Genomic DNA, 126,677 nt, shown 5'->3' on the forward strand with positions numbered 1-126,677 from the left:
AATTTAGTTGTGGGGGGCTGGTTAGATGGCTCAGTGGTTAAGAGAACTGACTGGTCTTCCAAAGGTCCTGAGTTCAAATCCCAGCAACCACATGGTGGCTCACAACCATCGGTAATGAGATCTGACGTCCTCTTCAGGTGTGTCAGAAGACAACTACAGTGTATAATAAATAAACAAATCTTTAAAAAAAAAGAATTTAGTTGGTTTAAACAATAGGATAGCAATGATACTGCCCTGAGAGATAACAGAGTGGAATGAGAGCTACATGACTCACCATAGGAAACCTTGTCTCAGAAATAATTTTCTAAAAGACTGGAGGTGTAACAGGTAGAAATAGCATCCTTTCATAGGAAAAGATCACTCACTCATCTTTGACTGATGCCCAAGAAGAGCCAGCCTAGAACAGAATTTTTAGTTCCCAATATGCTGTTGTACCTAAGTCTCTCTTAGGTTAGGGCCACAGCTATAGTTTGAACAATAGTCACTTAGGCAGATGGAGATTTACAGAGGAAAACGACCTTCTAGTCAACAATGTATGATCTAAAAGTACATTTAAAAGATGTATCAATGCCACAACTCTCCATATACAATGGACAGAGAATACAAACAGAAAATACCAAGGAAACATCACCTAACAGCACTGTGGTTACCGTTCTTACGTGAGCAGGTTTGCTGAGCTAGTCTAACCTCAGAATAAGGCTGCTTTTCTTAATCAGCAACTTGGTTCAGAGGAAAGGCACAGGTGCTTCTCTGTAGGACCAGAAAGAAGTGCATCCTGAATGCTGTGTGTCTCAAGGCTGTGACATCTCTGTAGAAGATTCCATGTTATATACATTATTTTTATTTTACTTATGTGAGCCTATTGCTGGAACATGTCTATGTGCATTACCTACAGTGGTCAGAAGAGGGCACTATATCCCTCTGAATTGCAGTTACAGCAATTGAATTACAGCCATGTTGTTTTTTAGAATGCAACCTGCATCACCTGGAACAACATCCAATGCTCATAACTATATCTGTATTTATTATATTTTTCTTGTAAAATTAATTTTATGCATTTAAATTAGAACATAATACAACACTTCATGTAACCTTTACCTTTTTACATTTTTCTTTTTTTTTTTTTTAAAGATTTATTTATTTATTATATGTAAGTACACTGTAGCTGTCTTCAGACACTCCAGAAGAGGGAGTCAGATCTTGTTACGGATGGTTGTGAGCCACCATGTGGTTGCTGGGATTTGAACTCCTGACCTTCAGAAGAGCAGTCGGGTGCTCTTACCTACTGAGCCATCTCACCAGCCCACCTTTTTATATTTTTCTAATATATATTCCCAAAAATGTCAAATGAGGTGGGAGATTTGGTAAAACCATGATAGCCTAGTGAGCTAACTTCATTTCCTTAACTGTATGCAATATATCTATTTACAAGCTTGAATGTACAATTAAACTGCTAGACGCTCAGAAATCTCTTTGTCTATGCCCATTTACATAGTCTACCTTTCTCTTGAGCTCACTGAAACCCAGGAGGGCTCCTTTGCTCTCTTTCTTCAAATCCTTCCTCATCTTTGTCCTGCTATTTCTTACCACTCTGCTTCCACAATGCTATTCTAAGTCAAGACATAGAGACAGAGTCCAAAGAGAGTGCCCACCAAGAGAAAGCTCAAATGTCTTATTGCTACAAAACCAGGCTCTATCTCCCTTACTACATCCTTGGCAGGCTGCAGCAGGTCAGCTCCAGGGGGAGGTAGTGGTGGGAGGACCCGGGTCAAGTCTGTAGGGAGCTGAAACTTCTCACCTTTACAGAAGAGCATCTCAATGCCATCCAAGCTGACTTTGCCCCAAGTCACCCAGCAAAGACCTCAAGACCCCTCCCAAGTAACTTGCCTCAAAATGGGCAGGCACTTTCCATTCCTTAGCATTCTCTTGTATTGAGGCTTTGGCTTTCAGAGGCACACCCAAAATACACCTTTCCAAAACAGGCCTAGCTGCATCTGAAAAGGCAAAGTCTTCCTAAGCTAGGATATTTCAATACAAATCACTCTTTCTAAGAACCATATGCAAATATCCTTTAACAATTTATCCCCTTACTTCTCCCCTCTCCATCCTAAATTCTTCCCTGCCAGTTTCTTCCTTGTTACATACATGTGTGACTATGAAGACTCAAATACATAAATAAAACTTGCTGACTGCATTTTTATTGGTTATGTGTATGATTCAAGGACTGACTGACTTGCATTGATTAGCCAAATAGGGAACTCATTGCCTGGGGCTAACTCTCCTACTTAAGAGTTCCCCTCTTTAATAAGCAATAGGACTTGGGGAGCACAAGTGACAGATTAGGATGAAAATAAGATAGGCCCTCTTCTCTGTGAAGTAGATAAAGTACCTACCTTGAATCCAAAAGCTGAAAGTGAGCTTTTTGTTTTTTATGGTGGCAAATATCTCCCACCTTAGATATTGAGGTAGCTGTCACCCAAATTCCCCACAATGATTATCCTATACTTTCCTCCTACTCCTCTGAAAGACTTCCAGGTACTGGAAAATAAGTATGCAACATAGGAGCAAAGGGCAACATTCCCATTTAAATGCCACATCTTGCTTCAATGCCTAGAGAATGAATTCTGTCTCTTACACAACCACACTCTTCCATGACCATCAATGACAGCGTTATGTTTCCAACATACAATGCTAAGAATAAACAATATTATTCCACAAAGAATCAAAGCATATCAAAGAAGGAACAGACCAAAGCAACACAACATCCAGCAGAAAAATATAAAACCATGAAGCTTATTTTTCAGCTTCTTCAGATAATGAAATTGCCTGACTACAATATACTTAGGCATCTCTGGTCTTCCACCTCTGTCTCTGAAGCACACATAGTCTCACTTGTAGGCCAACTCCACTATGTGCTTGCAGCACTTTTCAAAGCTGCTCCTCTTGTCCGAAATACCTTGTGTATGGTATTATATTTTACTTTATTGAATGTGGGTTAGTAGGGCTGGAGAGATCTTTCAGTTGTTAAGAGCACCAACTGGAGAACCAGCCTTCATTCCTAGCATTTCCATGGCAGCTCACCTTGATCTATAACTATAGTTCCCCAAAATCCTAAGGTCTAAATAGTTACCTATGAGCTGTCACCTGGCATTTTCTTGGGTATTTCCATAAATGAGAGCTTTTCTGTGCATCCTGTCATATGGTCTCAAAAGTTAATGGTATAAATATATACTTCTATACAAGGGAACAAAACATGTTTGAGTTACTCTTTCAGTCAGGAATGACAACATGTGATGTAAAGAATCAAACGTATGGTTTTGAAAGACCCCTAAAGAGGGGAAACCCTCAGACAATCCCCCCCAAGAACTCAGGAGAGACTGTCCTTGCTGCAATCACATGAGGTTTATTGACAGGAACCAGCGCGCTGGGGCTGACTCCTGGAATCCCATGCAGGGGTTGGAGAGGAGATATTTACAGGAAAAAAACCCAGAATCCAAAGGGGTAGGGAGGGCTTTATTGGAAAATACCGAAATACCAGTGGAAAAAATCACAAGGGGAAACTCCCTGCTTCTCAAGATTGTTCTCAAGTTTTAATGTAACTTTTGTGGTCAGCCAGTTCCTGGAAAAAGGTCACTGAAGCAGCTTGTGTAATTATCTGTCCTGTGGTTAGTCAAGTTCCTGGAACAGAGTCACTGAACTGGCTAACCTACATTCTTGGCTCTACTCTGTTTGCTAGAGGGGTTGGTGTTATTAGACGCGTTCTCACGACCGGCCAGGAAGAACACCACAGACCAGAATCTTCTGCGGCAAAGCTTTATTTCTTACATCTTCAGGAGCCAGGGTGCAGGAAGCAAGAGAGCAAGAAGCAAGAGAGAGAAGCAAGAGAGCAAGAAGCAAGAGAGAGAGAAAACGAAACCCCGTCCCTTTTTAAGGAGAATTCTCCTTCGCCTCGGACGTGTCACTCCTTGATTGGCTGCAGCCCATCGGCCGAGTTGACGTCACGGGGAAGGCAGAGCACAAGTAGTCATAAGATACCCTTGGCACATGCGCAGATTATTTGTTTACCACTTAGAACACAGCTGTCAGCGCCATCTTGTAACGGCGAATGTGGGCGCGGCTCCCAACATCTCCCCCTATCCTTTTAATAAGAGCAAATAGGCCACCCATATTAATGAGAGTGGAGATAGAGGTCAAATCCCCAGTGTGTAGGTAAAGGAGCCATGTACAGGATTAGCTCTTAGGCTTACAGGCTTTTACCCAGAGCAACCCTGACCTGCTCCCGTGTCGTTTTGCCTGGGGGAAGGGAACTAGGACACTGAACCTTCATGAAAGATGACATGTCTCCCTAGAATAGGCTCATATATGCCGCAGAGCCTTTCCATTGCAGTGCTTAGCCTTGCAACTCTCTCGGGCTGCTGAAGCACACTCACTCTATCCCGTGCAATGAGTCTAGCCTCATGGGATATAAGAGCTGAGTGGCCAGCGACCTATTGCCTAAGCATAGATATATCATATATCAGGGGGAGCTCCATGTTCTAGTCCTGCAAGCGCCTGGGCAATAACCACCTTGTCTCTCCTAGTTTAGGCCTTAAGCTTACAGACCAATCAAAGAAGCAACACTAATCCACAGCAAAGTGTATCTCCAAATAATATTAATCCCACCCATTTTTTTAAAGAAAGAAAATGCTGAGGAGATCCAATTGGGTAATCCTTTGGTCAGGGACAGGTCCAAGCGCGTGGAGTTGACCTGAAGTCTCAATTCCCGAAGGATCTGTTCAAATTCAGCCATCCAATTCTGTAACATATACTGAAAAAGACTTTTTGACAAATTAGCTGTCCTAGTAAATTTAACATACTGAATGGAAATAACACACAATCCCGGAAACTTTTGTTCACATCCCTGCTGAGTTATTTGTCATAATACATCTAGTTGTATCTGGACAAGATCTATGAGTTGATTAACCAGCATGAGACCTCTCTGTATCTTGACATTAGCTGAGGCCTGTTCATCTATGACTGTAGTCACTGAGGCTGACAAAGTGTTAATGGTGTCAGTCATCTGGACCTGTCCAGACAGAGCCAAGGCTGTCTGAATTAAGGCCAAACCCAGTTCCTAGTTAGTGGTAAAAAAGCAGGAGAATACTTGAGCATTATACATCACCGTCATTGGGAGTGGAAATGTCGACATTATCCCCCAACGCTGCTCTCTCTTTATTATTGACGCCCTGGACATCACCAAGACGAGGGACATTAGTATTCCCTTGGTCAGTCTGGATTTTTCGGGTGAGTCTTTCTGGTACCCAAAATGGGTTGTCTTCATTCTGTGGGAAAACACAGATAGCTCCCCTGGATCTTATCAAAATAGGATCCGGGCCATACCATTTATTATCAAGGACATTTTTCCATTTAACCATCTCATTGGGCCTATCTGGCTCTGAACAATGACGTTCAGCCGCAGTATGGCCATGAGCATCAATATTTAAAAAATTGAGTGTAAAGAGTGCCAAAGACACCGACACTCTTGGTGCTCGGGGTACAGTCTCCTCAAAAGTTCCCCTCTTCTGTTTTATAAGATAGGCTTTGAGGGTGCGATGCGCACGCTCAACAATACCCTGTCCTTGAGGGTTGTACGGAAGTCCAGTCAGGTGGGTTACGTCCATCTGACGGCAGAACTGCTGGAATTTTTGAGACGTATAAGCTGGTCCATTATCAGTCTTAAGGAGTCTGGGTTTCCCCCAAGCACTCCATGCCTCAAGACAATGTTGAATCACATGTGAGGCTTTTTCTCCGGTTAACGGAGAGGCAAACATGATGCCAGAACATGTGTCAATGGACACATGGAGATATTGAAGTTTTCCAAAGGAAGAAACATGTGTAACATCCATTTGCCAGACCTGTAGAGGTCGAATACCGCGTGGGTTAATTCCCACATGAGGAACTGGCAAGAACTCACAGCAGCTTTGACATTGAGTAACAATGTCACGGGCTTCTTTTCTTGTCAAGGAGAAACGACTGCGTAATGTTTCAGCCGTCACATGAAAATTGTTATGAAAATTTCTTGCAGCCTCTACCGGGGATGATAGGGCAGCAGCCACCACTTTAGTGGCCTTATCTGCCAAATCATTTCCCAGAGCCATGGGGCCAGGTAGGCCTGAATGGGCTCTAACATGAGTAATATAAACAGGAGATCTTCTAGATAACAAAACTAATTGTATCTGCTGAAAAATATTGGCAACTCTACTGGAAGGCTTAATCACTCCAGCCACTTCTAAAAGATTTACTGCATTTACCACATAACAGGAATCTGACACAATATTAAGGGGTTCTAAAAAGGTTTTTAAAACTTCTAAGACCACTAAACATTCTACCACTTGAGGTGAATTTTCATTATATTGTTTGGATACCACTTTACCATTAGCCACATAGGCACCTATGCCAGTTTTTGATCCATCAGTATATACCACAATCCCATTTTTAAGTGGGTTTCTTACTGTTATTTGTGGAAACACAACAGATTGATTTTGGGCAAACTGTAAGATTGGATGTTTTGGATAATGGTTATCTATTTTTCCTGAAAAGGAGGTAACTAAAACTGCCCAATCATTAGATGCGGCTGCCAAGGTTTGAACCTGTGCAGCGGTATAAGGTACAATTAAAAGATATGGACTTTGCCCAAAGTGGGTGATTGCTGCTTTTAGGCCTTTAAGGGCAAGCTGTGCAATTGCATCAGGATACCAATCTATTATTTTAGCTGGGGATACGTTTGGATGGATCCACAACAATGGCCCATTCTGCCACAAAACTGCAGTTGGCAATTGTGCTGTCTTAAAGACACACAAACTGAAAGGCTGCGAATCCTCAATACGTTGTAATTGTGCATTCTGTAAGGCCTTTTCCACTTTTTGTAAGGCCTGGTTAGCAGCTAGAGTAAGAGTCCTAGGGGAGGAGATATGAGGATCTCCTTCTAAAATACTAAACAAAGGCCTTAACTCAGCGGAAGGAATCTTTAAAAAAGGTCTAAGCCAATTAATATCTCCCAACAGCTTTTGAAAATCATTTAAGGTATGGAGGTGATCTCTTCTTATCTCTACCTTTTGGGGCACAATCTTATCTGGGGACACCACAGAGCCCAAGAATTGTCCTGTATCAGAAATTTGGACCTTTTCTGTGGCTATCTGTAAACCCCACTGACTTAAAGTTTTAAGTAGAAAAGGATATGCCTTTTGTAGCATGGTAAGGTCTTTATGGCACAGGAGGATGTCATCCATGTAAAGGAGCAAAATTAAAGAGGGGAATTGTTCCCTCACTGGTAAAAGAGCTTCTTGTACATAAAGTTGACACATAGTAGGACTATTGGACATTCCCTGTGGTAAGACCTTCCATTGATACCTCTTATCAGGTTCCATGTGATTAATAGAGGGGATGGTAAAGGCAAATCTGGGCCTATCCCTTGGACACAAAGGTATAGAAAAGAAACAATCTTTAATATCTATAATAATTAAATTCCAGCCACGTGGTAAGGCGGAAAGTACAGGGAGACCCCTCTGTACTGGGCCAAATAAGTTCATTTGCTCATTAATGGCTCTGAGGTCATGGAGCAGTCTCCACTTTCCTGACTTTTTCTTAATTACAAAAATTGGAGTATTCCAAGGTGAGGTAGAGGGTTCAATATGGCCTAGTTTTAATTGTTCCTCTACCAGTTGAATCACAGCTTCTAGTTTTTCAGAGGATAGGTGCCATTGAGGAACCCACACTGGGTCCCCTGTTTTCCATGGTATGGGTCGTGCTGCCCCAATGGCCGCTAAGGAAAACCCAGACCCTGTCTGTCTTGGTTTCCATTAGGTGAGATGGGCTCTATCCTTCCCTGTTCTTGATGTCCTAACCCTTTTCCTTCTTTATAACCCATCTTTGCCATGATATTTTTTGCTTTAGCTGAATACCCTCCTGATGGGGCGTTTTCATTGGACAAAATAAGGCCCAAATGCTGCATAATATCCCTTCCCCAGAGGTTAACCGGGAGTGGGAGCACATAAGGTATGAATTTCCCTTGCTGCCCTTCAGAGGATTCCCACGTCAAGGCAACGGAGCTTATAGTGGGACATGATTGATAACCTAGGCCCTGTAATGAATGAGATGACTCTGTGGTGGGCCATGCTTTGGGCCACCAATGTGTAGAAATTATACTTTTATCTGCTCCGGTATCAAGGATGCCTTCAAACTCTTTTCCGTTGATCTTAAGGCGGAGCTTAGGTCTATCATTTAAAGATACAACCAAATAGGCAGAATCATTTCCTGAGGAGCCCATTTTCTTTATCTCAGGTCCTGCAGATTTTTCCCTGGTATTATCAGGGAGGAGCAGCAGCTGAGCTATCCTATCTCCTTTACTAATAGAAAAAACGCCTTTAGGGCTTGAGCACAGGACCTGTATTTCAGGGGAATGTTGACAATCCATAACTCCAGGGTGGACTACTAAGCCCTGCAAGGTGAGTGAACCCCGGCCGAGAATAAGGCCCATGGTTCCCGGGGGCAAGGATGGTATAGGCTCCACCGGCACCGGCTGAATACTCATTTGAGGCATTAGTAGGAAGTCGGAGGCGGCACGCAGGTCCACCCTTGTGGGTCTTCCTGGGTCGCCTCTCTGACTGCTTCCTGGGTCCTGACAAACCGGTTCCCATATCTTTGAGGGCCCTGGGACCGAGGGCCCGATGACCCGTTTTTTGGCACATCAGTTGATTGACTATCAGGTGGGGGAAGAATTCTGCCCTTTATATCCCTCACAGAGCGACACTGGTCAGCTCTATGATAACCCTTGCCACACTTAGAGCAAAGAGTGAGAGTCCCTCCCTGTTTATCTGGAGCTCTGCAATCTTTCTTAAAATGCCCAGGCTTTCCGCAATTAAAACATGTCCTCTGATCATTTCTGCTCATGGAGCGGTTCTGAGATTGGAGGATGGCGGCCGCTAAGCCTGCATTGGTGAGAGGTCCCCCAAGCTCTCGACAGACCCTGAGCCAGTCTTGTAAGCCTTTGTTCTTTCTTGGGGCTATGGCCGCTCGGCACTCCTTTGTGGCTTGCTCATAGATTAGCTGTTCTATCAGAGGCGCAGCTTGCTCTGACTCTCCAAAAATACGCTCTGCTGCCTCTGTCATTCTGGCCACAAAATCTGAGAAGGATTCCTGAGGTCCCTGGATTATCTTTGTTAACTGACCAGTGGTTTCACCTGCTCGAGAGAGCGCCTTCCAGGCCCTAATAGCCGTGGAAGAAATCTGGGCATAAGCTCCCCAATGGTAGTTTGTCTGATCAGCAGAATAAGCTCCCTGACCCGTTAACAAGTCAAAAGTCCAATCTCTCTGCTCTGGAGTCAAAGCAGCTGCGTTTGCTCGGGCCTGCGCTTGTGCAGCTTCGTGCCAAAGCGCTCTCCATTCCATATATTTGCCCATACTAGGGAGAGCGGCTTTTACAACCGTTTGCCAGTCAGCAGGAGTTAGTGCCATGCCAGCGAGCCTGTCTAACTGCACCAAGGTAAAATTAGCATTGGTTCCGTATTTACGGACCGACTCGGCAATTTCTTTAATTTGTAAGTATTCTACCGGAGCGTGGACACGCCCACCCTCGGCTCCTTCAAAGACCGGAAATGCCTGTTGTATTTTCCTTTGTTCCTCTCTGGGAATGAATGAGTCTGCGCACTGCCTCTCTGCGCACTGCCTCTCTGCGCATCTCTCTGCGCATTGCTGACGCACTACGCAGGGCGGGGACTCCGCATAGGGCGGACCTTGAAGCCGACTGCCCTGAGGCCAATCAGCAAACTGGCCTTCGCCAGCCGCTTTTGGCTTTTTTCTTGACCAATTAGCTGGCTGGTAATGGGCTGCTTCTTCCTCCCAGTCTGTTTCCTCAGAGGAGGATTCTTCACCTGCTTCAGAGCTACTAAGAGCTGGCTCCCCGAGCCCATCCAGCGATGAGCACAGGCTCCTTTTCCTAGAGACCTCCGCTAATTGATCTTTCTTCTTTTCCCTTTTTCCTCTTTTTCTTCTAATCTCTCTCCAGGTATTCCTACCTAACCTTAACTTTTCCTCGGGTTCAAGACCCTTGGAAAGGCCTGTATACTTATTTTGTGTACCATATTTCCTCTTTGCTCCTACTCTCTCTCCCCGCTTTACTTCTGATAGCTTGTCCTGAATTTCCTCTAGAATTTTCAGCCCTATCTTAATCACTTGATAACATGTGAAAAGGAACAAAAGGGCTCCTAACACCAGAAAAAATTCAAGGCCAAACATATTCCACTTTACTTCTGATAGACTGTCTTGAATTTCGTTAGAAAGTTCAAGATCAGACTTACCTCGTAAAGCTGTACTCACTGGTACTCTCGTTCCCCAGCTGAAAAGTTCTGAATTCATACAGTTGAATCCTTCTTAACAGTCTGCTTTACGGGAACCTTTATTACCGCGACCCGCAGTTCTGGTTCTGGAATGAGGGATCTTCCTTGCGCCAGTCCCGAGTTTTTTCTCGTCCCGGAATTCGGCACCAATTGTTATTAGACGCGTTCTCACGACCGGCCAGGAAGAACACCACAGACCAGAATCTTCTGCGGCAAAGCTTTATTTCTTACATCTTCAGGAGCCAGGGTGCAGGAAGCAAGAGAGCAAGAAGCAAGAGAGAGAAGCAAGAGAGCAAGAAGCAAGAGAGAGAGAAAACGAAACCCCGTCCCTTTTTAAGGAGAATTCTCCTTCGCCTCGGACGTGTCACTCCTTGATTGGCTGCAGCCCATCGGCCGAGTTGACGTCACGGGGAAGGCAGAGCACAAGTAGTCATAAGATACCCTTGGCACATGCGCAGATTATTTGTTTACCACTTAGAACACAGCTGTCAGCGCCATCTTGTAACGGCGAATGTGGGCGCGGCTCCCAACAGGTTGGATTTTTCCTGGTCTTTCAGTTTCAGGGGAAATAAATCAACTACAAAAAAAAAAAAAAAAAAAAAACCCACAACGTTTTAACTGATTTTGAGTTATGTGTCAAAATTCTTAACCTACAGCAATCAGAATTTATTCTACGTACTAACTCACAATTCCCTCCCAGGGTCAGATGTACAGTTCAATTCTGAACCATGTTTTATTTTCACTCCTTTTGTTTTCTCAATTACTTAGGGGGGTACTTAGTGGGAGAGTTTTCCTCTGCCCAGGTCACCACATGTATGACCAGAACGATAATCTAGCTCACAATCCATCCCAGTCCAGCAGATCAGATTGTGATAGGTCAGTCAACCTGCTCTTCCTAGTCATGGAATTTACTGTCCTGAACAGTGGCTGCCACACTCAGTACAGTATTCCTTGTTGTCTACCTCACAGCTCACTAGTGCTACATCAATAGAGAATCCTAGAAGGATCCCACAAGGTACCTCCTACTGTTACTACAGATTGTTAGCTCTGCCCAGAGTCCATCACTATCTAGGGTCACCAGGCTGGGTCTCAGGACAATAGCAGCACAGCTACTGGATGATGATAGATGAAAGGATTCAGACAGCACAGGTCCATTGAGCTCTGCATAGCCACAATAGTGGTAGACATGGACTGAGTTTGGAAACTTTGTAGTTATGAAGAAATTCTTGCAGTCTCCCAGAGCATGTCTCCCTCTTCAATCAAGGAACATCATGTGTACATTCTATTCCACACCTATATTCCTCTTCAGTCATCAATTTGCTTCATAGTTGGGAAGTCCTGCAGGAAATCATATGACACATTCAAACAGTAACTATTGTTCAAGGAGAAATAGCCCTCATGAAAAACAATAAATTGTCTATGAAGGAATTTAGAGACAGAAGAGAGATGGTGGAAATGCTGCAAGTATAATGGAAAAATATTGTTTTAAAAGTGGAAAAGTCGGGCTGGTGAGATGACTCAGGGGGTAAGAGCACCCGACTGCTCTTCCAAAGGTCCGGAGTTCAAATCCCAGCAACCACATGGTGGCTCACAACCACCTGTAACAGAGATCTGATGCCCTCTTCTGGTGCGTCTGAAGACAGCTACAGTGTACTTACATATAATAAATAAATAAATCTTAAAAAAAAAAAAAAAAGTGGAAAAGTCAGAAGTCCCTTCCGGTCCACCCCAGCAACACGGTGCCTTGCCCTCGGAGTCACCGGACACCCACAAGGACCCACACAGGATCCCCCACGGGATCCTAAGACCTCTGGTGAGTGGAATACAGTGTCTGCTCCAATCCAATCTCGTGGGTACTGAGACTGCATTAACTAGGGAAGCAGATCACCCGGCCTGATCAGGGGCACAAGTCCCTTCTGGTCCACTCCAGCACTGGGGTTCCTTGCGCGCGGAGTTTCTGGACACCCCCAAGGACCTCACAGGACCCTCCACGGGATCTTAAGACTTCTGGTGAGTGGAACACAACTTCTGCCAGGAGGCAGGTTCGAACACCAGATATGTGGCCATCTTCCCTGCAAGAAGAGAGCTTGCCTACAGAGAATACTCTGACCACTGAAACTAAGGAGAGAGCTAGTCTCCCAGGTCTGCTGATAGAGGCTAACAGAGTCACCTGAGGAGCAAGCTCTAACCAGAGACAACTATAACAACTAGCTTCAGAGATTACCACATGGCGAAAGGCAAACGTAAGAATCTTACTAACAGAAATCAAGAACACTCACCATCGCAGAACACAGCACTCCCACCCCACCTAGTCCTGGGCACCCCAACATACCCGAAAAGCAAGACCCGGATTTAAAAGCATATCTCATGATGATGGTAGAGGACATCAAGAAGGACTTTAATAACTCACTTAAAGAAATACAGGAGAACACAGTTAAACAGGTACAAGACTAAGCTTAAAGAGGAAACACAAAAATTCCTTAAAGAATTTCAGGAAAACATGACCAAACAGGTGATGGAATTGAATAAAACCAGCCAAGACATAAAAAGGGAAGTAGACACAATAAAGAAAACCCAAAGTGAGGCAACGCTGGAGATAGAAACCCTAGGAAAGAAATCTGGAACCATAGATGCCAGCATCAGCAACAGAATACAAGAGATGGAAGAGAGAATCTCAGGTGCAGAAGATTCCATAGAGAACATCGGCACAACAATCAAAGAAACTACAAAACGCAAAAAGATCCTAATTCAAAACATCCAGGAAATCCAGGACACAATGAGAAGACCAAACCTACGGATAATAGGAGTTGATGAGAATGAAGATTTTCAACTTAAAGGGCCAGCAAATATCTTCAACAAAAGGTGGAACAACATTATGAACAGGTGGAACAACATTATGAACTAACCAGTACCCCGGAGCTCTTGACTCTAGCTGCATATGTATCAAAAGATGGCCTAGTCGGCCATCACTGGAAAGAGAGGCCCATTGGACACGCAAACTTTATATGCCCCAGTACAGGGGAACGCCAGGGCCATAAAAGGCGAGTGGGTGGGTAGGGGAGTGGGGGTGGGTGGCTATGGGGGACTTTTGGTATAGCATTGGAAATGTAAATGAGCTAAATACCTAATAAAAAATGGGAAAAAATTCCACCAGAGAACTCCTAAACCTGATAAACAGCTTCGGTGAAGTAGCTGGATATAAAATTAACTCAAAAACGTCAATGGCCTTTCTCTACACAAAGAATAAAAAGGCTGAGAAAGAAATTAGGGAAACAACACCCTTCTCAATAGTCACAAATAATATAAAATATCTTGACGTGACTCTAACTAAGGAAGTGAAAGATCTGTATGATAAGAACTTCAAGTCTCTGAAGAAAGAAATTAAAGAAGATCTCAGAAGATGGAAAGATCTCTCATGCTCATGGATTGGCAGGATCAACATTGTAAAAATGGCTATCTTGCCAAAAGCAATCTACAGATTCAATGCAATCCCCATCAAAATTCCAACTCAATTCTTCAACGAATTAGAAAGAGCAATCTGCAAATTCATCTGGAATAACAAAAAACCTAGGATAGCAAAAACTCTTCTCAAGGATAAAAGAACCTCTGTTGGAATCTCCATGCCTGACCTAAAGCTTTACTACAGAGCAATTGTGATAAAAACTGCATGGTACTGGTATACTGACAGACAAGTAGACCAATGGAATAGAATTGAAGACCCAGAAATGAACCCACACACCTATGGTCACTTGATCTTTGACAAGGGAGCTAAAACCATCCAGTGGAAGAAAGACAGCATTTTCAACAAATGGTGCTGGCACAACTGGTTGTTATCATGTAGAAGAAGGTGAATCGATCCATTCCTATCTCCTTGTACTAAGGTCAAATCTAAGTGGATCAAGAAACTTCACATAAAACCAGAGACACTGAAACTTATAAAGGAGAAAGTGGGGAAAAGCCTTGAAGATATGGGCACAGGGGAAAAATTCCTGAATAGAACAGCAATGGCTTGTGCTGTAAGATCGAGAATTGACAAATGGGACCTCATGAAACTCCAAAGCTTCTGCAAGGCAAAAGACACTGTCAATAAGACAAAAAGACCACCAACAGATTGGGAAAGGATCTTTACCTATCCTAAATCAGATAGGGGACTAATATCCAATATATATAAAGAACTCAAGAAGGTAGACTTCAGAAAATCAAATAACCCCATTAAAAAATGGGGCTCAGAACTGAACAAAGAATTCTCACCTGAGGAATACCGAATGGCAGAGAAGCACCTGAAAAAATGTTCAACATCCTTAAGCATCAGGGAAATGCAAATCAAAACAACCCTGAGATTCCACCTCACACCAGTCAGAATGGCTAAGATCAAAAATTCAGGTGACAGCAGATGCTGGCGTGGATGTGGAGAAAGAGGAACACTCCTCCATTGTTGGTGGAATTGCAGGCTTGTACAACCACTCTGGAAATCAGTCTGGCGGTTCCTTAGGAAATTGGACATAGTACTACTGGAGGATCCAGCAATACCTCTCCTGGGCATATATTCAGAAGATGTCCCAACCGGTAAGAAGGACACATGCTCCACTATGTTCATAGCAGCCTTATTTATAATAGCCAGAAGCTGGAAAGAACCCAGATGCCCCTCAACAGAGGAATGGATACAGAAAATGTGGTACATTTACACAATGGAGTACTACTCAGCTATTAAAAAGAATGAATTTATGAAATTCCTAGCCAAATGGATGGACCTGGAGGGCATCATCCTGAGTGAGGTAACACATTCACAAAGGAACTCACACAATATGTACTCACTGATAACTGGATATTAGCCCAAAGCTTAGGATGCCCAAGATATATATACAATTTGCTAAACACATGAAACTCAAGAAGAATGAAGACTGAAGTGTGGACACTATGCCCCTCCTTAGAATTGGTAAAAAAACACCCATGGAAGGAGTTACAGAGACAAAGTTTGGAGCTGTGACAAAAGGATGGACCATGTAGAGACTGCCATATCCAGGGATCCACCCCATAATCAGCATCCAAACGCTGACACCATTGCATACACTAGCAAGATTTTGCTGAAAGGACCCAGATGTAGCTGTCTCTTGTGAGACTATGCCGGGGCCTAGCAAACACAGAAGTCGATGCTCACAGTCAGCTAGTGGATGGATCACAGGGCTCCCAATGGAGGAGCTAGAGAAAGTACCCAAGGAGCTAAAGGGATCTGCAACCGTATAGGTGGAACAACATTATGAACTAACCAGTACCCTGGAGCTCTTGACTCTAGCTGCATATGTATCAAAAGATGGCCTAGTTGGCCATCACTGGAAAGAGAGGCCCATTGGACACGCGAACTTTATATGCCCCAATACAGGGGAATGCCAGGGCCAAAAAAAAAAAAAAATGGGAATGGGTGGGTAGGGAAGTGGGGGTGAGGGTATGGGGGACTTTTGGGATAGCATTGGAAATGTAATTGAGGAAAATATGTAATAAAAAATATTAAAAAAAAAAAGAAAGCTCAACGGTGAGCAAGGCTGGTAACCTGACCTTTATCTCCATATAATGGTGGCCAAAAGTAGAAGCCAAAAAGTTGTCTTCCAGTCTCCACATATCTGTGCTGACCTAAAAACACATCACCACATCCTTCAAAGTAAAAATATATAAAATCTCACTGCACTTACATCACTTTACATCTGCAGGTAATTTCCTTAAAAGACAGCAGTAGTTCAAGATGAGGTGCTAACTCCATAACTCACAGGATATGAAGAAGAATGGGCTGACAAATAATATAGACACACACATTGCATAGCAAGCTATGTTGTGAGATATTCACTTGATTGCTGATTATTCTACATTACATTTTTATGAGATAGAGGAATATGATAGGAATTTTATTGTTCTTTCTATTTTCATCTATTAAGCACTTTAACATTAATATTATTAAAACACATTAAAGAAAAAGAACACACTGAGCATACATCTCCTATCCCTGGACTTGTACTCAGAAGGATGACACATGAGTATCAAGATGTAAAGCTGAATGCTGACTGACTGACAACAAAGCTAGGCTGGATAACAAACAACAATATCTCAAAGAAGTTTATGAATAAAATAAAACACAAAACAGAGCTCACCATGCTTTTAGCAGCAACCTTACTGGAAATGTATAATCACACAGATCCTTATATTTAAAGAATGGGCCACTTAGAAGAGGAGTATCCAACTAAATTCATTGCAGCAGAAAAATACCTTTCAACAAGTAAAGTTGAAATAAAGGTGAACTTAAATCTCAGAATGAACTCAAGGATCCCCTAATAAACACCTGTAAATGGATTTGAAAGTCATAGAACAAACGTGAATATCTATCCCAAAAGTTTGAAAATAAAAACCACCACCACAATTGGTGATCTCTACTACAACACTTGTGTGAACATGGGAAATAATTTACTTCTTTCAAGGCCATGATGAAGAAGAAATGAAACAGAGTTTTTTCCCCTGATATCAAAAACAACTGTGGTGTCTACAGTCTATAATGAGATCATCAACATACATAGGGTTTTTCTCTTGTATAAGTGTTTTCAATTTTCTGACATCAAGATGATGTAAAACACTGTAAAATATTTACATGCCTAGACACATGGCCAAGCAATTAAGAAAAGTTTATTCCCTGGAACCAGGTCACGGTTTTACATCTTCCTATATTTTCTGCTATACAACAGCTTAATTTTCTTGGAAATCAGCATTCACACAATCACACAAAGCCACAGACAGAGCGTAGCCTAGATGAAGCAAGGCAAATTCTAGGATGAAATCATTGGCTGGGAAATAGACATAATAGCATAGAGGATAAATATCTGCCAAGCGCATGTGCTGATCAAGGCTTAGTATAAATATAAAGGCTGTGTGTCTTTTACCTGAAAAAGAAATAGCCAAATGTGGGGTGGAAACCCTGGTTTGGAATTTTTCTACAGTGCTTAAAATGTTTTATCATATTAACAGAAAACACACAAATATGCACCCAAAGTTTTACACATGAATGAGTTATTTAATGGACTGTGAAATTTAATGAACTGTGAAATTTAAACCAGTACCTTATCAATGAAATTGAAAGGGTTTTTGAACCTATGAATTTACTCGTTAAAAAAAATAGACACATCATATTTGATGTTAAAATAAATAGGCATATCATATTTGAGCAGATAGTTGACACTTGCTAGAGATTTTCTCAGGAATAAATAATTTTGTGTAACTTAATGTAAGTGGATTGGCTAAAGATCATACCAAGGCATTCAGAGTAATAGACTGCCCTACTTGTGAGACTTAGAAGTTGAAAAATTACTGTGACATGCAAACGTTAACAGATTTAGTATAAGCTAATGACTTTCCTCTTACAGAAACATACTGTGAAGTGCAAAATTTTATCAGAATGACTACATTTGTAGGGCTTCCCTGCAGCATGGATTTTTACCACATTGTGTACATTCATAAGTTCCCCACACCACTGTCTCCCCAGTATGTGCTCCTTGATGCATTAGGAGATAAGTGTGTTGAAATAGGTTTTACCACACAGTTAATATTCAGAGGATTTCTTGCCAATACAAATATGTTCATGATGATTAAGACTACGGATATTTGTAGATTTTACCATATTATATATGTTCATAAGCTTTCTCTACAGTATGAATTTTTTTATGCTTTTGAAGATACCTGTGACATACACAGGCTTTCACACATAGACCACATTCATTGGGTTTCTATGCAATATGTATTCTTTTATGTCTTTGGAGGTTATAGTGTTGTAAAAAGGCTTTCTCACATTTATTATATTTGTAGGGTTTCTCTCCAGTAGGAATTCTTCTATGTGACTGGAGGTGAATATGTTGTGAAAAGGCTTTCTCACAGTTATTACATCTGTAGGGTTTCTCTCCAGTATGAATTCTTCCATGCCTTTTAAGCCGACTATGTTGTGAAAAGGCTTTACCACACAGATCACATTCATAGCATTTCTCTCCAGTATGTGTTCCTTTAGGTTGTAGGAGATTACTGTGACTTGAAAAGGCTTTTTCACACTGATGGCATTCATAAGGTTTCTCTCCCATATGAATTCCTTCATAGCTTTTAAGATGACTGTGATCTTCAAAGGCTTTACCACATTGCTTCCATTCATAGAGTTTCTTTCCAGTTTGTACTCTTTTACGAAGCTGGAGACGATGTTGAGCAAAGGCTTCAACAAATTGAATAATTCCAAGGGGGTTCATTTCTGTATGAATTCTTTCATGCCTTTGAGCATGACGGTGAGCATAAAAAAAGACTTTATCACATTGAGTATATTCAGACGCTTTCTCTGCACTCTGACTTCTTTCATGCCTGAGGAAAAAATCGGCACATGTGAAAGCTTTATCACACTAACGAATACTTTCATCTGTATGATTAAATGGTACTATTTGTCTAAATATAAAGAGGAATCAGATCTTAAGATTTTTATCACTTTGCTTATATTCATGCTGTTACCCCTTCATTATAGGATGGTTTTCATCTTCAAGGATACCTGAGAAGGAATGAGCATGTACTACATGGTTCAGCTATATATATTCTTTTTATATTAAAGGGTTTTCCCATATTTGAACAAAGGGGGAGAACTCAGACCTTTACCACATAAGTGTATTCCAATTTTTCCTAGACTGTGGGTCATTCTATATTTGCAAAGTGAACCAGGAGAAAGAGAAGCATTTCCACATTCCTAGGACTCAAGAGAATTTTCTACAGAATGAGGTTGCTGATGTATTGTCAATGAAGTTGGAAAACCAATGATATGAAACTTGTATCACATTCAAAAATCTACCCGAACTGCAAGCAAATGCATGTCTTCTAATTGTTCTGGGAGACAGAGGGGGGTACACTATTTCATTCAATATCCCTTAAGTACACGTGGCAGGTATCCATTAGGATACATGATACATCTATAAAAGGACAACGAACAACTAAAAAGTTTTAACATTTCGTTCACTGAGTATAACATTTTGTTCCTCAGTGATATGTGATATAGGGACTAAGGTTACCATACAACATCATTCTTACCTCCCATAAAATGCTCATCCCAATCAACTTAGCAATGTTACTACAAATATACGAGTAACAATATCTTTACTATAGACTATTTGCTTCTTAGAAGATTTTGGTCCTATATGTATTACCATTTAATATGTATAGCTTTTACATAATGAGAAGAAATGGATTGCCAGCTGTACAGTGTAGCTGTAATATGGCTATATTTCAAATGATGATATACACTAAGGCACTATTTCCATGTCCTCTTCTTTAAAGGAATGCCTTGAAAAAAAACAAATCAGATACAGCACACTGAGGACTATGGTTTTGTTAGAATGTAAGAATACCCAATACAATTATAGTTGTGCTTATTTACACTGCTGCTTTTCTTTAAAACCTTCAGCACACATTAAAATATCTTCAGAGGCATATTTTTATGAAGCCACAATTACTCTGATACCTAAACCACACGAAGAACCAACAAAGAAAGAGAACTTCAGAACAATTTCCCTCATGAATATCAATGAGAAAATACTCAATAAAATTCTTGCAAACCAAATTCTAGAACACATCAAAGCAATCATCCATCATGATCAAGTAGGATCCATCCCAGGGATGAAAGGTTGGTACAATATACAGAAATCCATCAACATAATCCACTATATAAAAAAACTGAAAGAAAAAAAAAACACATGAACATCTCATTATATGCTGAGAAAGCATTTGACAAAATCCAACACCCATTCATGAGAAAAGTCTTGGAGAGATCAGGAATTCAAGGACGATACCTAAATATAATAAAAGCAATATACAGCAAACAGTAGCCAACATCAAACTAAATGGAGAGACAGTTGAAGCAATCCCACTAAAATCAGGGACTAGACAAGGCTGCCCATTCTCCCCCCACCTATTCAATATAGTACTCAATGTCCTATCCATAGCAATTAGACAACAAAAGTGGATCAAAGGGATACAAATTGGAAAGAAAGAAGTTAAAATATCACTCTTTGCAGATGATATGATAATATACATGAGTAACCCCAAAAATTCCACCAGAGAACTCCTTCAGCTGATAAACAACTTGAGTGAAGTAGCTGGATATAAAATTAACTCAAACAAATCAGTGGTCTTTTACTACACAAAGGATAAACAGGCTGAGAAGGAAATTAGGGAAACAACACCTTTCAAAATAATCACAAATAATAAAAAATACCTTGGTATGACTCTAACTAAGCAAGTGAAAGATCTGTATGATAAGAACTTCAAGACTCGGGGCTGGCGAGATGGCTCAGTACTTAAGAGCGCCGACTGCTCTCCCGAAGGTTCCAAGTTCAAATCCCAGCAACCACATGGTGGCTCACAGCCATCCTTAACGAAATCTGATGTCCTCTTCTGGAGTATCTGAGGACAACTACAGTGTATTTACATATAATAAATAAATAAATCTTAAAAAAAAAAACAAAAAATACCTTCAAGACTCTGAAGAAAGAAATCAAAGAAGATCTCAGAAGATGGAAAGATCTCCCATGCTTGTGGATTGGCAGGAGTAATATAATAAAAATGGCTATCCTGCTGAAAGCAATCTACAGACCCAATACAAACAATTCCCATCAAAATTCCAACTCAATTCTTCACAGAGTTAGAAAGGGCAATTTGCAAATTCATCGGGAATAACAAAAAACCTAAGATATCAAAAACTATTCTCAACAATAAAAGAACCTCTGGTGGAATCACCATGTCTGACCTCAAGCTGTACTACAGAGCAATTGTGATAAAAACTGCATGGTACTGGTATACTGACAGACAAGTAGACCAATGGAATAGAATTGAAGACCCAGAAATGAACCCACACACCTATGGTCACTTGATCTTTGACAAAGGAACTAAAACCATCCAATGGAAAAAAGGCAGCATTTTCAACAAATAGTGCTGGCTCAAATGGTGTTTACCATGTAGAGAAGAATGCAAATTGATCCATTTTTATCTCCTTGTACAAAGCTCAAGTCTAAGTGGATCAAGGAACTCCACATAAAACCAGACACGCTGAAACTTATAGAGGAGAAAGTGGGGAAGAGCCTTGAAGATATGGGCACCGGGCAAAAATTCCTGAACAGAACAGCAATGGCTTCTGCTCTAAGATCAAGAATCAACAAATGGGACCTCATAAAATTGCAAAGCTTCTGTAAGGCAAAGGACACTATCAATAAGACCAAAAAGTAACCAAGAGATTGGGAAAAGATCTTTACCAATCCTAAATCCAACACAGGGCTAATATCTAATATATACAAAGAACTCAATAAGTAAGACTCCAGAAAACCAAATAACACTATTAAAAACCGGGGTACAGAGATAAACAAAGAATACTAAGTGGCTGAGAAACACCTAAAAAAATATTCAACACCCTTAATCATCAGGGAAATGCAAGTCAAAACAACCCTGAGATTCCATCTCATACCAGTCAGAATACCCAAGATCAAAAACACAGGTGACAGTAGATGCTGGTGAGGATGTGGAGAAAGAGAAACACTCCTCAATTGCTGGTGGGATTGAAAGCTGGTACAACCACTCTGGATATCACTTTGGCAGTTCCTCAGAAAATTGCACATAGTACTACTGGAAGATCATGCAGTACCACTCCTGGGTATAGACCCAAATATGCTCCAACTTGTAATAAGGACACAGGCTCCACTATGTTCATAGCAGCCTTATTTATAATAGCCAGAAGTTAAAAAGAACCGGGATGTCCCTCAACAGAGGAATGGATACAGAAAATGTGGTACATTTACAGAATGGAATACACAGCTATTAAAAACAATGAAATTATGAAATTCTTAGACAAATGGACTGATCTGGAGGATATTGTCCTAAGTGAGGTAATCCAATAACAAAAGCACACACATGCTATGCACTCACTGATAAGTGGATATTAGCCCAGAAGCTCAGAATACCCAAGATATAATTTGCAAAACACATGAAACTCAAGAAGAAGAAAGACCAAAGTGTGGATACTTCGATCCTTATTAGAAGGGGTAAAAATGCCCATTGAAGGAGTTATAAAGACAATATTCAGAGCAGGGACTGAAGGAATGACCATCCAGAGACTACCCACCTGGGGATCCATCCCAGAAACAACCACCAAACCCAGACACTATTGCAGATGTTAACAAGTGTTTGCTGACAGGAGAGTGATATAGCTGTCTCCTGAGAGGCTCTGCCAGTGCCTGACAAATACAGAAGTTGATGTTCACAGCCATCCATTGGACAGAGAACGGGGTCCCTAATGAAGGAGCTAGAGAAAGTACCCAAGGAGCTGAATTGGTTTGCAGTCCCATACAATATGAACAATAATATGAACTAACGAGTACCCCTAGAGCTCCCTGAGACTAAACCACCAATCAAAGAAAACATATGGTGGAACTTATGGCTCTAGCTGCATATGTAGCAGAGGATGGCCTAGTCAGTCATCAATAGGAGAAGAGGCCCTTGCTTTTGTGAAGGTTCTATACTCCATTATAAGGGAATACCAGGGCCAGGAAGCAGGAGTGGTTGCAATGGGGAGCAGGGGGAGGGGAAGGGGAGAAGGAATAAGGGATTTTCAGGGGAAACTAGGAAAGGGGATAACATTTGAAATGTAAATAAAGAAAATATCTAATAAAAAATAAAAGTAAAAATAAAGACGAAAGAAAGAAAATTACCTTCTGTGTCTTCTAGAACTTGGACAATGTTCTTGAATATTTTTGAGTCCCAATTAAATCCTAAAATAGAGTAACAGAAAATGTATGTGTGGAAATTAGGTAAAATATAAGTTACTATCTTTAATGAAACTTAGAATTATGCATGATTTATTCACAAAATTCTTCGTCCATCTCTATTGAAATTACAGATGTGCATCAAAAAAAAGAAACTGTTTTTCCAGTTTTAAAACAGGAAAGGGAGCCGGGCGTGGTGGCGCACGCCTTTAATCCCAGCACTCGGGAGGCAGAGGCAGGCGGATTTCTGAGTTCAAGGCCAGCCTGGTCTACAGAGTGAGTTCCAGGACAGCCAGGGCTATACAGAGAAACCCTGTCTCGAAAAACCAAAAAAAAAAAAAAAAAAAAAAAAAAAAAAAAAACAGGAAAGGGAATTCATAGTCTTACCTATAGCGTTGAGGTTCCTGTAGGTCTCCAGCATGACATCTTTGTAGAGCTTCTTCTGAGAAGGATCAAGCAGAGCCCACTCCTCTTGAGTGAAGTTCACATGCACGTCCTCATAAGTCACTGCATTCTAGAGCATCCCATAAACGTGTACACAAAAAAGCACAATAGAAACAACATCGGGCATGTATTATTCGCAGGCAATGTGTTCATATAACTCTGGGGCCTACTCCACTTATTTACTGACACCGAACTTCTACTTTAACTACCTAGTCATATTAGAAGGTAACTTAATAATGAAGTTCACCTCTGTCATTTCTCAGCCCTTTGAATAGGATGTAGCCTTTCTAGAGAAATGTCAGTTACAGATATAAAGAGGAGACAAGCTCTACAAGATCAATAGTGCTTACCACACATCAAAGAAATTGTAGTAACAATAACAATTACTAAACATAAAAATCAGTAAGCATGCTGGGTCTACTGCCTTTTGTAGTTATAACTGCAGTCAGGGGACAGAGGAAGATGTATCACATTGAGTTGGACGCCAGTGTGAGTTCTAGGACAGACAAAGGTTCAGTGTACGAACTGTCCCTTGCCAGAGTTCATCAACCTAACCAGAAAGTTAGAAAGAACTCATAGGTTTTTAGTTAAATTCTTAATAGAGTGATACATACAGTCTAGTTCTGAATTCATCTTCCAGAAACCTGAGGTGCACCAGTTCAAACTATAACATTAATCAGATACTATCAAAAAGGAATATATGTTTAAACAGTTATAATTGGACAGAAGAAAATACTCGTAATATTAATGTTGATTAGAGGTAAACAACATAGGGCAGTAGAGATAGCTCAGCAGTGCAGTGTAGGGCATGGTTCTGATGCTCTGACTGGGATTTGGCCTGTAAACTCTGAAGGTCCTTTTCTCCAATTGGCACTTGAAACATCCATAAAGTGGGGAGCAGCCAATGGGAGGATGGAAGAGGCAGGATTTCTAGGTTCCTAAAGGGGAGGGAAAAAGAGGCAGGAAGCAGGAAAGGGAGATTGGCCATGCTTGGGAGGGAGAGAGAGTCACCAGCCAGGTGAGATCCCAACTGGAGAAGACACTGGACACTTTCCCAGATGGCAGTTTAGAAATGCAACTAAGCTGAGAGCAGATTTAGGGTGTGGAACAAGGAGAAGGAACCAGGGCAACTAGGCTGAGGTCAGATTTTAGATGTGGAGCAAGGAGAAGGTAATACCAAATAAGCTAATGAAAGATTTAGACTGTTGAGCAAGTATTAAAAAGAACACAATAGCTGCGAGAGGCAGGGAAAAGCCCAGCCAATGAGCCATAAGGCAGGGTAAAAATATTAGTGTGTGTGTGTGTGTGTGTGTGTGTGTGTGTGTGATTTTAATCCATGGTGCGAAAGGAACCAGAGTTGGGGCTGGTAGTATGCCTGTGTGGAGCTTAAGAAGAGGTAGTTGCTGGGTGGTGGTGATGCACACCTTTAATCCCAGCACTTGGGAAGCAGAGGCAGGAGGATTTCCGAGTTCGAGGCCAGCCTGGTCTACAAAGTGAGTTTCAGGACAGCCAGAGCTATACAGAGAAACCCTGTCTTGAAAAACCAAACAAAATAAAAAACAAAAAACAAAAAAAAGAAGAGGTAGTTAAAAGGCTACACACTACATGAAAAGCTCTTGCTGGCCAAACAAATAAGTGAGCTCAAGTGCCTGCCTGTATTTTCAGGGACCCACAGCTATCGATTCTTCCTGTTCCAGGAGGTCTCAGGCCATCTCTGACTACTGTAAGGACTAGGGACACATGAAGTTTATATTCATGCATACAGGCAAAAGATTCACAGTCCACCTAACATAAGTCACAACAAACACATCAGGGAAAAAGAAGGTCAGCACCTGCCATCCAATGACTGAGAAGGGTCAGCAGTATTATCATCATGAGTAGTGCCATCCTGGGAAAGAGAATGATAATGCATCCAGAATTTGAAAAATCAAGATGTGGTCAAAGCTCAGCACAAAAGCACACGCTTGCCATATAAAAACACGTACACTACAGACCCATCTGACAATAAAAAATAAATAATTTTAAACTATGAAAACATTAACTAAGCAAAACATCTTAGCACTGAATAGCTAGCTATTACTTCTACTCCACCTTATGTGATTCAAGGACAGAGTCTATTATGGGGAAGGCATGACAGGAAGGAAGAACATGAGATGGAAAATGAAGGGTGAGTTTCAAGTAAAGAAGAATAAACAGAAAGAAGAGGAAATGGATTAAGCCTGTAATCACTTAAATCTCATTTCAAAAAGGAGTTGCACCTAAGCAAACACATTTTGCTTTCCATTTTATTTTTCTCACTTGCATGTTAGAACTGTTGTGATGAAGTGCTAAAAGCCAATGTGTCTCAAGTAACAAACAGGTTCATTTGGTTGGTTCTTCCCAATCACATTGCATTATTTAGGAAGCTTGTAATAGAAACTCAAGTTCAAAAGTAAAAGCAAAAACCATGGGCAAACATTGTTTCCTGGCCTGCTCTCTCCCTTGGCCACTGTCTCATGCTCAGCTAGCTGGCTTATCCAGCCTAGGCCCACCTCCTTAGGGATTCATCCGCACTCAGTGGATGAGCCTTCACTAGACAATTGTCAATCACCACAATCTCTCACAAAGTTAGCAAAGAGCCATTCTGATTGGGGCACCTCCTCAATTATAGTTCCCTCAAATGATTGTAGGCTCTGAAATGCTGACAATTTAAGAAATTAAGGCAGGGACAATAATATATGAGAAAAATTTAAGAATCCCAAACTTAATCAGTCACTTAAGTATTAAGAATCCAAACATTGATTACTGCAAGAACTGGAAAACACAGATTTTCCAAGAAATGAGAGAGGCAATCCTTTTGGGTTAAAAAGAGAAAACTAAAATTGTTTTTCCATAAAAAATTCCCAAACCAACAAAAACTCAAAGATCTTATAATACAGTAAGTTACCAGAAGACAAAACAGGTTAAGGTTTATCATTTCCTAGAGAAATAACACTATAATAAGATTATTATTAATGAACCCTACACCATAGATGGCAACACTGAAAAAAGGAAACACAAAAACAGACCAGTGAACCTAGCATGGTCATTTAAATTAAGAACTGCAAGATTGTAATCAGAATAAAAATTACAAAATCAGTGGCCAGCACTCACCCTGTTCATTCTGGTTGTCTCCTTTGACAATAGTGGGAGATGGACTGGGAGCGGAGGCTCTTCCAACACATTGAAGAGATTAAGCATTCTGACACTTCAAGTTTGGAATAAATAGGGTTGATAACTAAAGCTACCTAACTCCTTTATGTTAAGAAAAAAGGGAACCTGTTAGGATAACTTAGAAACCATGTTGTCTCCTGTGATTGATGATTAGATGTTAAGTGTGGACCACATTTATGAAATGAAAACCTTAAAAAATACAATATAACATTTTTAAAAGTGTATGAGTTCTATTATACACATAAATTGGCTTGATTTGCTTTATAAGATATTAGCACGTTTCAACACATGTCAGTCTCCATTTTTATATGTATGTTTTTATGTGTGACAGAAAATACATTCTATGTGTGTGCAAGTGACACAGCAGAGAAGAGGGTGTCAGATCCTTTGGATCTGGAATAGCAGGTAGTTCACATGGATGTTGGTATCTGAACTCAGGTCACCCCAAGCAAAATGCTTCCTGAGTGGCCTGCCCAGCTCACAGAATCTTTTCGCCCAATAAAGGAAAAGATTTTCACAGATTAATAACAATAAAAATTTAAATTAATAAAGAACTGAATAAATTAATCCAGGGAACTGGAAGCTCGGTATTTAGATGTTAGTTATAGGAACAGGTTAGAGAGGCATGGCAACCATCCCCAGTAACTGTTATCTGAGTCACAGTAGTCATGGTTACCCCTACTGCTGCATCTTCCACTGCCCTCTGATAGTGCTGCCAATGTGACCTTCCTGGTCTGGGGTCATTGGTCCTCACCTTCACCATGGTAGGACTGTAGTCTCCCTCAGAGTTACTAATGGCCTTGTCTCAGGAGAATCCTAGAAGTATCTGCAGGTTATCTCCCTCTGGTGCTGCTGACTGCCAGGCCTGCCCATGTCCCTCACTCACTTGGACCACACAGCTTGGCCTCAGGAACTTAGCATCTCCCCTACTGGAGGTTTAGTGATCAAGTAACTCAGACAGGACAGGTCTTCAGAGATCCACTCTTCCACATGATGTTGTCAGTGAGGTCAATTATTTTATTTTATTTTATTTTATTTTATTTTATTTTTAAAAGATTTATTTATTTATTATATGTAAATACACTGTAGCTGTCTTCAGACACACCAGAAGAGAGCGTCAGATCTCGTTACGGATGGTTGTCAGCCACCATGTGGTTGCTGGGATTTGAACTCCGGACCTTTGGAAGAGCAGTCGGTGCTCTTACCCACTGAGCCATCTCACCAGCCCCTTATTTTATTTTTCAATGAGCAGCATTTTATCTTTAAGAGACAGTTCATTTTACCATTAGCAAAATACTTCAAAAAATATTAAAGCACTAAAATAAATACATTATACTACATTGTCAAACATTGGACTCATCATGACATGTACTGAATAAGTTGTGACCAAGTATGATTCTTTTAGCTTTGATAGTGCAGAGTAATCTAACTGGCAAATTATGATGTGCACAGTCAGATATATATCTCAAGGTCTATCTCATCTGCAACATAAGACAATGGATATGACAATTCTGGAGCAATGACTTGGGTCAAAGTGTATTCTACCCTTGAGATGTTCACTTTAAGTTTTCCTTCCCTTGGCAATTTATTCTTTCAAAATCAATCTGCAATAAGGAGTCTATACGTTAGCAACTTTACAGCTTTTGAATTTTCAAGTAAAAAGATTAGATGATGATCTTTAAGGAAATATTTGAGAATATTATTTACACTAATAGCTTCTTAGTTTCAAAAAGTGCAAGTTATTGCCAATGACTGTTCTTCCTAGTGGAACATCTCTGTGGCATGTACTCTACATGGACACACAAGAAACCTGCACTGTACCTTCTGGGTAATTAGTGACTGGAGGCTTTATTTGTAGATACATGAGAAACATCTTATGAGAGACTCCTCATAAAACTACTGAGAACTGGGCTGGTGAGATGGCTCAGCAGGTAAGAGCACTGACTTGTTCTCAGAAGGTCCCGAGTTCTATTCCCAGCAACCACATGGGGGCTCACAACCACTCGTAATTAGATCTGAGGACCTCTTCAGGTGCATCTGAAGACCTCTACAGTGTACATATTTATAACAATAAGTAAATCTTTGGGCCGGAGCAAGGAAGGGCTGAGCCAGGGAACCAGCCAGAGCAAGTGGGGTTGACCTAAACGAGTTTTGGTCCTAAATTTAATACCTAACAACCACATATACATATGTGTACTTATATACATTAAATAAATAAATACAAAATTTAAAAATATGAAAAAATACAGAGAACCATTTATCAATTATAACTATTTATATGAAAGCTTTCTGGATAGGCCTATATTTCCTTACAGAACAGTGCAGTCAATTCTTACAAAAGTTCTTCTTTATTTGTAATTAAGGATACAGACCTCAGAAAACAGTCCTGCACTGGTCTCTTTCCCTTCCCATTGACCAGTCATAGCATATCCTGGAAGGTGTTGCAGGACTGTCTTCCAGGAACTGGGTGGCAGAGTCAAGATGGACTGTTCAAAGTAATTCTCAATTAAATACGATAAGTCACGCATGCGCTACAGAGATACTGCTATGAACAGAAATAAATAAAGTAATTGGGGAAAAGTGAAAAGATTAGTGATGGGGAAACATTGGAGAATTGAAACAAATACAAGATTAGGCTGAGAATCTTTAAAAAAATGAAACTTAACATGTAATGACAAAAATAGACTTTTGGGGAAGATATATATATATATACTTTATATATATAACACTTTTTTTTTTTTTTGGTTTTTCCAGATTGGGTCTCTCTGTATAGTGCTGGCTGTCCTGGAACTCAATCTCTCTCTCTATATATATCTATCTGCAAAAAGACATAAGTATATTGTTTTTTAAAAAAAGCAGGCCATCCCCTGGCAGAGGCAAAGGCATTAATAAAATACTTTTTGATCTTGCCCTTATGCCAATTGGTAGTTGCTGAGTCCTGTAACATGACACACACAGCTGCAGCAAATGAATGGCCTGTGTCCCAAAAATCTGAGCTGACTTAACCATGTCATTGAGGACCAGAGGTAACCACAAAGGACAGACAGTACCCTAACTGGAAATTCAATATTCATTGGATCAACCCAATCTCTCCTAATTGTACAACCACCAATCATGTGTATTTTCATTAGCATGCATGAATTGATGCATGCTAGGAAATTTTAAAATCACCCACCCTGAATCCATCAGCTCCTTCTTCATAATGGTGAGACCTGAAGCTGGTTGGCTCAAACTTGAGTTAGTCTGTGATCTAGCTATCACCTTCTCTCTTTTACTCTGCTCTATACACAGGACACTGTTCCTCCTTTTCTGGTTGAGGGCAGAAGCCATACTCCACAAGAAAATCCTTTCTTGGGGGCTGGCGAGATGGCTCAGTGGTTAAGAGCAGTGACTGCTCTTCCGAAGGCCCCGAGTTCAAATCCCAGCAACCACATGGTGGCTCACACCATCCGTAACGAAATCTGATGCCCTCTTCTGGAGTGTCTGAGGACAGCTACAGTGTACTTACATATAATAAATAAATAAATCTTTAAAAAAAGAAAAAAGAAAATCCTTTCCCTGTTACTGCAATGCTTATTTCATTCGTTGATTCAAAAGCTTAACTTTAAATCTCTGTTGTGTTAGTACCATTTAACTTAATAATTTAGAAACTTTAATCAAGAGGAAATCAAGGTCATTGTTCTGGGGAGCAACAGGCTTTGATTAGTGCCAGTGCCCCTGAGGGCACAAATATGTTTGCATCAGAAACATTTTTCTAAAGGGGTGAAAATACAGCTGTTGTAGAATTAACATGTCTTCCCAGGAAGGAAATCAGACAACAAAAAATTAAGAAAAATAAATCTCTGTAACAATACCACTCATCTAGCTTTGATTAATGGTCAAAGAGGAGCCAGGCCAGTAGAGATTTTGCATCCCATATACTCTGTCATACTTATGTCTCTTTTAGGTTTACACTCTAGGTTATACTGTGAACACTTTGTTTTATTTTTTGGTTTTTTTGAGACAGGGTCTCTCCGTAGAGCGCTGGCTGTCCTGGAACTCAATCTGTAGACCAGGCTGGCCTCGAACTCAGAAATCCACCTGCCTCTGCCTCCTGAGTCCTGGGATTAAAGGCGTGCACCACCAAGCCTGGCAATTGTGAACACTTTAAGGATGGAGCCGACACTACTTGGTTTGGCCACTTGGCGGTTCGTAGATTTACACAGCCAATATATATCACTAATAATTTCTTAAGACACCAATACCCTCAAAGAGCATGTCATTCTTCATTGACATAGTCCTAAGTGCAAGGCCTCAGAGGATGCAAAAGGTACAAAAAGTAGGAGGTAGAAAGTATAAAAGCTGGGGTGGTTGGCCAGGAGATAAGGATTATGCTAAGGCAGTTTGTATACTACCTACAGGGGAAAAGGAAAGAAATGGCAGGCTTCTATGAAGTCAGCAGAAACTACCACACAATGGGACAAACTAAAGAGGGATCTAATCAAACAATGCTGCTCTCTGAGAACAGGATACTCTCTTCAACACTACTAACCATGCCTACAGTGGTTTGTAACTGATATCATCAGCCTCACATGGGAGGAATTCTAGGAATCTCAAGATCAGAGACATCCCCTCTCCACAGGACCAAGCCCCAAACCATTAGCAGCTCTCTCAAGCATATGCCTGCTTAAAGGGAAGCAGTTCTGGTTGTTTTCTTAGTTTTTTTTTGTTTGTTTGGAATGCTGATAAAGACATAAGGTAACTAATCCATCATTGGGGACCTAACATGTTTTTATATGCACAACTGAGTAATATAACCAATCGGTATAACAACTATTTTCCCATCTGTAAATGTATTCCTGATTTTTAGCTCAATTCTCTCCTGTAAAGTATTCAGACTATGACTAAACATTTATTCAGAAGATAAGTTCTCATCTTGAGGAATCAGACTTTTTCCAACTATGATTCCAGGGAAATTCTAATTGAATGGGATGCACTGTTTATCTTGACATTAGCCAAAGGGAGGGATATGAATGTCTCTTTAGATATGTATATTTCTTTAGAATATACAATTCCTATCATGCTGGCATGTGGCAGGAATGACACAGTGAGGACTGAGGAGCAAGGAGCTTTGGGAGAGTGCCAAATGGGACCTGCAGGATGCTGTCACTGACAGCTACAGGTAGCTGCCAAGAAAAAAAAAAAGAGTAGAAGACCTGGTGGGGCTGAAGAACCACAGCTGAGTGGATACAGAGAGTACAATAGGAGACAGCTGGTTCTCAGGTACACCCCAAGCACTGGACTCTAAGCTGTTCATCCCTAATCCATGGCTCTTTTGCAAATGCCTCATGTATGTAGCCTTAAAGTGACTTCTGTTTGAGGTTCAGGTTCCTCAGACCAAAAACAAAACAAAACAAAACAAAAACGAAAAACAAATCAAAAACAAAAAACAAAGAACTTGACGTCATTCAGAGTCACCACCACTCAGGGCTCCTAAGTACGTCAAGAAAGCAGAATATGATCCTATTCAGACAAATCAATCTTCAGGCTTGCATGTTCCTTTTCTCTCCTTACAGGAAACAAAAATTACATTAACTGACATGTGTCCTTGCGGGCTCATATGAAATCGGATAATAACAATAATTTCAACTGTGAATCATTTCATATGTTCCCAATAATTTCGTGATTTTCATTGCTTTGCTAATTTCACCATACAATGGTACAGTGTTTGTAGATATACACCTGTGCCATGGTGTGTAGCTTGCAGTGAGAGAAGACCTTATAGGTATCTGTTATCTTCGTCTACTAGGTGAGGTCTACAGATAAACCCCAAGGAGCCATTAGCTCTGAGTGTCCCTTATTTGGGCTTAAATTGTATTTATGTAAGTGCTGGGGTGTGAGCATGCATAGGCCCAAGTCTAACTGTAGAAACACAAGAAAAATTTGTACAAGTAATATGAGTTTCTAAGAGATTAAACTCAGGTTTCCAGGCATAGCTGCAACCGACTTTACCCATTAAAACAATTCTCTGCCACTCATTTGTGATTCTGAGAAAAGTGTTATTAAGAAGTGCTTACTCCGGGTGTTATGACTCCTCCTCTGAAGGGCCTGAGTTCAATTCCCAGCAACCTCATGGTGGCTCACAACCACTGGTGATGAGATCTGACGCCCTCTTCTGGTGCATGTGTAAAGAGCCACAGTGTACTTACACATAATAATAAACTAATTAATTAAAAAAAAGAAGTGTTTACTCCAAGAATAAATTAACACATTGCAAAAAAAAAACCAGTATATACTTTTCATTGGCAAATGAGATTTATTATCCTTTGATGACAATATGTTTGTATGTTGAAAAGAAGAAAATATTTTACTGATGGAATCTTTTATCTAATCTTATTTGAGGATCAGCAAGAAGGCTTAGTGTAAAGCATTTGTGGTATGCAAAACTAGCAATCTGACCTTCATCAAGGTTATGATGGCCAAATGTAGACCCTACAAAATTGTCTTCCATTTTCCAAATATATGTGGTGGCCTAAAAACCTACCAGCATATTACACACATACACACATACACATAGACCAGAGAGACACACACAAACAAACATCACAAAAAATGAAATCTCATTGTTCTTACATAATGTAGCATCTGTACATAGTTCCAAAAGGATACTTAATACAGGCATGAAGAATTATGGGTCATCAAATAATACATATATATCCATAGCACAGTAACCTGTATTATGAGATAAACATTTGATTGTTAATATCCTACATTATTACATGTGTGAGAGACAGTTGAAAATTATGCTTTGGATACACACATAAGTGTTTATCATAGTCCCATGTATTAAGCATTTTAACATTAATATTATTAAAAACTGTTGACAAAACAGAGCACATTGTGGGTACATCTTCTAATCTTGGACCTGTCCTCAAAGGTTGTCACATGAGAATGAAGAGTTAAAATGTAGCCCTGTCTAATAGCAGACCTCCAAGCCAGGCCACATAACAAGCAACAACTCAAAGGAATTTGATTAAAAAAAAAATTGTACATGAAAACGTGGCCAAACAGCCCACAATCCTCTTCCTTTCCTTTGTTCTTTTCCTTTTCCTTTGCTTTTTTCTTTTCCTTTCCGTTTTCCTTTTCCTTTCCTCTTTTCTTTTCCTTTTCCTTTCCTGAATAAACCCTTTCCTCCAAAACTTGCTTCTTGGTCAAGATGTTTGTGCAGGAATAGAAACCCTAAGACAATATATTACTCTACTTCCCTTCCCTTCCCTTCCCTTCCCTTCCCTTCCCTTCCCTTCCCTTCCCTCCCCTCCCCTCCCCTCCCCTCCCCTCCCCTCCCCTCCCCTCTCCTCCCCTCCGCTTCCCTTTTCTTGTTTTTTGTTTTGTTTTGTTTTGTTTTGTTTTGTTTTTTTGAGACAGGGTTTCTCTATATAGCCCTGGCTGTCCTGGAACTCACTCTGTAGACCAGGCCGGCCTTGAACTCAGAAATTTGCCTGCCTCTGCCTCCAAAGTACTGGGATTAAAGTCATGTGCCACTACGCCCGGCTGTATGCATATAACAGGGCCAATCTTCTGGGTTCTATGAGGACAGTAAATTAAGATAAATATATATTTCAATGCCTTTACCATCTAAAGATCCTATATTTTCAACCTAAATGGAAATGACAACATCCCTAGGTTCTGTCAAGCAGCAAATTCATGTTTTACTTAGCATTTTATTTTTCTGACTAGCAAGCTAGATCTGTTGTGATTAAATCCTAAAACCAAGTGTCTCAATTAACAAGGCATTTTATGTGGCTGGTTCTTACAAAGGTCATTCCCTTGATCTTCCTGCCTGTCACTGTACCAATACCAGGCAGTTCTATTACAGCTTGAGGTCAGGGGTGGTGATTCCTCCATAGTTCTTTTATTGTTGAGAATAGTTTTTAGGAGCCTGGGTTTATTGTTATTCCAAATGAATTTCAAATTGCTTTTTTACACTATGAAGAATTGAGTAGGAATTTAGAAAGGGACTGTATTGAATCTGTATATTACGTTTAGAAAGACAGTCATTTTTACTTTATTAATCTTGCCAATCCCCAAAGCATGGGAGATCTTTCCATTTTCTGAGGTTTTCTTCGATTTCTTTCTTCAGAGACTTGAAAGTTTTACAAATCTTTCACTTGCTTAGCTAGTGTTACACCAAGGTATTTTATATTATTTGTGACTACTGTGGCATTTCCCTAATTCCTATCCCAGCCTGTGTATCCTTTGAGTAGGGGAAGGCTACTGATTTAAGTTAATTTTATATCCAGCCACTTTGCTAAAGTTGGTTAGCCTGTGATTCTTTAAAAAAATGAGAGGCAGGCAGATTTCTGAGTTCCAGGCCAGCCTGCTCTACATAGTGAGTTCCAGGACAGCCAAGGCTACACAGAGAAACACTGTCTCAAAAAACCAAACAAACAAACAAACAAAAAAACAAACAAACAAAAAAGAAATTTATAAATTAATGCCAAAAATGGACTTTTCGGGAAGATATGTAACACACAGGTTTATTGACATTGAAAAAGAGCAGGACATTCCTTGGCAGAGGCAATGGTATTAATAAAATACTTTTTGATCTTGCCTGTATGTGGACTGGTAGTTGCTGAGTCCTGTAACCTGACACACACAGCTGCACCTAATGAGTGGCCTGTGTCTCAAAAATCTGAGCTGCCTTAACCACGTCAAAGAGGACCACACATCCACATAGGACAGTACCCTAACTGGAAATTCAGTATTCATTGGATCAACCTAAATACCTCAAATTGTACACCCACCACTCTTGTGTGTTTATATTAAAATGTACAAATTAACATAGGCTAGGAAATCACAAAATCACCCAACCTGTGCAAATCAGGTCCTTCTTCCTATTGGTGAGCAGCTGAGTGCCTTTATCTTAAGTTAGTCTATGATCTAGCTTCTGCCTACCCTGTTTCACTGTTGACTGTACTCAGGGTAACTGACACTACAGCCTGAGGCATCCCAGGAGATCTGCTACTCACAGGGCAACTGATCAACCGATAGCCAACTTGTATGATCCCCTGAAGACACCACAGCTTGAAGGAACTTCAGTGGTTCCTCTGTACACAGGGCAACTGGGCACCAACTTCTGAAGACCTCCTGGCGTCTCTGTGGCATGCAGGGTAACTGACCCAACAGACAGAAAGCCTTCCTGGAGTTCTGCTGTACACAGGGAAACAGAAACCACAGTCCACTGTTTGAGAATTCACCGAGAATTCACAAGTGAGGAATCTCAAATGGCTGAGAAACACCTAAAGAAATGTTCAAAGTCCTTAGTGATCAGAGAAGTGCCAATCAAAAGGAACCTGAGATTTCACTGTACACCAGTCAGAATGGCTAAGATCAAAACCTAAGGTGACAACACATATTGGAGAGGACGTGGATAAAGAGGAACATTCCTCCATTGAGATGGCAAACTGGTACAACCACTCTGGAAATCAATCTGGAGGTTCCTCAGAAAATTGGAAATAGATCTACCTGAAGACCCAGTTATAACACTCTTGGGAATATACCCAAAAGATGCCCCCCACCATGCCAAAGGGGCAGGTGTTCCACTATGTTCATAGTTGCCTTATTTGTGATAGCCAGAAGCTGGAAACAACCTAGATGTCCCAGGACAGAAGAATGGATACAGAAAAGGTGGTTCATTTACACAATGGAATACTACTCAGCTATTAAGAACTAGGACATCCTGAGTTTTGCAGGCAAATGGACGGATCTAGAAAATATCATTCTGTGTGAGGTAACTCTCACCCAAAAGGACATGCATGGTATGTACACACAACCAAAAGGACATGCATGGCATGTACTCATTAATAACTGGATATTAGCGGCTGGCGAGATGGCTCAGTGGTTAAGAGCGCCGACTGCCCTTCCTAAGGTCCCAAGTTCAAATCCCAGCAACCACATGGTGGCTTACAACCATCTGTAATGAAATCTGATGTCCTCTTCTGGAGTATCTGAGGATAGCTACAGTGTACTTACATATAAATAAATAAATAAATAAATAAATAAATAAATCTTAAAAGAAAAAAAAACTGGATATTAGCCAAAAAGAAAGAAAAAGGAAAAAAAAAAAAAACCCTATACACAAGACAAGTCCACAGAATTCAAAAGGCTCAACAAGCTGAAGTGACCAAGTGAAGATGCCTCATTCCCACTTGGGAGAGAGAAGAAAGCAAACAATCACAAGTGGGGAGGGAGGGAGCAACTTGAGAGGGAGAGTGGTCAGGGTTGGGGGGCAGTGGGAGGTAGAGGGGAACCTGATCTGGTATTGGGTGAGAGAAAAGGACTGAAGACTTGAGGGCCAGCAGAATGAATGTAAACAGGCAACCTCAGGAAATAGGAGGTTGGGGGGACACCCCCCACACCCCCAGAATGCACCAGAGACTTGGGAAGTGAGAGATTACCAAGACTCATAGGGAGGGACCTTTGATGAAATGCCTGACAGTAGGCAGAGGGAACCTGCCCACCTCCAGCAGGAAGACAGGACATCAAATGAGGGATGGGGTTGCAATTCCACAGTCACATCTCTGTCCCACAATTGTTTCTGCCTGAAAGAATTACAGGGATGGAAATGGAGAGGAGCCTGAGGAGAAGAAGGTCTAGGCACAGGCCCAAAGTGGGCTCCAGTTCAAGGGGCGGTCCTAAAGCCTGACACTATTACTGGGGCTATGTAAAGCTTAAAAAAAGAGCTAAAGCTCACAAAAAGAGATCATGAATGACCACTGAAAGACCCAACAAGCAGGTGAAAGGGTCAGATGCAGCTATTTATACCCAAGCAAGGGACAGAAGCAGCTGACCCCTGTTGTTGAATAAGGGAAGGCTGAAAGAAATTGAGGAGAGGGTGATCCTGTAGGAGGACCAGCAGTCTCAATTAATCTGGACCACCGAGATGTTTCAAACACTGAACCACCAAACAAACAACATATATCAGCTGATATGGGGCCCCCAACACGCATACAGTAGAGGACTTCCGGTTCTGTGTTCATTCCGAGATGATACACCTAACCTTCAAGAGGCTAGGTGTTTAGAGTTCAGGTGGAGTTGGAGATGGAAGCATGCACATGTAGATGGGGTGGGGTGGGGAGGAAGTGTGGGACGTGGAGCACTCAGGAGATGGATGGGGATGGGCGGGGAATGGAATATGGAGTGTAAAAAATGAATTAGAAATAAAACATTTTTTAAAGGGTGTTTCTACAGGAAATCCCGTATTCCAAATGTTTTTGTAGATCCAGCTCAAATAAAAAAGTTATTAGGAACCTGACAGAAGGCTGCTGGTTTCTACTCCGCCCAGGGGAGAGTCACCACCTCATCTCCCACTTCTCAGTCCACTAGGAATTCAGGTTAGGGGGCAGTGGTCACGGCTGCCACTTGCCTAAGGCACTCAGCAATAGAAGTCAAAGCATATAGCACCAACTGCAAAAGCCTGCTCAGCAATGGAGGTGAACGGAACAAAGCATATGGAAGAACCCTCCTCCTCTTCTGACTGGAGGGTCTTCCTGGTGTTTCTCATTGGCCAGGGAATCTTGAGTGACACTAGCACCTTCCTTAGGGTTAGACTGTGCTGAAGGGCACACAGCAACATTAGGTTTCCTGGCCCAGCTTTCCTGTGCAGGAGCTGACCCATTATCACAATGGCAAGTTTTGCCTTTCAGTATCACTTTTCCCTATCTTTCAATAGCCTACCTTTCTGTCTTCCAACACTAAGCAAGGATTTCTTCCCCCACCCCAGCTCCTCCTCCTCCCTTCTCCTCCACCTTCTCTTCATACGGTTGCACCTCCTCTTTCTGTTCTATTTCTTCTTCTCATGCTCTCCCTTCTTTTCATCTTCTTCTTGGTCTCCTTCTTGTTCTTTCTCTTATTTTTCGTCTTCTTTTCTACCTGCCCCTCCCCCCCTTCTTCTCATGCTAAACCTCCTTGAATCAAGATGGAGAGCTTCAAAAGTCCATTAGTCATTTTATGATCCATGCACAGAATGATTCTCCTTAGAATCATTAAAAGTTGAAGAGAGATTTTAGGACACAAAATACGATATGTGAGCCAGGTGTGGTGGCGCACTCCTTTATCCCAGCACTCGGGAGGCAGAGGCAGGAGGATTTCTGAGTTCAAGGCCAGCCTGGTTTACAGAGTGAGTTCCAGGACAGCCAGGGCTACACAGAGAAACCCTGTCTCGAAAAACCAAAAATAAATTAAAAAATTAAAAAAATACGGTGATTCTGTGATTTCACACTTCCATCAGGAAAACTGTAGGTAATATTCATCTGCTACATAATGTATGTGTCTGAAAATCACTGAAGGAAGACCCCAGACTCAGATACTATGCAAAAACAAAGAGGGCTTACTGTGCAGAAACAATCATCACACAGGGGTCAATCATTCATTGAAATAGAGACCTCAGACAAAGGCATGAAACCTTTTTTATCGAGAACCAGGGAAACAATCTAGGGTATCAAAAATTTCATTGGTGGGTACTAGGGGGTCACAGGTTGTGAGTTGTCTGCATGCCTCTGTCATGGACTTCTAACCACATGATGAAATAGGGGTGCCCAGTGCAGATGGCCCATTCTGAGAGAGGATATCACCCCTTGTTTTTTGGGCTGGTCTCTGTGGATTATGAATTTGTTCTGGATTTAAGATCTGTTCCTAGAGCTGGTGTCTTACGACTTTCCTTCTGTTACTGTGGTCTGTTCCTGAAGCTGGTGCTTTATGGATGTTTTAAAAAACCAGCTGGAGAGATGGCTCAGTGGGTAAGAGCACCGGACTGCTCTTCCAAAGGTCCGAAGTTCAAATCCCAGCAACCACATGGTGGCTCACAACCATCCGTAATGAGATCTGACTCCCTCTTCTGGAGTGTCTGAAGACAGCTACAGTGTAATTAGATATAATAAAAATAAATAAATCTTTAAAAGAAAAAAAAAAAAACAGGCCCTGTCTTCCAAATGGAGACAAATGGGCTCCTTAAAGGAGATAAGTGGAGTTTATCTCTCCCTTTCATTATGATTCTCCAGAAATGAAGTTTATTTTGCCCTTTGAACATGAGATTCCAGACAATCTTGGGACAAAAGCAGGGGATGGATTCCAATCACTATGGAGCACTATTGTTAGCCAGCACATCTTCCTACGTGGGAAGGTGAAAAAACATATCTGTATTAGTAAAGTTTTTCCATGGGGACAGAACTCATAGCATGGATCTCTCTATGCATGCAGATAGTGGGTGTGTAAGAATGGCTCACAGCAGGGCTGGAGACATTGCTCAGCAGGTAAGAGCCACTGACTGTTCTTCTGAAGGTCTGGATTTCAATTCCCAGCAACCACATGGTGGCTCACAACCATCTGTAATATAATCTGATGCCCTCCTCTGGGGTGTCTGAAGACAGCTACAGTGTATTTACATAAAATAAATAAATAAATCTGTGGGCCAGAGGGAGTAGGGCCAGAGCATCTGAGGCCAGAAAGAGAGATAATGTGTCTGAAAATACCTACAGTATACTTGTACATAATAAATAAATAAATCTTAAAAAAAAAAGAATAGCTCAGAGAATGTGGTCCAACTAGGAAAACAAAGACTATATACGAAGGGAAAGTTGAAGAATACAGAAGTGCTTGTATGTCACAGCTGGTCTGCAGCATATGCCAGAACTCCAAAGAAGGAATCTTTAATGCTAGAAAAATAAAGTGATCTCTCTTACAAGAGTATGGCAAGCAGAAAAAGACAAAGTTACCATCTTCATTATCCTTTATATATGTAAGCTGTCACCAGAAGCTGTGTCCTAGATCAAAGTATTTTTCCTGTCAAATCAAAAGCTCCTGAATAAAGGTCGGTTTTCCATTGGTAAGGATTGCAAATTGTAAAAAGTCCTCATTGTGCCCACCTGTTCAGTGTTAGGTAATTAACTACAGTAATTCGAACTGCAGTGCATTTTACCTAACCTGATTGCTGTCTGTCTCAAAGCTGTGACATCTGCATAGAAGACTCCATTTTTATACTTTATTTTCATTTTATGTCTGAGTGTTTTCCTGGCACTTGTTCGTATGCAGGGCCTGCAGTGTTCAGAAGAGGGCACTAGATTCAGTGGGATTTCATTTACAGCTCCTGGGTCACTGCCAAGTGGTCACCTGTAACAATAGCTCATACCTATGCCACCTCTGTATCTAATACATTTTGATTATAATTAATTTTATACATGAATTAAAATATATCACTTTCTGCAACCTTTACCTGTTTACATTTTTGTAATACACATTCGCAAAGACAAATGAGGTTGGAGGTTTGGTAACAACATGCTGCCCTTGTGAGCCAACTTCATTTCCCCAACTGTATGCAAAATATTTATTTACAAGCTTGAATGTACAAAGAAGCTGCTAGATGCTGAGAAATCTCCTTTCATCTATACCCTTTTACCTAGCTAGTCTACCTTTCACTTGATCTCATTGAAACACAGGTGGTCCCTGTTGCTCTCTTTTCTCAAACCCTGTTTCATCTGTATCTTGCTACTTCTTATCCCTCTGCTTCCAGGATGCTTTTCAAAAACCAAAGATAGAGATAAGAGTCCAAAGAGAGTGCTCACCAAGAGAGCTCTCAAATGTCTAATTGCTGTAAAAGAGGGGTCTACCTCCCTCACTACACCCTTGACAAGCTGGAACAGGTTATATCTTGATGGGGGTTTGGGCGGGAAAGGGGTTACCAAGGGCCAAAACTTTTCAACTTTATTGTGGAGTTCCTCAGTGCCAGTCAGCTGACTGCCTCAAGTTATCAAGCAAAGACCACAAGACTCCTCCTAAGCAAATTGCCTTACAATAGGCAGGAACACTCCTATAGCATTCTTTCTATTGAGGCTTTGGCTTTCAGAGCCACACCCAAACAAGGTTTCTGGACACCCCTAGCTGCATCAGGTTTTCTATGAACCATATTCAAATATCCTTCATCAATTTACCCCCTTACTTCTCCCATCTCCATTCTAAATTCTTCCCTGCCAATTTCACCCTTGTTACAAATATGTGACTATGAAGACTCAAATACATAAATAAAATTTGCTGATTGCATTTTTATTGGTTGTGTGTAAAGGGTTGAAGGGCTGCCCACCTTGAATTGATTAGCCAAATAGGGAACTCACTGCCTGGGGCTAATTCTCCAACCTGAGTGTTGCTGTCTTTAAGAAGCAATAGCATTTGAGGAGCACCAATCACCCACAGATCAAGAGGTCAATAAGATAGGGTCTCTTCTTTGAGAAGTAGACAAAATACCTGCCTTGAATCCAAAAGCTGCAAGTGGATTATTTTATTTACTTGTGAGCATTTTGCTACTGGTGGTGGCAAGCCTACCATACCTTCAATATAGAGGTAGCTGTCACCCACATTCCCCAGAATGATTATCCCAGACGTTCCCCCTGCTCCTCCCAAAGATTTCCAGGTACTGGAAAATAAGTATTCAACATAGGAGCAAAGGGCAACATTCCCATTTAAACACATGATCTTGCTTCAACTCTTATAGAGTGAATCCTGCCTCTTACCCTACCACACTCTTCTATGACTATCAATGAGACTTATGATTCCAACATACAATGCTAATAATAAACAATATTATTCCACAAAGAGTCAGAGCCTATCAACGATGCAACATACCAAAGAAAGACCAAATCCAGCAGGAAAATATGAAATCATGAAGTTCACTGTTCAGCTTCTTCAGATAATGATGAAATGGCCTAGACTACAATATACTTAGGCATCCCTAGTCTTCCACCTCTGTCACTGAAGCACACATGGCTTCACTTTTAGGCCAATCCAACAACATGCTTAGAGCTGTTTTCAAAGATTCTCTTCTTGTCCCAAACACCTTGTGTATGGTATTATATTTTACTTTGTTGAAATTGGGTTAGTCGGGCGGGGGTGGCTCATGCCTTTAATTCCAGCACTTGGAAGGCAGAGAAAGGTGGATTTCTGAGTTTGAGGCCAGCCTGGTCTACAGAGTGAGTTCCAGGACAGCCACGACACTAAGAAACCCTGTCTCGAACAAACAAACAAACAAACAAACAAAAAACTGAAATCAATTATTAACTCTTTAAAAAGATAAATATCATTGAAAATCTCCACCAATTTTCAAAAAAAGAGAGCATTCCCTGGCAGAGGGAATGCTGTTAAGAAGATAGGGTTTTACCTCACCCCATGAGCAATGTTAGCTGCTGAGTTATGTAACTTAACACATGCAATCACATGAAATCACTGGCCTGTTTCTCAGCCCTCAGAGCTGAAGTAAATTTGCAAGTGGATTGGACATATAGGCAATATTGACATCTAATCAGAAATTCAATATTCATCGAATCAAGCTAATCATCCCAATATGCATGCCCACCAGTCTGATCTGCTTTCACTCACATGACATGAATTAATAAATGCTGGGGAATTACAAGTTCACTCACCCTGGCATAACCAGGGACTTCTACATAATGGTGATACTAAGAGTTGTTTGTGTGCCAAATATCTTTCTGTGACTTACACAAAAATCTTGTCCTCCTACTCTGGTCTGAAGGTAGAAGCCATGCTCCACATGCAAATCCTTTCCCCCCTTAATGCAATGGAAAGTTGACTACATGGCTCTAACAGGTCATTTAAAACTGAGTGGTGCTGCAGGCAGTTCATTTAACCATTTGGCTAACTTAATCAAGAAGACAATATGTTATTGCCCTCAGGAGCAAGAACTGAGATCAAGGCCACCTGAGTGTAAGTGGGAGAGCTTTTCTCAAAAACATCTTTCTAGGCTGTAGGTACAGCTGCTCTAGTACTGATGTGTTTTGATAAGGAAATCACTGCACAAAAGTAAATGATTATTTTGAAAAATCTCTTTACAAAGAATGTGTATTCAGCTCAAAGAGAAACCAGCCAAGAACAGATTTTACATTTCACATATGCTACCATTTTAATTCTTTTTAAGTTTTAGGACCCAGGTCATCTTTTTTTTTTTTTTTTTTTTTTTTTTTTTTTATTTATTATATGTAAGTACGCTGTAGCTGTCTTCAGACACTTCAGAAGAGGGAGTCAGATCTTGTTACGGATGGTTGTGAGCCACCATGTGGTTGCTGAGATTTCAACTCTGGACCTTCGGAAGAGCAGTCGGGTGCTCTTACCCACTAAGCCATCTCACCAGCTCCCAGGTCATCTTTTGAACCACAGCAATAGGGAAAGGAGTCTGCAAGTCTAGCCACTGAGGTACATGGGGATTTATAACTCAAGTGCACATTTTAATCATGAAGGAGGATTTCAAAGATTGAGTTAAAAGATGTATTAGGGGGCTGGTGAGATGGCTCAGTGGGTAAGAGCACCCGACTGTTCTTCCGAAGGTCCAGAGTTCAAATCCCAGCAACCACATGGTGGCTCACAGCCATCTGTAACAAGATCTGACTCCCTCTTCTGGATTGTCTCAAGACAGCTACAGTGTACTTACATATAATAAATAAATAAATCTTAAAAAAAAAAAAAAGATGTATCAGTGCCACAATCCTCACACATACAAGGGACACAAACACAAATATAGAATATTGCAAAAGTCACCTAACAGTACTGTGGTTGCTGCTCTTACATGAACAATTCTGCTGAGCTACTCTAACCTCAAAGAAACCTCGGCCTTGGCTCTGGACCTTGCAACACACTCTCTTGACCACTTTTGACTTGGATGACTGTGAAATCCTGGTGTCCTCACTCTGTAAGCACCATGAATATAGGCATGTGCAACCATACCTTGTTTAGATGGCTTCCACTTCAATTACTAATGCATTAGAATTACAGCATGTGAAAGACGAACAGTTCCAATTAAGTATATTCAGAAGCAACTTAACTGTGTGACCCTCAGTTTTACCATCTGTAGAATAAAAATATAAGTCTACCCTAGTTTTTGTGAATTATAACAGGTGCCACCATAAACCAAAATAATAATGTTCTTAGTTCGCAGAGAGTGGCTTTTAGGTAGGAGAGCTACATAGGATGGGAGACTTCTGTTAATAGTGTTAGGACTAGGGACTGTGTCCTAACTACTCTAACCAGCTAGGCTGAACCATTCAGCCTCATTAAGCCAAGAAAAAAAATTGTTTTCTGGCGAGAACGTGCCCACCTATGTGTGAGATATGTAGTTGATTGCTGACTATTCTACATTATTACATCTCTATGAGAGAGATGAATAGGATGCTCTGGGTGTATACCTAAGGTATTGCTGTTCTTTCTATTTTCATATATTAACCATTTAAATTTAATATTAAAGTGTGTTGACAAAAGAGGACCCTCTGACTGTATATCTTCTATCTTTGGACTTAAACTCAGAAGCTGACACATGTCTATAAAGAGTAAAAAGATAGCTGGGCATGGTGGCGCATGCCTTTAATCCCTGCACTTGGGAGGAAAAGGCAGGCAGATTTCTGAGTTGGAGGCCAGCCTGGTCTACAAAGTGAGTTCCAGGACAGCCAGGGCTATACAGAGAAACCCTGTCTCAAAAACCAAAAAAAAAAAAAAAAAAAAAAAAAAAAAAAAAAACAAAAACAAAACAAAGAAAAAGGATAATGATTAGTGACTGACACAAAAGCTAGGATGCATGCCCTCCGTGCTTTCACCAGCAACCTTACTGGAAATGTATGATCTCACTGCCCTCATATTTAAATAAACAATGGACCACTTAGAAGATGAGTATCCAACTCATTTCATTGCAGTGGAAGAGTACCTATCAACAAGAAAAGTGGGATTAAAGCTGAACAGAAATCACAGAAAGAAGTCAAGGATCGCATAATATACGTTTGTAAATGGATTTGAAAGATATAGAAAAAACTTTAATATCTATTCCAAATGTTTGAAAATAAAACCACCAGCACAATTGGTGATCTCTGCTACAACACTCGAGGGACCATGGGAAATAATTTACTTCCTTCAAGGCTATGATGAAGAAGAGAAGAAACAGGATGTTGTCCCTGATATGGAAAACATCTGTGATGTTACAGGCTATAACAAGGTCATCAACATGGATAGGGTGTTTCTCTTGTATAAGATTTTTTTCTATTTCCTAACATCATGATGATGTAAAACACTTTAATTATTTAGATGGCTAGAGACATGGCCAAGTAATTAAGAAAATTTCATTCCCACGGACAAAGTCAGGTTTGGACATCTTGGTGTATCTTCTGCTAGAAGAAGATACAACAACTTAATGATCTTGGAAATCTTCATAGACATGCACATACTCACCCGAAGATGCAGATAAACCCCATAAATAAAATTAAACGAAATTGGTCAGCAAAGAAAATTTTATTCATGATGTTATTCTTAGTTTACTTCCTCAAATCATGTCTAGTCCTAACACATTCTAACACATTCATATTCTCTCTCTCTCTCTCTCTCTCTCTCTCTCTCTCTCTCTCTCTCGGTTTTATTGAGACAGGGTTTCTCTGTGTAGCCCTGGCTGTGCTGGAATTCACTCTGTAGACCAGGCTGGCCTCGAACTCAGAAATTTGCCTGCCTCTGCCTCCCAAGTGCTGGGATTAAAGGTGAGTGATACCTCACCTGGCTCTAACCCTCTCTTTGAGGCTATAGGTTGAGGACGTGAGCTCTGAGCTCCTCCTTTAGCTGCCACAAATGACACTTGTTGCCCTGACAATATCATGGTGATCCTATATCCCTTTAGAACTCTAATGAAATTTAAATGCTTCTAAAAATTGCCTTCATGTTGGGGTTTCATTTCTTGCTATGACCTGTAATGTTAAAAGCAGGAAACTAAAAAATGATTGTTCCATAGAAGACAAGATCTGCACACAGACCTAAGAGAAGGTGTGTGACCTTGCTCTCAAGTTTCTTCTGACTGGTTATTAAAGATGACAACAATCAATAGCTGGACAGTAGCTGGGCAGAAGAGACATAGACAGGGATTAGGGATACTGGACTTGGGATCAGTGGAGAACCACAAGGAGAAGAAAGTAGACAGAGAAAAAACAGCCTTAAGTTAGGTCAACAATAAAATAATTGAGTTAAGCATAACCCAGAAGAAATAAAGCAAAATAATATGACAAAATTACTGGCTGGGAAATAGACAAGATAGCATAGAGGATAGATATTAGCCAATATTGGGTGTTGATTAAGGCTTATTACAAATATAAAAGTTGTGTGTGTTTTACCTGGAAAAAAATTGGCCAAAGCTGGGGTGGAAACCCTGGTTTGGGACTTCAGTATTCTACAATACCTTAGACATTTTATCACAACAACAGAAAAGGCACTAATACTCACCAACAGTGTTTCACACCTGAATGAGTTATTTTACGGACTTAAAGTGAACTGTGAATTTTAAACCAGTTATGTTATCAATGAACCTCACAGGGCTTTTGTCCCTATGAGTTTCCATGTATGAACAAAATAGAGACATCATCATGCTTGAGCAGATAGTTGACATTTGCTAAAGGTTTTCTCAAGAATGATTAATGTTGTGTGAATTAATGTAACTGGGTTGGCACAAGATGGAACCATGTCCATCAGAGTCATAGATTGCCTTATTTTTGAGTTCTTTAAAGTCCTAAAAGATTATTGTGACACGCAAACTTTAAGGGATCCAGTCCATGCTAAAGGTTTTACTCTCGCATACAGATACTGTGACATACAAAATGTTTCCACAGTGGCTCCATTTACAGGGTTAACCTGCAGCATGGATTTTTCTCAAGAAAAAAAAAATGACTGGTCCACACACAAGCTTACGACATTTCTTATTTTTATTTTTATGAGATTTCTTACAAGTCTGTGTTAATTTATACATGATGAGATCAATGTCAATGTCAACTGCAAAGGCCTTACCACATTATTCACACAGTTTCTCTCTTCAGTGTCTTCTTTTATGAATTCTGAGATATATTTGTGCTCTTTTATGTATTCAAAGATAACTGTGATACGCAAAGGTTTACCACATTGTGTATATTTATACTGTCTCTCTCTGTATCTCTCTATCTCTCTCTGTCTCTGCAGTATGTGCTCCAGGCTGCATTAGGAGATAACTGCCTGGCATAGATTTTTCCACATTCCTTATACTCAGAAAGATTCTGGCCCCTAAAATATGTTCATGACGATTAAGACTATGATCACATCCATAGTCTTTCTCTTCAGTACGTTCACTTATACATTCAGAAATGTAAATTGTAAAAAATTTGCTCACAATCCAATTCCTTCGTAGCTTTTTTCTCCAGTGTGGATTCTTTTATTTTTTGAAGATGAAAATATTTTGAAAAGACTTACACACACTGAATAAACTTGTAAGGTTTCTCTCTAGTATGTCTTCTCTTATGAATTTGTAGATTATAATGCTGGGAAAAGGCTTTATCACATTCATTAAATTTGAAGGGTTTCTCTTAGGTATGTGTTTTTCTATGAATTTGAGGATGACAGTATTGGAAAAAGGCTTTATCTCATTGATTACATTTGAAGGGTTTTTGTCCAGTATGTATCCTTACATGGTTTTGGAGATTACATTTCATAGAAAAGGCTTTATCACACTGATTACATTTGTAGGGTTTCTCTCCAGTATGTGTTCTTCTATGAGTTTGAAGATTACTGTATTGAGAAAAGGCTTTATCGCATTGATTACATTTGTAGGGTTTCTCTCCAGTATGTGTTCTTCTATGAGTTTGAAGAGTACTGTATTGAGAAAAGGCTTTATCACACTGATTACATTTGTAGGGTTTCTCTCCAGTATGTATCCTTATATGTCTTTGGAGACTACATTTCTCAGAAAAGGCTTTATCACACTGATTACATTTGTAGGGTTTCTCTCCAGTATGTGTTCTTCTATGAGTTTTAAGAGTATTGTATTGAGAAAAGGCTTTATCACACTGATTACATTTGTAGGGTTTCTCTCCAGTATGTGTTCTTCTATGAGTTTGAAGATGACCGTATTGAGAAAAGGCTTTATCACACTGATTACATTTGTAGGGTTTCTCTCCAGTATGTGTTCTTCTATGAGTTTTAAGAGTATTGTATTGAGAAAAGGCTTTATCACATTGATTACATTTGTAGGGTTTCTCTCCAGTATGTATCCTTATATGTTTTTGGAGATGACATTTCTCAGAAAAGGTTTTATCACATTGATCACATTTGTAGGGTTTCTCTCCAGAATGTATCCTTATATGTGTTTGGAGATTACATTTCTCAGAAAAGGCTTTATCACATTGATCACATTTGTAGGGTTTCTCTCCAGTATGTGTTCTTCTATGACTTTGAAGATGATTATGTTTTGAAAAGGATTTATCACACAGATTACATTTGAAGGGTTTCTCTCCAGTACGTATGCTTATATGTGTTTGGAGATGATGTTTAAAAGAAAAGACTTTATCACATTCATTACATGTGAAGGGTTGCTCTCCAGTATGATATCTTTCGTGCCTTTTAAGATGACTGGGCTTTGCAAATCCTTTACCACATTGTTTACATTCATAGGGTTTCTGTCCAGTTTGTGTTCTTTTATGTACTTGGAGACTAGTGTAAGGTAAAACGTCTTCGACACAGTGAATATCTTCAGAGGGGATCTTTTCTGTATGAATCCTTTCATGCCTTTGGGCATGACTGTGAGCAGATAAAGCAAAGGCTTTATCACGTTGAGTATATTCAGAGGGTTTCTCTGCACTCTGACTCCTTTCACACCTGAGAAGAGAATTGGCACATGTGAAAGCTTTACCCATGGATGAATACTTTCTTTTTGTTTTTCTGTTTGGTAGTTTGATTACTTGTTATATGTAAGTACACTGTAGCTGTCCTGTCTTCTGACACTCCAGAAGAGGGAGTCGGATCTCACTAGGGATGGTTGTGAGCCACCGTGTGGTTGCTGAGATTTGAACTCAGGACCTTCAGAAGGGCAGTTGGTGCTCTTAACTGCTGAGCCATCTCTGAAGTCCCAGAATACTTTCATCTCTAGGATTTACTGTTACTATTTGTCTAAATGTAAAGAGGCATCAGACCTTTTATCCCTTTCCTTACATTCATGCTGTTCCCCTTCATTATGGGTTGTTTCTCATGGTGAGAGACACCTGAGAAGGTATGAACATTGATTACATGGCTCAGATTTAGGTATTCTTTTTCTATAAAATGTTCCCGTACTTGAAGAAAAGTGGAGCAATTCAGAGCTTTAATGCACTAAGTGTATTCCAAATTTTACTGTACTGTGGCTCATAGTATATTTGCAAAGTGAACCAGGAGAAATAGGAGCATTTCCACATCCCTAGGACTCAAGAAAATTTAATCCAGAATGAGGTTGCTGATGTATTGCCATCAAACGTGGAAATGTAATTAACTGTTAACTTGTATTATGTTCAAAAATCTACTCTATTACTGCAACCCACTATATTTCTTCTAATAGTTATAGGAGGCAAAAGAAAAGAGAGAGAGAAAGAAAGACAGACATATTTTTTGGGATATCTGTTTGGTATACATGGTGTGTATCCATTATAAAATATTATATACTTATGAAAGGAAGTCCAATACATAAAATGTTGAAGTTTGCATTCACAAGGTTTGACTCAGTGTTCTCATAGACATGTGAAATATGGATTAAGGTTACTGCAAAGCCGCATACTCACCTCCCAATTGCTGCCCTTCAAACTAAACTTAGTACTGACACTGCTAATCAATGAGTACAGCCAGCTTAAATAGAGACTATTTGCTTCTTAGAAGCTTTTGGACACATATTTATCAACTATTCAATTCCTGTAGCTTTTCCAAATTAAGCAGAAACAGACTGGCATTTGTACTGTGTAGGGCTAATAGGGCTACATTTCAAATGGGGATACACACTAAGGCATTGTTTCCTTGTCCTCTTTCTTAAAGGAAGATCTTTCAAAAAATCAGATACAGGACATTAAAGGTGATGGTTTTGTTGGAATGTAACAATCAGCAATACACTTAAAGCTGTACTAATTTACACTGCTCCTTTTCTTATCAATTTTCAGCACACATTAACATATCTTTTTTTTTTTTTTTTTTTTTTTTGGTTTTTTCGAGACAGGGTTTCTCTGTATAGCCCTGGCTGTCCTGGAGCTCTAACATATCTTTAGAGGTAGATTTGTATGAGCTTGCACATGAAAATTACCTTCTGTGTCTTCTAGAACTTTGACAATGTTCTTCAATATTTTGGGCTTCCCAATTAAAGCCTAAAACAGAAAATGTATGCCTTGAAATTTGGCAAAATGTAAGTTACTATCTTCAGTGAACCTTATAGTCATGCATGATTTATTCACCAAATCCTTCCTTCATTTTTATTGAAACTACAGAAGTGCATCAAAAGAAAAATTTTTTTCTTGAATTTTAAATCAGGGAAGGGAATTCATAGTCTTACCTATAGCATTGAGGTTCCTGTAGGTCTCCAGCATGACATGTTTGTAGAGCTTCTTCTGAGAAGGATCCAGCAGAGCCCACTCCTCTTGAGTGAAGTTCACATGCAGGTCCTCATAAGTCACTGCATTCTAGAGCATCCCATAAACGTGTACAAAAGAAAGCACAATAGAAACAACATCGGGCATCTATTCTTCATAGGCAATGTGTTCATATAATTCTGGGGCCTGTAAAACTTATTTACTCACACCCAAGTTCTACTGTAACTACCAAGTCATATCAGAAGGAAACTTAATAATAAGGTTCACCCCTGTCATTTCTTTTTTTTCTTTTTTTAAGAGTTATGTATTTCATATATGTGAGCACACTGTTGCTATCTTCAGACTCCCACATGAGGGCATTGGATCACTATTACAGGTGGTTGTGAGCCACCAAGTGGTTGCTGGGAATTAAATGCAGGACCTCTGCATGAACAATCAGTTTCCTAAGTGCTGAGGCATCTCTCTAGCCCTGTCACCCCTGTCATTTCTCAGCCCTTTGAATAGGATGTAGCCTTTTTAAAAAATGTCCATTACACGTATAAAGAGAAAATCTCTACAAGAGCAATAGTGTTTGACACACACCAAAGAAATTGTATTAATATTATCAAGTACTAAATATAAAAATCAATAAGCATGCTGGGTCTACTGGCTTATGCATTTAACAATGCAGTCAGAGCCAGGCATGGTGGCACATGCTTTTAATCTCAGCACTTGGGTGGCAGAGGCAGGCAAATTTCTGAGTTAGAGGCAAGCCTGGTCTACAGAGTGAGTTCCAGGATAGCCAGGGCTACACAGAAAAATCCTGTCTCACAAAACCAAACCAAACCACACCAAACCAAACCAAACCAAACCAAACCAATGCAGTCAGGAGACATAGGCAGAAGGCATTGAGTAGGATGTCAGTATGATGTATACAATGAGTTCTAGGACACCCAAAGATACATAGGAAGACCCTGTATCTCCTGCCATAATTAACCAACCAAACCAGAAACATAGAATGAACTTATGTGCTTTTATTTAAGTTCTTATTTTTAAAAAAAGATTTTATTTATATATTTTATGTATATGTTACTGCAGCTTTCTTCAGACACATCAGAAGAGGGCATCAGATCCCAATACAGATGGCTGTGAACCACTATGTGGTTGCTGGGAATTGATCTTTGGAAGAGCAGTCAGTGCTCTTACCTGCTATGGGATCTCTCCAGCCCTTAAACTCTTTTGAGAGTGATACATACAATAGAGTTCTGTATTCATCTTCCAGAACCTGAGGTACACCAGTTCACAATATAACATTAATAAGATATTACCAAAAGGGAATATATGGTTTAGCAGTTCCATTTGGATATAAGAAAATATTGGCCAAGTTCCTGGTTACCTATGGTCCCAGTACTGCAGGTGTTGGGGCACATGTTTTGTGCTCCTCACCTCTAATCCTATGATCCAGGAAGTGTTAGAGCACTTGGGAGTGGTGCTTCCTCTGGGTGTTGTGGGACAGGTTACAGAATTTACACCCAATGTCCACTCATGGCACCAGTCCATAGTGGAAGCAAGTTGATCCATTCTGATCTCCTTGTACAAAGCTCAAGTCCACTTGGATCAAGGACTGCCACATAAAACCGGATACACTGAAACTAATAGAAGAGAAAGTGGGGGAAGAGCCTCAAACACATGGGCACAGGGAAAAATTTCCTGAACAGAACACCAATGGTTTATGCTCTGTCTTAGTCAGGGTTTCTATTCCTGCACAAACATCATGACCAAGAAGCAGTTGGGGAGGAAAGGGTTTATTTGGCTTACACTTCCAAACTGCTGTTCATCACTAAGGAAGTCAGGACTGGAACTCAAGCAGGTCAGGAAGCAGGAGCTGATGCAGAGGCCATGCAGGGTTGTTCCTTACTGTCTTGCTCAGCCTGCTCTCTTATAGAATCCAAGACTACCAGCCCAGGGATGGTCCCACCCATAAGGGGCCCTTCCAACTTGATCACTAATTGAGAAAATACCTTACAGTTGGATCTCATGGAGGAATTTCTTCAACTGAAGCTCCTTTTTCTGTGATAGCGCCAGCTGTGTCAAGTTGACCCAAAATTAGCCAGTACATGCTCTAAGACCAGCAATACCTCTCCTGGGCATATATCCAGAAGATGTTCCAACTGGTAAGAAAGACACATGCTCCACTATGTTCATAGCAGCCTTATTTTTAATAGCCAGAACCTGCAAAGAACCCAGATGCCCCTCAACAGAAGAATGGATACAAAAAATGTGGTACATTTACACAATGGAGTACTACTCAGCTATTAAAAAGAATGAATTTATGAAATTCCTAGGCAAATGGATGGACATGGAGGGCATCATCCTGAGTGAGGTAACCCAATCACAAAAGAACTCAAATGATATGTACTCACTGATAAGTAGATATTAGCCCAGAAACTTAGAATACCCAAGATATAAGATACAATTTGCCAAACACATGAAACTCAAGAAGAACAAAGACCAAAGTGTAGACACTTTGCCCCTTCTTAGAATTGGGAACAAAACACCCATGTTAGGAGTTACAGAGACAAAGTTTGGAGCTGAGACAAAAGGATGGACCATGTAGAGACTGCCATATCCAGAGATCCACCCCATAATCAGCTTCCAAACACTGACACCATTGCATACACTAGCAAGATTTTGCTGCAAGGACCCTGATATAGCTGTCTCTTGTGAGACTATGCCGGGGCCTAGCAAACACAGAAGTGGATGCTCACAGTCAGCTATTGGTTGGATCACAGGGCCCCCAATGGAGGAGCTAGAGAAAGTACCCAAGGAGCTAAAGGGAACTGCAACCCTATAGGTGGAACAACAACATGAACTAACCAGTACCCCGAAGCTCTTGTCCCTAGCTGCATATGTATCAAAAGATGGCCTAGTTGGCCATCACTGGAAAGAGAGGCCCATTGGTCATGCAAACTTTATATGCCACAGTACAGGGGAACACCAGGGCCAAAAAGTGGGAGTGGGTGGGAGGGTATGGGGGACTTTTGGGATAGCACTGGAAATGTAAATGAGGAAAATACCTAATTAAAAAAAATATACACATATATATATAAAGCGCGCACCACCAAGCCCGGCATTTTTTTTTTTTTTAAAGACAGGGTATCTCTCTGTAGTCTCAGCTGTACTGGAACTCACTCTGTAGACCAGGGTGGTCTCGAACTCAGAAATCCGCCTGCTTCTCAATAATTGTTTTTTTCATACTTAAATAAAATTGAAAAACTGCATAGACATACTGACATCCAAAACTAGCAGCCTATACCCACATATCAGGAATAGCATTAATGAAACACTATTTGAACTTGCCTCTATGTGGACTCTTAGCTGCTGACACCTGTATCTTGACACACGCAACTACAACCACTGGCTTGGGTTTCAATTCCTGAGCTGACTTAATGATGTCAGTTAAGATTGCACATATATCTGTAGAACAGTACCCTACGTGCAAATTGAATACTCATTGGCTTAACTGACGTTCACAAATCAAACACCCATCAATATAGGCTGTCTTCATCACAGAACATGATTAATACATGATCCAAAATTAAAAATCACCTCCCTGTCATAATCAGGTCTTGGTCATAATGGCAACTCCAGGAGCTGATTGCCTACACTGTTTCCCCAGTAGGGATCACAATAAACTCTCTTCTCTTGTGGTGTGAATGCAGAAGCCATGCCCATCATGCAAATCCTGTTCCTCTTACTGTAATAAAAAAGTTGATTACATACATGATTCAGCAAGTAATTTAAAAACACGGTGGTGGTAGTGATTTAGACTTAAGTATTTAGTTGGTTTAGTCAATAGGAGAACAATGTTATTGTACTGGGGAAAAACAGAGCGGAATCAATGCTACCTGACTCAACATAGGAAAGCTTGTCTCAGAAACATTATTTAAAGCCTGCAAGTACAGCTGGTGTGGATTAACATCTTTCCCAGGGAGAGATCACTTATTCACCTCTGGTTGATGCCCAAAGAAGACCCAGCCTAGGAAACAGCATGAATTCCACATATGGTGTCATCAATAAGTCCTTTTAGGTTCAGCCCCCAGGTTACACTTTGAATAATTTACTGGGGGACAGGACATTGCAAGTCACTGAGGCTGATGGAGATTTACAGAGCAAAACTATCTGCTAGTCTATAATGTAAGATCTAGAAAAGAGGTTTTGTTGTTATTGTTGTTGTTATTTGGTTTTTTTGTTTTGTTTTGTTTTGTATTTTCATGACAGGATTTCTCTGTATAGCCCTGGCTGTCCTGGATCTCAATTCGTAGACCAGGGTAGCCTTGATCTCAGAAATCTCCCTGCCTATGCCTATCAAGTGCTGAAATTAAAGGCGTGTGCCACCACTACCCGGCTTAGAAAAGAGTTTTAAAAGATAAGATTCATGCCAGAACTCTCCCATACATAAAGGACAGAGAACACAAATACAGAAAATATCAAGGACACATCACCTAACAGCACTGTGGTTATGGTTCTACATAATCATGTCTGATGACCTTCTCTAACCTCAGAATAAGACCGTTTTAAGGTTCTGACTCACCCACCCGTCCGTCCATCCATCCATCCATCCATCCATCCATCCATCCATCTATTCATCCATCCATTCATCCAAATATATGGGTGTAGCTATTTTCCACTTTGCCCAGTGTATATGTGTCTGTGTGAGTGACTCCTTTCCTCTCCTCTCCTCTCTCTCTTGAAGAGAGTTAACAAACTCCCTCGCCAGAAAGTAGCTTCTAGCAATAAAAACTTGTATTTAATATTCCCCAGGCTAACCAGCAGATTTTAATCCCCAGATATTAGTGTTTATTTATGTAGAAATAATAAAGAGTTAAGTTTATAGCAATACTAAGACATAACAGACGTAAAGAGTTAATAAAGAATAGTTTCTCCAGCACTTAATGTACCACAGAATAATGAGAAAGAATGTAGATTTTACCACAAGATTATAAGAAAGAGGTAAGATTCCCCAGCACGGCATGAAGCACAGGACAGTCATAAAGTTAAGAAGGAGTTAAGTTTTCAGAGCTTAATAAAGAACACAATAGTAATAGAGAGTTATAAAGTGAAGATACAGCAATTAATAAAGCATAGAGTTTTATAAAGTAAAAATAATGTACAGCGAGATAAAGAGGAAAGAAGCCAGCCATTTTCAGCCACAATATGAATAAGAGAGTGTCAAGTCTCTAGAAGCCATTAGCGGACAGCATCCAGTACACTTGGAGAAAGTTACCCGGCCAGAGATCATCAGTTTTTTGGCCCGCATCCAATGCTGTGTCCCACCCACCTGAGCTGTAAACCCCCAAAAGCTGGTATGCCCCCAGCAGCAGAGGCTGTCCCTAAACCTGTAGCCTAATGTGCTATCTGATGCACCTAATCTGGGGAAGACTTGATGAGCAAAGGTGGGAAGATACCTGGGGCCAGGAGAAGCAATGGGAAAGGTCTCTATGACAGGGAGGGGAGATCAGCAGATGGGACAGCATTTGAAATACAAAAAACAGCACCTCAGTTTAGTAAAGCTTTCACCAAGAACCTAAGGCAACTCTGTGAGGTAAAATGTGAATTTGATCAGTGTTACCAAAGGCTTTATGTGTAGAAAATTAAAACAACACAGACTTCTCAATGCCCACAATAATGACTCAAACTGGACCCTAATCTGTTATATTTCTCACCCTCCAGCTACTACTGATCTTTCTTCCAAGCCTGATCCCCATCACCTCCTCTCTCAGTTTTGAAACTATTTGTAAAATTTATCACACAAACATGTCTGTGGAATGCAATGTTCAGAAACCCTAGAAACCAGAAATTTATTCTGTAGAATTGCCTTTCCACTACATCGACAAAACAATGTCTCAGTGTGTACACTGTACAGTAATTTTATAAGCACCCCAGTTTAACACTGCAAGGAATGCAGAACCTCTCTCTCCCCATGAAATCCAAACTCAGGAAGGCTGAGAGGCCAAGGGTTTCTGCTCAGTTCACCACATGGACGAATAGAACCATTGTCTGACTCAGTCCATCCCAGTCCCAGCAGATCAGATTCTGATAGCTCAGCCTACCTGCTCTTCCTGGTCATGGAATTTCCTGTCCTAAACAGTGGCTGCCACACTCAGCTCAGTATTGCTTGTGGTCTACCTCACAGACCACTCATGCTGCATCACAGGAGAATCCCAGCAGGATTCCACAACATACCTCTTAATGTTGCTTTTAATGACTAGGTCTCCCCAGAATTCATCTCAACCTAGAGTCACTCAGCTGTACCTCAGGACAGCAGCGACATTGCTACTGGATGAACAGAGAACAAATGACTGAGACAGCACAGACCTACCTAGCCCTGTAGTTCTACAACAGGGGCAGACAGGGCCCTAGTCTGGGAAATTTGTAGTTATCAAGAAATTCTTCCAATCTCCCAGAGAACATCTTCTTATTCAATCAAGGGACAGAGTACCTTGTGTGTGCATTCTATTACCCTCCAATAGTCCATTTCATCCATTAACTCACTTCATAGTTGGAAAGTCCTGCAGGCAGACGTAGGTCACATTCAAACAGTAACGATTGTTCAAGCAAAAAGAGCTCTTAGATGATAAACAATGAGTCGCCTATGGAAGGATTGGAGGCCGAAGATGGATGGTGGAAATGCCATAAGTACAGTCAGAAAATATTGTTTAAAAGTTGAAATGGGCCTTATGGGCATGTGCTCTAAGAAGCTGGCCAGTTTGCGTCTCAGTCATGATGTTTGTGGAGGAATACAAACTGTGACTAAGACAGTGATGCTAATGGTTGTTTGCTTGCACTATTTCTCTCCGTGAATTACACAAGAATCCTGTCCTACTCTGGTCTGAAGGCAGAAGCCATGCTCCACATGCAAATCCTTACTGCAGTGGAAAGTTGATGATATGAGTCAAACCAGTAAGTTTTAAACTCAGTGACGGTGCAGGCAGTTCATTTCAGAATTTAGCTATAGCTTAATCAAGAAAACAATGTTATTCGACCAGGAGCAACAACTGGGATCAAGGACACTGGAGTATGTGTGGGAAAACTTTTCCAAAAACATATTTCTAGGCTGGAAATACAGCTGCTCTAGCATTAATACGTGTTTTTTTCTTTCTTTTTTTTACAGTAGTTAGTTTTATTAAGTACTCTGTAAACTGAGACTAATACGCTGACATCAGAGGATACCACTTTTTCACATTATCTCACCATCGTGGCATAGATTATGCCAAGTGCCAGAATGCCCCTTTCTACTTGTCCTAAGGATTGGGTGAAGGTGGGGACAGATCCTTCCACTTTAGGAAAGTCATGTTCATGTCACAATACACCTGGTTTAAATGGAGCAACAAAATTCCAAAGGACATTCTACCCACTTTTGAGATGTTCTAAACCCAAATATTTCTATTCAGTTGAGTGCAATGGGGTAGACACAGAAGACACCTCACCTCAACTTACATCTTTGGGATTAAACAGCATTTAACAGGGTAGGTGATTTACAGCCAAAATCAAGCAAAGATTTTCAAAGAAGCATCAACAGAAATGTTAAGAATGACATTTGAATTCCAATCCAGAAGAAGTGCTACTGGGAGATACTGAGGTCTTAGCCAATATCAGAAAGGGTTGGGAATGACCTTTTAGACACTGTTCTGTAAGAATGCTTTGGCCAATAAAGTCTGGGTCTGCTGAACCAGATATCCCGAGTACTGCAAGGCTGGCACGTGTGCAGCTCCATCACAGAGTGCTCTCCAGTGTGTTATAGTTGTCTTTAAAGCTCTTCAGTTCGAGGAAGTGATTAGGGCGTTTGCTCTTCTGACTGGAGGGCAGGTATGTGACCTGGATTGTTGTTGGCGACTGAGTTAGGTCTTTGGCTGCTGACTGGTGTTGTCTCTGAGAACTTCCAATTCGTGCTTTGACCACAGTGGCCAGCTCACTCAAGGCCTCTTGATATCGCAAGTACTCACTCTGGCCAAAGACCCCTGTCCCATAGCGGGCTGACTCATATCCATCCAGGAGAGTATCAATGAGGGCCTTGCCAACACCCTTGAAAGGAGTGCTAGTATTTCGCAGATCTAGCAAGTAGGAGCGTAAATTCTTACCCATGAAAGAACAGGGGTGCCAGCCTTCAGCATGGAACGGGATCTCAGAGGTACGGATGGCATCTAGAGCTTTCATTCTGTATAGATAGTTGTAGCAACTTTGATTCCCCTGGGTTTCCAGCTGCAGTAGTCTGGTATCATCATCTGCAAGGAGCTGGGGTTCATACTTGATATCTTGAACCCTGGATAGTCGAATATCGATCTTCTCTTTTAAGTCCTTGGGGGCATTGTGTCCTACAGGAACATGAGGTCCCCTTCTAGATTTCATTGCAAAGCGCATGATTTGTCTCTTCACAAAAATAAACAGCAGTACGAATACCAGGCTCCCGAACGCTATCACCAGCACGACATTCACTCCAGAAAGCCAGTTACTACTAGATGCCATCGCCTCTCTCTCCGGGAACACCTGCTAGGACAGTCACGCAGCGCTAGACTGTTAGCCCAGGTTCTGCCGAAGCCAGGGCACCTAGGTTCCCTGGAGCTTTCCAAACATTTCCATATGGTTTTCAATTTAAAAAAAACAAAAACAAAAAAACAACAACAAAAAAACCAGGCTAGAGTCCGTCGGAAAACATGGTGGATGGGGGCGCTAGTTAAGCATGGGACCTTCCCGTCCCATTTTCCCAACACCCCCACCCCCTCCGCCACGTGATTTATGTCCGCAAAGGAACCTGGGAGTCAATACGTGTTTTGATAAGGAAATAACTCTAAACAATTACAAATTATCTTTAAAAATCTTTTTTAATCAGATATTTTCTTTATTTACATTTCAAATGTTATCCCCTTTTCTAGTTTCCCGTCTGAAAATCCCCTATCACCTCTCCCCCTGCTTATCAACCCACCCACTACCACTTCCTAGCCATGGCATCCCCCTGTATTGGGGCAGAGTACCTTCACAGAACTAAGGGCCTCTCCTCCCAGTGATGACCTACAAGGCCATCCTATTCTACATATGCAAGGGGAGCCATGAGCCCCACCATGTGCTTTATTTGACTGGTGATTTAGTCCCAGGGAGCTCTGGGGGTAATGGTTAGTTCATATTGTTGTTCCTCAGCCTGGGACTCTCAGCCCCATAAAGAATAGGGGAGGTACAGGAGGGAAGTTAAGTGAAGAGGGTGGGTTTTCTAATCTCAAAATTATCAGTCCCTCAAAATCAAAGGTGCCCCTTAACAAGAAACAGAAAACAAGAGTGGACAAAAGTGACAGAGAGCAAAAATAAACAAGACACCATATGGCGAGGTTCCACATCCACTCAGTCTTTCCCAGAAAGTAACACCAGGAGCATTCTGTTCCCTGGGGTCCTTGGAACATCTCTCAAGGCCCCATGGCTATGAGGAACCAGCACATCTGCTGCAGCGAGATTCCACATCCTCTTTTGTCATTTCTTCCATGAAATACAAAGTTTTAGGCTTCTTCAGAACAGAATTACAGAATTATTTAGAAAAGAATTATTGTGGCTCATAGACACAGACATTACTGGCATTGAGACCTACTGTGTTGGGTCCTGGTGGCCTTGTAGTTCCTGTGCCAGAAAGCATTCCTTAACCCCAAAGACCACCAAGGAGCCATTTCTGAAGTAATAGAATTTGGGTAGCTTAATTACAACTCAGGCTTGGGCTCTCCTCCAACCCAACTCTGACACAGTAGGACAGGAAGGAAAGGTGGATGAGCCCCAAATCTCAGCAGGACAAGATTTTATAGGACAATAGAACCCAGTGAGGGGGTGAGCAAGGAAGTACAGTCTGACAAATATCTATTAGGATAACTATTGTAAGCCAGCAGGTGGGTGCTCTAAGGCAAGATCATATACAATCACCACAAGTCTGAAAGTACATCTGAAACAATCAGACTACCTTTGATTAACTGCTGCTTTGAAGTAGTTAGGGAGGAACTCATGGCCAAGGACAAACAGTGGGGTCCTTGCTGGTACAGGGGTGGGGCTTGGGTACTCCTGCAGGTCAAGTTCTCAGGCTTTTTTTCTTTTCTTTAAGATAGAGGATGGTCCCAAGATGGAGTAGATATAATCTCTCAAAACAACTCTCAAAGTAATTTGTGGAAATATGAATGACAATACCAGGCAAAACTGCTCCGAACAAGCAGCCTTCCTTGAAAAGTATGATTAAGCACAGCCTGATATTTGTATAAACAGTGAGGCACTTAGATGATAGGAGTCCCACTCTATACATTGCTGCAGAAAGCTACCTATCACCAGGTGAAAGCATATTCCAAGATGAACAGGAGTCACAGAAGGAAGACGGGAACAGCCAAACAATCTCTCTGAATGGATTTGTCACACACAGAGCAAATGTTAATATCTACTACCAATGTTTCAACAACCACATTGGTGATCTCCCCAAAAGCACTTGAGTGAATGTGGTAAATAATTTACTTCCTTCAAGGCTATGATGCAGAATAGATGAAACAAGATTGGTTTTTGAAACAAGATGTATTGCTCTTGAAATTGAAGACAACTCTGATGTCTACAGTCTTTACCAAGTCATTTACATGGATAGGATTTTTCCCTTGTAAAACCTTTTACTATTTCCTGACATTAAGATGATATAAAAAGACTTGAAAATATTTACAGTGCTATAGACATAGACAAGCCATACAGAAAAGTTCATTTCCAGAACAAATGAAGTCTTTTGGCAACATTTTATAATTCCTTCTAAAAGAAGATCTAATGTTTAAATCTTCTGGGAAACCAGTATGTATATCCTATCACAAAGACACAGAGATGTCTCTTAATAAAAAATTAAAAGAAAATCTATAAATACAGTTACAGTGGTAAATGTCAACACTTCATGGTCTCTTTGAAAGTAAAATTAGGAGAGTGTACTCAGTCTGTCAAAGCCTTTGCATAATACAGAAGTCTTTGAGGACCAGAGAGAATTAATACTGAAGGAACTCTAAGACTACAGAGAATGTGGTATGATCTTTAGCTAGCCCGCTTATGTTAAGTTCCACACGATTGTATTTTCTTGAGAAAAACTCTAACAAGTATCATGAGTCTTCTTAAGTATACTGATGTCCCTTCTGTTGTTTCTGTATTTGCAAACTCATGGAAAGAAACCTATGAATTTCATTGATAAGGCAACCTGTTTAGATTTCACACTTCTCTTTACTTCCATGATATAACTCATTTAGGTGTAAAAGGTTATGGCTATGTACCAGTGACATCTCAGCTGCTGGTGATAAAACAAAATATCTAAGGCAACTTTTAAAAGTGTTTAACTTGGGGCTGGAGAGATGTCTTAGAGCATCAGACCACTGGTTCCCACCCAGCCACGGGAAGTGCCCACGTCCCCAGCTTCAAATGTTCATGCCCCTGCTCTTTCAAGTAACAGGCAGCTGTCAAAGACTCACCATAGAGCTGAACCTCCAGTATGGCACAAAGTACTGGGAAGAACCCTCCTATTCTCCTGATTGGCCTGCCTGGATGCCCTGATTGTCCAGTGATTCTTGAGTGACATAAGCATGCTCCTTAGGGTTAGAGTGTGCTGAAGCCACACAGTATACACCTTCAATGCTCAGGAATCTAGTTCAGGACCTTTGAAAGTAGTGTAGTCACAGCCCAGAAAGGGACAGGACAAAAGGAAGTAGATAACTTCTCTGCTTTGACAGTACATAGTATTACGAATGAACAGTGATGCAATCAATTTTAGGTCATTGACAAGATTCTGACTGGCCCGTTTTTTTGGGTCCACACACCAGGCAATCAAGAATCTGAATAAAAATTTGAACTTGCTGTGAAACCAAGATACTACATGAGTCCTACCAAACCTATTAATACAATGTGGCCCATCGACTCAGAGGAAAAGGGGAGGGGAACCTGGGGGAAGAATTGTGCGAGCGGGGTGAGTGGGAGGAAGGCAGTGAGCAGGATGTAAATTGAATAAAGAGAAATCGATTTATTAAAAAACAGGAGAGTGATTTTATAGTCAAGATCAAGGCCTAGGTACATAGCATGTGCTTACAAAGGTAGAAACTTTTTCAGTTAGTAATTTAGTTCACTATCACACAGTTAACAGAACATACCAGGAACACTGGAATCCATTTCTGATGTGGAAATCACAAAACTATAAATAAAGAACAAGTCCAAAAAAAAAAAAAAAAAAAAAAGAAGGTGACTTTTAACTTGGAATTGAACTGTTACATTAAGATTAATTTGTAAAAGAAAGAAAAACTGGAGTCTGCAAGCCTATCACCAATATAATCCTGATTATTTCCTGTGTTTGAGACAGGGTCTAATTCAGATGCCCAGCTGACTTTGATTCACTAAGCATACCCCAACGTATGATACATATTAAAAGTATAATAGATAGCAGGATGTATCTAATCTTGTGCCTTTGAGCAAATATTCCTAGCATCAGAATCTTCTATAGAAGAGAGAGCTGAGAAGTCATTTGGCGTAGGTCTGGTTATTGGTAAAGGAGAGTGATTTTGAAAAATAGCAGGCCATTCCCTGGCAGAGAGAACAGCATAAGAAGATACAGTTAGATCTCACCCCTATGTGCAATGTTAGCTGCTGAGAGACATAACCTAACACACAGCTTCTCAACACTCTAAGCTGAAGTAACTCAGAGTGCAAGTAGATTGGACATATCTGCCAAGAAGTCCCCTTTAGTTGGAAATTCAACATCAAAGTATATGAATTTGTATATGAATTTATGTGAGTTTATCCATATTTGTTTGTGTAAAAGTCTTTCCTACTGTGAGGGTGGCTCTCTTCTCCTGGTTTAAGAGAAGTTTATTGCTCCAAACTTCCCCCAAGCTTAGCAAGCAAGAGGCATCTGGACAACAGGGAAAGGCTCTAGCAATGACTCCTTTACTTAATCACCCACTCCCTTTCCTTAGAGAACTTTCATAGGAAACTTTTTAGAAGAACTTGGAAATAAAGATTAAAGACATGTTTAAAAGTGTCCCACTTTCCTTCCTGTGACTTCAACTAACAGCTGGAAGTTAGAGCAGTCCAGTTTCCGTGGAGATAGAACAAAAGCTACTCATTTAATCCCCTGCCATTTTAAGAGGAGGCTCTAAATACTAGAGAAAACAGCTTCCAGCCTTGCCTTAGAGGAACTCTGGTAGGTCAGCTTCAACTGCAAAGCGAATGAGACTCAAGACAGGCAAACGTCTTAATACTAAACAGCAACCCTAAATATCCCTGAAGACCAAGTCTTGTCACCTCAGAAACTCTTCCCCCTCCGGAGGCCAAAGAGGAACCAAGAATGGCCAGGGCTGGTCCCCTGCATGCCATCATCCCGACTCCAGCTGCTTAGCCCCCTGCTTCTTCTGGTTAAGGGCAGTGGTCACATGCTCACCATGTTGCCACGTTGAAGATCACTGGCAATTCACTAAGGCCCCTGTCAGCAGACATCAAAACACATCAGACCAATCTTTCAGCCTGCTCCCAAAGGTGAGGACACAGAAAAGAGAAACATGGCACACTGAAGAACACACCTCTACTTCTATTGGTGGGCCTAACCAGAGGTGTTGATTGGCTATTGAATCTTGATTGACATGACCACCTCACCTAGGGTTAGAGTGCTATGTAGGCACACTGCATTGGGCTTCCCAGCTCGGGTTTCTTATCCAGGAGCTGACCCTTTTCAGATCTGCAAGACTTTCTTTCAGTCCTGTCCTCCAATAGTCTATCTTTCTGTCATCCAGAACTCAGCAGGAATTTCTACTTCTTGCTCCTCCAAGGCCACCACCTATTCTCCTCCTCCTCGCTCCGCCCCCTCCTCCTCCAAGGAATCAAGAGCCACACCTTGCACAGTACATTATTCAACTTGGAGCAGAGTGAACCATAGGTTCCAAGGATAATTACAATTAAAGAGAGATTTTTAGGACATAAAATGTGATGTTTGCTTCTCTCATTTTACACTGACATCAGGAAAACCGCAGCTAATATGCAATTGCTACCGATGAGACTCCAAATAACCCTGGGAGAGAAGCAGGGGATGAATTCCAATCACTATGGAGCACTGTTGTTAGCCAGCACATCTTCCTACGTGGGAAGGTGAAAAAACATACCTGTATTAGTAAAAGTTTTCCAGATGAACAGAACTCAGAGCATGGATCTCTCTAAGTATGCAGAAAGTGGATAGGTAAGAATGGCTCACAGAATGTGGTCCCACTAGTAAATCAATGACTGTACCAATGGAGAGTTGAAGAAAACAGTAGTTCCTGTATGTCTCAGCTGGTTTTCAGCATTTATCAGAATTCCAAAGATGGAGCCTTAAGGATAGAAAAATAAAAAGACCTTGCTAGCCACTATGTGGGAAGAAGAGAAAGAGAAAGAACTACCATCTTCAATATCCTTTATACATATAGGCTCACAGTAGAAGTTCTGGCCTAGATTAATTTTTTTTTCTTCTCAACCTAAACCTCCAGATTAAAGAAGGGTTTTCCCAAGTTAAATGGTGAAAATAATAAAAACCCCTCACAGTGTCCATCTGTTTGGTTTTAGGTAACTAAACTCCTGTAACTACAGTCATTTGAAATAATTGTATTGGTGGCTACAACAGTTGACAGGAAGTTTTTATCCAGATTCTTTCTGTTTTCTTTTTTTCAAGACAGGGTTTCTCTGTATAGCCCTGGCTGTGCTGGAACTCACCCTGTAGATTAGGCTGTCCTCAGACTCAGAAATCCAACTGCCTCTGCCTCCCGAGTGCTGGGACTATAGGTGTGGGCCACCACCGTCAGGCTTCTATCCAGATTCTTAATTGTCTGGTCTGCAGACTAGAGTAATGGCCAGTCAAGGAGACTATGAATATGGAAAATTGGTGACCTCACTACTCATTGCTGATGTCAAGTACAGCCATAACAGGAAGACGTTCACCTTGACAGCCTAGCCTAGAAGAGATGCAGGAAGCTGGGATGGAGTAGTAAGTTGCTAAGGCTTCTGCTAAGGAAGCTTCATAAGAATGGCAGCTTGTGGCTGGGTGTGGTGGCGCACACCTTTAATCTCAGCACTCATGGGGCAGAGGCAGGTGGATTCTGAGTTTGAGGCCAGCCTGGTCTACAAAGTGAGTTCCAGGATAGCAGGGCTACACAGAGAAGCCCTGTCTTGAAAAACAACAAAAAGAATGGCAGCGTGTATACTACCTACAGGGAAATGGAAAGATATGGGAGACTTCCATGCTGTCAGCAGAAACTAGCGTACAATGGGACAGAAGAAGAATCCAATCAAACACTGCTGCTCAGGGAGAACACAAGTAATCTCATCAATATCACAGCCCATGCCTACGGTGGTTTGTGCTTGACATCATCAGCCCTATGTGGTAGGAACTGTTAGATTCTCAGGATAAGAAACCACCCCTCTTACAAACTCAGTGGCCGGCACTCTTCCTGTTCATTCCTATTGTCTGCTTTGACTATAAAGTGAGATGGATTGGTCTTACACGCGTTCACGACCGGCCAGGAAGAACACAGCAAACCAGAATCTTCTGCGGCAAAACTATTGCTTACATCTTCAGGAGCAAGAGTGCAAGAGCTTTATTGCTTACATCTTCAGGAGCAAGAGAGAGCAAGAGAGCAAGAGCTCTATTGCTTACATCTTTAGGAGCAAGAGAGAGAATGGCGAAACCCCGTCCCTTTTTAAGGAGAATTATCCTCCGCCTAGGACGTGTGACTCCCTGATTGGCTGCAGCCCATCGGCCGAGTTGTCGTCACGGGGAAGGCAGAGCACATGGGGTGGAGAACTACCCTTGGCACATGCGCAGATTATTTGTTTACCACTTAGAACACAGGATGTCAGTGCCATCTTGCAATGGCGAATGTGAGGGCGGCTTCCCACAGATTGGGAATGGAGACTAATCCGAAAAACTGAAGAGATTAAGCATTCTGATATTTTCAATTTGGAAGAAGTAGGGTTACTTACTGAAACATCTCATTTATTATGTTAAGAAAAAAGGATATCTATTAGGATCACATAGAATCCACGCTTTTTCCTATGATTGATGATTAGATATTAAGTGTGTACTACATTTATGAAATGGAAATTTTAAAAAAATACAAAATACCAGATTAAAAAACACTGTATGATTTCTATTATACACATAAACTTGCTTGATTTGCTTACCTTGCATTATAAGATATTAGCACCTTTGAAGACATCTCTGTCCCTATGTTCATGTGTATGATTTCATGTGAGAGAAAATGTTTTCCATGTATGTGCGAGTGGAACACCAGAGAAGAGGGTGTCAGACCCCCTGGATCTGGAGTTACAGATAGTAAACATGGGTATCTGAACTCAGGTCACCCCAAGCAAAATGCTTCCTGAGTGACCTGATGAGGTCACAGAGTCTTTTCTTGAAATAAAGGAAAAGATGTACAAAGATTAATGAGAACAAAAATTTAAATTAATAAAGAAGTGAATAAATTAGTGCAGAGAACCTGAAGCTCAGTGTTTAGATGTGAGTTATAGGGCCAGGGTAGAGGCACATGGACCATCTCTAGTAAATGTTATCTGAGACCCAATAATCATGGCTATCCCTACTGCTGAGTCTTTTACTGCCCTTATACATACATGCTGTGTGTAGAGAAAAAGCCAAGAATAAAATGCCCAAATATATTCAAGTCTTCATCAAAAGCTGTGAGGAATCTCAGCCAGGAAAAATTAGAGTTTCAACGATGTTAACTGTGATTGCAATTGCTTAGAAAAAAAACAAACTCAAAACTCACAGGAAAAATAGCTCAAACTGACCCCTAAGTTGTTATATTTCTGCCCCTCCACCTACTTCTGATGTTTCTTCCATATAGAGAGGCCCCATTCTCTAGAGCTCCCTCTGAAAATGGAAGTGATCAGAAAGGTGGGCTATGGCTTTATAACTTCTCATAGGCTGTTGTGGTTTCAGTCAAACCCAGACCCTCTGATGCCCACACAAAAAACAAAGTTGAAGCATAATTTAATGTCTGCTTCCTGTCACATGACTTATGAACCAAAACGCAGAATCTACCCTATTGACAGCTCAACATGATGAACACATCAAACACCTCTGTATCACAGAAACTCTCTTTGTACCATGGAACTGAATTTGCCTGAATCATGCCATTGGGACTGCTAGGAGTAGAAAGTAAAAAGCATTCTAATGAAGTAAGGCTCACAGATGATCAGCACCTCCATTCTACCAGTTCCCAAACTATTTGTAAAATGTACCCCATGAAACTGAAGTGTGGAATAGAACATTTAGAACTTCTACAAACCAGACCTCAAGTTTCCCTACCTGTCCTCAAACTGCACACCAAAAGCCTCTGTGTGCACACTGCACAGTGATGGTATCAGCACCACAGCATCCAATGGTGACAACTGCAGAGCCTCCCCTCCCCAAGAAATTCACTCTCAAGGAGGAAAGAAAGCCATGTGCCTCTACCCAGATCAACACATGTATGAACAGAAATGTGTGGCTCAGAGTCCATCCTAGTTCCATCAGATTGAACTCTGATAGCTCTACCAACATGCTCTTCCTGGTCTGGGGTCAGTTGTCCTTACCTTCTCCATGGTAGGACTGTGGTCTTCCTCAGAGCTCCAAGGCATGTGGCTGAGGATAATCCTAGAAGAACCTGAATGCTATCTCCCACTGGTGTCCCTCATTAGCTTGCACCACCTACCTGAGCCTCATGACCTTAGCATCTCCCCTACTGAAGGTTTACTGATCAATAACTAAGACAGGACATTTCTCCCCAGATCCACCCTTCCATACAAGTCAATGAAGTAAATTCTTAAGAAGGTTCCTCTTTTTTTGTAATTACCCCCAAAAGGACAGAGACCTCAGAAAACACTCTCACATGGTCTTTTTTCCTTTTCATTGACCGACCAGTCATGGCACATCCTGGAATGTGTTTCAGGTCTATCGTTCAGGAACTGGGTGGCAGCGTCAAGATTGAGTTTCCAAAGTAATTCTCTATTATACAAGGTAAGTCAAGTCTGAGCTACAGAAGATACTACTATAAATAAAGACAAATAAGCAAAGCAATTGGGAAAAAATTGAAAATATTATTGATTGGGAAATGTTGGAGAATTCAAACGAGTCAGCGTGTGGTTCTTTAAAAAATGAAATTTATAAATTAATGCCAAAAATGGACTTTGGGGGAATATATATAACGCACAAGTATACTGGCACTGCAGGTCATTCCCTGGCAGAGGCAATGGCATTAATAAAATACTTTTTGATGTTGTCCCTGTGTGGACTGGTAGTTGCTAAGTCCTGTAACCTGACACACACAGCTGCAACTAATGAATGGCCTGTGTCTCAAAAAATCTGAGCTGACTTAACCATGTCAATGAGCATCACTCAAATCCACATAGGACAGTACCCTAACTGGAAATTCAGTATTCACATGATCACCACATAATACAGTACCCTAACTGGAAATTCAGTATTCATTGGAATAACCTAAATATTTCAAATTGTATAGTGTAAATATTTCAAATTGTACACCCACCAGTCTTGTGTGTTTATATTAAAATGTACAAATTAACAAAGGCTAAGAAATCACAAAATCACACAACCTGTGCAACTCAGGTCCTTCTTCATATTGGTGAGCCCTGTAGCTGAGTGCCTTAAACTTGACTTAGTCTGAGATCTAGCTATTGCCTACTCTGTTTTACTCTGCACTGTACAAAGGACATTGCTCCTCCTGTTCTGTTCTGAGGGCAGAAACAATGCTTCATGCAAATCCTTTCCCTGTTACTGCAAAGCACAGTTCATTCACGGAGCCAAATGGGTAACATTAAAACTCTGTTGTGCTACTACCCTTTAACTTAAGAATACAGAAACTTTAATCAAGAGGAAAGCAAGGTCATTGCCCTGGGAAACAACAGACTGGGATCAGGGCCCTGTAAAGCAATATACCTCTTGTCAGGAAAAATGTGCCAGAAAGGCTGAAAATCCATCTGTTCTAGAATTAGTATGCCTTCCCTGGGAGGGAAAAACTCAACACACAATTCAAAGATTAATTAAGAAAAAAAAAAAATCTACCTTTTGCCTGGTGATTTCTGCCTGGCTAGCTAGTCTGCTCTCCTGAAGAAACCATATCCTGAGGCATCCCAGGAGATCTGCTTCACTTAAGCATCTGACACCACAGCCAAAGACCTCCCAGGAGATCTGCTGCACACAGCACAATTGAGCAACTGATCACCAGCTTGTGTACTCCCCTGAAGACAACACAATTTGAAGGCATCCCAGGGGTTCCTCTGTACACAGGGCAACTGGGCAACCAACATCACAGTCTGAAGACCTCCTGGGGGCTCTGTAGCACGCAGGGCAACTGACCCAACAGATTGAAAGCCTCCCTGGAGTTCTGCTGCACACAGGGAAAATAAAACCACAGTTCACAGCCCCCCCCCCCCCCCTGGAGAACAGCTTCCCATAGGACAACAGCTTGACTGCTCCTCTGAAGACCCAAAAGTCTGATGTCCTCCCTGGAGATCTACTGCAGCCAGGGCAACAGATCAGGAGCTTCTCTGACCTTCTGAACCCAACACCCACCCCCCAGTTGGAAGGCATCACATAAGGTTTGCTAGAACTAGACTTACCAGGAGACCTGAAGTGACCCAGGAACAAAAGAGCAGACTACAGACAGACACCAGGGATTAAACAGATGGGGAGAGGCAAGTGCAACACCATAAGGAAGAGAAGCCAATGTAGGTGAGCTTCATCAGAACCCAGTTCTCCCACCACGACAAGCCCTGAATACACCAACACACCTGAAAATCATGAAGCTGACCTAAAATCCTATCTCATGAAGATAATCGATTTCTTTAAGGAGGATAAAAATAACTCACTGAAAGAAATTCAGAAAAACACAGGTAAACAGGTAAAATCCCTTAAAAAGGAAACAATAAATCCCTTAAAGAAATACAGGAAAACACAATCAAACAGGTAAAGGAACTGCAGAAAGCACTCCAAGACCTAAAATTGGAAGTAGAAACAATAAAGAAAATACAAACCTGGGAATGGAAAACCTAGGAAAGAGGTCAGGCATTACAGATGTAAGTCTCATCAATGAACAAGAAAATACAGGAGATAGAAAAGAGAATCTCAGATGTAGAAGATACTGTTGAAGAGGTTACACAACAGTAAAAGAAATTCAAAACATAAAATCTCCTAATCAAAACATCCAAGAAGCCAGGCAGTGGTGGCACATGCCTTTAATCCCAACACTTGGGAGGCAGAGGCAGGCAGATTTCTGAGTTCGAGGCCAGCCTAGTCTACAGAGTGAGTTCCTGGACAGCCAGGGGAACAAAGAAAGACTATTAAAAGCTTCAAGGAAAAAGGGCCAAGTAACACACAAAGGGAGACCTATCAGAATTATACCAGACTTCTCAACAGACACTATGAAGGCCAAAAGTGCCTGGTCAGAGGTCATGCAGGCTCTAAGAGAACACAAATGCCAGTCCTGGCTATTATACCCAGCGAAATGCTCAATCAACATAGATTGGAGAAATTAAAATATTCCAGGACAAAACCAAATTAGAAACAGTATCTATCTACCAATCCAGCCCTACAGAGGATCCTAGAAGGAAAATTCCTACACAAGGAAGGTACCCACACCAAAGAAAACACAGGATATTAAGCCACTCACAACAAAGCCAAAAGGAAAGAACCACAAGTCCATAAAGCCACCTACAAAAAACAAATATAACAGGAACCAACAATCATCTGTCTTTAATATCTCTCAATATTAATGAACTCAACTCACCTATAAAAAGACATACGCTAACAGACTGGATTTGCACACAAGATCTAACATTTTGTTGCATACAAGAAGCATACCTCAAGAACAAAGACAGATTCTATCTCAGATAATAGTGGGAGAATTCAACATCCCACTCTCACCAATGGGCAAGTCATTGAAACGGAAACTAAACAGAGACACAGTGAAAGCAACAGAGGTTATGAACCCAACAGATTTGACAGATATTTACAGAACATTTTACCTAAAACAAAAGAATACACCATCTTCTCAGTGCTTCATGGTACCTTTTCTCCAATCAACCATATAATTCGTCTTAAAGCAGGCCTTAACAGATACAAGAAGATTGAAATAATCCCGCACATCCTATCAGATCACCAAGGCATGAGGCTGCTGGGTCTGGTTTCACTCAGAGAAGATGCACAAAACCCTCAAGAGACTGAGTCCCCAGGAAGTTTAGAGCTTTGGTTGGGGGTGGGAGGACATCCTAGGGGAGACAAGGGGATAGGTAGTAGGTATAGAATGTGGAACAGTCTGAGGGTGGATCAGAAGGGGAATAAAATCTGGAGTGTAAAAAAGAAAGAAAAAAAAATAAAAAAGAAAAAAAATCTCTGAAAATACAAAGTATCTAGCTTTAGTTAAAGCTAAAAGAGGAACCAACTTAGAGAGACTTTGCATTATTCTCCATGTTTTGCTATCCTTAACTCTTCTTTAGGTTCTCATCCCAGATTATAAAGTGAACAGTTTAACAATGGACTGCACACTACTGGGGATCTGGCCAGCCACTTAGGCAGATGGGAGATGAACATAGCAGAGATATTCCAGACTCATTTCTTAAGTACACCAATACCCTGAAGCATCAGGTCATTCTGCACTGGCAGAGTCCTAAGTGGAAAGTCTCAGGCGAGGCCAAAGATAGGAAAGTAGGAGGTAGAAAGCACAAAAGCTGGGGTGGGGTAGCAAGTTGCTAAGGCTCTGCTAAGGAAGCTTCTTAAGAATGGCAGCCTGTGCACTACCTACAGGGAAATGGAAAGATATGGGAGACTTCCATGCTGTCAGCAGAAACTAGCGTACAAAGGGACAAAGGAAGAATCTAATCAAACACTGCTGCTCAAGGAGAACACAAGTAATCTCATCAATATCACTGCGCATGGCTACGGTGGTTTGTGATTGACATCATCAGCCCTATGTGGTAGGAACTATTAGATTCTCAGGATAAGAAACCACCCCTCTCCACAGGCTCTGGCCCCAGACCATTACCAGCTCTTCAAAGAATATGCCTGGTTTTAGAGAAGGAGCTCTTTTTCTCTGTTTCTTTGTCAATACCTCATGGCCTTAGGGAAGGATCCCAAGGCCTAGGCTGCAGGCTGTTACAGGCCCAACCAAGACTGTTGCTGAGTTTGAGAAGAACCTGTCATTCTCCATCTATGAAAGCCACAGGGATGGCCTTGCTTGATCAAGACAGTCCTCACCACAACTGTGTTTTTCCTTTCCAAATGGTGTTGACAGATGTCTTGACCATGTGACAGAACTATGCTTTTTCAAGAAGAAAAATGGTCCTTTATGGCACACCAGGCCTTAGTGTTGGTTGTGAGCCTGCAATACTTCATTGAGCAGCTTGTTAAAGGGCTGGTCTGTGACCTGGGAAAGGGCCTATTTGTTAATCAGGGTTGGCCCCTTTGTTATGACCTGGAGCGATATTCCCCACAATCCTGATGAACAACCCGGTGTATCCCAGCATCCTAATCTCTCAGATGCCTGCTTACCATACTACTTCTCTGTGGGTGTTTAGGAGGCAGTCCCTCCCTCAACTAAATGTGACTTCCCATTTCCTTTTTTTTCTTTCTTCTTTTTCCTTTTTTTTCTTCTTTTTTCTTTTCTTTTTTTTTTCTTCTTTTTCTTTTTTTCTTTTTTCTTTTTTCAGGGTATGTTATCTTCTCAGAAAAACACAGCACTATCAAAACAGTGCAGGATTTTCTCTGTGAAGAACATCAATCTTTGGTCACAGCGTTAAGAGCTGTGGGTTTTATAGCCCAAAAAGCCCTCTTTGGAATGACCTTCATTGTATGTATATGGGAGCCCCTTCCATATACATACCTTTCTCAAATGTCCCAGTCAGCCAGCCATCCACCCCATCCAGCCATCACCATGTTCCCAACAGGTTCCCAACAGGTTCCCAACAGCATATGAAGAACCTCATGGGAATTTCTGTCTATGGTCATGACTTCCCATTTTCTTATCATTGGAAAATCTTTTCCATCATTGATTCTACTCTATGCTTCTTATCACAGCATAAATTTAGAGTTCATGGAATGGGGTTTACAACTGCCACAAAATTAACTCCAAATGGATCTTAAATGGTGGCCAGGGCACAATGTTTAGAAGATACCAGAGAATCTCGGACATCCAAATTTGGCATCTTGCTAAGGATGTTTCTACATGGCAAGCCCTTGCTCCAAATGCTTTGTGCAGATGAAGCTCCCATAATGAAGTTTTTAAGATGCCACCACTGAGTACATCTAGTGGCGAAGACCTCAAGGAATCGCACAGCTGGCTGTTAGTTTCCACCTAACCCAGGAAAGAGTCCACTATCAGGATTCCTGCTCCTCACACCACTGTTCCTTCAGGTTAGTGGCAGCGGTCACATGCTCACCATGATGAGACTTAGTAGCTCGCCTGCACTCTGCAAAAACACCCAGCATCAGAGGTCAAAGCACATCACACCAACCATAGAAGCCTGCTCTGCAATGCTACTGAACCTGCAACAGGGAACAAAACACCTGGAAGAGGCCTCTCTTCATCGGATTGGACGGTTTTCAAGGAGGCCCTGATTGGCCAGTGACAAGAGCACTGGCCTTAGGGATAGACTGTGCTGAAAGTTTGCCTCTTAGAGCTTCCTACCCCAGGAAATCAGTCCAGGACTTGACACTTTTCAGATTTGCAAGATCTTTGTTTCAGTATTGCATATGCCTGTCCTCCAATAGCGGAGCTTTCTGTTACCAGCACCGAGCACAAATATCTTCTCCCTCCATTTCGTAATCCTCCCCATCTTCCCCTCCACTTCCCAATCCTCCTCCTCCCCTCTTGCTCCTGTTCCTCCTCCTCCTTTATCTCCTCCTCTTCATCCTACTGTTATTCCTCCTTGTCCTCTTCTTCTGAATGTTCCCCCACCCCTCCTCTTCCTCCCGCTCCTCTTCCTCCCTTTCTTCTTCTCCCTGCCCTCCTCTGCCTCTCCTCCTCCTCCTCCTAGAATCGAGATGGGTAGCTTGCACAGTTCATTATTCATCTTGGTGCAGAGTCAACCATATGAACCACATGCAGAATGCTTCCATGCATATTATCAATTACTGCGTCATTTTAAGATATAAAATGTGATATTTGTTTCTGTGATTTTGCACTGATCTCAGGAATACCTCAGCTAATATTCACCTACTACATATTGAAAAGGTCGAAAAATCACTGAAGACCCCAGATCAGATAATATGCAAAAAGAAAAAGCAGTTATTCTGGAGAAACAACCAGCATTCTTTGAAATGGCGACCCCAGACAAAGGTACAAGGACCTCCTTAGAGAAAACAGGTGGAACCCTCTAGAAGGATAGGGTAGTGTAAAATTTCATTGGTAGGGCTAGGTGTCACAGGTTGTCAGTGATCTGCATTCCTATGTCATGAACTTTTCACCATATGATGAAACAGGGCTGCCCAGCCCGGATGGACCATTCTCAGATAGTTCCCCATTTCTGTGGTTATCCCCAGTCTGGTCTCTGGAAGGGGGCTCTACAATCTTCTGGATCTTATGGTCTGTTCCTAATCCTGGTGTCTTATGCCTTACTTTTGGGATTTACAGTTTATTCCTGAAGCTGGCACCTTTTGGAAATAAGGACTGGTCCTCAACTGGCAACAAAAGGGCTCCTTAGATGGAGAAAAATGGGGTTTATCTTGCCCTTTCAATATGATTCTCCAGACAACCCTGGGAGAAAACCAGGAAATGAGGAAATGAATTCCAATCACTGTGGAGCACTACGGTTAGCCAGCACATCTTCCTGAGTGAAAAGGTGAAAAAAACATCTGTATTATTAAAGGATTTCCACTTAAACAGAACTGATAGTATGGATCTCTCTATGTATGTAGAAAGTGGATATATAAGAATGGCTCACAGAATGTGGTCCAACTAGGAAACCAATAACTGCGTACCAATGGAAAGTTGAAGGACACAGTAGTGCCTGTATGTCTTTTTTTTTTTTAAAGATTTATTTATTTATTTATTTATTTATTTATTTTATGTAAGTACATTGTAGCTGTCTTCAGACACTTAGAGAGGGGGTCAGATCTTGTTACAGATGGTTGTGAGCCACCATGTGGTTGCTGGGATTTGAACTCTGGACCTTCGGAAGAGCAGTCGGGTGCTCTAACCCACTGAGCCATCTCACCAGCCCGTGCCTGTATGTCTCAACTGGCCTTCCGCATATACCGTAATGCCAAAGATGGAACCTCTAATGCTAGAAAAATCAAATGATCTCTCTTGCCAGAGTATGGCAAGCAGAAAAAGAGAGGGAGCGAGCATCTTCAATGTCCTTTATAAATGTAGGATGCCACCAGAAGCTGTGGCCTAGATTAATGACATTTTTGTCAGTTCAAAAGATCCAGAATAAAGAAGGGTTCTCCCTTGTTAAATGTTGCAAATAATAAAAAACACTTTCACAATGACCACCTGTTCCAGTTTTAGCTAAGTCAACTTGTTTTAATACAGTAATTTGAATTACTTGAAGTAGTGTCAATTACAGTTGACAATAAGTTCAGTTCCTTATCCAGATTCATGACTGCCTTTTCTGCAGCCAGAGTCATGGCCAGTCAAGGTGATTATCAACCTCACTCTCATTGCTAATGTCAAGTACTGCCAAACCAGGAAAACTTTCCCCTTCAAAGCCTAGGCTAGAAGACATGCAGCACTGTCTTTCCATCATGTGGTCTTAGGGACAGGACCAGATGTTCAAAGCAGTTATCAATTACATAGCATGAGCCAGCCTGGGCATCAAGAGACCTTGTCCTAAACTGCCCTTGTACAATATGAAAAGAAATTCTTATACCTGGGAAATACAACAGAATTGCAAATAGTAAGAGATCAGAGCAGTGCTGAATTCATAGAAATTACATTGAAAGGGGAACCAATAATTGATTTTTTCCAACTTAAATATTACTAAAAAACCACATAGCCATACTGACATTCAAAACTAGCAGCCCATATCCTCACATCAGGAATAGCATTAATCAAACACTACTTGAACTTGCCTCTATGTGGACTCTTAGTTGCTGACACCTGTAACTTGACACACAACTTGACACACACACAACTACACCCGATGGCCTGGGATTCAATTCTTGTGCTGACTTAATGATGTCAGTGAAGATTGCACATGTATCTGTAGAACAGTACCCTACGTGCAAATTGAATGCTCATTGGCTTAACTGACATTCACAACTCAAACACCCATCAATATAGGCTGTCTTCATCACAGAACATGATTAATACATGATCCAAAATTAAAAATCACCTCCCTGCCATAATCAGGTCTTGTTCATAATGGCAACTCCAGCAGCTGATTGCCTACCCTGTTTCCCCAGTAGGGATCGCAATAAACTCTCTTCTCTTCTGATGTGAATGCAGAAGCTATGCCCTTCATGCAAATCCTGTTCCTCTTACTGTAATAAAAAACTTGATTACATACATGACTCAGCAAGTAATTTAAAAACACAGTGGTGTTAGTGATTTAGACTTAAGTATTTAGTTGGTTTAGTCAATAGAAGCCAATGTCATTGTCCTGGGAAATACAGAGTGGAATGAATGCTACCTGACTCGACACAGGAAAGCTTGTCTCAGAAACATTATTTAAATCCTGGAGGTACAGCTGGTGTGGAATTAACATCTTTCCCAGGGAGAGATCACTTATTCAGCTCGGGCTGATGCCCAAAGAAGACCCAGCCTAGGAAACAGTATGAATTCCACATATGGTGTCATCAATAAGTCCTTTTAGGTTCAGCCCCCAGGTTATACTTTGAACAGTTTAATAGGGGACAGGACCTTGCAAGTTTAGTCACTGAGGCTGATGGAGATTTACAGAGCAAAACTATCTTCTAGTCCATAATGTAAGATCTAGAAAAGAGTTTTAAAAGATAGATCCATGCTACAACTCTCCCATACATAAAGGACAGAGAACACACAGAAAATATCAAGAAAACATCACCTAAAACCAAAAAAAAAAGAAAACATCACCTAACAGTACTGTAGTTACGGTTCTAATATGAACATGCCTACTGATCTTTTCAAACCTCACAATAAGACTGTTTGAAGGTTCTGCCCCACCCACCCACCCATCCTCCATCCATCCATCCAATCACCCATCCATCCATCCATTCATTCATCCAAGACAACTTTTTAAACTGTCTAACTTGGGGCAGGAAAGATGGCTCAGCACATCTGGAAAATGGTTCTCACCCAACCAAGGGAAGTACCCACTTCCCCAGCTTCAAATGTTCATGCCCCTGCTCTTTCAGGTTAGCATAGAGCTGATCCTTCATTATGGCAGAAAGTACTCAGAAGAACCCTCCTATTCTCCTGATTGGCCTGCCTGGACGTCTTGATTGGCCAGTGATTCTTGAGTGACATAAGCATGCTCCTTAGGGTTGGAATGTACTGAAGGCACACAGTATACACCTTCAATGCTCAGGATTCTAGTTCAGGAAAGTAGTGTAGTCACAGCCCAGAAAGGGTCAGGACAAAAGCAAGTAGATAACTTCACTGCTTTGACAATATGTAACATTGAGAATGAACAGTGAGGGTTGGCGAGATGGCTCATCAGGTAAGAGCACTGGCTGTTCTTCCAAAGGTCCTGAGTTCAAATCCCAGCAACCTCATGGTGGCTCACAACCACCAGTAATGAGATCTGATGCCCTCTTCTGGTGTGTCTAAAGTCAGCTACAGTGTACTTATGTATAAAAATAAATAAATCTTAAAAAAAAAAAAAAGAAAAGAAAAGAAAAGAATGAACAGTGAGGCAATCAATTTTAGGCCATCGACAAGAAACTGACTGGCCCATTTTTGGGGTCCACACACCAGGCAATCAAGAATCTGAATAAAAATTTGAACTGCAAAACTAAGATACTACCTGAGTCCTACGAAATACATTGTATTACCAAATCTAGGTAATACAATGTGGCTCATGGACTCAGAGGAGAAGGGGAGGGGGAGCTGGGGGAAGAATTGAGGGAGCGGGTGTTGGGAGCCGCCCTCACATTTGCCATTATAAGATGGCGCTGACAGCTGTGTTCTAAGTGGTAAACATAATCTGCACACGTGCAGGGGCAGTTTTCCCGCCATGTGTTCTGCCTTTCTCGTGATGACAACTGAGCCGATGGGCTGCAGCCAATCAGGGAGTAATACATCCTAGGCGGAGGATAATTCTCCTTAAAAGGGACGGGGTTTTGCCATTCTTTTTCTCTCTCTTCTCTTGCTTTCTTTCTCTTGCTTTCTTGTTCTTGTTCTTTTTCTCTCTCTTGCTCTGGCTCTTGCTCTCTTGCTCTCTGGCTCCTGAAGATGTAAGCAATAAAGCTTTGCCGCAGAAGATTCCGGTTTGTTGCGTCTTTCCTGGCCGGTCGCGAGAACGCGTTTAAGAGTTGGTGCTGAGACCCGGGAGGACAAGAAGACCCGGGACGAGAAGACCTGGGACGAGAAAACCCGGGACGGTTACCATCACCGGCGCAAGGAAGATCCCTCATTCTGGAACCAGAACTGCGGGTCATGGTAATAAAGGTTCCCGTAAAACAGTCTGTTGAGAAGGATCCAGCCTGGATTCAGAACTCTTCAGCTGGGGAATGGTGGTAATGAAGTGTTCCCGTAAAACAGACTGTTGAGAAGGATTCAACTGCGTGAATTCAGAACTCTTCAGCTGGGGAACAGGGTACCCGTAAGTATAGCTTTACAAGGTAAGTCTGGCCTTGAACTTTCTAACGAAATTCAAGACAGTCTATCAGAAGTAAAGTGGGAAATAGCTTTACAAGGTATGTTTGGCCTTGAACTTTCTCTAGTGTTAGGAGCCTTTTTGTTCCTTTTCACATGTTATCAAGCGGTTAAGGCAGGGCTGAAAATTCTGGATGAAATTCAGGGCAATCTATCAGAAGTAAAGCGGGGAGAGAGAGTAGGAGCAAAGAGGAAATATGGAACACAAAATAAGTATACAGGCCTTTCCACGGGTCTTGAACCCGAGGAAAAGTTTAGGTCAGGTAAGAATACCTGGGGAGAGATTAGAAGGAAGGAAAAGAAAAAAGATCAATTAGCGGAGGTTTCTAGGAGAAGGAGCCTATACTCATCACTAGGTAAGCTCAAGGAGCCAGTTCTTAATAGTTCTGAATCAGATGAAAAGGCTATTAGGGCCTGGAAGGCGCTCTCCGGAGCAGGTGAAGCCACTGGACAACTAACAGGGACCTCAGGAGTCATTCTCAGATTTTGTGGCCAGAATGACAGAGGCAGCAGAGCGTATTTTTGGAGATTCAGAGCAAGCCGCACCTCTGGTAGAATAGCTTATTTATGAGCAAGCCACACAGGAGTGCAGAGCGGTCATAGTCTCAAGAAAGAACAAAGGTTTACAAGACTGGCTCAGGGTTTGTCGGGAGCTTGGGGGACCCCTCATTATGCGTTACTTCCATTCAGTATGAGAAATTTACTAGGGCAGCTAACTTGTCAAAAAGTCTTTCTCAGTATATGTTACAGAATTGGATGGCTGAATTTGAACAGACCCTTCGGGAATTGAGACTTGCCATCATTCAGGTCAACTCCACGCGCTTGGACCTGTCCCTGATCAAAGGATTACCCAATTGGATCTCCTCAGCATTTTCCTTCTTTAAAGAATGGGTATGGGTGGGATTATTTGGAGATACACTTTGCTGTGGATTAGTGTTGCTTCTTTGGTTGGTCTGTAAGCTTAAGGCCCAAACTAGGAGAGACAAGGTGGTTATTGCCCAGGCACTTGCAGCTCTAGAACATGGTGCTTCCCCTGATATATGGTTATCTATGCTTAAGCAATAGGTCGCTAGCCACTCAGCTCTTGCACCCCACGAGGCTAGTCTCATTGCACGGGATAGAGTGAGTGTGCTTCAGCAGCCCGAGAGAGTTGCACGGCTAAGCACTGCAGTAGAAGGGCTCTGCGGCATATATGAGCCTATTCTAGGGAGACATGTCATCTTTCAAGAAGGTTGAGTGTCCAAGTGTCCTTCTCCCCAGGTAAAACGACACGGGACCAGACCAGGACCCCTCTGGGTGATAAACCTGGGAGGAGGTTATGTGTGTGGCTCCTTTACCTGCACACTGGGGATTTGACCTCTATCTCCACTCTCATTAATATGGGTGGCCTATTGCTCTTATTAAAAGAAAAGGGGGAGATGTTGGGAGCCGCCCTCACATTTGCCATTATAAGATGGCGCTGACAGCTGTGTTCTAAGTGGTAAACATAATCTGCACACGTGCAGGGGCAGTTTTCCCGCCATGTGTTCTGCCTTTCTCGTGATGACAACTGAGCCGATGGGCTGCAGCCAATCAGGGAGTAATACATCCTAGGCGGAGGATAATTCTCCTTAAAAGGGACGGGGTTTTGCCATTCTTTTTCTCTCTCTTCTCTTGCTTTCTTTCTCTTGCTTTCTTGTTCTTGTTCTTTTTCTCTCTCTTGCTCTGGCTCTTGCTCTCTTGCTCTCTGGCTCCTGAAGATGTAAGCAATAAAGCTTTGCCGCAGAAGATTCCGGTTTGTTGCGTCTTTCCTGGCCGGTCGTGAGAACGCGGGTAAGAAGCGGGGTGACTGGGAGGAAGGCAGTGAGCAGGATGTAAATTGAATAAATAAAGAGAAATCGATTTATTAAAAAGCAGGGGAGTGCTTTTATAGTCAAGCTCAAGGCCTAGGTACATAGCATGTGCTTACAAAAGTGGAATCTTTTTCAGTTAGTAACTTAGTTCACTATCACACAGTTAACAGAACATACCAGGAACGCTGGAATCCATTTCTGATGTGGAAATCACAAAACTACAAATAAAGAACAAGTCACACACACACACACACACACACACACACACACACAAAAAGAAGGTGACTTTAAACTTACAATCTAATTTTAACCTTAATATTAATTTGTAAAAGAAAGAAAAACTGGAGACTGCAAGCCTATCACAAATACAATTTTGATTATTTCCTGTGTTTGAGACAGGGTCTGATACAGACACCAAGTTGATTTTGAGTCACCAACCACACTACAATGTATAAAACATATTAAAATTATAATAGATAGCAGGATGTATGCGCCTTTGAGCAAATATTCCTAGCATCAGGATCTTCTGTAGAAGAGAGGGTTGATAAGCCATTGGGCGTTGGTCTGGTTATTGGTAAAGGAGAGTGATCTTGAAAAATTGCAGGCCATTCCCTGGCAGAGATAATGGCATAAGAAGATAAAGTTTGGCCAGGCAGTGGTGGCACAAGCCTTTAATCCCAGCACACGGGAGGAAGAGGCAGGCAGGTTTCAGAGTTCGAGGACAACCTGGTTTACAGAGTGAGTTCCAGGCCAGCAAGAGCTATACAGAGAAACCCTGTCTCAAAAAATCCAAAAAAACAAAAAAACAAAACAAAAAAAAAAAAACAACAAAAACCAAAAAAGAAGATACTGTTAGATCTCACCCCTAAGTGCAATGTCAGCTGCTGAGAGATGTAACCTAACACACAGCTTCTCAACACTCTGAGTGAAAGACCCACAACGTGAGGACTCCCCCACGTTCTGACTCAGGAGAGGCGCCACCCCAAAATCACCCACAAGAAACGGGTCTTGCTGCAAATTGCAAGAGGATTTTTATTCAAGAGCGCTCTCGGGCCCATGGTCATACACCACGCAGGGGTAGAGGACCATGGCGCCCCGAGTAGCTGGGTAAGGGGGTATTTAAAGGAAGAAACCACAACTTAAGGAAGTGGGGAGGGCGTTGTTGGAAGATACCAAAGATACCAGCTAAGAGTCACAAGGAAGTGTAAAGTTACAAGAGTCACAAGGAATACCTGGTAATTGTTAACTCTCAAGACAGCATCGAAGAGCCTCTAACAATAGCACATTTGCATTGCAGGTTCTGGTAATGGCCAGGGTGACTTTCTTTGAATGAGCACTCTTTGAACCCAGGAAGCAGGTGGGTAGAGGAATGTTGCTATCTCTTTTATGATTAGCATACCTTTACAAAGGCCACATTCCCAAGCCTGGGCCTAAAAGCCTAGAATTCTGTTTTTACGTTGTTATACTTTCATTCCCCCCTTCTACTTGTTAGTAGTTCTAATCTTAGAACTAGACACTATTTTTTTCCTGACATACTTGATCCTTTACTTTAGGGCATGGTACTGTTGTCTTAAAACTAAAAGCCGCACTGTACTAATTTTTGTTTTAATAAAGGTGACTTGCCTATTTAACACACATGGACCTATAATTAAAAGCAGAAGCAAAATCAAAAGGGGTCCCATAAAAGTAGAAAGTAGGGTCATCAAGAGTACAAGATAAGGGCCTTTCCACCAGAGTCTCAAGGTTTTCTGCGTGGAGACATCTAATGTAGCAGGTCTTCTTCTCTTGAATAGGCCTTCTGGAGCTGCTTTTTCACTCGCTGTCTCACTCACTGGAGCACCTTGAGCCTAGAGAACAAAGGCTGGGAAAGCAGCATGTCAGCACCATGTACAAAGGCTATTTTTACCAGTGGAGGGGGGCCCCCTGTAGAGTAATTTATAGGGGGGTCAGTCTAAACTGTCCAGGGGTGTTTCTATCCCTGAAGAGCATAAAGGGTAGGAGAGCTATCTAATCATAGCGCCAGTCTCCGCTGTCAATTTGGTAAGGGTCTCTTAATGGTTTTATTTATTTTTTTTACCTGTCTTGAGCTTTTGGGGCCTGCATGCACAATGTAACTTTAAACCAATCTGTAATATCTTGGCCAGTCCCTGATTTACCTGGGCAACAAAGGCAGGTCCATTACCTTGGGAAGGTTTCTTTTAGAAATTTTACCTCGTCATAGCACAGTCCTTGCAGCTTTTGACTCTTTCTTCTGTCAAGTCAGAGAGTCCTGTAACATAGCAGTCAAAGGACCTAACCATGCCTTTGAATTTTTTGGCCCCCAGGCCAAGTCAAATACTGTCTATAACTTGATAGTGCTCAGGGGTGTATCTAAAGCTGGTCTCTCTGATGTTATAATAATCTTTAGGCTCCTTGACTGCCAGGATCATTGCTCCTTGTTTGGCGGTTAGATCTGCCATCTGATTTTTTTTAGCCACAGCATCTTAGGTCTTTTTCTGCAGATGTCAACAGCCCTCTTTGTATATTGCCCCGTACAGTGGCAAAAGCATACCTGTTGTCAGTGTAGACCTTTTTTTTTTTTTTTGCCATTTATAGAGCTTGTCTTAAAGTCACAAGTTCAGCTTTCTGGGCCGACGTCCCTCAGGAAGTAGATCACTTGCTTTCTGTTCACCACCATACTGCTGTCCCCACCTTCTGCTTACCTTTAACCTCGAGGCTACTGTCATCAGTGTACCAGCTCTTCTGCCAGAATGTCAGCGCAGTGATGAGTAGGTGCAGTCTCATGCAGTGGGACAGCAGGTGGAATGAAGCAAAGGTCACTCGTTCAGTCAACAAAAAGTTCTGATGTGTCACAGGAGCGTTGGTAATGCTTTCAAGAGTGTGGGATGCCACTACAGTTATTTGCTGTCCCAGAGTGAGCTTATCAGCATCCTTGACAAGCAGATTTTGGCAGCAATAGCTTTCAGGCAAGAAAACCATCCGCTGGCAACAGGGTGTAACTTCTTGGATAGGTAAGTCACTGGCCTTTTTCAAAGTCCCAAAGTCTGAGTAAGGACTCCTCTGGTGACCCCTGCTCTCTCTTCCACAAAAAGAGTGAAAGGCTTGGTTAGGTCAGGCATAGGCTGGCCATCAGTAGGGCCTTTTAAATCTCTTTAAAGGCTTTCTGGTGATCTGGGGTCTACACAAACACCTCCCCTTCCTTGGTTAGGGGGTACAACTGGGCAGCTAAGGTCGCCAACCCAGGTATCTAGAGTCTGTAGAACCCAGCAGTACCCAAGAATTCTCTTACTTGCCTTGGTGTAGTTGGGGTGGGGATCTGAGTTACAGTCTTTTTCTGGCTTCTTTAAGCCACTGCTTTTTACCTCGAAGGGTGTATCTTAAATAAGTCACTTCAGTCTGACACAGCTGAACCTCTTTAGCTGAGGCTCGGTCTTCAGTTGCCCAGGTTTCCTGTCTAGATCCTGTCTTTTTTTTTTTTTTTTTTTTTTATCACTGTGGTCAAGATTTTAGTCAACTTTCTCTCTTGTCTAAGATCCCTCCTGTTTTTTTCTTTTTTTTGCCTCTCGCCTCTCTCTCTCTCTCTCTCACACACACTTTTTCTGCCTCTTTTATTAGATCGAATGACTGTCTCTCTCTCATAATACACCTTTTAATCTCTGAAGTTTCTTTCTGATATCGGGGAGCTGACTGCCTTATGAAAGGCCATGGCCACTGAGGCCTTTTGGGCTTCCAAGGTAAGATTAAAGGGAGTGAACCGCCTGAAGGCTTTCATAAGCCTTTCAAGGAACACCGAGGGAGGTTCGATCGGCCCCTGCATTACCTCTTACCTTAGCCAAATTAGTGGGCCCGTCTTGAGGCACCTTGGAGACCGGAGCCTGGCGATAGATTTTTAAGCTCTCCCTACCTTTAGCCATGTTGCAGTTCCAACTGGGATGAGTCAAAGAGAATCTCATGTCGATCTCATTTTGTAGCTGTGTAGACCGCCTGTTGGCTTTCAGGCTAATTTTCTAGCCTCTAACAGAATTCTCTCTGGCTCTTTGGTTGTTAAGAGCATCTGCAAACGCTGTTGACAGTCGTCTCAAGTAGTCTGATGAGAGAACATAAGGAACTCTACCAACCCTGTGAGGCGTTGGGGATCCTGAGAAAGGGGGTGATTAATTTTTCAGTTATAAATACCAGCAGAGGAAAATGACCAGTACTGAAGGGTTTAAAGTTTGGGCGGGTCCACCAGAGTCCGCCCAGACTCTGTGCTCTGAGGCTCCCTGTGGCTCCATGTACTCACAGCGGTCCACCTCTCGACACCCCGAGGGGTTTGGGGTTCCCTCGGCGGCTGGGGTCGAGGCTGTAGATAAGGGGAAGGTTGTGGACTAGGCCACTCAGGAGGCTTTATAGATTTTAGAGGAGCCGATTTAGTTGGTGGCTCCGATTCGGGAGAAGCCTTCAATTTCTCTTGTAACATGAGAGTACAACCACAATTTTGAGGAGCAAAACCCAATTTTAACAGTGAAAACAATCTATTTTTTTTTTTAATGAACTCTAAAAACATTACTTGCTACAAAGTTTGGCTGTCCGTTCCTGCACACAAACACAAGAAGGTGTAGTCGCCAATATATCTATTATAAATCGGGTTTCTAGGATAAGAACTACATAGAATATTACCCAATTTAGGCGTATCTTTAGAGACCTGTTCCCATGGGTTGTCTCATGCTGCATGTTGTAGTTCTAAGTTACTCTAACCCAGAGTTACCAGTTTTAAGTCAACTTTTTGTTACCAATGTTACAAATTTTTAATCATAACCAATAACTTATGAGCCACTAATCTATAACCAAGACATATAAAACATATTTATACTTTTGAAACTATTTAGAAACAAAAATGAAATGGCCGTATATATTTGCTCATTTAAACCAAACAAAATTCTTAATTTTTCTAGCTGTAATTTCAAGAGAGGAGCACCTTGTCACCTGATGAATCTAATAATCACAAGCACAGAGATTTTTGTAGGAAAAGCAGCCATCTGTTCCCTTACCATAGAACTTGAGAAGCTGCTCATCCCTATAAGAGCAGCGTTTATAATCAGCGCCTAGCAGGGCTTCTCCAGCCACACTAGATTCTTAACTACAGATGCAGGGCTCCAAAGACCAATTAATACCGTTTATTTTATTTTATTACCAAATTATCTATTAATACTGTTTATTTTATTTTATTACCAAATTATCCCCAGATAGTCGGAGAGTACTACTTTTCTTAAAACCCATTCTCTCACATCTCAGGTGTAAACTATCTCTAGTCAGGGTATAAAGCACCTATGAGAATTACCTTTGCTTTTTTTTTTTTTTTAGATTTTCACATAGCTCTAAACACATACACAAAAACACACAAAACAGAAACCAACAGATCTCGACACGCTCGACCCTTTCTTGTCCTCCACAAGCAGGCAAAAGAATTAGACAATGTTGGAGGGGGAAGCTTCCGCTTCAACAGAACTCGGTCCCTCTGACCGATCTCCGGAGACAGCCAGGCGTCCCTGGCTCTCCCTACCTCCCAGGGCGTCCCCCAGGGCCACAGCTTGTGGTCCTCTTAGCACGTCTGCCGACCACAGTCCTCCAGTCCTTACGGCCCAAAAGGACAGCTGCAAATACAGATGCGCGCATTTCAGAAAACCCCATCACCCCATCGTCTACCAACAACATCGTCCACTTTTACTTAGACGACCAAAACCAGAGAAGCACACTTGTTCCTCACTCTGCCAGATGTAAAACCAAGGCACAAGGTGGGACTCGAACCCACGATCTCGTAACCCTGAAACCAAGACACAAATTCAATAAACTCAGATGGATCTAAACTCAGACTTTGCCGTGCTTCAGAAACATAGGACAAGACATAAACAACCCAACACAACAAGCACATGTTCCAATGTTCGTTTCAGAAAACAGACACTCAGAACAGAGACACCGGCTGGCACGCACACAAGAGGGGATCCCCATACCTCCAAGTCGGTTCTCGGGTGTGAGGGGTGGTCGCGCTTCCCGGCCAACGCACCAAATGAAAGACCCACAACGTGAGGACTCCCCCACGTTCTGACTCAGGAGAGGCGCCACCCCAAAATCACCCACAAGAAACGGGTCTTGCTGCAAATTGCAAGAGGATTTTTATTCAAGAGCGCTCTCGGGCCCATGGTCATACACCACGCAGGGGTAGAGGACCATGGCGCCCCGAGTAGCTGGGTAAGGGGGTATTTAAAGGAAGAAACCACAACTTAAGGAAGTGGGGAGGGCGTTGTTGGAAGATACCAAAGATACCAGCTAAGAGTCACAAGGAAGTGTAAAGTTACAAGAGTCACAAGGAATACCTGGTAATTGTTAACTCTCAAGACAGCAACGAAGAGCCTCTAACAATAGCACATTTGCATTGCAGGTTCTGGTAATGGCCAGGGTGATTTTCTTTGAATGAGCACTCTTTGAACCCAGGAAGCGGGTGGGTAGAGGAATGTCTCTATCTCTTTTATGATTAGCACACCTTTACAAAGGCCACATTCCCAAGCCTGGGCCTAAAAGCCTAGAATTCTGTTTTTACGTTGTTATACTTTCATGAGCTGAAGTAACTGTGCAAGTGGATTGGACATATCTGCAAAGGAGTCCCCTCTAGTTGGAAATTCAACATACATTGGACCAAACTAACCTCCCAAAAGGGTATGAATTCGTATATGAATTTATGTGAGTTTATCCATATTTGCTTGTGTAAAAGACTTTCCTTCTGTGAAGGTGGCTCTCTTCTCCTGGTTTAAGAGAAGTTTATTGCTCCAAACTTCCCCCAAGCTTAGCAAGCAAGAGGCATCTGGACAAGAGGGAAAGGCTCTAGCAATGACTCCTTTACTTAATCACCCACTCCCTTTCCTTAGAGAACTTTCATAGGAAACTTTTTAGAAGAACTTGGAAAAAAAGTTTAAAGAGATGTTTGAAAGTGTCCAACTTTTCTTCCTGTGACTTCAACTAGCAGCTGGAAGTTAAGAGTATCTCAATTTCAGTGGAGATAGAACAAAAGCTATTCACTTAATCCCCTGCCTTTTAAGAGGAGGCTCTAAATACCAGAGATTGCAGCGTCCAGCCTTGCCTCAGAGGAACTCGGGCAGGTCAGCTTCTGCTGCAACGCGACTGAGACTTAAGATAGGCAAACGTCTTAATACTAAACAGCAACCCTAAATATCTCTGAAAACCAAGTCTTGTCACCTCAGACACTCTTCCCCCTCCGCTGCCTGAAGAGGAACCAAGAACAGCCAGGCTGGTCCCCTGTATCCCATCACCCCGACTCCAGCTGCTTAACTCCCTGCTCCTTCCGGTTAAGGGCAGTGGTCACACGCTCACCATGTCGCCACGTTGTAGATCGCTGGCATTGCCCTAGGGTCCCTGGCAGCAGAGATCAAAACACATCAGACCAATCTTTCAGCTTGCTCGCAACGGAGAGGAACAGAGAGCAGGGGAACAAGGCACACGGAAGAACACGCCTCTCCTTCTGTTGGCGGGCCTATCCGGAGGCCCTGATTGGTTAGTGAGACTTGATTGACATGAGCACCTCCCTTAGGGTTAGAGTGCGCTGAAAGCACGGGGCATAGGGCTTCCCAGTTCGGGTTTTTTATCCAGGAGCTGACCCTTTTCAGATCTGCAAGACTTTCTTTCAGTCCTGTCCTCCAATAGTCTATCTTTCTGTCATCCAGAATTCAGCAGAAATTTCTTCTTCCTGCTCCTCCAAGGCCGCCGCAGGTTCACCTTCTCCTCGCTCCGCCCCCTCCTCCACCAAGGAATCAAGAGCCACACCTTGCATAGTACATTATTCAACTTGGAGCAGAGTGAACCATAGGTTCCAAGGATAATTACAATTAAAGAGAGATTTTTAGGACATAAAATATCATGTTTGCTCCTCTCATTTTACACCGACATCAGGAAAACCGCAGCTAATATGCAATTGCTATATATGAGACTCCAGACAACCCTGGGGGAAAAGCAGGGGATGGATGCCAAACACTATGGAGCACTGTTGTTAGCCAGCACGGTTTCCTACGTGGGAGGGTGAAAAAACATATCTGTATTAGTAAAGGTTTTCCAGATGAACAAAACTCAGAGCATGGATCTCTCTAAGTATGCAGAAATTGGATAGATAAGAATGGCTCACAGAATGTGGCCCCACTAGTAAATCAATGACTGTACCAATGAAGAGTTGAAGAAAACAGTAGTTCCTGTATGTCTCAGCTGGTGTTCAGCACGTAACAGAATTCCAAAGATGGAGCCTTAATGTCAGAAAAATAGAAAGACCTTGCAAGCCAGTATGTGGGAAGAAGAGAAAGGGAAAGAACTACCATCTTCAATATCCTTTGTATATGTAGGTTCACAGCAGAAGTTCTGGCCTAGATTAATTTTTTTTCTACTTAACCAAAACCTCCAGAGTAAAGAAGGGTTTTCCCACGTTAAATGGTGAAAATAATAAAAACTCCTCACAGTGCCTATCTGTTTGGTTTTAGGTAAGTGAACTCCTGTAACTATAGTCATTTGAAATAATTGCATTGGTGGCAACAACAGTTGACAGGAAGTTCAGTTTTTATCCAGAGTCTTTCTTTTTAGATTTATATATTTATTGTTTTATGTATATGAGTACAATGTAGCTGTAAAGATGGTTGTGAGCCTTCATGTGGCTGTGGAGAATTAAATTTTTCAGACCTCTACTTCACTCTGGTCAACCCCACTCAGTCCCTGCTTGCTCTGGCCCAAAGATTTATTTATTATTATTATACATAATTACACTATAGCTGACTTCAGACACTCCAGATCTCATTATGGATATTTGTGAGCCACCAGGTGGTTGCTGGGATTTGAACTCAGGACCTTGGGAAGAGCAGTCAGTGTTCTTACCCGCTGAGCCTTCTCCCCAGCCCCTTTATCCAGATTATTAATTGCCTGGTCTGCAGACCAGAGTAATGGCCAGTCAAGGTGACTATCAAGATGGAAAATTGGTGACCTCACTACTTATTGCTAATGTCAAGTACAGCCATACCAGGAAAACGTTCACCTTCAAAGCCTAGCCTAGAAGAGATGCAAGACTCTCTTCCCAACATGTGGCTTTAGAGACAGGATTAGATGTTCAAGGCAATTATCAATTACATGGCATGACCCATCCTGGGCTTCAGGAGACCTTGTCCTAAGCAGCACTTGTAAAAGAAATGGAAAGAAATTCTTATGCCTGGGAAACATCACAGAATGGATACAAGTAAGAGATCAGATAAGTGCTGCATTTAAAGCAAACCAATAATTGACTTTTTACAAACAGAAATATTATTGAAAAAACACATAGCCATTCTGACTTTGTAAAAGAATAGTCCATTTCCTGGTAAAAGGAATAGCATCTTTCAAATATTTTTTGACCTTGCCTCTATGTGGATTGTTGCCTGCTGAGACCTGTAACTTCACACACAACTACAGCCAATGAAGGCCTGTGTTTTAAATTTCTGAGCTGATTTAATTATGTCAATGAGGATTGCACATATCTCATAGGACAGTAGTAACCTAACTGCAATTTGAGTATTCACTGGCTTAACTGACATCACAAATCATACACCCACCGATCTAGTCTGTTTTCATTTACCCAACATGAATTAAGACATGCTGCAAAATTATAAAATTACCTCCATACCAGCATCAGGCACTTTTTCATTATGGCGATTCCAGCAGCTGATTACCCACCCTGTTTCCCCCATTAGTGTACACAATAAACTTCTTCCAATTCTGGTCAGAATGCAGAAGTTATTCCCCTCATGCAAATGCTTTTCCTATAGAATCAGTAACAGTTGATTACATGACTCTAATGCATAATTTTAAAACACAGTGGTGGTACAGATGTTAACTTAAGAATTTAGTTGTGGGGGGCTGGTGAGATGGCTCAACGGTTAAGAGCACTGACTGTTTTTCCGAAGGTCCTGAGTTCAAATCCCAGCAACCACATGGTGGCTCACAACCATCCTTAATGAGATCTGACGCCCTCTTCTGGTGTGTCTGAAGACAACTACAGTGTATAATCAATAAACAAATTAAAAAAAAAAGAATTTAGTTGGTTTAAATAATAGGATAGCAATGTTACTGCTCTGAGACATAACAGAGTGGAATGAGAGCTACATGACTCACCATAAGAAACCTTGTCTCAGAAATAATTTTCTAAAAGGCTGAAGGTATAACAGGTAGAATTAGCATCCTTTCATGGGAAAAGATCACTCATTCATCTTTGACTGATGCCCAAAGAAGAACCAGCCTAGAGCAGAATTTTTAGTTCCCAATATGCTGTTGTACCTAAGTCTCTCTTAGGTTAGGGCCACAGCTATAGTTTGAACAATAGTCACAGAGGCAGATGGAGATTTACAGAGGAAAACGACCTTCTAGTCAACAATGTATGATCTAAAAGTACATTTAAAAGATGTATCAATGCCACAGCTCTCCATATACAATGGACAGAGAATACAAACAGAAAATATCAGGGAAACATCACCTAACAGCACTGTGGTTACCGTTCTTACGTGAGCAGGTGTGCTGAGCTAGTCTAACCTCAGAATAAGGCTGCTTTTCTTACTCAGCAACTTGGTTCAGAGGAAAGGCACAGGTGCTTCTCTGTAGGACCAGAAAGAAGTGCATCCTGAATGCTGTGTGTCTCAAGGCTGTGACATCTCTGTAGAAGATTCCATATCTTATACATTATTTTTATTTTACTTATGTGAGTCTATTGCTGGAACATGTTTGTGTGCATTACCTACAGTGGTCGGAAGAGGGCATTATACCCCTCTGGATTGCAGTTACAGCAATTGAATTACAGCCATGAGGTTTTTTGAAATGCAATCTGTATTACCTGGAACAACATCAATTGCTCATAACTAACTCTGTATTTATTATATTTTTGTTGTAAAATTAATTTTTATGCATTTAAATTAGATCATAATACACCACTTCATGTAACCTTTACCTTTTTACACTTTTTTTTCCAGGACTAAATACATGGCCTTTATTTCTTCCAGATCAAAGATTTTGGGTATGATCATATAAAGATGAACAATCAAGTTTTGCAACCTGGAAATATTTACTTCTTAAAACTATATTAATACTTTAGTTATATGTTTAAGCAGTTATAATTGGACAGAAGAAAATACTCGTAATGTTAATGTTGATTAGAGGTAAACAACATAGGGCAGTAGAGATAGCTCAGCAGTGCAGTGTAGGGCATGGTTCTGATGCTCTGACTGGGATTTGGCCTGTAAACTCTGAAGGTCCTTTTCTCCAATTGACACTTGATCCATCCATAAAGTGGTGAGCAGCCAATGGGAGGATGGAAGAGGCAGGATTTCTAGGTTCCTAAAGGGGAGGGTAAAAGAGGCAGGAAGCAGGAAAGGGAGATTGGCCATGCTTGGGAGGGAGAGAGAGTCACCAGCCAGGTGAGATCCCGACTGGAGAAGACACTGGACACTTTCCCACAAGGTAGTTTAGAAATACAACTAAGCTGAGAGCAGATTTAGGGTGTTGAGCAAGGAGAAGGAACCAGGGCAACTAGGCTGAGGTTAGATTTTAGATGTGGAGCAAGGAGAAGGTAACACCAAATAAGCTAATGAAAGATTTAGACTGTTGAGCAAGTACTAAAAAGAACACAATATCTGCCAGAGGCAGGGATAAGCCCAGCCGCTGAGCCATAAGACAGGGTAAAAATATTAGTGTGTGTGTGTGTGTTTGTGTGTAATTTTAATCCATGGAGGGAAGGGAACCAGAGTTGGGGCTGGTAGTATGCCTGTGTGGAGCTTAAGAAGAGGTAGTTGCTGGCTGGTGGTGATGCACGCCTTTAATCCCAGCACTTGGGAAGCAGAGGCAGGAGGATTTCTGAGTTCGAGGCCAGCCTGGTCTACAAAGTGAGTTCCAGGACAGTCAGGGCTATACAGAGAAACCCTGTCTTGAAAAACCAAACAAAATACAAAAAAACAAGAAGAAGAAGAAGAAGGAGGAGGAGGAGGAGGAGGAGGAAGAAGAAGAAGAAGAAGAAGAAGAAGAAGAAGAAGAAGAAGAAGAAGAAGAAGAAGAAGAAGAAGAAGAAGAAGAAGAAGAGGTAGTTAAAAGGCTACACACTACATGAGAAGCTCTTGCTGGCCCAACAAATAAGTGAGCTCAAGTGCCTGCCTGTATTTTCAGGGACCCACAGCTATCGATTCTTCCTCTTACAGGAGGTCTCAGACCATCTCTGACTACTGTAAGGACTGGGCACACATGAAGTTTATATTCATGCATACAGGCAAAAGACTCACAGTCCACCTAACATAAGTCACAACAAACACATCAGGGAGAAAGAAGGTCAGCACCTGCCATCCAATGACTGAGAAGGGTCAGCAGTATTATCATCATGAGTAGTGCCACCCTGGGAAAGAGAATGATAATGCATCCAGAATTTGAAAACTCAAGATGTGCTCAAAGCTCAGCACAAAAGCACATGCTTGCCATATAAAAACATGTACACTACAGACCCATCTGACAATAAAAATAAATAATTTTAAACCATGAAAACATTAACTGCCAGGAGTGGTGGCGCACGCCTTTAATCCCAGCACTCGGGAGGCAGAGGCAGGCGGATTTCTGAGTTCGAGGCCAGCTTGGTCTACAGAGTGAGTTCCAGGACAGCTAGAGCTAAAAGAGAAACCCTGTCTCGAAAAACCAAAAAAAAAAAAAAAAAAAAAAAAAAGAAAAAAAAGAAAACATTAACTAAGCAAAACAGCTTAGCACTGAATAGCTAGCTATTACCTCTATTCCACTTTATGTGATTCAAGGACAGAGTCTATTATGGGGAAGGCATGACAGGAAGGAAGAACATGAGATGCAAAATGAAGGGTGAGTTTCAAGCAAAGAAGAATAAACAGAGAGAGGAAATGGATTAAGTCTGTAGACACTTAAATCTCATTTCAAAAAGGAGTTGCACCTAAGCAAACACATTTTGCTTTCCATTTTATTTTTCTCACTTGCATGTTAGAACTGTTGTGATGAAGTGCTAAAAGCCAATGTGTCTCAAGTAACAAACAGGTTCATTTGGTTGGTTCTTCCCAATCACATTGCATTATTTAGGAAGCTTGTAATAGAAACTCAAGTTCAAAAGTAAAAGCAAAAACCATGGGCAAACATTGTTTCCTGGCCTGCTCTCTCCCATGGCCACTGTCTCATGCTCAGCTAGCTGGCTTATCCAGCCTAGGCCCACCTCCTTAGGGATTCATCCCCACTCAGTGGATGAGCCTTCACTAGACAATTGTCAATCACCACAATCTCTCACAAAGTTAGCAAAGAGCCATTCTGATTGGGGCACCTCCTCAGTTGTAGTTCCCTCAAATGATTGTAGGCTCTGAAATGCTGACAATTTTAGAAATTAAGACGGGGACAATAATATATGAGAAAAATTTAAGAATCCCAAACTTAATCAGTCACTTAAGTATTAAGAATCCAAACATTGATTACTGCAAGAACTGGGAAACACAGATTTTCCAAGAAATGAGAGAGGCAAGCCTTCTGGGTTAAAAAGAGAAAACTAAAATTGTTTTTCCATAAAAAATTCCCAAACCAACAAAAACTCAAAGATCTTATAATACAGTAAGTTATCAGAAGACAAAAGAGGTTAAGGTTTATCATTTCCTAGAGAAATAACAATATAATAAGATTATTATTAATGAACCCTACACCATAGATGGCAGCACTGAAAAAAGGAAACACAAAAACAGACCTGTGAACCTAGCATGGTCATTTAAATTAAGAGCTGCAAGATTGTAATCAGAATAAAAATTACAAACTCAGTGGCCAGCACTCACCCTGTTCATTCTGGTTCTCTCCTGTGACAATGGTGGGAGATGGACTGGGAGCGGAGGTTCTTCCAACACATTGAAGAGATTAAGCATTCTGACACTTCAAGTTTGGAATAAATAGGGTTGATAACTAAAGCTACCTAACTCTTTTATGTTAAGAAAAAAGGGAACCTGTTAGGATAACTTAGAAACCATGTTGTCTCCTATGATTGATGATTAGATGTTAAGTGTGGACATTTATGAAATGAAAACCTTAAAAAAATACAATATAACATATTTAAAAAGTGTATGAGTCCTATTATACACATAAATTGGCTTGATTTGCTTTATAAGATATTAGCACGTTTCAACACATGTCAGTCACCATTTTTTTTTTGAGACAGGGTTTCTCTGTATAGTCCTGGCTGTCCTGGAACTCACTTTGTAGACAAGGCTGGCCTCGAACTCAGAAATCCACTTGCCTCTGCCTCCCGAGTGCTGGGATTAAAGGCATGCACTACCACCCACAGCTTTAGTCTCCATTTTCATATGTATGTTTTTATGTGTGACAGAAAACACATCCCATGTGTGTGCAACTGACACAGCAGAGAAGAGGGTGTCAGATCCTTTGGATCTGGAATAGCAGGTAGTTGACATGGGTGTTGGTATCTGAACTCAGGTCACCCCAAGCAAAATGCTTCCTGAGTGGCCTGCCCAGCTCACAGAATCTTTTCGCCCAATAAAGGAAAAGATTTTCACAGATTAACAACAATAAAAATTTAAATTAATAAATAAGCGAATAAATTAATCCAGGGAACTGGAAGCTCGGTATTTAGATGTTAGTTATAGGAACAGGTTAGAGGCATGGCAACAATCCCCAGTAACTGTTATCTGAGTCACAGTAGTCATGGTTACCCCTACTGCTGCATCTTCCACTGCCCTCTGATAGTGCTGCCAATGTGACCTTCCTGGTCTGGGGTCATTGGTCCTCACCTTCACCATGGTAGGACTGTAGTCTCCCTCAGAGTTACTAATGGCCTTGTCTCAGGAGAATCCTAGAAGTATCTGGAGGTTATCTCCCTCTGGTGCTTCTGACTGCCAGGCCTGCCCATGTCCCTCATTCACTTGGACCACACAGCTGGGCCTCAGGAACTTAGCATCTCCCCTACTGGAGGTTTAGTGATCAAGTAACTCAGACAGGACAGGTCTTCAGAGATCCACTCTTCCACAAGATGTTGTCAGTGAGGTCAATTCTTTTATTTTATTTTTCAATGAGCAGCATTTTATCTTTAAGAGACAGTTCATTTTACCATTAGCAAAATACATCAGAAAAAAATTAAAGCACTAAAATAAATACATTATACTACATTGTCAATCACTGGACTCATCGTGACATGTACTGAATGAGTTGTGACCAAGTATGATTCTTTTAGCTTTGATAGTGCAGAGTAATCTAACTAGCACATTATGATGTGCACAGTCAGATATATATCTCAAGGTCTATCTCATCTGCAAGATAAGACAATGGATATGACAATTCTGGAGCAATGACTTGGGTCAAAGTGTATTCTGTCCTTGAGATGTTCACTTTAAGTTTTCCTTCCCTTGGCAATTTATTCTTTCAAAATCAACCTGCAATAAGGAGTCTATACGTTAGCAACTTTACAGCTTTTGAATTTTCAAGTAAAAAGATTTATTAGATGATGACCTTTAAGGAAATCTTTGAGAATATTATTTACACTAACAGTTTCACAGTTTCAAAAAATGCAAGTTATTGCCGATGACTGTTCTTCCTAGTGGAACATCTCTGTGGCATGCACTCTACATGGACACACAAGAAACCTGCACTGTACCTTCTGGGTAATTAGTGACTGGAGGCTTTATTTGTAGATACATGAGAAACATCTTATGAGAGACTCCTCATAAAACTACTGAGAACTGGGCTGGTGAGATGGCTCAGCAGGTAAGAGCACTGACTTGTTCTCAGAAGGTCCCGAGTTCTATTCCCAGCAACCACAGGGTGGCTCACAACCACCCGTAATTAGATGTGAGGACCTCTTCAGGTGCATCTGAAGACCGCTACAGTGTACATATTTATAACAATAAGTAAATCTTTGGACTGGAGCAAGGAAGGACTGAGCCAGCTAACCAGCCAGAGCAAGTGGAGTTGACCTAAGTGAGTCTTGGTCCTAAATTTAATACCTAACAACCACATATACATATGTGTACTCATATACATAAAATAAATAAATAAAAATTTTAAAAACATGAAAAAATACAGAGAACCATTTATCAATTATAGCTATTTATATGAAAGCTTTCTGGATAGGCCTATATTTCCTTACAGAACAGTGCAGTCAATTCTTACAAAAGTTCTTCTTTATTTGTAATTAAGGATACAGACCTCAGAAAACAGTCCTGCACTTGTCTCTTTCCCTTCCCATTGACCAGTCATAGCATATCCTGGAAGGTGTTGCAGGACTGTCTTCCAGGAAACTGGGTGGCAGAGTCAAGGTGGACTGTTCAAAGTAATTCTCAGTTAAATAGGATAAGTCACACATGTGCTACAGAAGATACTGCTATGAATAGAGATAAATAAAGTAATTGGGGGAAAAGTAAAAATATTAGTAATCAAGAAACATTGGAGAGGGGGCTGGTGAGATGGTTCAGTGGGTAAGAGCACTGACTGCTCTTCCAAAGGTACTGAGTTAAAATCCCAGCAACCACATGGTGGCTCACAACCACCCATAGTGAGATCTGATACCCTCTTCTGGTGCGTTTGAAGACAGCTACAGTGAACTTATACTAATAAATAAATCTTTGGCCAGAGCAAGTGTGGTTGGCCAGAGCAAGCAGAGGTCCTAAGTTCAATTCCCAACAATCACATGAAGGCTCACAACCATCTGTACAACTAAAGTGTGTACTCATATACATAAATAAATAAATCTTTTAAAAATAAAAAAGAAACATTGGAGAATTGAAACAAATAAAGAATTAGGCTGAGAATCTTTAAAAAATGAAATTTAACATGTACTGACAAAAATGGACTTTTGGGGAAGATATATATATATATATATATATATATATATATATATATATATATGCAAAAAACATAGGTATATTGTTTTTGAAAAAGAGCAGGGCATCTCCTGGCAGAGGCCATGGCATTAATAAAATACCTTTTGATCTTGCCCTTATGTCAATTGGTAGTTGCTGAGTCCTGTAACATGACACACACAGCTGCAGCCAATGAATGGCCTGTGTCCCAAAAATCTGAGCTGACTTAACCATGTCATTGAGGACCAGAGGTAACCACAAAGGACAGACAGTACCCTAACTGGAAATTCAATATTCATTGGATCAACCCAATCTCTCCTAATTGTACAACCATCAATCGTGTGTATTTTCATTAACATGCATGAATTGATACATGCTAGGAAATTTTTAAATCACCCACCCTGCATCCATCAGCTCCTTCTTCATAATGGTGAGACCTGAAGCTGGTTGGCTCAAACTTGAGTTAGTCTGTGATCTAGCTATCACCTTCTCTCTTTTACTCTGCTCTATACACAAGACACTGTTCCTCCTTTTCTGGTCTGAGGGCAGAAGCCATGCTCCACATGAAAATCCTTTCCCTGTTACTGCAATGCACATTTCATTCCTTGACTCAAAAGCTAAACTTTAAATCTCTGTTGTGCTAGTACCATTTAACTTAATAATTTAGAAACTTTAATCAAGAGGAAATCAACGTCATTGCCCTTGGGAGCAGCAGGCTTTGATCAGTGCCAGTGCCCCTGAGGGCACAAAAATGTTTGTGTCAGAAACATTTTTCTAAAGGGCTGAAAATACAGCTGTTCTAGAATTAACATGTCTTCCCAGGGAAGAAATCTGACAACAAAAAATTAAGAAAAATAAATCTCTGTAACAATACCACTCATCTAGCTCTGATTAATGGTCAAAGAGGAGCCAGGCCAGAAGAGATTTTGCATCCCATATACGCTGTCATACTTATGTCTCTTTTAGGTTTACACCCTAGGTTATACTGTGAACTTTTTTTGATTTTTTTTTTTTTGGTTTTTTTTTTTGTTTGTTTTTTGTTTTTTTGTTTTGGTTTTTCGAGACAGGGTCTCTCTGTATAGCACTGGCTGTCCTGGAACTCAATCTGTAGACCAGGCTGGCCTCGAACTGAGAAATCCACCTGCCTCTGCCTCCTGAGTGCTGGGATTAAAGGCGTGTGCCACCACGCCTGGCAACTGTGAACACTTTAAGGATGGAGCCGACACTACTTGGTTTAGCCACTTGGCGGTTGGTAGATTTACACAGCCAATATATTTCACTAATAATTTCTTAAGACACCAATACCCTCAAAGAGCAGGCCATTCTTGACTGACATAGTCCTAAGTGGAAGGCCTCAGAGGATGCAAAAGGTACAAAAAGTAGGAGGTAGAAAGTATAAAAGCTGGGGTGGTTGGCCAGGAGATAAGCCTTATGCTAAGGCATTTTGTATACGACCTACAGGGGAAAAGGAAAGAAATGGGAAGCTTCTATGAAGTCAGCAGAAACTACCACACAATGGGACAAACTAAAGAGGGATCTAATCAAACAATGCTGCTCTCTGAGAACAGGATACTCTCTTCAACACTACTAACCATGCCTACAGTGATTTGTAACTGATATCATCAGCCTAACATGGGAGGAATTCTTGGAATCTCAAGATCAGAGACATCCCCTCACCACAGGACCAAGCCCCAAACCATTAGCAGCTCTCTCAAGCATATGCCTGGTTAAAGGGAAGCAGTTCTGGTTTTTGTTTTTTTAGGTTTGTTTGTTTGTTTGTTTGTTTGTTTGTTTGTTTTTGAGACAGGGTTTCTCTGTATAGCCCGGGCTGTCCTGGAACTCACTTTGTAGACCTGGCTGGCCTCCAACTCAGAAATCTGCCTGCCTCTGCCTCCCAAGTGCTGAGATTAAAGGAGTACGCCACCATGCCCAGCTTTGTTTTTGTTCTTAAATAAATACCTCAAGACCTTAGGGAAAGTTCCTGAGTCCTAGACCACAGGCTGTTACAGGCTCTGCCAAGCATGTATCTGGAATTGAGAAGGACCTATGTCATTCTCCATCCACGAAGACCTCATGGACAGCCTTGCTTGGGCAGGCCAGTCCTTACCACAACATTGTTTTTCCTTTTCAAATGGTTTCACCAGATGTCTTGCCCATGTGGCAAAACTATGCTTTTCTCAAGAAGAAAAATGATCCTTTATGGCACACCAGGCCTAATTGTGACCCTGCAATGCTCCATTGAGCAGATTGTTCAAGTACTCACCTTTGATCTGGACATGGGCCTAGTGGCTGTTTGTTAATGTGCCTGTTTGTTAATCGGGGTTGTCTCCTTTCATATGACCTGGATTCCTGACAATCCTGATGAACAAACATGTGTATCCCAGCATCCTAATCTCTCAGATGCTTGGGTTAGCATACTACTTACTTTAGAGGCAGTCCCTACCTCTGCTAAATTCTACTAGGTGTGACTTACTATTTCCTAAGCATTTGAAAATCCTTTAAGCAGGGCATGGTGGCAAACGCCTTAAATCCCAGCACTCGGGAGGCAGAGGCAGGCAGATTTTGAGTTCATGGCCAGCCTGGTCTCCAGAGTGAGTTCCAGGACACACAGAGCTACACAGAGAAACCCTGTCTCAAGAAAGAAAGAAAATCCTGTACATCATCGATTCTACTCTTCTTATCACGGCTTCAATTTGGAGTGCTACGCAGCCCGAACGATGGGATTTACAACCACCACAAAATTAATTCCAAATGGATGTTAAACGGCCAGGACACAAGTTCCAAAAAAAACCGGAGATAATGGGCCTCTCCAAATTTGGCATCCACTAAGGATGTTGCTATATGCAAGCCCTTGTTCCAAATGGTTTGTGCAGATAAAGCTCCCATGATGAAGTTATTCAGATGCCACCACTCAGTACATCTAGTGGCTAAGACCTCATGGACCTCACAGGTGGCTGCTACTTTCCACCTAACCCAGGGGAGGACCCACTACCAAGACTCCTGCTTCTCAGACCACTGCTCCTTCCGTTTAGGGGCAGTGTTCCCATGCTCACCATGATGAGACTCAATAGCTCGCAAGCACTCCGCCAAGGCACCCAGCAGCAAAGGTCAAAGCAAGTCACACCAACCATTCAAGGCTACTCCACACCGGAGATGAATCTGCAGCACTAAACAAATCACACGGAAAAACCCGCCTCTTCTCCTGATTGGATGGTTTTCCTGCAGGCCCTGATTGGCAGGCAATCTTGAGTGACATGAGTACTGAAGGCCCAGGCCTAATGCTTTCCTGGCCCAGGAATTAAGTACAGAAGCTGGTCTTTTCCAGATCCGCAAGACTTTTGTTTCAGTATGGCGTTTCCCTATCCTACAATAGTTTATCTTTCTGTATTGCAGTACTCAGCCCGAATATCTTCCTCCTCCTCATAATCATCTAGTCCTCCTCCTCCTCCCCTTCCTGTTTCTACTCCTCTTCCTCATCTCCTTCTTCTTTTCCTCCTCCTCCGCCTCCTCCTCCTCCTAGTCCTGCTCTTTTCCTTATCCCCTCCTCTGCCTCTCCTCTTCCTCCTAGACTCAAGATGATAATTTGCACAGTCCACTATTCACCTTGGAGCAGAGTAAACTATATGACCCATAGGCAGAATGGTTCCATGCCTATTAACAATTAAAGAGACAATTTAAGACACAAAATATGATATTTGTTATCGTGATTTTACACTGATGTCAGGATTACTGCAGCTAATATTTATCAGCTATGTACTGTAAGGGTACAAAAATCGCTGAAGTAAGACCCCAGATTCAGATAGTATGGAAAAAAAAAAAATAAACCACTTGTTTTGCAGAAACAACCAGCATTCTTTGAAATGGCAACCCCAGACAAAAGCATGCTTATCGGAAAAAAAATGGAACTCTCTAGAATGATAGGGCAATCTTAAATTTTATTGGTAGGGGCTAGTGGGTCACAGGTTGTCAGTGATCTGCATTCCTATATCATGAACTTTTCACCATATGATGAAATATGGCTGCCCAGCCCAGATGGACCATTCTCAGATAGTTCCCCATTTCTGTGGTTATCCCCAGTCTGGTCTCTGGAAGGGGGTTCTACCATCTTCTTCTGGATTTTATGGTCTGTTCTTAGACCTGGTGTCTTATGACTTACTTTTGGGATTTACAGCTTATTCCTGAAGCTGGCACCTTTTTGAAATCAGGACTGGTCTTCAAATGGAAATTAAATGGAGACAAATGGGGTTTATTTTGCCCTTTCAATATGATTCTCCAGACAACCCTGGGAGAAAAGCAGGAGATGGATGCCAGTCACTATGGAGCACAATTGTTAGCCAGCACGTCTCCCTCAGGGGGAAGGTTAGTGAGCATATCTGTATTTGAAAGGTTTTACATACAAACAGAACTGATAGCATGGATCTCTCTATGTATGCAGAAAGGGGATATATATGAATGGTTCACAAAATGTGGTTCAGTTAGTGAAGCAATTAATTTGTACCCATGAAGAGTTGAAGACTACAGTAGTGCCTTTGTGTCTCAGCTGGTCTTCAGCATATACCAGGAGTCCAAGGAAGCAGTCTCTAATGCCAGAAACATATAATGATCTTGCTAGCTAGAATGTGGCAAGCAGAAAAAGCAAAGGAGCTACCATCTTCCATGTGCTTTATATATGTACGCTGCCACCAGAAGCTGTGTCCTAGATTAAACACTTTTTTGTCAGGTCAAAAGTTCCAGCTTGCAGGTGGCATACGCCTTTGGCATACTAAGAAGTGCAGACATGGGCTGGAAGGAGATGCCTGGTACATATGTAGCAGAAGTGCCCTTTACTCTCCCTCTAGGCTTCCCACCAAATGGATCTGAGTGTCAGGGGCCATCTAGGAAAGGCTAAGTCAAGCAGGAGTCCTTCCTATATGCAGCCCACCTCCTTTTGCGTGGCATAAGATGGGTGAGCTCTTAGAAGAAAGGTCCCAAGACACTTCACACCAGGATTGCTTCTGGCAGATGATATGTGTTTTTATCACTATTACTTAGTTTAATGATTCATGGGCATCAGCAAATCTTATTGGGTAAATTTCCTTCAGATCCACATCAAGATGAACTTTGATGAATTAATGCTTTTAGAAAAATTAATGATTTTATGGAGTTCTTGATTTGATTAAAATAATCTAGGGAAGATTTTTTTTATACGCTGTGCCCATTCCTACTAAAAAACTAAGTAAAGTCTTCCAAATAGGAAATACAATAAGCATAGCTTTCTGAAACTCCCCCCCCCTTTTTTTTTTTTTGAGACAAGGTTTCTCTGTTTAGCCCTGGCTGTCCTGTGTCCTGGAACTCACTCTGTAGACCAGGCTGGCCTCGAACTCAGAAATCTGCCTACCTCTGCCTCCCAAGTGCTGGGATTAAAGGCATGTGCCACCATGCTCAGCTGAAACTCTCCTTTTTGTAACACTTTATATATGAGGCAATCTTTTAAGGAACTTTTGTTTATGAAGGTATAAAATGTAGAGAAAAAATAATAAAGTTGGTAACTTGGGTGTTCTGCCCCATCTGTCCATCCATCCATTCATTAAGCTCTGTAACCCATTTTTTACACACAGACCATATGGTACTCGGGGGAATGGAAAACAAGGGTGTGGATGCTTCATTCCTGCATAGAAAAGGGAACAAGATGGTTGAAATAGGTAGAAGAAATAGGAACCTGGGAGGTAGAGATGAGGGGGAAGGAAAGGGGAGAGGGCAGGATGAGGTATTGGAGGGGACAGGAGAGAATTACAGAGGATCAGGAAATCGAATATTATTATGTACCAGTGGGGGATGAGGAACTGGGGTAGCCACTGGAGAGCCCCAGAAGCCAGGGAAGCAAAAGGCTCCCAGGACACAATGGGGACAACTTTAGACCCAACAGGGATGACATTAGCTGAAATGAGAAGCAAAGGAGGGATAGAACCTGTAGAGACCACCTCCAGTAGATTGGCATGGCCTCCAGTCTAAGGATGGAGCCACCCACCTATTTCAAAGTTTTTAACCCAGAAATGTCTCTGTCCAAAGGAAAGACAGGGACAAATATTGGAGTAGAGACTGAAGCAGGGCCATCCTGGGACCACTCCAACTGGGCATCCATTCCCTCTGCAGACACCAAACTCCGACTCTGGACACTGTTGCTGTAGCCAAGACGCTCTTGCAGACCTTCATAACTCTAAACCTGGTATGGCTCTTCCTAGGAGGTTCTGCCAGTACCTGATGAGAGCACATGTGGATGTGCCCAGCAAAACATCACACTGAGCTCTGGACCCTGGTTGGGGAGCTCAGGGGAAGGACTGGAGGAGCAGAGTGGGATTGCAACCCCATAGGAAGAACAATGTAGGCTGAGATGACCACTCAGAGCTCCCAGGGACTTGACCACCAGCCAAGGAGTGTACCATGGCTCCAGATACATATGTGGCAGAAGATGGCCTTGTCTGCAATCAATGAGAGGGGAGGGACTTGGTCCTGTGGAGGTTTGATGCTCCAGCATAGGGGGCTGATGGTGTGGTATGGCAGGAATGGGTGTATTGGTGGGAGAGCACCTTCATAGAGGCAAAGTGAGGGGGGAGAAGGATTTGCAATGTAATGGTGGTGGAGGGGGAACCAGGAAGGGTGATATCATTTGAGATGTAAACTAATAGAATGATTAATTAAAAATAGTTAGTTATTAAAATACAAAGAATTCTCAACACCCACAATAATAACTCAAAGTAGACCCCAATTTGGTATATTTCTTACCGTCCAGCAAGTACTCATCTGTTTTCAAGTAGACCCCATCTCATCCTGTCAATCAATCTCTAAATTTTTTGTAATATTTGTCACACAAAACTATCTTTGGAATGCAATGTTCAGAACTCCTACAAAGCAGAAATTCCTTTTCTAAAATTGTCTTTCCCCTACATCTACAAAGCACTGTCTTAGTGTGTGCACTGGATAGTCATTTTGTAAGAACCACAGCTTTCCACTGCCAGGACTGCAGAAACTTTCTCCACACCCCCCAACCCCCCCCCCTCGCCACCCCCCCCCCCCAGGAAATTCAAACTCAGGAAGGTTCACAGGCCAAGGTCCTTGGTCCAGGTCACCACATACATGTATGAACAGAACCATAGTCGGCTCACAATCCATTCCAGTCCCAACAGATCAGATTCTGATAGTTGAGCCAACCTACTCTTTCTAGTCCTGAAAGTGACCTTCCTGGACAGGAGCTGAGACACTCAGCTTATGGTCTACCTCACAGCTCCCTAGTGCTACATCAGAGTTGAATTCCAGAAGGAAGACACAAGGTACTTCCTACTGTTGCTTCTAGTGACTACGTCTACCCAGAGTTCATCAAGATCCTGTGTTATCCTGCTGGGCCTCAAAACTGTTTCCGCACTCCTATTGGACCAGAAGAGATCAAATGACTCAGACAGCACAGGTCTGCCCAGCCCTCTGCTTCCACAACAGGGCCACACAGGCCTTTAGTACAGGAAAGTTGTAGTTATCAGGAAATTCTTGGGGGCAGGAAAGATGGCTCAGTGGGTAAGAGCACTGACTGCTCTTCTGAAGGTCCTGAGTTCAATTCCCAGCAACCACATGGTGGCTCACATCCATCTGTAATGGGATCCGATGCACTCTTCTGGTGTGTCTGAAGACAGTGTACTCACATATATAAAATAAATAAATCTAGAAAAGAAAAGAAAAGAAAAGAAAAGAAAAGAAAAGAAAAGAAAAGAAATTGTTTCAGTCTCCCAGAGCACATTTTCTTATTCAATCAAGGGACAGAGTACCTTGTGTGTACAACTACTTCCAATTTTCTGAGGATGGCTAGATTGGTTATTCAGTTTTACAATCCCACCAGGAGTGGAGGGATCCCTTTCTCCACACCCTTGGGAGCAGGTGCTCTTACCTGAGTTTTTGACCTTAGCCACTTTGATTGTTTAGGAGGAATCTCAGGGTTGTTTTGATTTCCATTTTCCTGATGAGTAAGGAGTTTCAACATTTCTTTAAGTGTTTCTCAGACATTCTAGATTCTTCTGTTGAAAATTTTGTCTCCAATTATATGATAAATTTTGGAGAATTTTCTGTGAGGTGCCGAGAAGCATGCACATTCTTTTGTCTGAATGTGAAATGTTCTTTAGATATCTGCTTTTGAAAGAATTCTAAAAGAGCTAGAAAATTTCTAAAAAGAGCTGTGTTTTCTCTCCATAGATTTTCCAAACAATAGAAATTCCCACTGAATTTTTTTTTTCAAGAACTGTTTAGGTTTTCAAGATATGTCCAGACTGCAGACTGCTCAGGTCTTGCTAAAGAAAAAAAAAGAAATAATTCTAAAAAGGAAGTGCTGCAGCTTTTTGCTAGTTGATCTAACGTAGACCAAAAGCCAAGGTTTTAATTTACACATCAATTTAATTCTTTATTGTAGGGTCGATTTTGATTATCCTATGAATCAGCATCCAGTGTCACCAGAACCTTGACAACAAGCATTTTTTTTTTTAAGCATTGCAAAAGAATTCAGAGGTCTGTCTGCCAGCATAAATTTAGCTGGGTGAGACCTTGTCCTGAGATTTCCATTCTGACCACACCAGGACCTAAATTCTCTCTGTTGCAGGCTGACTTTAAACTCAGGAATCTGCCTGCATTTGCATTTGCTTGTCTTTAAATATAACTGCCTGTTTTTCTTACGATCTGTGAAGATCCTTATACAATTTATATTGCACCCTTATATTTTTGTGTAGTTCAGAAATGATATAGTTTCAAACTCATGATTTTAAAGCTCTTTTCCACAGGCTTAGGTCTTTCTTGAAGGTCCTAGGATTTACTGTTTTGATGAGATGTTAGCCACACCTTTTCTTCCCAGTCTAATTTTGTGTCTGATTATCTTGGAGTCATTAACATTAACAGGGAGGAGATTCCTCAAGGAGGAATGTGAGAACATGTACATTATAATACAAACAAGCCTTACCTCCCTAGCATATATTGACTCCAAGTGGCCCATGCCTTCTGGTCCTGTCCTAGGAACAGGAACCATGTCTTGCTGTCCCTACCAAGGCCATGCTGGACTCTGGCAGTATCCATTTCTGTTGCTTGTGTGTGTATTTCAGGGATGAACATTTCCAATTGAAAATGACAGTAGGGAGCTCATCACTGCCTGAGGATGACTTTCCCACTCACAGTGCATTCTGACCCTGAAGTAACCTAGGCTATCTAGGACAGGAAACATTATCAACCATAGAGCACTTGGCATGGTGAATATGTGTGATAAAAGTTACAGGTGTCATAGCCCTGCAGTTCTGCAGCTTCAGGGAAAACTATCCATATTGGCCTGAGCCAATCACTCACAGGCGCTCTTGGCTCTCTGGGTCTCCCACCATACCACGCTAACCACTGTCATCTTGAAATTTTAACAGTGCTATCTAAGCACCATGTATACAGGCCTGTATCACCATGCCTGGTTTAGTTGGCTTCCACTTCACAGAGCTGGTCATTAGAGTTACAGGATGAATAAGATGAACAGTTACACTGAAGTATAATCAGATACGACTTAGCTCTGTGAGCCTGGTTCTCACCATCTATAGAAAAAGGAATGAACTCTGCCCTAGTTCTTTGGTGAGTGTTAACAGATGCTGTGAAAAAGCAAAAACAGTATTGCTTGTGTTTGGAAGACAGTGAGGCAGGAGGTCTACGTTTGATAGGAGCCTTCTTCTGTTACTTGAGTTAGGACCACTGCCTGATCTCTGATGTCTTCACACAACCTATTCCACATACTAGATTCCAGGTGAGCCTGAAATTAATAGTCAGATAATTCTTTAAAATAAAACAAAAATAACTGAAAGAACACAAGAAAATATTAATGAAAATTGAAAATATGTTAACATATTTATTTATTGTGCCTTATTTGGAACGCTGATAAAGGCATAGGTAACTTATCCATCCTTGGGGACCTAACATGTTTTTATATGTACAACTTAGTAATATAACCAATCGATATAACAACTATTTTCCCATCTGTAAATGTATTCCTGATTTTTAGCTCAATTCTCTCCTGTAAAGTATTCAGACTATGACTAAACGTGTATTCAGCAGAGAAGTTCTCTTCTTGAGGAATCAGACTTTTTCCAGCTGTGATTCCAGGGAAATTCTAATTGAATGGGATGCACTGTTTCACTTGACATTAGCCAAATGGAGGATATGAATGTCTCTTTAGATATGTATATTTCTTTAGAATATACAACTCCTACCATGCTGGCATGTGGCAGGAATGACACAGTGAGGACTGAGGAGCAAGGAGCTTTGGGAGAGTGCCAAATGGGACCTGCAGGATGCTGTCACTGACAGCTACAGGTAGCTGCCAAGAAAAAAAAAAGAGTAGAAGACCTGGTGGGGCTGAAGAACCACAGCTGAGTGGATACAGAGAGTACAATAGGAGACAGCTGGTTCTCAGGTACACCCCAAGCACTGGACTCTAAGCTGTTCATCCCTAATCCATGGCTCTTTTGCAAATGCCTCATGTATGTAGCCTTAAAGTGACTTCTGTTTGAGGTTCAGGTTCCTCAGACCAAAAACAAAACAAAACAAAACAAAAACGAAAAACAAATCAAAAACAAAAAACAAAGAACTTGACGTCATTCAGAGTCACCACCACTCAGGGCTCCTAAGTACGTCAAGAAAGCAGAATATGATCCTATTCAGACAAATCAATCTTCAGGCTTGCATGTTCCTTTTCTCTCCTTACAGGAAACAAAAATTACATTAACTGACATGTGTCCTTGCCGTCTCACATGAAATCGGATAATAACAATAATTTCAACTGTGAATCATTTCGTATGTTCACAATAATTTTGTGATTTTCGTTGCTTTGCTAATTTCACCATATAAATGGTACAGTGTTTGTGGATATACACCTGTGACATGTTGTGTATCTGGCACTGAGAGAAGACCTTACAGGTATCTGTTATCTGGTTCTACTAGTGAGGTCTATAGATAAACCCCAAGGAGCCATTAGCTCTGAGTGTCCCTGATTTGGGCTTAAAATATATTGATGTAAGTGCCGGGGTGTGAGCATCCATATGCCAAAGTGTAACTGTAGAAACACAGGAAAAATTTGTACAAGTAATATGAGTTTCTGAGAGATTAAACTTAGGCTTCCAGGCATAGCTGCAACTGACTTTACCCGTTAAAACAATTCTCTGCCACTCATTTCTGATTCTGAGAAAAGTGTTATTAAGAAGTGCTTACTCCTGGTGTTATGACTCCTCTTCTGAAGGGCCTGAGTTCAATTCCCAGCAACCTCATGGTGGCTCACAACCACCGGTGATGAGATCTGACGCCCTCTTCTGGTGCATCTGTAAAAAGCCACAGTGTACTTACATATAATAATAAATAAATAAATTTTTAAAAAAAGAAGTGTTTACTCCAAAAATAAACTAACACATTGAAAAATAAAGAAACAACAGTATATACTTTTTATTGGCAAATAAGATTTATTATCCTTTGATGACAATATGTTTGTATATTGAGAAAATATTTTACTGATAGAATCTTTTATTTAATCTTATTTGAGGATCAGCAAGAAGGCTTAGTATAAAACATTTCTGGTATGCAAAACTATCAATCTGACCTTGATCAAGGCCATGATGGCCAAATGTAGACCCTACAAAGTTCTCTTCCATTTTCCAAATATCTGTGGTGACCTAAAAACCCATCAGCATATTACACACAGACACACATACACATCGACACATAGACACACACACAAACATACATCACAAAAAAATGAAATTTCATTGTTCTTACATATTGTAGCATCTGTACATAGTTCCAAAAGGATACTTAATACAGACATGAAGAAGTATGGGTCATCAAATAGTACATATATATCCATAGCACAGAAAGTTATATTATGAGATACACATTTGATTGTTGATTATCCTACTTTATTACATGTGTGAGAGACAGTTGAAAATTATGCTTTGGATACACACACAAGTGTTTATCATAGTCCCATGTATTAAGCATTTTAACATTAATATTATTAAAAATTGTTGACAAAACAGAGCACATTGTCGGTACATCGTCTACTCTTGGACTTGTCCTCAAAGGTTGTCACATGAGAATGAAGAGTTTAAATGTAGCCCTGTCTAATAGCAGACCTCCAAGCCAGACCGCATAACAAGCAACAAGCAACAACTCAAAGGAATTTGATTTGAAAAAAAAAATGTACAAGAAAATCGGCCAAACAGCCCACAATCCTTTCCCAGGCATCCTTACTTGAAAAGTATGATCAGACACAGTCTGATATTTATATAAACAGTGAGGCACTTAGATGATGATGATGGGAATCTCATTGTATACATTGCAGCAGAAAGGTACTTATCACCAGGTAAAAGCATATTCCAAGATGAAGAGTAGCCAGAGAAGGACTACAGAAACTGCTGAAGAAACTTCTTTGATGGAGTTGCCACACACAGAGCAACATTAATATCTACTACAAGTGTTTCAAAATATAATCAACAACCATAACTGGAAATCTCTAAAAATACTTGAGTGATCATGGTAAATAGTTTCCTTCCTCCAAGGCTATGATGAAGAAGAGTTGAAACAAGATGTTCTGTTCTTGAAATTGAAAACAACTGTGATGTCTATAGTTTTACGAAGTCATCAAATGGATAAGGTTTTTCTCTTGTATACGTTTTATCCCCTTTACTGATATTAGGATGGTATAAAAAGACTAGAAAATAAATACAGTGCTATAGACATAGAGAAGCAGTAAAGGAAAGTTTTGAGGACAAATTCAGGTTTTGACAACATCCTATAGTTCCTGCTAAAGAAGAGCCAATGCTTTAATCTTCTTGGACCTCAGCATGTACTTCCTCTCACAGAGATATTCACACGTCTCAAAGCCAAAATTAAGTTTTTGTATAAATAAATTTGTCCTCATGAATGTTCTTCTTTTACAAGCATTCATTCCTATTACCCAGGAGTTGAGGTATCTGAAGGTCTACTGACAAGAGTTTTTCTTCATCATGAATTGGTTCATGTAACATAGTACAAACATGTAGGCTGGAAGTTAGAGACAGTAATCCTTCTCAGTTGGTGGTATCTTTTGGGAAGTTTTAGGAAATGTTGCCTTTCTGGAGTAAATAATGTCAGGGCATGAGAACTGGAGAAGGAGAGGGAGAGAGGGAGAGAGGGAGAGAGGGAGAGAGGGAGAGAGGGAGAGGTGGAGAGAGGGAGAGAGGGAGAGGTGGAGAGAGGGAGAGAGAGAGAGAGGGAGAGAGGGAGAGAGGGAGGAAGAGAGATCATACCTCCCAACTCAAAGCTCAAAGGCACAGAGAACTAATAACAAAGGCATAGAAGAAAATTTCCCTAACATAAGAAAGAAATGCACCCTGGCAGTGAGAGGCAAAGGCAGGTGGATTTCTAAGTTAGAGGCCAGACTGGTCTACAGGGTGGTTCCAGGACAGCCAGGGCTATACAGAAAAACAAAAACAAAAAAAAAAAAACAAAGAAAGAAAGAAAGAATGAAAGAAAGAAAGAAAGAAAGAAAGAAAGAAAGAAAGAAAGAAAGGAGAAAGAGAGAGAGAAAGAGAGAGAGAGAAAGAAAGAGAGAAAGAAAGTGAGAAAGACAGAGAGAGAGAAAGAAAGAAAGAAAGAAAGAAAGAAAGAAAGAAAGAAAGAAAGAAAGAAAGAAAGAAAGAAAGAAAGGCATATAAATATACAAGAAGCTTATAAAACACCAAAGAGATTTGACCAAAACGAAAATCTTTTTGCTACATAATAATCAAAGCACTAAGTATACAGTACTTCAATTTAGACATCTGCCTGCCTCTGCCTCCCAAGTGCTGGGATTAAAGGCATGTGCCACCACCACTGCCCGGCTTTTTTATGCTTTTTTTTTTAATAGCTATTTTCTTCACTTACATTTCAAATGCTATCCTGAAAGTCCCCTATACCCTACATCTGCCCTGCTCCCCAATCAACCCACTCCCACTTTTTGGCCCTGGCATTCCCCTGTACTGGGATCTTCGCAAGACCAAGGGCCTTTCCTCCCATTGATGGCCACCTAGGCCATCCTCTGCTACATATGCAGCTAGAGACACCTTTGTAGAGCTGCTTCTGAGAAGGACCCAGCAAAGCCAATTCTTCCTGCGTGGAGTTAACATGCACGTCCTCATAAGTCACTGCATTCTAGAGCATCACATACACGTTTACAAAAGAAACCACAATAGAGACAAAATTATTTCCTGACACAGAAGTTCTACTATCGCTACAAGTCATTTTAGAAGGAAACCTAATAATGAGGTTCACCTCTGTCATTTCTCACCCTTTGAATAGGATGTAGCCTTTCTAGAGATACGTCAATTAATAGACATAAAGAGGAGACAAGCTCCACAAGATCAATACTGCTTACCACACATTTAAGAAACTGTATGAACAATTACTAACTATGAAAATTAATAAAGAAGCTGGGTCTATTGGCTTATGCCTTTAACGGTGCAGTCAGGGAGACAGAGACAGAAGTATCACAGTGAGTCGGATGACACTGTGCTGTTTACAATGAGTTTTAGGACGCCAGTGTTGCATAGTAAGACCCTGCATCGCCTGCCAGAATTAACCACCCAAACTGGAAAGAGAGAAATAAATCATGTGTTTTTACTTAAATTCCTAAGAGAATGGTACATACAATCCAGTCTGTAGTCAACTTCCAGAAACTTGAGGTGTACTGGCTCAATCCATATTGTTTTGTTTTATTAGATATTTTCTTTATTTACATTTCAAATGCTATCCCAAAAGTTCCCTGTACCCTCCCCGGGCCCTGCTCCCCTAACCACCCACTCCTGCTTCTTGGCCCTAGGGTTCCCCTGTACTAGGGCATATAAAGTTTTCAAGACCAAGGGGCCTCTCTTCCCAATGATGGCTGACTAGGCCATCTTCTGCTACATATGCAGCTAGAGACAGGAGCTCTGGGGGTACTGGTTAGTTCATATTGTTGTTCCACCTGTAGGGTTGCAGACCCCTTCAGCTCTTTGGGTACTTTCTCTAGCTCCTCCATTGGAGGGCCTGTGTTCCATCCAATAGATGACTGTGAGCATTCCCTTCTATATTTGCCAGGCACTGGCATAGCCTCACATGCGACAGCTATATTAGGGTCCTTTCAGCGAAATCTTGCTGGCAAATGCAATAGTGTCTGGGTGTGGTGGCTGATGATGGGATGGATCCCCCGGTGGGTTAGTCTCTGGATGGTCCATCCTTTCGTCTTAGCTCCAAACTTGGTCTCTGTAACTCCTTCCATAGTTATTTTGTTCCCTATTCTAAGTAGGAATGAAGTATCCACACGTGGGTCTTCCTTCTTCTTGATTTTCTTGTGTTTTGCAAATTGTATCTTGGGTATTCTAAGTTTCTGGGCTGATATCCACTTATCAGTGAATGCATATCAAGTGACTGCTTTTGTTATTGGGTTACCTCACTCAGGATGATATCCTCCAGATACATCCATTTCCCTAAGAATTTCATAAATTCATTGTTTTTAATAGCTGAGTAGTACTCCATTGTGTAAATGTACCACATTTTCTGTGTCCATTCCTCTGTTGAGGGACATCTGAGTTCTTTCCAGCTTCTGGCTATTATAAATAAGGCTGCTATGAACATAGTGGAACTTGTGTCCTTATTACCAATTGGAACATCTTCTTGGTACGTGCCCAGGAGTGGTATTGCTGGATCTTCTGGTACTACTATGTCCAATTTCCTGAGGAAACGATAGACTGACTTCCAGAGTGGTTGTACAAGCTTGCAATCCCACCAGCAATGGAGGAGTGTTCCTCTTTCTCCACATCTTCACCAGCATCTGCTATAACCTGAATTTTTAATCTTAGCCATTCTTACTGGTGTGAGATTGACTCTCAGGGTTGTTTCGATTTGCATTTCCCTGATGATTAAGGATGCTGAACATTTTTTCAGGTGCTTCTCAGACCCTCGATATTCCTCAGTTGAGAATTCTTTGTTTAGCTCTGTACCTCATTTTTAATGGGGTTATTTGAATTTCTGGAGTCCAACTTCTTGAGCTCTTTGTATATATTAGATATTAGTCCCCTATCAAATTTAGGATTGGTAAAAATGCTTTCCCAATCTCTTGGTGTCCTTTTTTTCTTTTTTTCTTTCTTTCTTTTTTTTTTTCCTAGACAGGGTTTTTCAGTACAGCCCTGGCTGTCCTGGAACTCACTCTGTAGACCAGGCTGACCTCGAACTCAGAAATTTGTCTGCCTCTGCCTCCCAATTGCTGAGATTAAAGGCATGTGCCACCATGCCCTGCATTCTTCTTGTCTTAATGACAGTATCCTTTGCCTTATAGAAACTTTGCAATTTTATGAGGTCCCATTTTTCCATTCTTGATCTTATAGCACAAGCCATTGCTATTGTGTTCAGGAATTGTTACCCTGGGCCGATATTTTTGAGGAATTTCCCCACTTTCTCCTCTATACGTTTCAGTGTCTCTGGTTTTATGTGGAGTTCTTTGATCCACTTAGACATGAGCTTTGTACAAGGAGATAAGAATGGATCAATTCCCATTCTTCTATATGATAATTGACAGTTGTGCCAGCACCATTTGTTGAAAATGCTGCCTTTTTTTCCACTGGATGGTTTTAGCTCCCTTGTCAAAGATCAAGTGACCATAGGTGTGTGGATTCTTTTCTGGGTCTTCAATTCTATTCCATTGATCTACCTGTCTGTTGCTGTACCAGTACCATGCAGTTTTTATCACAATTGCTCTGTAGTACAGCTTGAGGTCAGGCATGGTGATTCCACCAGAGGTTCTTTTATTGTTGAGAATAGTTTTTGATATCCTAGGTTTTTTGTTATTCCCGATGAATTTGCAAATTGCCCTTTCAAACTCAGTGAAAAATTGAGTTGGAATTTTCATGGGGATTGCATTGAATCTGTAGATTGCTCTCAGCAAGATAGCCATTTTCACTATATTGATCCTGCCAATCCATGAGCATGGGAGATCTTTCCATCTTCTGAGTACTTCAATTTCTTTCTTCAGAGACTTGAAGTTCTTATCATATAGATCTTTCACTTCCTTAGAGTCACACCAAGGTATTTTATATTATTTGTGACTATTTTGAAGGGTGTTGTTACCCTAATTTCTTTCTCAGCCCCTTTATCCTTTGTGTAGAGGAAGACCATTGATTTATTTGAGTTAATTTTATATCCAGCTACTGCAGTGAAGCTGTTTATCAGGTGTAGGAGTTCTCTGGTGGAATTTTTAGGGTCACTTATGTACACTATCATATCATCTGCAAATAGTGATATTTTGACTTCTTCCTTTCCAATTTGTATCCCCTTGATCTCCTTTTGTTGTCGAATTGCTCTGGCTAGGACTTCAAGTACTATATTGAATAGGTGGGGAGAAAGTGGGCAGCCTTGTCTAGTCCCTGATTTTAGTGGGATTGCTTCCACTGTCTCTCCATTTAGTTTGATGTTGGCTACTGTTTGCTGTATATTGCTTTTACTATATTTAGGTATCGTCCCCGAATTCCTGATCTTTCCATGACTTTAATCATGAAGGGGTGTTGGATTTTTTTCAAATGCTTTTTCAGCATCCAATGAGATGATCATGTGTTTTTTGTCTTTGAGTTTGTTTATATAGTAGATTACTTGATGGATTTCCATGTATTAAACCATCTCTGCATCCCTGGGATGAAGCCTAGTTGGTCATGATGGATCATTGTTTAGATGTGTTCTTGGATTAGGTTTGGAAGGATTTTATTGAGTATTTTTGCATTGATATTCATAAGGGAAATTGGTCTGAAGTTCTCTTTCTTTGTTGGATCATTGTGTGGTTTAGGTATCAGAGTAATTGTGGCTTCATATAAATCCATATTGTTAATGGGATGTTACCAAAAGGGAATATATGTTTAAACAGTTACAATTGGACAGAAGAAAACAACATAGGGCAGGAGACATAGCTCAGCTGTGAAATGTATGGGGTTGTTTTGAATGTATGGGAACCTGCATGTAAACTCTAAAGGTCCTTCTCCCCAATTGCTTTTTGATCAATCAATAAAGATGACAGCAGATTCCGGGTAGTAGTGGCACACACCTTTAACCCCAGCACTTGGGAGGCAGAGGCAGGTGGATTTCTGAGTTTGAGTCCAGCCTGGTCTACGGAGTGAGTTCCAGGACAGCCATAGCTACACAGAGAAACCATGTCTCAAAAATCAAAAGAAAACAAAAAAGTTAAAAAGTTAACTGGACAATTAAGCTGATGGTTGGTTTAAGATGTTGAGCAAGGCCATGTAACTAGATAACTAAGCTTTCTCTAAGGAGATATAGAGTGTTGAGCTAGGAGTAAAGGAAAGGACACACTAAGTGTGAGAAGCTTGGAAAAGCCCAGCCACTGAGCCATAAGGCAGGGTAAAAATATTAATGTGTCTATGTTTGTGTGACTTTCATCTGCTGATCCAAGGCAACCAGAGCAGGAGCTGGATGTGTGCCTGTCCGGAACTTAAGGCAAGGTAGTTAAAAGGCTACGTGCCACATGAAGAGCTCTTGCTGCTCCTACAAATGAGTGAACTCAATTCCCTCTACTTACAGGGTTTTCACAGCTTTCCCTTGTTCCACTTTCAGGAGGTCTCAGAACTCAATTCCCTCTACTTACAGGGTTTTCACAGCTTTCCCTTGTTTCACTTTCAGGAGGTCTCAGGCCATCTTCTGTCTACTGTGAGGACTGGACACACATGAGGTGTATATTCATGTATACAGACTAAAGACTCATAGTGTTCCCAACATAAGTCACAACACAAACAACTAGAAAGACGGTCAGCACCTGCCATCCAATAACTGAGAAGTCTAAGCAGTATTAATGCCATGTGTGCATGCCATGCTGGGAAATACGATGATAATATCTGTGAAATTTCAAAAACTAGGAGGTGGATAAAGCTCAGCACAAAAGCATATCGTTGACATTACACATATGAAATACACATACATTACAGGCCCATCTGTCAATAAAACAGGCCAGGCTAGTTGGCCCACATTTGGTCCCGACATTTGAAGTCAGAATCAATTTGATCTCTATGTTCAAGGCCTGGCTGGCATACAAGACTACTAGGTAGGGCGACAGAGAAAAATTATCTTTAAAGATAGAAAACAAAAATAAAGTATGAAAGTATTGGTTAAGCAAAATAACTTAACACTGACTAGCTAGCTATTGCTTCCACAGCATCTTAAGGGATTTAAAGACAGAGTCTATTATGGGGAAGGCATGACAGGAAGGAAGGAAGGAAGGATGTTTGAAGGAAGCTACAGGATGAATTTCAATCAAAACCAAATAAACAGAAAGAAGAGGAAATGGATTAAGTCTATAGAGACTCATATCCCATCTCAATAAGGAATTGAAACTAGTCGGGCTATTTCTACAAAAACCTCCATATTCTCATCAAGGAAGGACACCGGGAAGAGACAAAAGTTTAAAGCTAACTTGCTATCTGGAAGTTCTTTGATACACCTAACTACCCACCAAGTCATAGTCATTCCATGATAAAATTGCCTTGAATCCTACTTCATAGACCCTTAAAATCTGCAACAGCATATACACTGTTCAAATGTCCAAAGTCTCTTTTGACCCTCAAGGCAATTTTTGCATTGTCACATCTTCTAAAGTCTGAAAACAAGTTATATTTTTGACCCATCCACCAGGTCCAGTTATTCGAGGATCTCGAGGGGACCTCCTCCTAATAACTAAATGGGGGGTAGAGAGAGACGAGGGTCTTGTACGAGTAACTACACGGGAAACCGTTCTGAAGTTGTATCAAGACCCCAATGTATTGAGAAAGGTCCAAGGCTTAAATGCACAAGCAAAAGGGGAAGTACAGACACTTATCAGCGGGAGGGGTGGGGCAATACAAGCAAAAGGAGAAGTACTTATGGAAGGGGGGACAATAGAAATTCTTTCTTTTGGCAGCTACACGGGGAAGCAGGAACTTGGTGGTATCAGGGTGTGGTCAGGACATTGGTGATGACCTAGGGCTGGAACATCCCGTGGTTCTCAGAATCCATGTGTCAGTGGCCCGCTTTTGACCCCTTTTTCTTCTCGGTGGGAGAGGCCCAATTCAGAGATCAAGAGTTGTCTTAATAGCTCCCAACATATTTTTATAACATAAAATGGCACAGAATGCCCTTTCCCATTCCAATAGACAGGAATGAGTACAGTGGGTAGATGGGGCAAAGGAAGAAGCCAGCAGGAAAAACAGCAAGTCCTGTTGCTCAATTTTTTTTTTTTTTTTTTTTTTGGTGTTTTTTGAGACAGGATTTCTCTGTATAATCCTGGCTTTCCTGGAACTCAATCTGTAGACCAGGTTGGCCTTGAACTCAGAAATCCACCTGCCACTGCCTCCCAAGTGCTGGGATTAAAGGTGTGTGCCACCACGCATGGCCTGTGTGACTTCAATTTTAAGGGGCAACTTCTCCTACGTCTCTTGGGTTTGTTACTTCTCCTCTATATATGCAGCTCTCCATTGCAGATGTCTCATACCTTGTGTATCTCAACATCCTGAGTTCAGATAATGCAACTAAGTATTCATCCTCACAGCTTCAAGCAGTGAGCTTACCCAGGTTTGACACTGGGGCTCTGATGCTTAGCAAGAGAGGAGCTGGAATAGTGTTGAACTGAAACCACAGACCAAGCATCCTTGACCTTAAATTTTGCATCACTCTTCTTTCCAGAACCCACAAGACATAAGTGGTTGTCCTGAGTTTGGCTTCTAAACTGAGATTGAGACCACTATAGGTAAACCACAGTTGTAGTAGATTTTTCATGAAGTTATTTACTGGGACTGGGAATCACTTTGACTATTCCCACCATTAATTGGAGATTTTGTAGGAAAGATTTTAATCTCATGGCAACTTCTAAGATTTCCAGTCCATAGAAAAGACCCTGAACTCAGAAATCTGCCTGACTTTGCCTCCCAAGTGCTGGGATTAAAGGCTTATGCTACCTGCCTGGGTAAAGACCTTTTCTTTTCATTTTTTAAAAAAAGATTTATTTATTTATTATATGTAAAGTACACTGTAGCTGTCTTCAGACACTCCAGAAGAGGTCGCCAGGTCTCATTACGGATGGTTGTGAGCCACCACGTGGTTGCTGGGATTTGAACTCTGGATCTTCAGAAGAACAGTCGGGTGCTCTTACCCATTGAGCCATCTTACCAGCCCAAGACCTTTTCTTTAATGGTGATAATGTTCTTGCATTTCAATTTATGTATTTTTTTCAGCACTGGTTCTTACAAACTTCATTCCATTGATCTTCCTGCCTGTCACTGACCCGTCCAGCAGGTCCAGTTATTCCAGGGTCTCAAGGAGACTTCCTCCTAAGAACCAAATGGGGGGTAGAGAGAGACAAGGGCCTTGTGCGAATAACAACACGGAAACTGTTCTGGAATGCATCAAAGCCCCAAATGTATTAGTCAGGCCGGAGGTTTAAATGCACAAGCAAAAGGGGAAGTACAGATACTTATCAGTGGGAGGGGTAGGGCAATACAAGCAAAAGGAGAAGTACTTATGGGAGGGGGGCAATAGAATTGCACATTCTTTAGGCAGTTATATGGGGAAGCAGAAACTTGGTAGTATCAGGGTGTGGTCAGGACATCTGCGATGACTTAGGGCTGGAACATCCCGTGGTTCTCGGCGTCGATGTGTCGGTTGCCCGCTTTTGACCCCCTTTTCTTCTCGGGGGGAGAGGCCCAATTCAGAGATCAAGAGTTGTCTTAATAGCTCCCAACATGTCACTGTACCAATATCAGGCAGTTTTAATTACAGCTTGAGGTCAGGGCTGCTGATTTCTCCAGAAGTTCTTTTATTGTTGAGAATAGTTTTCAGGAACCTGTGTTTATTGTTATTCCAAATGAATTTCAAATTGCTTTTTTACTCTATTAAGAATTGAGTAGGAATTTTGAAAGGGACTGTATTGAATCTGTATATTACGTTTAGAAAGACAGCCATTTTTACTTTATTAATCTTGCCAATCCACAAGCATGGGAGATCTTTCCATTTTCTGAGGTTTTCTTCGATTTCTTTCTTCAGAGACTTGAAAGTTTTACAAATCTTTCACTTGCTTAGCTAGTGTTACACCAAGGTATTTTATATTATTTGTGACTACTGTGAAGGGTGGCATTTCCCTAATTCCTATCCCAGCCTGTGTATCCTTTGAGTAGGGGAAGGACACTAACTTATTTAAGTTAATTTTATATCCAGCCACTTTGCTAAAGTTGGTTAGCCTGTGATTCTTTAAAAAAATGAGAGGCAGGCAGATTTCTGAGTTCCAGGCCAGCCTGCTCTACATAGTGAGTTCCAGGACAGCCAAGGCTACACAGAGAAACACTGTCTCAAAAAACCAAACAAACAAACAAACAAAAAAACAAACAAACAAAAAAGAAATTTATAAATTAATGCCAAAAATGGACTTTTCGGGAAGATATGTAACACACAGGTTTATTGACATTGAAAAAGAGCAGGACATTCCTTGGCAGAGGCAATGGTATTAATAAAATACTTTTTGATCTTGCCTGTATGTGGACTGGTAGTTGCTGAGTCCTGTAACCTGACACACACAACTGCACCTAATGAGTGGCCTGTGTCTTAAAAATCTGAGCTTTAGCCAGGCGTGGTGGCGCATGCCTTTAATCCCAGCACTCAGGAGGCAGAGGCAGGCGGATTTCTGAGTTCGAGGCCAGCCTGGTCTACAAAGTGAGCTCCAGGACAGCCAGGGCTATACAGAGAAACCCTATCTCGAAAAAACAAAACAAAACAAAAACAAAACAAAAAAACAAAAAAATCTGAGCTGCCTTAACCACGTCAAAGAGGACCACACATCCACATAGGACAGTACCCTAACTGGAAATTCAGTATTCATTGGATCAACCTAAATACCTCAAATTGTACACCCACCACTCTTGTGTGTTTATATTAAAATGTACAAATTAACCTAGGCTAGAAAATTACAAAATCACCCAACCGGTGCAAATCAGGTCCTTCTTCCTATTGGTGAGCAGCTGAGTGCCTTTATCTTAAGTTAGTCTATGATCTAGCTTCTGCCTACCCTGTTTCACTCTTGACTGTACTCAGGGTAACTGACACTACAGCCTGAGGCAGCCCAGGAGATCTGCTACTCACAGGGCAACTGAGCAACCGATAGCCAACTTGTATGATCCCCTGAAGACACCACAGCTTGAAGGAACTTCAGTGGTTCCTCTGTACACAGGGCAACTGGGCACCAACTTCTGAAGACCTCCTGGGGGCTCTGTGGCATGCAGGGCAACTGACCCAACAGACAGAAAGCCTCCCTGGAGTTCTGCTGTACACAGGGAAACAGAAACCACAGTCCACTGTCCACCCTGGAGAACATTTTCACACAGGACAACAGCGGGACTGCTCCTCTGAAGACCCAATAGTCTGAAGTCCTCCCAGGAGATCTAGTGCAGCCAGGGCAACAGATCAAGAGCTTCTCTGTCCCTCTGAAGACTCCCCATTTCAGTTGGAATGTCCCACAGGAAGTCTGCTACAAGGAGGGACTCAGGCCTACCAGGAGACTTGAAGTAAACCAGGGACAAAGAGGCAGACTCCAGACAAGTCACCCAGACCAGCAAACACCAGGGATAACCAGATGGAGAGAGGCAAGCAAAAGATCATAAGAAACAGAAGCCAATAAAGGTGAACAACATCAGAACCCAGTTCTCCCACAACAAGCCCTGAATACACCAACACACCTGAAAATCAGGAAGCTGACCTAAAATCCTATCTCATGAAGATAATAGATTTCTTTAAGGAGGATATAAATAACTCACTGAAAGAAATACAGGAAAACACAGGTAAACAGGGAAAAGCCCTTAAAGAGGAAATAATAAATCCCTTAAAGTAATCCAGAAAAACACAACCATACAGGTGAAGGAATTGTAGAAAGTGGTCCAAGAAAAAAAGTAGAAGGAGAAACAATAAAGAAATCACAAATAGAGGCAATCCTGGAAATAGAAAACCTCAAGCATTGCTACAGAGCAATAGTGATAAAAACTTCATGGTATTGGTAATGAGACAGACATGTTGATCAATGGAATAGAATTGAAGCCACAGGAAATAAATTCACACACTTACCGAACACTTGATCTTTGACAAAGATGCCTATTGCGTCCCGCTCGACCGGCAAGAAAGACGCAACAAACCAGAATCTTCCTCAGCAAGAGCTTTATTGCTTGCTTCTCAGGAAGATCCCGAACCGGGAAAATGGCGCTGCTTTTATAACCCGCAGCGTGACGTTTCAGCACCTGATATGGCGTGACAGCTCCCGATTCGTTGCTTGCCCATCACCCCACTATTACACCCCGAGAATGGGACTAGGAGTGAATTCACTCTCGCACCTGCGTACAAGGCTTGTTTACTAGTTAGGCACATCGGAGGCCCGCGCCATCTTATAATGACGATTGCTCGCAGCAATCTCCACAGATCTCCACAGATCTCCACAGATGCCAAAAATAAACAATGGAATAAGAAAGCATCTTCCATAAATGGTGCTGGTCTAACTAGCTGTCTGTTTGTAGGAGAATGAAAATAGACCCATATTTGTCACTTTGTACAAAGCTCAAGTCCAAATGGATCAAGGACCTTCACATAAAACCAGATACACTGAATCTAAGAGAAGAGAAAGTGGGAAAGAGCTTTGAACTCACTGGCACAGGGGAAATTTTCCTAAACAGAACTCCTATGGCTCATGCTCTAAGACCAAGAATTGATAAATGGTACCTCATAAAACTGGAAAGCTTTGGAAAGGCAAAGGACATAGTCGATAAGACAAATCAGAAAACTACTAATTGAGAAATAATCTTCACTAACCCCACATCTAATAGAGGGATAATATCTAAAATATATAACAAACTCAAGGAGATAATTACCAAAAAACCAAACAACCCAATCAAAATATGGGGTATAGAACTAAACCAAGAATTCACAACTGAGTTATCTCGAATGGCTGAGAAACACCTAAAGAAATGTTCAAAGTACTTAGTGATCAGAGAGGTGCCAAAAGGAACCCGAGATTTCACCGTACACCAGTCAGAATGGGTAAGATCAAAACCTCAGGTGACAACACATATTGGAGAGGACATGGATAAAGAGGAACATTCCTCCATTGTTGGTGAGATGGCAAACTGGTACAACCACTCTGGAAATCAATCTGGAGGTTCCTCAGAAAATTGGAAATAGATCTACCTGAAGACCCAGCTATAACACTCTTGGGAATATACCCAAAAGATGCCAAAGGGGCAGGTGTTCCACTATGTTCATAGCTGTCTTATTTGTGATAGCCAGAAGCTGGAAACAACCTAGATGTCCCATGACAGAAGAATGGATACAGAAAAGGTGGTTCATTTACACAATGGAATACTACTCAGCTATTAAGAACTAGGACATCCTGAGTTTGCAGGCAAATGGATGAATCTAGAAAATATCATTCTGAGTGAGGTAATTCACACCCAAAAGGACATGCATGGTATGTACTCATTAATAACTGGATATTAGGGGCTGGCGAGATGGCTCAGTGGTTAAGAGCACCTACTACTCTTCCTAAGGTCCCAAGTTCAAATCCCAGCAACCACATGGTGGCTCACAACCATCTGTAATGAAATCTGATGTCCTCTTCTGGAGTATCTGAGGATAACTGCAGTGTACTTACATATAAGTAAATGAATAAATAAATAAATAAATAAATAAATCTTAAACAGAAAAACTGGATATTAGCCAAAAAGAAAGAAAAAGAAAAAGAAACAAAAACCTATACAGAATAAACAAGACACATTCCACAGAATTGAAAACGCTCAACAAGCTGAAGTGACCAAGTGAGGATGCCTCATTCCCACTTGGGAGAGAGAAGAAAGCAAACAATCACAAGTGAGGAGGGAGGGAGCAACTTGAGAGGGAAAGTGGACAGGGTTGGGGGGCAGTGGGAGGTAGAGGGGAACCTGATCTGGTATTGGGTGAGAGAAAAGGACTGAAGACTTGAGGGCCAGCAGAATGAATGTAAACAGGCAACCTCAGGAAATAGGAGGTGGGGGGGACCTCCCCCCCCCCCAGAATGCACCAGAGACTTGGGAAGTGAGAGATTACCAAGACTCATAGGGAGGGACCTTTGATGAAATGCCTGACAGTAGGCAGAGGGAACTTATAGAGCCCACCTCCAGCTGGAAGACAGGACATCAAATGAAGGATGGGGTTGTCATTCCACAGTCAAATCTCTGTCCCATAATTGTTTCTGTCGAAAAGAATTACAGGGATGGAAATGGAGAGGAGCCTGAGGAGAAGAAGGTCTAGCGACAGGCCCAAAGTGGGATCCAGCGCAAGGGGCGGTTCCAAAGCCTGACACTATTACTGGGGCTATGTAAAGCTCACAAAAAGAGATCATGAATGACCCCTGAAAGACCCAACAAGCAGCTGAAAGAGTCAGATGCAGCTATTTATACCCAAGCAACGGGCAGAAGCAGCTGACCCCTGTTGTTGAATTAGGGAAGGCTGAAAGAACTTGAGGAGAAGGGCGATCCTGTAGGAAGACCAGTAGTCTCAATTAATCTGGACCCCCGAGATCTTTCAAACACTGGACCCTCAAACAGACAACATATATCAGCTGATATGAGGCCCCCAACACACATCCAGTAGAGGACTTCCGGTTCTGTGTTCATTCAGAGATGATACACCTAACCCTCAAGAGACTAGGTGTTTAGAGTTCAGGTGGGTTTGACGATGGAAGCATCCACATGTAGATGGGGTGGGGTGGGGTGGGGAGGAAGTGTGGAACGTGGAGCACTCAGAAGATGGATGGGGAAGGGCACGGAATAGAATATGGAGTGTAAAAAATGAATAAGAAATAAAACATTTTTTTAAAAGGATGTTTCTACAGGAAATCCCGTGTTCCAAATGTTTTTGTAGATCAAGCTCCCATAAAAAAGTTATTAGGAACCTGACAGAAGGCTGCTGGTTTCTACTCCGCCCAGGGGAGAGTCACCATCTCATCTCCCACTTCTCAGTCCACTAGGAATTCAGGCTAGGGGGCAGTGGTCACGGCTGCCATTTGCCTAAGGCACTCAGCAATAGAAGTCAAAGCACATCGCACCAACTGCAAAAGCCTGCTCAGCAATGGAGGTGAATGGAACAAAGCATATGGAAGAACCCTCCTCCTCTTCTGACTGGAGGGTCTTCCTGGTGTTTCTGATTGGCCAGTGAATCTTGAGTGACACTAGCACCTTCCTTAGGGTTAGACTGTGCTGAAGGACACACAGCAACATTAGGTTTCCTGGCCCAGCTTTCTTGTGCAGGAGCTGACCCATTATCAGAATGGCAAGTTTTGCCTTTCAGTATCACTTTTGCCTAACTTTCAATAGCCTACCTTTCTGTCTTCCAACACTAAGCAAGGATTTCTTCCCCCACCCCAGCTCCTCCTCCTCCCTTCTCCTCCACCTTCTCTTCATACGGTTGCACCTCCTCTTTCTGTTCTATTTCTTCTTCTCATGCTCTCCCTTCTTTTCATCTTCTTCTTGGTCTCCTTCTTGTTCTTTCTCTTATTTTTCGTCTTCTTTTCTACTTGCTCCTCCCCCTCCTCTTCTCATGCTAAACCTCCTTGAATAAATATGGAGAGCTTCAAAAATCCTTTAGTCATTATATGACCCATTCGCAGAATGATTCTGAGGATATTAAAAATTGTTAGAGATTTTAGGACACAGAATATGATATGTGATTCTCTGATTTCACACTTCCACCAGTAAAACTGTAGGTAATATTCATCTGCTACATAATGTATGTGTCTGAAAATCACTGAAGGAAGACCCCAGACTCAGATACTATGCAAAAACAAATAGGGCTTACTGTGCAAAAAC

At 41.4% G+C, this 126,677-nt stretch overlaps 1 protein-coding gene, 2 long non-coding RNA genes and 1 other non-coding gene across 12 annotated transcripts; all 4 read right to left on the bottom strand.

The window, feature by feature from the left end:
- Window positions 1-17,018: 17,018 nt before the first annotated feature.
- Gm21145 lies at window positions 17,019-29,497 on the bottom strand. The gene is made up of 5 exons (XR_001780979.2): window positions 29,185-29,497; window positions 25,453-25,508; window positions 23,564-23,690; window positions 23,123-23,182; window positions 17,019-18,746 (listed from the first exon to the last, which is right to left on the bottom strand). It is a non-coding gene; the product is annotated as a predicted gene, 21145 (long non-coding RNA).
- Window positions 29,498-47,550: 18,053 nt separating this feature from the next.
- Zfp934 (zinc finger protein 934) lies at window positions 47,551-110,077 on the bottom strand. 9 transcript variants are annotated; one of them, NM_175252.5, is made up of 5 exons: window positions 89,243-89,385; window positions 65,367-65,570; window positions 51,174-51,300; window positions 50,928-50,988; window positions 47,551-49,486 (listed from the first exon to the last, which is right to left on the bottom strand). In NM_175252.5, the coding sequence occupies exons 3-5, from the start codon at window positions 51,205-51,207 to the stop codon at window positions 48,256-48,258; spliced, it is 1,326 nt and encodes a 441-aa protein (NP_780461.3). In that variant the 5' UTR covers window positions 51,208-51,300; window positions 65,367-65,570; window positions 89,243-89,385; the 3' UTR covers window positions 47,551-48,255. The 9 variants fall into 9 exon arrangements, with proteins under 9 accessions (NP_780461.3, XP_017171126.1, XP_030103324.1 ...); XM_017315637.2 differs by lacking the exons at window positions 65,367-65,570; window positions 89,243-89,385 and adding an exon at window positions 110,005-110,077; XM_030247464.1 differs by lacking the exons at window positions 65,367-65,570; window positions 89,243-89,385 and adding an exon at window positions 94,249-94,267.
- On the bottom strand, window positions 73,959-74,091 carry Gm24095. The gene has a single exon (XR_003950723.1). It is a non-coding gene; the product is annotated as a small nucleolar RNA SNORA25 (small nucleolar RNA).
- Gm38639 lies at window positions 81,909-84,692 on the bottom strand. The gene is made up of 2 exons (XR_003950604.1): window positions 84,580-84,692; window positions 81,909-83,738 (listed from the first exon to the last, which is right to left on the bottom strand). It is a non-coding gene; the product is annotated as a predicted gene, 38639 (long non-coding RNA).
- Window positions 110,078-126,677: the final 16,600 nt, after the last annotated feature.

This window comes from Mus musculus, chromosome 13 (genome assembly GCF_000001635.26).
Source record: "Mus musculus strain C57BL/6J chromosome 13, GRCm38.p6 C57BL/6J".
In the NCBI taxonomy this organism is placed as follows: Eukaryota; Metazoa; Chordata; class Mammalia; order Rodentia; family Muridae; genus Mus; species Mus musculus.

What these genes read in the sequence shown, in the direction of transcription:
- Zfp934 (XM_017315637.2), bottom strand. Translation starts at nt 110,061, where the DNA reads ATGAGGTTGCTGGGAATTGAACTCAGGCCCTTCAGAAGAGGAGTCATA. An exon ending in GAGGAGTCATAACACCAGGA is followed by an intron (nt 51,301 to 110,004) that starts GTAAGCACTTCT and finishes GGGATGCTCTAG; the next exon opens with AATGCAGTGACTTATGAGGA. An exon ending in AGTTCTAGAAGACACAGAAG is followed by an intron (nt 49,487 to 50,927) that starts GTAATTTTCATG and finishes TTCTCTTCTCAG; the next exon opens with GTGTGAAAGGAGTCAGAGTG.